This window comes from Myxine glutinosa, chromosome 13 (genome assembly GCF_964187855.1).
Source record: "Myxine glutinosa chromosome 13, kmMyxGlut1.1, whole genome shotgun sequence".
In the NCBI taxonomy this organism is placed as follows: Eukaryota; Metazoa; Chordata; class Myxini; order Myxiniformes; family Myxinidae; genus Myxine; species Myxine glutinosa.
In genome coordinates this window covers 11,144,915-11,289,093 of record NC_136273.1, presented here as the reverse complement: position 1 = coordinate 11,289,093, position 144,179 = coordinate 11,144,915, and the positions used below count along the sequence as shown (strand labels likewise).

General features: G+C 46.1%; 1 protein-coding gene across 4 annotated transcripts; it reads left to right on the top strand.

Annotated features, from left to right (window-relative positions):
* The first annotated feature begins 65,020 nt into the window (after positions 1 to 65,020).
* Positions 65,021 to 143,424, top strand: LHX6 (LIM homeobox 6). Of its 4 annotated transcripts, none has more exons than XM_068133777.2 (8): positions 65,021 to 65,133; positions 72,626 to 72,772; positions 114,370 to 114,491; positions 116,230 to 116,450; positions 126,694 to 126,791; positions 129,461 to 129,556; positions 132,211 to 132,382; positions 142,881 to 143,424. In XM_068133777.2, the coding sequence occupies exons 1-8, from the start codon at positions 65,065 to 65,067 to the stop codon at positions 142,955 to 142,957; spliced, it is 1,002 nt and encodes a 333-aa protein (XP_067989878.2). In that variant the 5' UTR covers positions 65,021 to 65,064; the 3' UTR covers positions 142,958 to 143,424. The 4 variants fall into 4 exon arrangements, with proteins under 4 accessions (XP_067989878.2, XP_078623204.1, XP_078623203.1 ...); XM_078767078.1 differs by having other exon boundaries at positions 116,230 to 116,499; XM_078767077.1 differs by lacking the exon at positions 142,881 to 143,424 and adding an exon at positions 135,498 to 135,743.
* Positions 143,425 to 144,179: the final 755 nt, after the last annotated feature.

Below are 144,179 nucleotides of genomic sequence, written 5' to 3'. Positions count from 1 at the left end.
TTTCCAGAGGTAAAAATACCGTATTTAAAAATAATAAAATACCTGCCGTATTTAAATACCGTATAAAACGGTAAAATACCGTATATACCGTATATACGGTAAAAATACCGTATAAAAATACCTGCCGTATTTTAAAAAAAATTAAATACGGCAGATTTGGAAGTAAATGGGGGAGTGCGGCGAACTACTTTCTCACTGCGGATGGCGGATGCGAGTGAGATGACAGTACCATCGAGGAGCTTTGGGATGCTGAAGACTTTGGAAGTGAGCCGGGGGTAGGTGGTTTTGAGAATAGGAGTGGAACTTCCCCCGTTTCCGGAGCGATCGAGCCAGGAAACAGGCCCGATGGATTTCCAGGCCAGGATAATGAATTTTATGGGTGAATTGAATGTACGGAGGAATGAACAAAGGATCAGAAATTAAGGGAATGAGTGAACGAAGGAAGTGAGAATTTAATGCCTTCTGGAGCACACCAGTGGATCCTAGATTGATTGCCCAATTAAAACAATTGGAGGCTAAAATGGATGCCCGAAAAAAAGAAATAAATGCTGGAAAGAAACGAAAACCTAAAGTGAACAAACGAATGAAATAAAGGAAGAACAAAATAATGAAATTGGGGCACAGGAGAAGCCATGGGTGGCAGAATTTGAATCAAAACGGGGGGAGTTGACAGTGGAGAAGGAGGAGTGTGAGACCCAAGCTGATGCGCTTTGGGCATAGGAGAGAAAAAATTTAAATACGGCAGATTTGGAAGTAAATGGGGGAGTGTGCGAATGTAAAAAGGGGAAACTCAAATTTAAATGGGGGAATGTTTAACTGGAAAAGACCTGGAAGGTTATCGGGTCCGTGTGGATGCCACAATGCACCAGTAGGGGGAGGAATTTGGATTTGTGCAGTGCCAGGGCGGTGGTTCAGAGCAACAGGGGGTAACAATATTGGAGGTCCGTGTAACGGAACCGGACCGGGTATTTATGGATGAAGGCCTGTTGGGGGCCAGGATTTTTTGATTGGGGATGGGGATGTTGATGAAATTGTTGATGAAATTTCAAGATTGGGGATGGGGATGTTGATGAATTTGGACAGGAGCGGATGGACACCTGTGACAGTACCATTGAGGAGGAGGTTGCTCAGGTCCACCAGGGTCTGGAAGATGGGGTGAGTCGGTCCGTAGAAGAGGTTGAAGTGACCGAGGGGACCCTCACCACAAACAACAATTGGGTACAAGAGGCTCCGAAATTGCATACCCAGCTGAGGGGGGTGGGGGGTGTTTTGGATCAGAGCTGGATTTGGACGTGGAAGAGTCCGGAAATAGAGCCTCGGAGAAACTGGTCCCCATAGAGAATTTGTAGCAGCTGCAGGGAGGGGCAGAACAACCTGAGGAAGGGGTTGTCACCTGCAGCTGCGGTTATTAGACACACGAGGCCAAATTTTTTAAAAGGAAATCTAAAATTAAAATGCAATGGGAATTCAATTTAGCACAACTATGGAGGGAGTTGGTCCCCGGGCTGCGGAATTCGAACCAGGAGAAGTCATTGGGGTTGGCCTCCGGGAAAATTTGCCCCTTTCAAAATTGGGTTGTGCCAGCCAGCTAGGGGGCTGTGCTGGCTGGATTTGGACATGGGATCCGGCCATGGGTGACATGGTATGACCTGGGTGCCAAGAAGGGTCTGGTGGAGTGTGGCGTCCCTTGTCCATCAGGGCGCTGCCCGAGCGTGTGTCTCAGGCCAGCACGGTCCCCAGACCCTGGTGGGGGTTAAGACGTCCGGGGTTCCGAGGTGGTTTCTCACAGGCACCTGGTGTGGTGTATAATGAGGACCACTAGGGGGAGGTGTTGTGGGCCGTGCTTTGGTGGCGGCACCACGGACGGCCAACACCGGCCTGATGTGGTGACTGCCTGGGCATGCTGCCTGACAGCCACTCCCTGAGACTCTGGGACAGCCAGCATGTGGTGAACTGCCGTGCTGTGCTGGTATATGGACGCGGATCAAACCGCATGGACAGGAATGGATATAGCCCACAGGACAACCATTGGAGCATCTGTGGAACGTGATGGTGTGAGAATGATCTTCCACAGATGCTCTGTTCTGATTTGTGGACTCTCGGCTTGGGAAGAGTACCATGGGATTGATGAATGGGAATTTGGAACGAGCCAGGCATATGAGCCATGCTCGGCTGGCAGGTGTATGGAGAAACACCCTTCTTTGGTGAAATTAGTGAATTGTGAAAAATATTTGGCATGGGTAATCTGAGGGTATAAATGTAAATTTAAGGGTGAATTTTGTGAAGAGGAATGGTGGACACTGCACAGTGGCACCATTATTGATCGAGGTGTGTTAGACCAGAGTGTTGAAGGCTGGGCTAAAATTGATAGGGTAGTAGGACACAGCCTTCAACTGGCTGCGGGGGCGACGGCGCCACTATTTGGGACGCGGAGTTGTGGAGATGTTGTTGGGTAGTCTGGACGTCAACGTGCTGCTATGGGTGTCCGAGGTGTGTGGACCATTTCTTCTGGATGAGTCTCCTGGGGGAGCATAGCTGTCAACTGGACCTTGGGTGTGGTCAAGTGTGGGTGGGCACTGGGGGCTGCAGTTGTGTTGGACTGGGGGATGTGAGAGGTGCAGGGGACGTGATGTGGATGCCACGCACTGCGACCGTTCCCCCAGGTCCGAGGTTTTGGGAATGGTGGAGTTGGCAGCAGGTGCTCACCGCATTGGCCAGCTGGAGCTAGTGGCGCAGTGTTCCTCGCAGGGGGCCGAAGGATTTATGGTGGGTCGCACCCTTATGGACACTCATTAGCCATGTTGTCGTTTCGACTGCTCAACTTGTCCAGATGGCCCTTGCACGGTAGAGGGGCGGAGCTGTCGCAGCCAAATGTAGTAGTGTAGTACAGGTCACCGGAGGAGGCGGATCCACATGCTTGCCAGTACAGTGGGATAAAAAGGAAATTTGGAAAAAATTGGATTGTTTCCATAGGATAAATTTTGGAAATTAGGTGTGGTGGATGGCACTCTTGGACCCGACCAACCTGCAAATACCTGCACGTCAAGGTGAGGTAAGTACTTTGAGGTGTACTGTCCCAGGCTTCAGGACTTGCTTATGGAAATTGGGACATGTGTAATTTGGACTAGGGGGCGGGTGAGAGTGATGGCATGACCGGTGAGGGGATTTGTATGTGTGCCACAAAGTGTCTTGTGGGTGGCGTTTGTTTATGTGTAGAGGTTTTGTGTTTCTGTGTGGTCATTAGGATGGAGATGAGAATTGAGTGATTATTGAAAAGTGGTTAAAATGTGAATTGGGATTTCACATGTAAGCAGGCCATGGCAGTACCTTTTTATGACATATTTTATTGGAAATATGTGGTTGAGAATTGAATGGCAGCGAGGGAGGAAATGTTTTCGTGGATTTTGTAGGTGGGGAAGGTGTGTGTGTCCGCAGGTATGGATCAAGCTCTGGAGGAGCGGTGACTGCGGCCCCCCTCTGCGGTAATTGCCACTGGCAGCCAGTGGTGTCTGGAAATTGTGAGCCCGTCAGTGGTGGGGTCTGTTTGGGCGCCCTGCGGTATGAAGAGACCCTCGGCGACCCTTGAGGCCGTGTGAAAGCCTGAGGCGACAGAGCCTGGTGTGGAGACCGCCAGTGGGATCCGTGCAAGTAAGTGCTCTTCAGCATCCTCCTCCGCATCCTCCTCCTCCTTCTCCTCCTCCTCCCCTTTCTCCCCCACGTGTATTAACTCTACCACATTTTGAACCGAGTGCCTTGTTTGGCTCGTTTGGCTATCCGTGCTACCCTAAGGTGATCAGCAAGGGTAGTCACGTGACAATACTATTTTTTTTCCTATACTTTGTTTTTTTTCTCACAATTATTTGCTATTTCTTTACTATTTTCCTGGATTGTTTTCTTACACCGAATTCATAGATATTTGTTCACTATTTTTTCAAACCTGTTTTTTTCTTACAATTGGTTGCTTTTTTTTTTACTATTTTCCTGGACTGTTTTCTTACACTGTTAAAATTTCTTACACCGTAAAATGGAAAGATTATATTTGTTACATTTTACACTTTCTTACATTTTTGGTTTTCTTACACTGATTATTCATTGATATTTGTTCATTATTTTTTTCTATAATTTGTTTTTTTCACAATTGGGTGCATTTTTTTACTATTTCCTGGACTGTTTTCTTACACCGATTTCATTGATATTTGTTTACTATTTTTTCTATACAGTGTTTTTTTTCTTACAATTGGGTGCTTTTTTACTATTTTCCTGGACTGTTTTCTTACCCCGATTTCATTAATATTTTTTCACTCTTTTTCTATATTATGTTTTTTCCTCACAATCGGATGCTTTTTTTTACTTTTTTTTGTTGTTGCATACAAAATCGAGGCTCGTGTAAGAGCTACCATTAATCACAAAAATCAAACGGACACATAAAACATGTAATAAAGGGAGCGGGAGACAAGATGGGGAAAGAGGGGGAAGCACACAAGTACAACATTTGAGAGCAGGGACATCAGGAGATCTGTGGGAGGGCAGGGGCTTGGGGGGAGGAGGCGTGGGAAGAGGGATGGGGGTGGGAGAGGTATAAAACACATGTACACTGCTAGAACTTCCAGGAAAGAAGTCGGTATTTCAAAAAATTGGATCTGGGGTGAATTAACGGGGGTCGAAAAGATCAAGGTTTTGGAATGGGTAGCGCATATTGAGTGTACATTGAAAACTGCTCAACGGAGGATATTGAAACTTTACCACATGTTACATGACCATTTGATATAGCGCATATTGAGTGTACATTGAAAACTGCTCAACGGAGGATATTGAAACTTTACCACATGCTACATGACCATTTGATACAGTGCATATTGAGTGTACATTGAAAACTGCTCAACGGAGGATATTGAAACTTTACCACATGCTACGTGACCATTTGATATAACGAATTGAGTGTACATTGAAAACTGCTCAACAGAAAAAATAGAAACTTTACCACATGCTACATGACCATTTGATATAACGCATTGAGTGTACATTGAAAACTGCTCAACGGAGGATATTGAAACTTTACCACATGTTACATGACCATTTGATATAGTGCATATTGAGTGTACATTGAAAACTGCTCAACGGAAAAAATAGAAACTTTACCACATGCTACATGACCATTTGATAAAACGAATTGAGTGTACATTTAAAACTGCTCAACAGAGGATATTGAAAATTCACCACATGCTACATGACCATTTGATATAACGAATTGAGTGTACATTGAAAACTGCTCAACAGAGGATATTGAAACTTTACCACATGTTACATGACCATTTGATATAGCGCATATTGAGTGTACAATGTACATTGAAAACTGCTCAACGGAGGAAATTGAAACTTTACCACATGTTACATGACCATTTGATATAGCGCATATTGAGTGTACATTGAAAACTGCTCAACGGAGGATATTGAAACTTTACCACATGCCACATGACCATTTGATACAGTGCATATTGAGTGTACATTGAAAACTGCTCAACAGAAAAAATAGAAACTTTACCACATGCTACATGACCATTTGATATAACGCATTGAGTGTCCATTGAAAACTGCTCAACGGAGGATATTGAAACTTTACCACATGTTACATGACCATTTGATATAGCGCATATTGGTTGTACATTTAAAACTGCTCAACGGAGGAAATTGAAACTTTACCACATGTTACATGACCATTTGATAAAGTACATATTGAGTGTACATTGAAAACTGGTCAACAGAGGAAATTGAAACTTTACCACATGTTACATGACCATTTGATATAGCGCATATTGAGTGTACATTGAAAATTGGTCAACGGAGGAAATTGATACTTTACCACATGTTACATGACCATTTGATATAGTGCATATTGAGTGTACATTGAAAACTGCTCAACGGAAAAAATAGAAACTTTACCACATGCTACATAACCATTTGATATAACGAATTGAGTGTACATTGAAAACTGCTCAACAGAGGATATTGAAACTTTACCACATGCTACGTGACCATTTGATACAACGAATTGAGTGTACATTGAAAACTGCTCAACAGAGGATATTGAAACTTTACCACATGTTACATGACCATTTGATATAGCGCATATTGGGTGTACATTTAAAACTGCTCAATGGAGGAAATTGAAACTTTACCACATGTTACATGACCATTTGATAAAGTACATATTGATTGTACATTGAAAACTGCTCAACGGAGGAAATTGAAACTTTACCACATGCTTCATGACTATTTGATAAAACACATATTGAGTGTACATTGAAAACTGCTCAACGGAGGAAATTGAAACTTTACCACATGTTACATGACCATTTGATATCGCGCATATTGAATGTACATTGAAAATTGGTCAACGGAGGAAATTGAAACTTTACCACATGTTACATGACCATTTGATATAGTGCATATTGAGTGTACATTGAAAACTGCTCGGCGGAGGAAATTGAAACTTTACCACATGTTACATGACCATTTGATATAGTGCATATTGAGTGTACATTGAAAACTGCTCAACGGAGGAAATGGAAACTTTACCACATGTTACATGACCATTTGATATCGCACATATTGAGTGTACATTGAAAACTGCTCAACGGAGGATATTGAAACTTTACCACATGTTACATGACCATTTGATATAGCGCATATTGGGTGTACATTGAAAACTGCTCAATGGAGGAAATTGAAACTTTACCACATGCTTCATGACCATTTGATAAAGTACATATTGAGTGTACATTGAAAACTGCTCAACGGAGGAAATTGAAACTTTACCACATGCTTCATGACTATTTGATAAAACACATATTGAGTGTACATTGAAAACTGCTCAACGGAGGAAATTGAAACTTTACCACATGTTACATGACCATTTGATATCGCGCATATTGAGTGTACAATGTACATTGAAAACTGCTCAACGGAGGAAATTGAAACTTTACCACATGTTACATGACCATTTGATATCGCGCATATTGAGTATACAATGTACATTGAAAACTGCTCAACGGAGGAAATTGAAACTTTACCACATGTTACATGACCCTTTGATATCGCGCATATTGAGCATACATCGAATACCATGCGAAATTATAATCATTGTAATCACTTCAGCCTTGCTCAGCAGGTGATAAATAGTGAAGAGGAAGAAAAGTACATTTCCCCGTTTCAACGATCTCCCGGCTTATACTTTATACTTTAGTAATATATTCTGACGTCTTTTCGAGAACTATAATTTTAGAGCCATTCGAGAGCTAAAATAATAATAATTACAATTAGATAATTATGCTACTACAAGTATAATTGGTACACATTAATTACCTTAGAAGTGTAGATACATTGATTACATGTTTTGTAGGAATACGCCGGGTAAGTATTCTATGAACACCATGTAGTTTTGTTGAGCAACACAATCTTTATAAAGGTTTCCAGGTCGGTATTTTTACAGAGTTGGTCGGGTTCCAGAAACGAAGCTATTTCTTTGACCTCATGGTAAAGGCTGCAGAACCAGAGCTTTGAAGAGATGAAAACCAAACGGTTTCCAGGTAACAGCCAAAAAATCCTTTATGTACAAAAAATATATATATATATTATTAACGAGAACAGCTCTCGGTATAGAGAGCACAGGGCTACCTCTGCCACGCTATGTTTACATTATATATCCACTGATAGGCCGGATCTGGATTCGGACGTGAACCAAAATCTTATCGACTTGGTCTTGTCACCTAACCAACTCATCCACCTTGTTTTGTCAGAATCCGTCCACACCTTTTTGAAAAATCACGATATATAACGTTTTGCGCCCTATCGCTCAATGCTGAAGAATCACATTTTAAAAAAATAAAAATTCTCGTATCCGGATTCATATTCGGATCTCAACCAAAATCTAATCGAGTTGTCCTTGTCACACACCCAAACTCTCCACCAAATTTCGTCCGAATTCGTCCACAACTGTTTGAGATATACAATTCACAAACAGACAGGAGTGAAAACATAATCTCCATCTACCTTCGGTGGCGGAGGTAAGAAATGGATGGTCTAAAACGGTTGTGGCCTGGACAGACAGACAGACAAACAAACACGTGGTCAGTCATTGATCAGTACTTGTGAAATCAGTCGCTGCGACATTAACCTTTGAACCTCAAAATATACATACACATACATACATACATACATACATACATACATACATACATACATACATACATACATACATACATACTGTTACGGATCCGGATTTAGGTGAATTACTATTCAGGTCATTGCTGATTAATGTTTATTCTACTAAAGGTTGTTGTGGTTAAATGGTTGGAGAGGCTCCGGATAACAGGAGACCGGAAGCGGGATATAGTAAACCGGAAGAAGAAGGAGAGACACGAGGTCCTGGAAGGCGGCCATCTTCGGTTCATCGCCCAGCTCCGACGCGAGCGGTGTCGATATTGAGCAGCGTGGGGAACGCTGCGTTTGAAAGCCCGTCTGGCGAGAGGAGTTACCTGCGCGGGGTAATTACCGGTTACGCGTCAAGTTGCCGTGGGTTCGTGCACGGAACCAAGCGTCCGGCACAGTTCGCCTCAACGTCTACAAGGACGCGTACGGGTCGCACCTTGGGCCTCGCGCGCTTTGCGAGCCGCGCTTTGCTTTGCCCGCTTTGCTTTGCAAGGAGGTGTGCGCTGCAGCAGCTGTTCCCGGTACGCGACATGCACGTTTGGAGCATGTCAGCCAGGGGTCCGTTCAACCGCGCGTGTGCGGAGAAGTCGACCTTCACCTTGGTCTGGAGGGACCCAGAGACATTGTGAGGGACAGTGACCAGTGAGGGGTCGTGAGTGGGGAAAGGGGGGAAATATATGAGATGGCCATCTTAGTAATATTGCTGATGGATTGTTGATTGTTGTCGATGGATTGAGAATATATTATTAATTGATCCGGATCCTTGGTGTGGGGTTGCTTATTGACCTGAATTGTTTGTGTCTTTCCTATTGATTGCATTACGAACGCGTATAAATCAGATATCTTTCTGGCGGGGTCCTCCCACGGTCCAGGGGTCACCAAGACCAGGTAGTTACCGGGAGGACCACGTAACAGAATTGGGGGCTCGTCCGGGATCTAAAATTGTATAAAATAATAAAATAATATTTTTATTAATTAAAATTTATTAATTAAGTATTAATTGGTAAATTTTTGGGAAATTGTGGTAAAGCCTTGGGTGAAGGTTAACAGGTGTTAACGATAGGCACCATGGCGTTTGTGGCACAGAACTTTGCGGTAACCCCGAGTGAGGCACAGTTCCGAGCGTTACTAAAGTCGGACCTCTTGAAATTGGCCAAACATTTTAACTTGGAGGTCCGAACTAATTTGAGGAAGGCAGAGTTGCAGACCACGGTGATACAGTCTATGGTGGGATTAGGAACATGGGACGAGTTAGCCTGGGAGTTGCTACCCGAAGAACCAGAAGACGTTGAGCTCCGGAAACTGGAGTTGCAATTACGGAGCCAGGAACGGATCAAAGAAGAAGAAAGGAAAGCAGAAAAGGAAAGATCAGAAGAGGAAAGGAAAGCAGAAGAGAGGAGAGAAGAGAAACAAGCAGAGGAAAGGAGAGTGGAACGAGAACTCCAGGAAAGGTTAGAAAGGATGAAAACAGAGGAAAGGAAAGCAGAAAAGGAAAGAGCAGAAGAAGAAAGGAGAGTGGAACGAGAACTCCAGGAAAGGTTAGAAGGGAGAAAAGCAGAGGAGAGGAGAGCTGCAAGGGAACTTGAAGCAGAGGAGAGAAAAGCCGAAAGGGAATTAAAGGAACGTGACATGGCGCTTCAGCAAGAAATTAAATTCAAGGAGCTGGAGTTAATGAGAGAACGGGGAGAGGTACCACCCTTGCTGACTGGGCCGACACCTAGCCAGAACACCTGGAATGTGGGCAGACATGTGAGGCTGGTTCCACCCTTCAGTGAAAAGGAGGTCACTCAATTTTTTCCACACTTTGAGAAAGTGGCTCGACAGTTAAACTGGCCGGAGGAGGCCTGGACCATACTAGTGCAAAGTGTGCTGGTGGGTAAAGCTCAAGAGATTTATTCGGCGCTACCAATGGACCAATGTGCAGATTATGAGGTATTGAAGAAGCACATCCTCAAAGCCTATGAGTTGGTTCCTGAAGCTTACCGGCAAAAATTCAGGAATGCCAGGAAGAGGGAGAGTGAGACCCATGTGGAGTTTGCCAGAGTGAAAGAAAACATGTTTGATCGGTGGTGTGAGTCAAAAGGAGTCGGGAACGACTTCGAAGCATTGCGTGACTTGATCCTGGTGGAGGAATTTCAACAGTGTGTCCACGAGGACATCAAAGTGTACCTGCAGGAAAAGAAAGTACCGAAGTTGTGGGACGCAGCCACCATGGCAGATGATTATGCCTTAACACACCAGATAGGGGTCCACGAACCTAACTCCTCGCCTAGATTTCCGCAGGGGAGTGGTGGAACAGCAGGTGTGGAGAACGACAATACATGGCGGCGGCCTCGAGATGATTATGGGGACAACGCTGATACCCAAACTGTTCGAAATCAGAGGGCGACGGGCCCAGGACAAACTTTTTTTCGGGGGGCCCGAGGCAGACCACGAGTTTTTCCTCCGGACCTACTTGCGCTTTTTGCAAGAAACCTGGACACTTGATGTCCAGTTGTTACCTCATGAAAAGGGAAAACCCAGAGCGGAGTCCAACTATTACAACTCCGAATGCGATGACAAGCGTAAGAAATTGCCCACAGAAGAGTTACCAACCATTTATTTATGAGGGGTTGGTCTCACTCGAGGGAGACTTGACTAACCCAAGACCTGTTAGGGTATTGAGGGACACAGGAGCCCATCAATCCTTCATGCTGGAAGGCATTTTGCCATTGTCAAAGAGTACCGCAACTGGTGATAGGGTTCGGTTACAAGGGATCAGTGGCTGTGTTAGTGCCCCACTTCATGTTATCCATTTGGAATCCGATTTGGTGTCAGGACCGGTCACCGTCGGTTTACAAGCCACGCTTCCTGTAGAGGGAGTATCTGTGATTATCGGGAATGATTTGGCCGGGGGGCAAATTTATGGTAACCCGAGGGTGGGTAAAGAGCCCCGCAGGGGAAATAACACCACCCCAGCTTGGGATGGCGACAAAAGTGCCAAGTTATTTGTAGGGGGACTGAACTTCAACACAGAGGAAGAAGTTCTGACCTCTGTCTTCAACAGATATGGGCCACTGGTGGAAGTGCGGGGGGTAAAAGACAGGGAAACGCAACGGTCAAGAGGGTTCGGCTTTGTCACATTTGCAAGCACAAAAGACGCCAGGGAGGCAGAGAAGAATTGGAATGGTAAGGATTTGGAGGGTCGGACCATAACAGTAGGGAAGGCATTTCGTAGGCGTCGAGAGGTCTACAGAAGAGGACCACTTGGCGGTAGTTTTGGTGTTGGCAGCAGCCGATATTACTATGGAGGCTCCCAGAGTTACGGCATCTCCCGAAAGAATGATTGGCAGAGGACTGGCCGAGAAGGAGACCGCCAGTCAGAGGACTGCTGGGACAAGGGTCCCACCGTAACTGTTAGGAGTCCGGAGAAGTTGAAGCACTCTATATACGGCGGAGCCGCCGAGCCTGGGCTCCTACACGGGCTAACCGTGAACGCCACATTCTTAAAAGGCGTCCCGGTAGGGAACGTTCCTGCACGGACTAACCGTGAACTCCACGTTCTTAAAGGCGTCCATGTAATGAACTTTCCTCCCCGGACTAACCGTGAACCCCACATTCCTTAAGGCGTCCATGTAGTGAGTACTCAGCTGGGCCTCCATCCAAGAGCAACTAGAAGTTGTTGACGCTTGGTCTAGAGGGAAGTACCTTGGAATCTCTGGGGGGTTTTGGTGAAAGTTTGTTGCTTTATTTTTGAGATGCGATAATTGTGCCCGGAGGGAACTGATGATTTGGGTGTATCGGGTTTGTTTATCAAAGTTGGCCGGCCCAGAAAGTTTTCGCGGGGTTCAAACTTTCTTTCTTGAAGGGGGGGAGTGTTACGGATCCCGGATTTAGGTGAATTACTATTCAGGTCATTGCTTATTAATGTTTATTCTACTAAAGGTTGTTGTGGTTAAATGGTTAGAGAGGCTCCGGATAACAGGAGACCGGAAGCGGGATATATTAAACCGGAAGAAGAAGGAGAGACACGAGGTCCTGGAAGGCGGCCATCTTCGGTTCATCGCCCAGGTCCGACGCGAGCGGTGTCGATATTGAGCAGCGTGGGGAACGCTGCGTTTGAAAGCCCGTCTGGCGAGAGGAGTTACCTGCGTGGGGTAATTACCGGTTACGCGTCAAGTTGCCGTGGGTTCGTGCACGGAACCAAGCGTCTGGCACAGTTTGCCTCAACGTCTACAAGGACGCGTACGGGTCGCACCTTGGGCCTCGCGCGCTTTGCGAGCCGCGCTTTGCTTTGCCCGCTTTGCTTTGCAAGGAGGTGTGCGCTGCAGCAGCTGTTCCCGGTACGCGACGTGCACGTTTCGAGCACGTCAGCCAGGGGTCCGTTCAACCGCCCGTGTGCGGAGAAGTCGACCTTCACCTTGGTCTGGAGGGACCCAGAGACATTGTGAGGGACAGTGACCAGTGAGGGGTCGTGAGTGGGGAAAGGGGGGAAATATATGAGATGGCCATCTTAGTAATATTGCTGATGGATTGTTGATTGTTGTCGATGAATTGAGAATATATTATTAATTGATCCGGATCCTTGGTGTGGGGTTGCTTATTGACCTGAATTGTTTGTGTCTTTCCTATTGATTGCATTACGAACGCGTATAAATCAGATATCTTTCTGGTGGGGTCCTCCCACGGTCCGGGGGTCACCAAGACCAGGTAGTTACCGGGAGGACCACATAACAATACATACATACATACATACATACATGCATACACACATACATACATACATACATGCATACACACATACATACATACATACATACACACATACATACATACATACATACATACATACATACATACACACATAAACACATACATACATACACACATACATACATACATACATACATACACATATAAACACATACATACATACATACATACATACATGTATGTAGGCATGTATACATACATACATGCCTACACACATACACACATACATACATACAAACACACATAAACACATACATACAGACATACATACATACATACATACATACATACACACATACATACATACACACATACATACATACATACATACATGCATACACACATACACACATACACACATACATACACACATACATACACCTGCTATTTCTATTTGGCATGTCCTGGGTTATTAATTAGTATATTTAGACTCATAAAACATTTTTAACACCCACGAATCAGCAACATCTTTGATTATGTTTTTTCTTTGTTTTCGGTCAATCATTAGTAATGAATATAATTTACACTTTAAATTAATTAATATCAATTCTCAGTTGAATCACCATTTCGTTCCTTTTTTTCTGTTTTGCAGAACAAACCGTGTGTTTCATCCTGATTGAGCCAGAACTTGCTGCCACCACTTTCCAGATGGAACCTCTGAAGGCCCAACCTTGTTTCCTTCGAATGAACAGAAATAGTTTACCTTTGTGAGCCCAAAGAAAACACCAAAACGGAAGAAGAGGGGAACGACCTTAACATCAGAACAAACTGAATTTTAACGGTGCTTGCTGATCTGCACCCGAGCATGAGAACATGCCACTCATTAGCTCTGCCACCCAAGGTGGGCCAAGGTTATGTTTTCATTCCTGTGTGTCTGTTTGTCTGTCTGTGAGCAGGATATCTCAAGAGGTTATGGACGGGTTAGGACAAAACTTAGTGGAAAGCTTGGTTGTGAGACAAGAACGAATTTATTTGATTTTGATGAAGATCCGGATCCACATCTGGCCTATCAGTGGATACAAAACGTATTCTGATACCAGGTTTTTATTTTTTTTAAACATTCTTCACTATTAAGAAATGGGGCGAAAAACGATGTACATGGTGTTCCAAAAAGACCAGACAACTTTGGTTGTTCATATATGTAGAACCACAAATTTATCCAACGATACCGTTTAGTTTATATGATACAGAAACTCTTATGGTTTTGTGCACACCATCAATACACTTCAATGTGAGCTCCGTTTGTCGAGTGCAGGACGTCAAGGTGGTACACGAGTTCTTGCCAGATTTGGCTCAGCATGTCTGCCTCCCCCGGTGTGCATGCAGCTGTGATCCGAGAACGAAGATCCTGCAGGTTTGCCACCTTGGTGTTGTAGACAACATCTTTGACAAACCCCCACAGAAAAAAATCAACGGGGGTTATGTCTTGTGATCGTGGGGGTCAGTCGGTTGGTCCGTCTCGGCCAATCCAGCGACCTGGAAATTTTTCATTCAGAATGACTCAAACGACTAAGGCCCAATTAGGGGGAGCGCCATCCTATTGACTAATGATATCTGGTTGCAGGTTTTCAATCTGTGGGAAGGCGAATCCTTCCAACATGTTGAGGTCATTGTATCCTCCGCAAAGAAAAACGGACCCACCAAGCAGTCATGGAGAAGGCCACACCACACATTGACTTTTGAACTGTCGCGTACGTGTTCAATGATCACGTGGGGGGGTTTCAGAGCTGCAGATTCTCACATTGTGCCAGTTGTCCTTCCCTGATACATGAAAGCAAGCTTCCTCTGTGAACATGACCTTATCAGGTAATCTTCGTCAATCTCTTCATTGTTCTTCGTCATTGAGCATTTCCAAGGCAAATGCCATGCGTTTAGGTCCGTCATTTGGTTTGAGTTGCTGCAGAATCTTCATCTTATAGGTATAAAGCTTCAGTCCTTTGTGCATAATCCTGTGTACAGTGCTGGTTGGTAGTCCCAGTTCTCTGGATGCAAATCCTGTACAGTGCTGGTTTGTAGTCCCAGTTCTCTGGATGCAAATCCTGCGTACAGTGCTGGTTTGTAGTCCCAGTTCTCTGGATGAAAATCCTGTGTACAGTGATGGTTGGTAGTCCCAGTTCTCTGGATGCAAATCCTGTGTACAGTGCTGGTTGGTAGTCCCAGTTCTCTGGATGCAAATCCTGTGTGCAGTGCTGGTTGGTAGTCCCAGTTCTCTGGATGCAAATCCTGTGTACAGTGGTGGTTGGTAGTCCCAGTTCTCTGGAAGCAAATCCTGTGTACAGTGCTGGTTGGTAGTCCCAGTTCTCTGGAAGCAAATGCTGTGTACAGTGCTGGTTGGTAGTCCCAGTTCTCTGCAAGCAAATTCTGTGTACAGTGATGGTTGGTAGTCCCAGTTCTCTGGATGCAAATCCATTGTACAGTGATGGTTGGTAGTCCTAGTTCTCTGGATGCAAATCCTGTGTACAGTGCTGGTTTGTAGTCCTAGTTCTCTGGGTGCAAATTCTGTGTACAGTGATGGTTGGTAGTCCCGGTTCTCTGGATGCAAATCCTGTGTGCAGTGCTGGTTGGTAGTCCCAGTTCTCTGGATGCAAATCCTGTGTGCAGTGCTGGTTGGTAGTCCCAGTTCTCTGGATGCAAATCCTGTGTACAGTGCTGGTTGGTAGTCCCGGTTCTCTGGATGCAAATCCTGTGTACAGTGCTGGTTGGTAGTCCCAGTTCTCTGGATGCAAATCCTGTGTACAGTGATGGTTGGTAGTCCCGGTTCTCTGGATGCAAATCCTGTGTACAGTGCTGGTTTGTAGTCCTAGTTCTCTGGATGCAAATCCTGTGTACAGTGCTGGTTTGTAGTCCTAGTTCTCTGGATGCAAATTCTGTGTACAGTGGTGGTTGGTAGTCCCGGTTCTCTGGATGCAAATCCTGTGTGCAGTGCTTGTTGGTAGTCCCGGTTCTCTGGATGCAAATCCTGTGTACAGTGCTGGTTGGTAGTCCCAGTTCTCTGGAAGCGCGTCTGATTGATTTTCTGGGACTTTGTTGAAATGATCCATGTACTGTTCAATGTCTGCTGCACTTGTGATTGGTTGACCGGAACTTTTCTGTTTCTGACAACTTCCAGTCTTCTTAAATCTCTTGTACCACTAAATCCACGATGGTGGATTTCTTCTACACCTTGTATGGAAATTACGCTGAACTTGTGTGTCGGATCTCGTCTCGATGAACCATTCGATGCACGCACTGAGCTTTCTCCTGTGGAGTCGCCATTTTATTTTACATTAAACCACCAGACCTGAAAATAAAGAAAACTTTGTGAGCTTCCTTACCATATAAAACGAAGGGTATCATTGTATCATTTGTGGTACTAAATATATCTTAACAACCTAGGTTAACCAGGTATTTTTGGAACACCCTGCATATATTTCAAACAGTTGTGGATTATGACAAAACGTGGGGGACGAGTTGGTTAAGCGACAAGACCAAGCCAATTCGATTATCCGTTCATGGTTCGAATCCAGATCCGGTCTATCAGTGGGTTACAAAACCTAAAGTGCTCAACCTGATGGAGGTGTGTGCTCCAACGAATGGCGTTCTCGTTTAGTAATCGATATTGAAGAAAAAAAAATTGATGCAGGTGAACATGTTGAAAGAACAACAAAAGAAGTCACACAACAACATAACTTCTTTGCCCACGTCTAGTATTTTAAAATATAGCATGCAATGGAAAGAAAACTTCCCATTTTGATCAGTTATTCATTTTCTTCTTTCGCAGGCAGGTCAAGGTTGCTGGGTAGCATCATTGGCTGAGGGCACGCAGCTGTGCCGTTGATGCAGTGCCCTCTGTAGGTTCGGGCAGGAATTAGGAATTTGTTGATTGTGCTCGCCAACCCTTTGCGAAGGACACAGTGGAATATTTAATGTCCACCAACTAATATCGACAAAACAGGACTCCAGTTTAACGTGCATCCGAGGATCGTTGATAAATCACCCTGATCAATTATTCATGACCCTGAAGCAAACCCTACCAAACCCCCACACCCACACCTCCACACCCCCACACCTCCACACCTCCACACCCCCACACCCCCACACCCACACCTCCACACCCACACCTCCACACCCCCAAACCCACACCCCCACACCCACACGTCCACACCTCCACACCCCCACACCCCCACACCCACACCTCCACACCCCCACACCCAAAGGCAAACCAGCAGAAGAAGGGACTCCAAGCTCACAGTTTACAACTAGGTAGAGATTCGAACCCAGGCATCTCAGAGGAGAGCACGGTTACCTCTCGGATAATGAGCCAGCCCCAAGATGTCACATTATTGGCTGTGAAATCAACAGGGAATGCAGAGAGCCCCAACCAGCATTGCATGAAAAGCACAATGAATACATATAGATGTTATCCACAGAATTGATAATATTAAAAGGCAGTGTCCGTCCGTCAGTCTGTCTGTCTCCTCCATAACTCCAAAACTATGAAACCTAGTGGCCCAAAACTTTGCATGCATACACCTGGACCTCCAACAGATTGCAATGATGAAAACTGGGTGTTTGAGTGTGTTACAACACCCTTTTTGAAGATGATTACCACCACTTGGTCAACGCTATTCAGGCTGCTTTTGCAAGCCATGGCGTTACAGTAGACAGAGCTCCTTTTTGTTTTTACGTACCCATTTTATATTGACTAACATTTTTGTGTGATATACTTTCATTGTATTAATAGATAGTTATATTAATATATCTACAAAAATATTCTTATTTAAAAAACAACAAATCAAACGTCCACCATGTCGAACTGTTTCATTGCAAATGTAAAGTGGAAATTTTATCTGCTCCCAGTGGTTTCCACATTTCGCTGATTTGCTGCTTGATTTTCAAATTTATATAAGACTGTTTAAAGGTAAATCTTTGTGGTTGCTGCTTTTTCCCCTCACCTGCTCTCTCCCCCTTCCTCTCCCTTTCCCTTCCCCCTACCCTTCCCCTTTCCCTTTCCCTTTCCCTTCCCCTTCCCTTTCCCCTCTACCTTTCCCTTTCCCTTCCCTCCCGTTCTCTCTCCCCCTTTCTTCCCCCTTTCCCTTCCCCCTTACTCTCCCCCTTTCCCTTCCCCCTTCCCTCTCCCCTCTCCCTCTCCTCTCCCCTCTCCCTCTCCTCTCCCCCTTCCCTCTCCTCCCCCACCTTACCTCCCTCCTCCTCCTTCCCTCCCCCTTTCCCTTCCCCTCGCCAACTCTCTCTCCTCTCCCCCTTCCCTCCCCTCCTCTCCCCCTTCCCTCCCCTCCTCTCTTCCCTTTCCTCCCCCTTTCCCTTCCCCCTTTCCCTTCCCCCTTTCCCTTTTCCCCTTTCCCTTCCCCCTTCCCTCCCCCTTCCCTCCCCCCCTGTCTCCCCCTTCCCTCCCCCCCTGTCTCCCCCTTCCCTCCCCCCCTGTCTCCCCCTTCCCTCCCCCCCTGTCTCCCCCTTCCCCCCTTTCCTCCCCCTTTCCCTTCCCCCTTCCCTTGCCCCTCTCCTCTCCCCCTTCCCTCTCCCTCTCCTCCCCCACCTTACCTCCCTCCTCCTCCTTCCCTCCCCCTTTCCCTTCCCCTCTCCTCCTCTCTCTCTCTGTCTCCTCTTCCCCTTCCCTCCCCTCCTCTCTGCCCCTTCCCCCCCTTCCTCCCCCTTTCCCTTTCCCCTTACCCTCCCCCTTTCCCTTCCCTTAATTTGTATGCATTAGATCACATGAGCTTAGGGGCTTTTTTTGCTTTTTATAGGGTAACAGTGAGTTCATTTCACAGTAAAAATGGAAGTTAAAATCTCCTCTGTCTCTTGATTCCCATGTGGAAAGATTCCATTTTGTGCTTTATATTTCCAGTCATTTTTAGGCCCTTCAGCACTAGGCGAGTTTTCCAAGAAATATAAGTGGCAAATGGAGCTGGAGGTCTCGGGTTCTCATTACACCGGGCAAAGGCAATAGCGAGGAACGTAGACCATCGAGAGGGGGAAACGACCCCAATGTGGTGTGCACGGAGACGCGGAATTCGAATGCTAATCCCGCAGTGGCGACGGAGACGAGCCAAGGCCTGTGATCTCAGAACAAGGAGCTTTGTGGCCTTCGGATCGACAAAAGGGCACATGGAACCACTTCTTGGAGACAACAGCCGCGTCTTTGAGCTTCCAACCGCTTAGCACTAACACGAGCTTCATTATTTATGGGAGCAACATTCGATACCATGAGATGTCGATGTAGAATGCGTGTGTGGGGCACTGCGTTGCCCCGGTCTTCCAGTAATATTGTCATCCCGCGAGGAATAAAAGCAGCCCGAGTTTTGTTAAAGGTTTCGGTGTTTATTCTCATGCCAATTACGTAACACCACCTGACCGCCACCACTATAGCATAGCAACCTCGGTTGTTTCCTCAAACCCTGGGTGGTACCTCAAACCCTCAAACCCTGGGTGCTACCTCAAACCCTCAAACCCTCAAACCCTGGGTGGTACCTCAAACCCTGGGTGGTACCTCAAACCCTCAAACCCTGGGTGGTACCTCAAACCCTGGGTGGTACCTCAAACCCTCAAACCCTGGGTGGTACCTCAAACCCTCAAACCCTGGGTGGTACCTCAAACCCTCAAACCCTGGGTGGTACCTCAAACCCTCAAACCCTCAAACCCTGGGTGGTACCTCAAACCCTGGGTGGTACCTCAAACCTTCAAACCCTGGGTGGTACCTCAAACCCTCAAACCCTGGGTGGTACCTCAAACCCTCAAATCCTGGGTGGTACCTCAAACCCTCAAACCCTCAAACCCTGGGTGGTACCTCAAACCCTCAATCCCTGGATGGTACCTGAAACAGTCAAACCCTGGGTGGTACCTCAAACCCTCAATCCCTGGATGGTACCTGAAACAGTCAAACCCTGGGTGGTACCTCAAACCCTCAATCCCTGGATGGTACCTGAAACAGTCAAACCCTGGGTGGTACCTCAAACCCTCAATCCCTGGATGGTACCTGAAACAGTCAAACCCTGGGTGGTACCTCAAACCCTCAATCCCTGGATGGTACCTGAAACAGTCAAACCCTGGGTGGTACCTCAAACCCTCAATCCCTGGATGGTACCTGAAACAGTCAAACCCTGGGTGGTACCTCAAACCCTCAATCCCTGGATGGTACCTGAAACAGTCAAACCCTGGGTGGTACCTCGAACCCTCAAACCCTAGGTGGTACCTCAAAACCCTCAAACCCTGGGTGATACCTCAAACAGTCAAACCGTGGGTGGTACCTCAAACCCTCAAACCCTGGGTGGTACCTCAAACAGTCAAACCCTGGGTGGTACCTCAAACCCTCAAACCCTAGGTGGTACCTCAAAACCCTCAAACCCTGGGTGGTACCTCAAACAGTCAAACCGTGGGTGGTACCTCAAACCCTCAAACCCTAGGTGGTACCTCAAACCCTCAAACCTTGGGTGGTAACACTTGCTATGATGTGGTGGACTCTTATTTGTCCCCTACCGGTGTACACCGTAGGGGACTATAGGTTTGCACTCCGTCCCTCCGTCCGTCACGCAAAGAATAGTTTTCTGGACTTTTTTTCTAAACGCTTAAAGCTAATGATTTCAAACCTGGCACATGGTTTCCTCATGATAAGTTACAGATCAAGTTCGAACTTCACGACGTTTCGATCATTTTTGACAAAGTTATGGCACTTTGAACTTTGGGAATTTCCCCAACAGTTTTCCGGACTATAGTTTGGAGTGCGGTAAGTCATAATACTGTCTTCTATGACGGTGCTACCCAATGCCGGTAGGGGACATGTATTGCAGCGCAATACTCAGAATGCTTGTTCTTCCAGGCACACTTCTCTATCCAGGTACAAACTCCCCAAGCTCCAGGTTTGACATAATACTGTCGTTTGTGAGCACCCTTTGCACACTCCACCTGTTCTCCAGCTGTACCGTAAGCCTGGGCAACGCTGTCTCACAACTCCTCAACATAGCCTTCCACTTGTCTGCCTGTACCCATGTACATGTACTCCATATCAAGGCAAAGGGTAGTCTGGGGTGTTCACCAAACTTTAAACGCAAAGGTGAATATCCAGTTGTACCATGTCTGGTGCAATGAAAACATGACCCATTGGACCAAGATGTTTATCCCATCTTGTTACCCTCGCCAGATGACCGGGTATTGCATTTGAGTCTGTCTGCTACTTGGCCAAAAAAATGTTTATTACCTTCGCAAAAGCGGAAGGTTATGTTTTGATCGCTGTGTATTTATTTGTATGTCTGTGTGTGTGTGTGTATGTTATTCGCATAACTCAAAAAGTATTCAACCGAATTGCATGAAATTTGGTGGGATGATTGGTTATTATACGGGACACATTTGATTAGATTTTGGGAGCAATCGGGTCAAAGGTCAAGGTCAAGGTCACGAAAAGGTCAAAATCGTATTTTTACCAAGTACAGAACAGTAGCTGCGGCGAAGGTATGCGCTCTACCAAGTGCCCGTTCTAGTTGACAAGTATGTTGATCACTCCGGTTGGTGTGTGTTTGTTTGTATGTGTGTTTGTCTGTCCGCTCACTTATACTTGCCTACAGGTCACAATTTTAAACCGATCTTCACGAAACTTTACCAAATGGTAGAGTTCGTTGTCCGACAAAATCCTATGTATTTCTGGGGTCAAAAGGTCAAAAGGTCAACATAGGCTAAATGTCAACCACTTTTTTTCAAATTTCTAAAATCCTCAATTTTCATCCTATTGACTTGAAATTTGAAGAGGACTTGCATATCTGGTCACTGAATTCAACCACCAAGTATATTTGAGGTCAATATAGGCCAAAAGGTCAACATAGGCCAAATTTCTAAAATCCTCAATTTTCATCTGATTGACTTGAAATTTGAATAGGATATACATGTCGGCTTACTGAATTCAACTACCAACTCTTTTTGAGGTCAACATAGGCCAAAAGGTCAACATAGGCCAAATTTCTAAAATCCTCAATTTTCATCCTATTGACTTGAAATTTGAAGAGGACTTGCATATCTGGTCACTGAATTCAACCACCAAGTCTTTTGAGGTCAACATAGGCCAAAAGGTCAACATAGGCCAAATTTCTAAAATCCTCAATTTTCATCTGATTGACTTGAAATTTGAATAGGATATACATGTCGGCTTACTGAATTCAACCACCAACTCTTTTTGAGGTCAACATAGGCCAAAAGGTCAACATAGGCCAAATTTCTAAAATCCTCAATTTTCATCCTATTGACTTGAAATTTGAAGAGGACTTGCATATCTGGTCATTGAATTCAACCACCAAGTATATTTGAGGTCAATATAGGCCAAAAGGTCAACATAGGCCAAATTTCTAAAATCCTCAATTTTCATCCTATTGACTTGAAATTTGAAGAGGACTTGCATATCTGGTCATTGAATTCAACCACCAAGTCTTTTGAGGTCAATATAGGCCAAAAGGTCAACATAGGCCAAATTTCTAAAATCCTCAATTTTCATCTGATTGACTTGAAATTTGAATAGGATATACATGTCGGCTTACTGAATTCAACCAGTAACTCTATTTGAGGTCACCATAGGCCAAAAGGTCAGCATAGGCCAAATTTCTAAAATCCTCAATTTTCATCCCATTGACTTGAAATTTGAAGAGGACTTGCATATCTGGTCACTGAATTCAACCACCAAGTATATTTGAGGTCAATATCGGCCAAAAGGTCAACACAGGCCAAATTTCTAAAATCCTCAATTTTCATCCCATTGACTTGAAATTTGAAGAGGACTTGCATATCTGGTCACTGAATTCAACCACCAAGTATATTTGAGGTCAATATCGGCCAAAAGGTCAACACAGGCCAAATTTCTAAAATCCTCAATTTTCATCTGATTGAATTGAAATTTGAAGAGGACTTGCATATCTGGTCACTGAATTCAACCACAAATTATATTTTCGGTAAACATAGGCCAAAAGGTCAACATAGGCCGAATTTCTAAAATCACCAATTTTCATTTGATTGACTTGAAATTTTAAGAGGATTTACATATATGGTCACTGAATTCAACCACCAACTATTTTTGAGGTCAACATAGGCCAAAAGGTCAACATAGGCCAAGTTTTTAAAATCCTCAATTTTCATCCGATTGACTTGAAAATTGAAAAGCATTTGCACAATGAGTCATTAAATAGGGAAACTAACTATTTTTGAGGTCAAAAGGTCAAAGGTCAATTCAAGGTCAACCTTCCAAAATTATTTTTCATCTGAAAAATCGTCACTTTTCTTCCTATTGATCCGAGCTTTGATCAAGATTGTCAATTTTAATCTTAATGAAATGGACAATTTGCTGTATCAATGGAATTTTTTTTTTGGGGGTGGGGGGTGGATTTTGCAAGTATCGTGCTCAACATGACGTCTTCTTGTTACTTGCCGGAAAAAATTTTCCGGCAAGTATGTTGATCTGTTCGTTTGTCTGTTTGTCTGTTTGTCTGTCTGTCTGTCTGTCTGTCTGTCTGTCTGTTTGCAGCACTGCGTCTACACCGTTGCACGTAGAATCGCAAAACTTTGCACACATATTGGTCTTGCCCTGGAATAGACTGTGCCCAATTGATGACGTCATCGGTGACGTGGTTCGGCCGCCATCTTGGAAAAACCGAAAAACTTTGCACCTCTATATCTCCGAAAGTACTGAACAGAAAAAATTGAGACATGGCTCATTGTAAAGAACTCTCCATGGGGAATAAAATACGTAAATGATGACGTCATCAGTCACGTGGTTCTGGCGCCATCTTGGAAAAACCGAAAAACGTTGCGCCACTATATCTCCAAAAGTGCTGAACAGAAAAAATTGAGACTTGGCTCATTGTAAAGAACTCTCCATGGGGAATAAAATATGTTAATGATGACGTCATATGTCACGTGGTCGGCCGCCATCTTGGAAAAACGGCAAAAAATTTCACCACTATATCTCCAAAAGTGCTGAAAAGAAAAAATTGAGACATGGCTCATTGTAAAGAACTCTCCATGGGGAATAAAATATGTTAATGATGACGTCATCAGTCACGTGGTCGGCCGCCATCTTGGAAAAACCGAAAAACTCTGCACCTCCACATCTCCAAAAGTCCTGAACAGAAAAAATTGAGGTATGGCTCATTGTAAAGAACTCTCCATGGGGAATAAAATATGTTAATGATGACGTCATCGGTCACGTGGTTCGGCCGCCATATTTGTCCTAAATGGCCGATAAAAAAGTACATTCCGGCAAGTCCTCGGTCTCTGACCGATTTTTCATTTATTTGTTTGTTTGTTTGTTTGTCCGCACAGAATAAATATGATTTTCTCTGCAACCGTTGGTCCGATTGACAGGAAATTTTCACCATAGGTGCAACTCCACCTGCAGAATTGTTTTATAATTATGACGTCATAGGTCACGTGGTTCGGCCGCCATCTTGGAAAACTAAAAACTTTGCACCTCTATAACTCCGAAAGCGCTCCATAAAAAAAATTGAGGCATGGCTCATTGTAAAGAACTCTCCATGGGGAATAACATATTTTAATGATGATGTCATAGGTGCCTCCATTATGACGTCATAATTCGACAAGTACAAAACTTCATCGAATCAAGATGAAATTTCTTGAGCATAATCTAGGAATAAATTAGTTTAGGAAAAAAATGATGACGTCATCGGTCACGTGGTTCGGCCGCCATATTTGTTTAAATACAAAAGCCTTGAAAACCACTGAAAATACATCCTGGCGAGGGTTTGCAATCTTTGATTGCTCTTTCTTGTTTGTTACTTGCAAAATTGAAGATTTTTCAAGTATATTGGTCGGTTGCGTTTGTTATGCTGTCTGTTTGTTTATCACCGGCCTATATGTCACCTATGAGTCACCTAAACCGATAATCATGAAACTTCACCAAGTTGTAGAGGTCGTCACAATCGAGAAGCTTATTGATTTTGAGGTCAAAGGGCATCTGGAGGTCAAATTTCTAAAATCGCCATTTTTAATGCGATTGACTTGAAAATTGAACAGCATTTGTATATTGTCACCAAATTGAAATACCAACTATTTTTGAGGTCAAACGGTCAAAGGTCAACTCAAGGTCAAACTTCCAAAATCATCAATTTTCATCTCAATTTTCATCCGATTGACTTGAAAATTTAACAGTATTTGCATAGTGCGTCACTGAATTGGGAAACCAACTTTTTGAGGTCAAAAGGTCAAAGGTCAACTCAAGGTCAAACTTCTAAAATCATCAATTTTCATCTAAAAATAGTCACTTTTCATCCTATTGACCTGAGCTTTGATCAAGATCGTAAATTTTGATCTTGATGAAATGGACAATTTGCTGAATTAATGGCAACCTTTTCGATTAATTATCTAATTAAGTAATTTTCAAAAAGTTGCAGTTTGGGATGAAGCAGGATGAAGCAGATGAAGCAGGTGGTTTGGGCATGCCATTAGCCAATTAATTAATAAATTAATTATTTACGATTCTTATTTATTTATTTTAATTGCACAATTAATCAATCAGTTAGTGTGCACCGCTTCCTCTCAATACCGTCTACATGTGCTGCTCTGAGACATCGCGAGGAGCCGAACGGTGCATGGCAATGTCGTTTGCTGGAGGATATGTTATTTATTTATTTGGCATGGATGCGGTGTACTTTGAATGTAGCTCTACTTGTTTTATAATTAATTGCGAGGTTAAGACTTTGCAAAAAGGGCCATGCCCACTGTTCATGTTGAGACTTGTGATAATCATGAAAGGAAAAAGAAAGAGACATCTCAGAGCCATTTATCTGTCCAAGCTTTTTTTGCTTTCAGAGGATATCTTTTCAATATCATTTATGAAGAATCAGAATCATGAAGAATTGTAAAGGCTTGAACTGGCTGTTTGACAATGCATTGCACTTTCGAAAAAACAAAGATGTGTAAATCAAAGAAAGATTTGTTCATACGAACTTGTCTTTTACAAGAAGTTTTTTTCGAAACAATGTCTGAAAAGGAAATTGAACTTTCAGAATTGTTGTCTGGGGGCGACATCTCCTCCACAAGGGCACTTGAAGTAATTGAGGAGGTGCCGCCGGACTCGTACCCTTCGCTTTCAGAATTTTTAACCCATTTGCTCAGCACTCAATACATATTTATTTCAAAAGTGTCAACAGTTAGACTAACAGTAATATTTTCCACATCTGCAGGAGGGTCATTATTTAGAACAGCCTGAGTTTCTTCCATCAAGAGTGGGCTAGCAATTGCATCTGAGCTGAAGAGTTGAGGGGGGACAACATGAATGTTGCGATGTAATATTTTAGGGGAATAAATGAACTTGGAGATGTCATTAGTTGGCAAAGAAGGGCATGGGGCCTGCATCACGGGGTGAGTGATGGGACCGCAACCACAACCGCAACCACTTGTTTTTAAGAATGGAGGCTCTGTTGTAGCAGGAGCCTCAGCCCCTGGCTCAGCAGGGTTAGCGGAGGATGAAAGGGGGTATTCTCAGGCATTTATTGGTATAGAAACGTACCTTCCATTAGAAACCTCAGATTGAACATTGATAACACATGCCACCACAAGATGATGCTGTTGTAAAGAATCCTAGTTAACAGTTGCTTCTTGGATATTTTTAGGGCAAATTTTTTCAGATGGTCAAATTCACCACATTCAAACAACACTAGGGTCTCCGTTGTAGCATACCCCATGTGAGTATGCCCCTCTGTTTTAAAGGGAAGTAGCACATTAAGACGTGACGCCAGACGGATCTTATAAACGGATCGAAAAAGTGACAAAATGTGCTAAATTTATCATTGTTTTTCTACAAAAGATTATCATGTGATATAAGTGAACCATGCTTTTTAAGCTCAGCCATGATTTGTTCATTAAAAAAAAAGTGGCTGGATTTGAAGAACATTTTTTATTTTTAGAAAAGGTTATCTAAGAGGGAAACCGGAACATAAATATCAGGATAAACTAAAAGACCGTGCTCTATGACCAAGAGCAACCATCGATACTTCAGAAACAAAAACAAATGACTTTCTTAAAAAGACTTTTTCATTTAAAAAAAATGTAATTATGGATGCAAAGATATCCTCTCTACTCCGCAACACTCTTCTACAGATTCCCATATCTGTCCCCAATATCCTCCTCTCTTATATTCTTTTAATTCATTTGATTTTCCATTATTTATCCCCCCGATCCACCTCCTCACGACAACCTCACATACCCGGTGTCTCCTTGTACCATAGTTGTAAGAATTGCCTTTGTTCTTCCAGTTTTCCCTAAATTTCATGGGTTGAGAGCACCCTCTGCTGAACGCTAGAACAGCAATGTGTTGTATGAGCTCCAAGTACCCTAATTCATTCAAATCTGCCGGTGGGATAGTTGAGAAGTAGGGCACTCGATTCTGAGCTACCTACTCTGGGTTCAATTCCCAACTCATCAGATTGGAGCTTTGTAAGGAGGGCATTGCATCACCCTAGTGGACGCTCAACATTGGACCAGTCTGCTCCCAATAGCTAATGGATATTGAAGATTCTACTGTGTCCTTTGACGAAAAGTAAGTGAGTTACCGGTAGCACCCTGGAACAGATTCCAGAATTCTGCACTGACTACATCACCTACGCTCGAGCAATTCAACCGGCTGAGGTTCTCAGCAGACCTGGCGGGTGACCAGCGACGAAAGGTGGCATAGCCGCCAAAGGTGGCTGCCCGGAGGGCGTAGCAATGGAGGGTTGTTCAAGCTTGAAGTGAACTTAATATTTCAGGAAGTCAAGGCGTACATAGGAGTTGGTGAAACTTCACCTATTTCCCAGCGAATATGCCCATGTTACACTGGGGCACTTGTCCCATCGATGTGGTTGGGCCTTGTTGCCATCTGTAAAGAAGTCTTTGTGACAATTAAGTGTGGCAGTCATGTTAAAACATTGCTTTAGTATCTTCATCATAAATAAATTGAATGTCCCCTTATTCTCTGAATAGTCCAAAGAGATAAAAACCATAATCTGACAAGTCTGGACTGCACGGGCCTCTGGGTGATCATTTAGAAGTTATGAATCCATCGCCCTAGCACAAGTAATGGTCACATTTGCTGTGTAAGTGCAAGTTTACTTTTTACTTTTTGTATCCCACTGTTTACTTTTTGTATCCCACTGTTTACTTTTTGTATCCCACTGTTTACTTTTTGTATCCCACTGTTTACTTTTTGTATCCCACTGTTTACTTTTTGTATCCCACTGTTTACTTTTTATATCCCACTGTTTACTTTTTGTATCCCACTGTTTACTTTTTGTATCGCACTGTTTACTTTTTGTATCCCACTGTTTACTTTTTGTATCCTACTGTTTACTTTTTGTATCCTACTGTTTAATTTTTATTGACCTACTGGTAGGCCAAATCTAGATCCTGAACTGAACCAAAATCGAATTGGCTTATTTTTGTCACCAAACCATCTCATCCATCTACTTTGTTATAATCCATCCATAACTTTTTGAGATATCTTGCTATATATTCGTTTTAGCCCGATCTCTCAATGGTGAAGAATCACTTTACAAATTCTCTCATCCTGATCGAATCTTCACCAAAATCCACTAATTCCGTCCTTTTCACATATGGGACCTCTCCACCAAGTTTCGTCCGAATCCGTCCACAACTTTTTGAGATATCGTGCTATATATCGGTGTTTGCCCTATCTCTCAATGATGAAGAATCACTTCAGAAATTCTCAGATCCAGATCCATGATGTTGACCTCAAATATAATTGGTGGTTGAATTCAGTTCGCTGATGTGAAAATCATATTCAAATTTCAAGTCAATCGGATGAAAACTGAGGATTTTAGAACTTTGAAATGGTTGTTGACCTTTCGCAAACATGACCTTTTGGCCTATGCTGATCTAAAAAAATAGTTGGTGGTTGAATTCAGTTCGCTGATGTGCATATCGCATTGCAATTTCAAGTGAATCGGATGAAAATTGAGGATTTTAAAAATTTGAAATTGGTGTTGACCTTTGGCCTATGTTTACCTTTTGGCCTATGCTGATCTCAAAAATAGTTGGTGGTTGAATTCAGTTCGCTGATTTGAAAATCCTATTCAAATTTCAAGTAAATCGGATGAAAATTGAGGATTTTCGAATTTAGAAAAAAGTGGTTGACCTTTGGCCTATGTTGATCTCAAAAATAGTGGGTGGTTGAATTCAGTTCGCTGATATGAAAATCCCAGTCAAATTCCAAGTCAATTGGATGAAAATTGAGGATTTTAGAAATTTGAAATTGTTGTTGACCTTTTGCCTATGTTGACCTTTTGGCCTATGCTAATCTCAAAAATAGTTGGTGGTTGAATTCAATTAGCTGATATGAAAATCCTATTCAAATTTCAAGTAAATCGGATGAAAATTGAGGATTTTAGAATTTAGAAAAAAGTGGTTGACCTTTGGCCTATGTTGATCTCAAAAATAGTGGGTGGTTGAATTCAGTTCACTGATTTGAAAATCCTATTCAAATTTCAAGTAAATCGGATGAAAATTGAGGATTTTAGAATTTAGAAAAAAGTGGTTGACCTTTGGCCTATGTTGATCTCAAAAATAGTGGGTGGTTGAATTCAGTTCGCTGATTTGAAAATCCTATTCAAATTTCAAGTAAATCGGATGAAAATTGAGGATTTTAGAATTTAGAAAAAAGTGGTTGACCTTTGGCCTATGTTGATCTCAAAAATAGTGGGTGGTTGAATTCAGTTCACTGATATGAAAATCCCAGTCAAATTCCAAGTCAATTGGATGAAAATTGAGGATTTTAGAAATTTGAAATTGTTGTTGACCTTTTGCCTATGTTGACCTTTTGGCCTATGCTAATCTCAAAAATAGTTGGTGGTTGAATTCAATTAGCTGATATGAAAATCCTATTCAAATTTCAAGTCAATCGGATGAAAATTGAGGATTTTAGAAATTCGAAAAAAGTGCTTGACCTTTGGCCTATGTTGATCTCAAAAATAGTGGGTGGTTGAATTCAGTTCACTGATTTGAAAATCCTATTCAAATTTCAAGTAAATCGGATGAAAATTGAGGATTTTAGAATTTAGAAAAAAGTGGTTGACCTTTGGCCTATGTTGATCTCAAAAATAGTGGGTGGTTGAATTCAGTTCGCTGATTTGAAAATCCTATTCAAATTTCAAGTAAATCGGATGAAAATTGAGGATTTTAGAATTTAGAAAAAAGTGGTTGACCTTTGGCCTATGTTGATCTCAAAAATAGTGGGTGGTTGAATTCAGTTCGCTGATATGAAAATCCCAGTCAAATTCCAAGTCAATTGGATGAAAATTGAGGATTTTAGAAATTTGAAATTGTTGTTGACCTTTTGCCTATGTTGACCTTTTGGCCTATGCTAATCTCAAAAATAGTTGGTGGTTGAATTCAATTAGCTGATATGAAAATCCTATTCAAATTTCAAGTCAATCGGATGAAAATTGAGGATTTTAGAAATTCGAAAAAAGTGCTTGACCTTTGGCCTATGTTGACATTGTGACCTATGTTAACCTCAAAAATAGTTGATGATTGAATTCAGTGAACTGATATGTAAATCCCATTCAATTTTCAAGTCAATCGGACGAAAATTGAGGATTATAGAAATTCGAAAAAAAGTGGTTGACCTTTGGCCTATGTTGACCTTTTGACCTAGGCTGATCCCAAAAATAGTTGGTGGTTGAATTCAGTTAGCGGATGTGTAAATCCTATTCAAATTTAAAGTCAATCGGATGAAAATTGAGGATTTTAGAAATTTGAAAAAAAGTGGTTGACCTTTGGCCTAGGTTGACCTTTTGACCTCAAAAATAATTATGATTCTCTCAGACCACCAACTCTATTGTTTGGCTAAGTTTCATGAAGATCAGTTTAAAATTGTGACCTGTAGGCAAGTATAAGTGAGTGGACAGACAAACACACACACACAAACACAAACTGGAGTGATCAACATACTTGTCCAAAAAAAATCTTTTTTGCCAAGTAACAAACAAAGACAGACAGGGGTGAAAACCCGATAGTTATCGTTACCCGATACCTTAAGAACGGCTAGGGTGATCTTAGTCAAACTTGGTGTAGGTATGTATAATGAGGTAAAGATTAACTGATTCGATTTTGGGGGCACGAGGTCAAAGATCAGAGGGCATTTCAGGTAAAAATGTGATAATTTAGAAAAACTGAATGGATTTAAATCAAACTTGGTACATGTATGTACCATGATGTAAACATGAACTGTGATTTTGAGGTCAAGAGGTCAAAGGTCATTGGTCATGTAAGTAAAAAAATATTTCATAACCGCAATAACTTAATAATGGTTGAAGGGATCCAAGTCAAACGTGGTACATGTATGTACCATGATGTAAGCATGAACTGCGATTTTAAGGTCAGAGGTCATAGGTCATGTTAAGTAAAGATTATTTCACAACCGCAATGACTTAATAACGGTTGAAGGGATTTAAATCAAACTTGATACATGTATGTATCATGATGTAAACATGAACTGCGATTTAGAGGTGAAGAGGTCAAAGGTCATAGGTCATGTTAAGTAAAAATTATTTCATAACCGCAATAACTTAATAAGGGTTGAAGGGATTTAAATCAAACTTGGTACATGTATGTATCATGATGTAAACATGAACTGCGATTTTGAGGTCAAGAGGTCAAAGGTCATGTTAAGTACAAATTATTTCATAACCGCAATAACTTAATAAGGGTTGAAGGGATTTAAATCAAACTTGGTACATGTTTGTATCATGATGTAAACATGAACTGCGATTTTGAGGTCAAGAGGTCAAAGGTCATAGGTCATGTTACGTAAAAAAATTCTTTCATAACCACAATAACTTAATAACTGTTGAAGGGATTTAAAGCAAACTTGGTACATGTGTGTATCATGATGTAAACATGAACTGCGATTTTGAGGTCAAGAGGTCAAATGTCATAGGTCATGTTAAGTAAAAAAAAAAAATCATAACCGCAATAACTTAATAACGGTTGAAGGGATTTAAATCAAACTTGATACATGTATGTATCATGATGTAAACATGAACTGCGATTTTGAGGTGAAGAGGTCAAAGGTCATAGGTCATGTTAAGTAAAAATTATTTCATAACCGCAATAACTTAATAAGGGTTGAAGGGATTTAAATCAAACTTGGTACATGTATGTATCATGATGTAAACATGAACTGCGATTTTGAGGTCAAGAGGTCAAAGGTCATAGGTCATGTTAAGTAAAAATTATTTCATAACCGCAATAACTTAATAAGGGTTGAAGGGATTTAAATCAAACTTGGTACATGTTTGTATCATGATGTAAACATGAACTGCGATTTTGAGGTCAAGAGGTCAAAGGTCATAGGTCATGTTACGTTAAAAAATTCTTTCATAACCGTAATAACTTAATAACTGTTGAAGGGATTTAAAGCAAACTTGGTACATGTGTGTATCATGATGTAAACATGAACTGCGATTTTGAGGTCAAGAGGTCAAATGTCATAGTTCATGTTAAGTAAAAAAAAAAAATCATAACTGCAATAACTTAATAATGGTTGAAGGGATTTAAATCAAACTTCACCATTCCGTTTTCTTCATCATTCTTCATTTGATCAGATTCACCATTTGATTTGATTCATTTGATCTTCAAGAATTCAGTTCATCATTCATGGATTCTTCAGTTTTTGAAATCCACCATTCAGTTTAGTGATCCGTTTCCATATGATTACAAGCACATGTCCTTCCACAGTGTCGCACATCGTCACCTACCTGGAACACATACTGCAGAATGTTTGTGAACAATAAGTAGAAAAGACTTTTGCAAACAGGGGGACACAACAAGGTCTTCGTGAGAGGAGGTAACAGGATGTTGGCGAACAACCTTAACAAGACACATGGACCAGTTTGTGTCATCCCTTTCATAAGCATTTTACCTGTGAATGGAAATCGCAGTTTATATTATAGTTACCTCCACCATCTAAGGTGGACGATGGTTTTGTTTTCACTCGTTTGTTTGTCTGTGAACAGGACATCTCAAAAAGTGGTGCACGGATTCGGCTGAAACTTGGTTGGGCAGGTTTGGTGTGTGACGAGGATGAAATGATTCGATTTTGGTGAAGGTCTGGATCCGGATACGGATCAGAGAATTTTATGAGCGTCTCTTCGGTCAAATCGATATGTAGCATGATATATCAAAAGGTTATGGACGGATTTGGACGAAACCTGGTGGAGGAGTTGCTTCGGTGGCAAGAACAAGCCGATTCAGGTCCGAATCCAGAACCGACCTATCAGTGGACACAAAACCTAACCTGTTCAGCCTGGTGGAGGTATGTGCTCTACCGAGTGTCGTTTTATAGTTTTCCCTGTTTTTTGAAATATTACATTCTGCACTGAGGACTTCCAATTCATAAGCATGCAAGGATTTGCTCTTTCATTTGCCATGAAAACTCTATAAACCCTCTAAGAAAGAGGTGCATCTATGTCGATACTGCAATTTTCTTGATACCTGTCATACCTGTCGCATTTGGGTGCAGAACACTTTGTATTGGGAGCATGCAGCTTTGTCTATATTTGTGTCACTGTGTCCTACAAGTAGTACACTTGTTTAATGGTCCCAGTTACTTGGGACAGGGAAAACATTTGGCCCAAGTATTTCACAAAGCACCTGACCAGGGCTGAAATGTAACGTCCAACCGAGCGCTCACCTGTGAAACACCTGGATGACAGTTTATAGCTAGGTTAGGATTTGAACCCAGGCTACAGGTAGCTTGGAGGCTAGTGTGTCTACCTGTAAAGCTTTAATGCCCTGATAAATTGCTACATGATCAACATGAACGAACCACGTCTTCACTTTCATCCCATGCAACCACGATCCACGTGTTCCAGGTTTATATTCCATTATACCGATTATCCATGGTTTTGGAGAGTTTATAAGGTGCATAGCCTACTGGGAGCATTAGGGCCCTCTCTGTCCTTCAATAATTCCCTGTAACAATCGCTTACCTGAATATCGAGTCTGATTGATCTCTTTCCTCCACAACCAACCCTCCAACCTGCTTTTCCCCTCCCCGTTTTCCTCGCCAGTCCTAATCACGAGCCAGGGGTTAAATCAGCCCCGTGCTGAGGACCCTACAAAAGATTTCAAATGAGGGAGCCGCAACCCCACTGAAAGAGCTCTCTCGAATCAGGGTCAAATCAGAGCGGGCCAAGATGTTCAGGGAACGGCGCGTTCTTCCCAAAGGCTGTGATTACCTGTGGGACGTGTTCACGTGTAGGGTGGTTTTGGGGAAGGTAAAAAGGGGGGCGAGTTATAATCAGGACACAAGGCGCTGAGAGTTTTCAGGACACACTGGATAACAGCAAAAGGCAGTAGGAATGTCGAGGGAGATGGAATGCGATAAATACTTGGGGAGTATTTAGTTTGTCCTTTTTTCTCGCCTGCGACACAAACTTCCCCAGTCTGTTCAGGCCCATTATGCCCTCTAGGGCTTCAGGACAGCTGTTCACCACGACCTCAGGTCACTCCACTCACCCCCATCCATACTCATGAAGATCTTCTTCTTCTTATCTGCTCCTTATTCCCAAAGGTTAGGGGTCGGCCATTCCCCCCTGTATTCCGCATCTTTTTCCGCGAATTCTTCCGCAAATCTCTTTGCACGACCTCGGTCCACATTAATCTCTGTCGTCCTCTTGAGCTTTCCCTCTTTTAATGCATCATTCCATGCTTTCACCCATCATTCCAAAAAACCCAATCCTTTCTATCCCAAAATGACCCCATTCCCAAGCGCTCCCTTTTTCCAGGTTATTGGAGTTTCCTCTCCCCCTCACCTCTTTCCGCTTGTTAGTTGTCGGTTGGCTCGTTCCTTTTCTGTTTCATCCCACCTTTCTCCTTCTTCTTCTTTCTGTGTTTCATTCACCCCCATGGTCCGAAATAAATTTATTATAACCAATAATTAATCAATTCCGTCCGATGATAATGACAAAAAAATAATGATAATGGCGTAATAATACTATGAACATTTTAGAAAAATTATAATATGAATAACAAAAGTGTTAACAACAAAAATAATAATAATAATAATAATAATAAGGATAATAACATGGTGGAGTATAAAGCATCATCACCGAAGCGAGTGTGAAAATATATAATTAAGGCAAAAAGGGCTTTGAATACAAATGTAACTCAACTATACACAGGGTGGCCACAAAATGGGTCCCTTAGACTCTTTTTAGAACTCCTTGGCCCTTTAAGACCCTTTAAACACTTTAGACCCCTTCGACCCATTGGACCTTTAGACCCCTGACACTCTTTATACCCTTTCGACCCCTTATACCCATTAAGAGCCTTTAAATACTTTGGACCCCCTGTAGTGATACAAAGAAACTACTTGAATGTGAGGGTTACGCGCCTTGATACAGAGCTGGATGTGGGTCTGTTGGCGGATGCATTTGAGAATCCAGGACATGGAAGTAATCCACTCAGAGAATCTGTGTGCCTTTGTCCGAAACTATCTTATTTGCCTTTGCACGTATCGCTTCAACCTCCTTTAGGCCCCTCAAGACCCCTTATGACACTTTAGACCATAAACCTGTTTTTTTATGACTTTTTTCATGATATATACAGACTTGGCATTTAATATGGAATATTTTTTTTGTGGGGGTGAACTTACTTTTCAAGATGTCTTAGAACCAAAAGTTCATTGGAATTATGTTGAAATTATTCTAGATTTTGTTAATGTGACCTTTAAAAGAAACAAAAACCACATTTGACATTTCGAAACAAATAAATTGATCCTTGAAAGTGATGTAAACTGATATCGAACTCAATTCATGGACAGTAGTGTTAAACTTCTGCACGTTTTCCAGAAGTATGTCTTTATTTTGCACATTAGCCAAAAAATTTTTTAACAAAAACAAAAGTTAAATTACGACTGGGATTACGGACAGTAAAATTACAGTTCAGTGCTTCGTGTAACCCCCACGAGCATTCAGGAGAGCACGTACACGTTGAGGCATGCTGTTCACGAGATTTTCCAAGGTTTGGACAGGAATAGCTTGCCATGCAGTGACAATAGCCTGCTGCAATTCACGCACAGAGGTCGGCTGCTGGTCCAAGTGGTCGATTTGACGGGTTAATTCTGCCCACAAGTTCTCTATCGGATTCATATCTGGGGACATGGCAGGCCACTCCATATGCTCTACACCATGGTCAGCAAGAAAGTGTTGGATCATGCGAGCACGATGAGGCCGTGCATTGTCATCTTGGAAGACAAAGTTTCCTCGAAAGGCTGCACGAACAAATGGAAGCAATGTTTCTTCCAGAATGGCCCTGTACTTGAACTGGTTCAGGTTTCCATTCAGAACAACCAGGTCAGTTTTTCCCCCTGCATTAAAAGCTGCCCAAACGCTCACCCCACCACCTCCAGCTTGGACACGTGGCACTATACAATCTTTGTTGTAGGCTTCATGCACTTGTCTGCGCACTCGGACGCGGCCATCTTGACGCTAGACCAGAAATCTAGACACGTCACTGAAGATCACGTGATTCCAGTGTCCTGGCTGCCATTGACGGTGCTCTCTGGCCCACTGCAATCAGCGCTGGCGGTGTTGTCTGGTCAGGCGTGGCTTTCTCAGGGGACGCCTGGCACTATAGCCTGCTTGAACCAGTCGTTGGTTGACTAGCCTTCTGGATACAGGCACATTTGTCAGTTGCTGCCACTCAGCCCTAAGCCGATTAGCTGACTTGGTACGGCCATTGCGGACTAACCGGTGCAGCTGGCGATCATCCCTCCTTGTGGTTCTGCGGGGACGACCTGGCCTCGGTATTGGAGTAGGGACACCCCTCTGAGCATTTCGTTTCAGGATCTTTGACACCTGACCTTGAGTGATGCCATACTGCCGAACAATAGCACGCTGTTTCATGCCGTAATTTCGTAAAGCCACCACTCCATGACAAACAGCATTGTCGAGTTGACAGACCATCTCCAGAGGAAGTGGCAATAACTTTTGGAGATGTGCAGCAGTTGTTTTGCACTAATACAGAATGCAACAACCCTTGTATACCCGACTGTGAAGCCAATCATCAAATGCACCTGTCCGTACATTTTGCCACGCCATCTGTGATATAATCCTGTTGTTGACTTCTTGCTGCGACAGACAATCAGTGACATGGTTCTTTAAACAAATAAATCACCAAAGTGTAAAAGAAACTCACCAGATTGATATACTGAGTTAAGAAATTAAACCCAAGTCAAGAAAATAAAGATATTCCATATTAAATGCCAAGTCTGTATATACATATGTCGGAATGGGACTTAGAACTTGGGACTCAGAGGACTCAGAGAAGGAGCAACGGATATATTTATTAGAACTCATTTACACAAGCTTGCGGAAAACACAATGTCGCTTGAAGCTCACAAAATGACCAACACTACAACAAGGTGCTCTGAAGTAATTCGATTTAAACTTGCTATATATAAAGAATATTAGGGTGTGGCTTTAGCTCACAAGATACAGAGAAAGAATGGGCTCATTGGTCCCCCCACCATTAGTCCCATCCTGTTGTTCAGTTAGTTAAAGGAAGTTCATCCAAGGCCGCTCATGGGTTAGCTCAGATAAGGAGATGGTCAGCAATATGTGGCAACATGTTTACAACTTTCTGTATAGAGACTTGGGTTGGGGAAGTACAAAGGGAGTGGACACTCATAAATGTGTCAACCTACAGGATATTGGCAAAGTCTTGTGGGAGGCTGAGAGATAGCAGCTGCAACCAAGGCCACAAAAGGGGAACAAGGGATTATGCCAATACAGGGCAAGAGCTCACAAGCACAGAACTCCTTATTAGGGTATTACACATCCTCAATGCACAAGAAAGGACTAAGTATTTTAAAAGAATACAGCAATCAGTCAAAACAAAACATATAATTGGTTATGCTTGGTAATGCTTGGTAATTGATAGAGCAGCAAGAATTAACAAATGGGGGAGGGGAATAACAGCTCCCCACATACCGCCCTTTTGGATCTAAGATACAACGTTATCTACGAGCCAATCAAAGGCCTTTATTTCAAACAAAGCAGAAACAAAACAAATCAGGAAAGTCATTCAACATATCACGCGAAGGCAGCCCAGTGAGCATGTAGTGCCCAAAGCACTCCACATCGCACCCAGCAGGATGATTCGCGTCTGTATGTGAGTATGCAATGTAAGTCCGTAAAGACAGGGTGAACAAATGGCGTGTACAAATCCTCCGAGAGTATTGAAATAGGCAGTGTAAAAGGTTCACTAAACATACCACGCGAATGCAGCCCAGTGAGCATGTCCCGCACCCAAAGTACCACACATCGCACTCAGCAGGATGATCCGCGGGTATGTGGGTGTATGTGGGTGTGCGATGTGAGTCAGGTGTATGTGGGTGTATGATGTGAGACCGTAGAGGCATGAAGATCGAATAGCGTGTCAGATCCACAACGAAGACCTCTGGTTCAGCCGGGGTCCACACCCAGGAGGATCTCCGACCCACCCTTCGACCACAGAGGTGCGGCCAGGACTCCCCCCCGACTGGAGCTCGCCCAAGCTTTCCCAGGTGCAAATCTTGTAGATCTTCAGCGCTCAATCGATATTCATGTTCATGAGGTCTCTTATATGCTGGTGATCTGGGGAAGACACAACGTCATCAGTATCAGGTGGCTTAAACCTATGGCCAAAAAACAAAGCATAACGGTCCAAAGGAGGGAGAGAAACTTCCTTTGGGTCAAAGTCGAAGTCGTCCGAGGCGATGCTGCTTCCACCGCCGTTATCCATGGACGAATCTTCGAGACAATCAGATTCGGAACTCAGAGTATCTCCAATGTTGAGTTCCTCACCATCCAGGCTCGGGTTTGCAGTTGGGTCCAAATCCAGAATTGGGTCAGTGACGTTTGACTCACTGTGAGCTTGTGAGACATAAAGGTGAGCTCGTGAAACATAAAGAGGCAAAGCCTGCATTGAGACATAAACATCAGTCGGGGACCCTTGCAAGTGGCCCACATCATCATCGGAATCATCATCAGTAACATTATTCTCAGGTGGCTTCGGCCTGCGGCGTAGGCGGCCAGCAACAGTCATAGCCTTACACATCGAGAAAAAACGAGAGGTCTCCCTTAGGTACTCGTTGGCGTCTGCATGCGACATGTTGGGGTCCAGAGTAATCGGCGTCCTGGCAGCCTGAAATGCTCTGAGGTCCGCAACTGTGTAATCAAAATCATTATCGGTAACATCAACAACGGAAGAACAATCTTCAGAAGCGGAGATCTCATTGTCGCGGCCCAGTGACTCGTTCGGGTCGTCGTTCCAGGATCCGCGATCTGCAGTCACGTCGATGGCCGGAGTGTCATCTGGACCCACGGTCAGCTTGTCGGTCATCACCATGGCGTTTTCTGGTGTCGTCTTCAGTGTCCATCCTGTGGTAAACTTTCTCACACACGCAAGGACTAAATCCTTGATTAGTACACAACAAACCACGATTCCAAGGACTATTGCCAAGGCGGTCAATATCCACTTTACTATCATACCTGTCCATCCTTTAAACCAGTCAGTAAGCCACTGGTGGGAGGCTTCCCGATCCATTCGATCCTTTGTCAATATATGAGCACTTTCTCTTAACCTTATAATAGCAGCACTGACCCCTTGTGAAGGATCAGGAATAAAAGTACAACATTTACCCTTAATTATCCCACATACCCCTCCTCGTTCTGCCAGTAGCATATCTAACGCAACCCTATTTTGCATAACCATTGTACACAGGTGGACAACCGTGTCCAACATTTCGTCATGTGCTGTAGCGGTGTCGTTGGCCACCCTTTCTAAGATTAACGCAATTTTGTCAATGCGGTAACTGTTCATGACCGTCCCAGCCCATGGGAAGAAGAAACTAACGGCTTTCTCCCAATCAGCGCCGTGTAAGGTGGTGGTGTCGTCGTCGTGCCAATAGGTGCTTCGTTGTGTCCTTATGAGTGCAGTGGTATTATGCAAGTGTTGTCGCATTTCCATCTCTGGGAAAACTGATCCTAAATAGCAAATTCCTCCCCAATTATCAGGTAAATACGGGTAAGCTTTATTCCCGCATACAAACATGGTCCCGTGCGGAGCCACTAAATGGGTGGTCATGCAAGTGAGAAGGCCTGGGATAGTGTTTGTCCCGTTCTCCCCTCTCCATGCCAACTGGAGGTGTGTGAGGTTATGTAATGGCGAACTTGTAACATTCACTGACAACCTGTGTTTCCCTTTCCTAGGGTCCACGGGGAGGGTATCTCTACACACGGATTTGCCTACCATTACTTGGCCCTTTCCTTCTAAGCAGAGGGCCCCCCTTGCCGGCTTGACCCAAACCGGCACCGGACGTTCCTCAAAGTGTCGGGACTGGATGGGGGGGAGTACTGAAAAACTCGTTTACACGCGGTTCCGTCAGAACCTTGGCTTGTCAGGGTTGTACTAATGCATTTGGTGTCTAGTGGCTTCGAGCACAAATCATTGAGTGATAGGGGTAACACTACCATTGGTATTCCTGCTGTGCTGGTGCGGGGAAGGTGCATACACATCCAACACCGTGTCCTATTCTGTACTGTGGCCATATGCCGTGCGACCTTCCAGTATGTGTTCTCCTCTGGCTCCCTTCTTACTTCCTGGGCAGGAGGGGGTTTAATGACATAGGCGGCGCAACTAGGCCGGAATTGGTGTTGGGTATCTCCCGTCTTTCTGTTCCTTCTAATCAGCGTGCGCGGGGGCCATATTCCACATTCAAGTATTATCGTGGTGTGTGGGCCGACGAGGGCATGCGACAGTAGGAGAGTAGTATTGTCGATGCCCGTGCCCCATTGATATCCTGCGGCGGCGTGACTATTCACGGTCCCAGTAAACTTTCCATTTTCCACTTTTCTAATTTTAGTTAGGACTATGCGTGGGGTTGTCATGCGTGCCTGTGGTGTCCCATTGTGTACCACCATGGCTTCCATCCATCTTACAGATAACCATTTGAAATTTTTCTCCAACTCACAGCAATGTACTGCTATCCCCTGTCCCCGGGGAGCCGTTATGTATTTGACGGGGTAAAGTTTAAATAACGTGTAGTTGTCGTGTCCTGGGTATTTGGGGAGATCCTCTCTCAGTGGGTTAAACTGCAGAAGCCTATCTTTGGCAGGGTTTGTTAGGCCGCTGCCCAGAATTCCCATCATCATGACCATCATTGCCGCCCTTAGGAGACTGTAGTGCCCTAAAAGGTGCATTGTCTTCAGCAGTGTGGGGTGCGGTGTCTTGTGTGACCTGTGGTGCGGGAATGGACAACTTACAATGGGTGGCGTGAATCCACGAAGGTTTACCCTCGCAGAAGACTGCCGTCGGTGTGACCAGTAGCACCTGGAATGGTCCCTTCCACCGTGGCTCCAAAGCAGCTTTGCGGGTGAAGTGCTTTACGAGCACCCAGTCGCCGGCGTGGAAGTCGTGGATGGCGTGGCCTATTGGTTCAGGCAGCGCCTCGCGTACTCGAGCATGGATGCTGCGCGCCACATTGGACAAGCCTATGCAAAATCTCAAAAGCATGTCATCCATCACCGGCAAAGCAAGGGTGGACATGTCCGTTGGTGCTGAGACGGGCAAGCTCATAGGTCGTCCCATTCATATTTCGTGGGGGGAAAGGCCCGTAGTGCGACCCGGGGTGGAACGGATGCTCATCAATGCAAGCGGGAGAGCCTCCGGCCACTTCAAGCCTGTGTCTGCGCAAAGTTTCGCTAGTTTATTTTTTAAAGTCTTATTCGTTCATTCCACAAGTCCCGATGACTGTGGGTGGTAAACGCAATGGAAGGACTGTTTCACGCCCAACGCCTTCAGGATGCCCGTGACCACCTGCGCCGTGAAATGGCCCCCTTGATCTGACGAAATTATCTGGGGGATGCCAAATCTGCACATAAAATCCCGCACGAGGCGCTTCACTACTGTCGGGGCATCGGACTTGACGCATGGGTAGGCTTCGACCCATTTGGTGAACGTATCTATGATCACCAACATGTAGCAAAATGACATGCTTGGTTCCAATTCCGTGAAATCGAACTCGATATTTGCGAATGGCCCACTCGGCGGGGGCCGTCCCCCGTCATGTGCATGTCTCGGCGGCACCCCTCTATTGTGTTGCTGGCAGACCACACACGATCGGCACACTTCGGATACAATCCTTGACAGTCCTGGTGCCGCCCAAGTGTAGTTTATCTGTCCCATCACCCCCCTCTGGCACACATGACCATTTTGATGTGCCATGCGTGCCAGCCAAGGCAGTAAGGCCTGGGGTGCTATAGGTTTTTCGTCAAGGGTCCACATTTCCCCTGGCCCGGGGCGTATCGCCCCTCGTTTGAGCCAGTCCTCGTGTTCGGCCGTCGGCGCAGCGCTTTGCAAATTTATGATATCGTCCTTAGTTGGTGTGGCGGGTGGTCCCATAGTCGGTATGTCAGCAATCTGTGCAGATGTCGCCTTTGCTCGTGTCACTATCGGCATGTTGCGTTCTATCTGTTGGTTGGCGGCCTTTCCTGCCGCCTCATCCGCCCTTGCATTGCCCCGGGCAACGTCAGTGTCCGCCCTTTGGTGGCCACGACATTTAATTACCGCGATAGCGCGGGGAAGTAAAATGCTTCGGAGGAGCCCTTCTACCAACGCGCCATTCTTTATCACTGAACCGGCAGATGTGAGGAAACCTCTCATCTTCCAGATGGCCCCTTTGTCGTGGACTACGCCGTGAGCATAGGCCGAATCTGTGTAAATGTTGACAGCAAGGCCTTCCGCCAAGCTGCACGCTCTGGTCAAGGCGCACAGCTCCGCCTGCTGTGCGGAAAATGTAGGTGGAAGACGCCCGCTTTCTACCGTCTCGCTATCTGAGCACACAGCGTACCCGGACAACAGGGACCCGTCCCATGCGCGCCTAGCTGATCCATCGACATAATATCTACAATCGGGGTAGTCTAGGGGATTGTCTTTTAAATCCGATCGCACTGTGGAGACTAGCTGCACAACGTCGGCGCACACATGGGGTTCGCCCTCCTCAGGGGTGGGCATCAGTGAGGCTGGGTTGAGTGTCGTGCAACGTTCGATCGTGATGTTGGCTGCAGTGATCAGTGCGGATTCGTATTGCATTAATCTAGTGTTAGACAAATGCTGTGTGCTTCGCTGTAACAACAGCGAAGTGACGCAATGCGGTACCCTTAGCGTTACTGGGTGTCCCATAACAATGTCCGCTGTTCTTTCTACTGCATACCTGGCCGCTGCCACGGCTTGCAGGCACACCGGAAACCCTCATTCGACCGGGTCTAACTTTTTACTAAAGTAGGCCACCGGCCGCTCCTTATCCCCATGGGTCTGTGTCAAGACTGACTGGGCGAAACCTCCCACGGCGTGAGTGTAAAGGGTAAATGGTTTCGCATAATCCGGGAGTCCTAATGATGGTGCCGTGACCAACGCCTTTTTCAGCCCTACGAAACATCGCTTCAATTCATCCGTCCATACCAATTCTTCCGGGGCGTTTGATTTGGTCGCCTCGTACAGTGGTTTAGCCAGCAGCGCAAAATCAAGTATCCAAGTGCGGCAGTATCCCGTCATACCTAGGAAGCGCAGCATTTGCCGTGGCGTGCGTGGGCGAGGCATCTCCATGATAGCGGTCACCCATCCAGCATCCAATTCCCGTTTACCATGCGAAATGGCATGTCCCAAGTAAATTACAACCTTCCGCACAAATTGAAGTTTTGGTCTGCCTACTTTGTGGCCTTTGGCCGCCAAGGCCTTTAATAGGGCCATGGAATCCTTTTCGCACGCCTCCTTAGAAGGGGAGCAAATCAACAAATCGTCAATGTACTGCAACAACACTGACCCTCCCTTCAATTCCACATCCGCCAGGTCGCGGTGCAGCGCCCGGGAAAACAGAGTGGGGCTATCTGAAAACCCCTGAGGTAGTACTGTCCAAGTATACTGGCGCCCCCTATGGGTGAAAGCGAACAAGTATTGTGACTCAGCCGTGATAGGCACAGAGAAAAACGCAGAACAAAAGTCAATAACTGTGAAGTATGTTGCGTCCGGCGGAATTGACATAATAAGGGTCTCTCCATTCGGCACTAGTGGGTGTATGCCTTGTATCACCTTGTTCACCTCCCTTAAATCCTGTACAAACCTCCATTTATCTTTCCTCGGCTTTTTTACTGGCAAAATTGGTGTATTACATGGGCTGTTAGTTTCCACAATAATTTTCTGCTCCACTAGGGATCGAATTACCGGTGCTATACCTTCGTCGGCCTCGGGTCGTAGCTTATACTGTTTCACGTTTGGCAAGCGCATCCCCGGCTGCACTGATATCACTAAAGGTTCGGCGTCTCGCATCCGTCCAACCTCATCGTCGCTCTGAGGCCATAAATCGTCTGGCACCTCCGCCAGGAGGTAGTCTGACTCACCCGGGTCCGTTAGAACCGCTCGCATGGCATAGTTGCCCTTTGGTGGCAACTCTGCCTCTTCGAACACTCCATCCCTCAGTTGTGTCTTAATGTCAATCGAGTACCCTTCACCGTTATTGAGCTCCCTCACAGTCCAGTGGCCCCTCTTAAACCAATAACCTTGTAAGGGAACTTCCTGTAATCGCCCCACCATCCAACCTACACTTTCCGACGGCCATCCCTTGGCAGTAGTGAGGGTAACATGGGCAGCCGCTCCTGCGGGCTATTGGGTCAACGCACGCTGACTCGCGGATAGGATTACCTCGATGCCTATCCCCTCGCGGCCGATCCATATTCGTGATAAATGTAGAGGCGTGCGCTTGCCCAGCTTTTCCTTAACCTTCTCTCGATAATCCTCGTCCTCGCCCTTTGCATCGTAATACGCCGTGCAGTGGGGTGGATTATCCTTTAGGTGTTTTATCGAAATTTGGTGCAGTTGTAGCCAATCTCGCAGAACTGGACTGTCCAAACACACATTATCTATGATATGCATCCAAGTAGCCAGAGCCCCTTCGTCCAAGCGCCACCAATACGCGGTGGGGCCGGGACGAGACAATGCCATCATCAACGAGTCGTGTTTAGATTCCGCGACATCTACGAAAACTCCCTGTTCTGTACATGAAATTTGACAGCCCAATCGGCACAATAAGTCCCGTCCCAGCAAATTTGTTGGGGCGGTAGTGGTCATCAAGAAAGCATGTTTAGCCTCCAGCGGGCCGCATGTTACTCGCACTTCCTCCGAAATAGGAAGCGCTTGGGGTAAACCTGAAACGCCCATTATTTGAACGTTCCTCGCCGTGGGGCGCAAAGATGGCAATTGCCCCGCGTTAATTGTACTGCGGGTCGCGCCCATATCGACCAGAAACTCTAATTGTCGTCCATCCACGTCCAGCGTCAAGGTCGGTTCCTCTGCCGGTGTCATGGTCAAAAAAGGACACTCCTTAGGCGACCCGCTGGCGTCCCGTCAATAGGCCCCTCTATTGTCCTGGGGCGGAAACCCCTTACGAGCACTTGGGCAATCACGTCTCCAGTGTCCCATTTGCTTGCAATAGAAGCACGGTTCCTGCGGAACCGGCGGTGCGGAGGGCATAGGTCGTCCCTCTACGGCACCCCTTCCGCCCAGCCGTCGGTCTGGCGGCCCCCACTGTGACTGGTTTACTTGTTGCCATTGCGGCGGACCCCGAGGCGGGGCCCAGGTCCCCTTCGCTCCATTCTGCATCCCACTATTGGGGGGTGGTCCAGGGTTTTGGAGAAGGGGTCTTGGTGGGTGCCAAATTCGGGGAGGGGGCCCTGGTACGGTCCAAATTTGAGGGGTTTGAGGAGGAGGGGGAAGAGGGGGTGGTATTGTCCATTGTTGTCTTATCTCGTCCATGTTAATTCGTCCATGGTCTTGGTCGGTACAACCGTCGCAGTCGTCCCGGCATTCATGGTGGGCCCACTCTCCGTTGGGGAATTGGCCCTTATAGAAAGGCCACTCCCTCCAGGGGTCCTCATAACCCCGGACGGGCCCCCACTTCTGGCACTGATCGCGTATGTGGCTCTGACTCTGATCCCCCTTTTTATTTTGATTAAGTTGAGCCCGTTTCTCCTGGACATACATTTGCAATATTTCCTCCTTAATATCCTTCTTCTCCTCTAAGGAGGAGCCCGGGCATTGTTCCAGCTTGTCACATAAATCGTTGGTTGTCATTCCCTTCCAGCCAAAAAGGACGGACTGTACCTGTTTCTTTAATGCCGGCCGAAGCCCCTCGATTAGATATTGGTTTACCAATGGTTGGGGTAGCCCTATCAGCTGCATCGGACCCAATCCTCCCCAGCGTGCGATGGCCTTTTCCAACCTTTCCCGGTAATCTCCAATTGATTCTCCTGTCTTCTGTTTTATGGCCCCGATTTTTCCCCAGTCCGGACCTCCTGCTGGCAACAGCGCCAGCTCGATGGATTCTAGCAGCCGGACCTTCAGTTCCTCCCATTGTACTTGTGTTATCTGGCCCGCTCCTGCTGCCCTTGGATCCTCAATCAGCCACTGTGCTCTTTGTCTAGCCCTTTCCCATACCTTGGGTGGGAGCACGGATACTCCCATATGGGTTATGTCTCGATAGTCGCACTCGCCAACTAAAAACCAATTCGACATGGTTGGCACTATCTGTCGTGGGTCCTCGATAAGCAAATGTTGAATCCTTTCCCGCATTACTGTTAAAGCGGATTCTTTCCATGGTACCCTTTCTCGAACCCCCTGACCTTGAGCATTAACTCCAATAACTTGTAAGGGGCGCAATGTTTTCCTTCCTGTTATGTCCTGACATTCCAATGAGGTAGTTTGTGAGGTCTCGTTCCCATTACAGCCTACCAGTGAGGGGTATAACCCATCCTGTCCTATCGGTGGTGGGAACCCTGCAATATCGGTCCCGTTATTTATCCCGTTAGCCCCGAGCTGTGCAAACGGATTTCCCTGGCTCGGATGGTTCTGGGGGGTAACGACCTTCGTGCCGTGGGGTGTCAGCCCCGGGGTTATCTGGGGTGCGATGGTAGCGGGGTTGCAGGGAGGTGGTGGCGGGAGCGCAGAAAGGATAGGTGGCGCCTGAAACCCCGGGACAGGGCTTAGGTCTGGGGCTGGGGAGGGTAGATTGGTTACTACCTCCCCTACCGCGGGGTCTGGATTTTCAACGAGCGGCATCAGTCGCGCATTGGCCTGCCTCTCTATTTCTTTAACCGCTTCATCCTGCATTTTATTCGCCTGTTTCCTCAGGCCCTTGAGTTTTGATACCTCACCGGCCAGGCTGGCCTGTTTCGACCTTGCCTGTCGCTTCATCGCTTCTTCCTTCCACCAACCAAAGACTTTCCAATAGTCAGGCGGGAAGTGTTTCATGTCCTGTTCTAACTTTTCTAATGCCCCATACAACGCGTCCAATTTTTCCAGCGCAAAAGACCCTCCTTCGGGCCACGGTTCACCTAGATCCTTAGTCAGCGCAACCCATGACTTCCCTGGTCTCGCAGCGTCATAGCCATACCTCCTAAACATGAAAAATGCTGGGGTATTTCTGAGAGGTTCACCTGCCTTTACAGTCTTATTACCCATCCTAGGAAAATTTAGTTTACCGACGTAGCCTTGTACCCGTGAGGTTCGCCCGCCTCGCGAGGTACGGCCGTCTACCTAACTCCCGAGAGGCTCGTCCGCCTACACAGCTGTCTAACCTAACCCCTGAGAGGCTCGCCCGCCTTCACAGCTGTCTAACCTAACCTTACTGTACTCTCCTAGCGTCCTATGCCCTTATAATACTTCTAGCCTTGCTTATGATTCCAATGTCTCCCGGGTAGGCCTCGGATTGGGACGCCGCCCTTATCCTTACCCTCACAACCCAGAGATCTATTACCCCTTACCCTCGGGCGCCCAACGTGGGGCACTTCCCCTTATGTAACGTTACCCTAACGAGTCCATAAACAGTCAGTTGCTCCGGGACCCAAGCGGTCCGTATTTAAATTTAGGTTCGTGGATCAGGTTCGAGCAGGGAACGGAACAAACGGCATCCGAGCAAGAGAGTGGGTTACAATTTGGACTGACCCCCAGGCTATAAAGAAAAAACAAAAGAAAACCACAGCTCACCTGACCCGGATCAATTGCCAGCTGGTCTCACCACTCACTTGCCTGGGACCGCGTCCCGGACTGCACAGACTGATCCCACCGCTGCCACCATATGTCGGAATGGGACTTAGAACTTGGGACTCAGAGGACTCAGAGAAGGAGCAACGGATATATTTATTAGAACTCGTTTACACAAGCTTGCGGAAAACACAATGTCGCTTGAAGCTCACAAAATGACCAACACTACAACAAGGTGCTCTGAAGTAATTCGATTTAAACTTGCTATATATAAAGAATATTAGGGTGTGGCTTTAGCTCACAAGATACAGAGAAAGAATGGGCTCATTGGTCCCCCCACCATTAGTCCCATCCTGTTGTTCAGTTAGTTAAAGGAAGTTCATCCAAGGCCACTCATGGGTTAGCTCAGATAAGGAGATGGTCAGCAATATGTGGCAACATGTTTACAACTTTCTGTATAGAGACTTGGGTTGGGGAAGTACAAAGGGAGTGGACACTCATAAATGTGTCAACCTACAGGATATTGGCAAAGTCAGAGATCTTGGCGAGACATCGTGCGAGATCACGGCAAGGTCACGTCTTTTCGAAGCTGCTCCATGCGCTCACGCTTTCGAAGCTAAGTGATATTTCTCAATTGTGTTTTTGTCGAGACTGTATCTATCTTTCGGTGTATGTACCTATAGCGTATCTTTTGGAAAATTTTCGATGCTAATTTTTCGTACATGTATACACAATCGTCGGTTAATGGTATCGAGTATTCTGCGGCCTAGTACTCGTAGGCTTAGACTACCGTACCGTCTCCGACCTTGTGGTTTGTTTTTCTCTCAGCGATTCGTCGAATGCGCTGAAATTATTTTCGTTCTCTGTTTCATACCAGTCGTTCACCCCGTACCTCCTTGTTTAATATCTGTACTCACAAAACAAAACAAAAAAACCCCAAAAAAATATTTCCTTCCCAGGTCTTATTCGTTTATTTGTTGTTCTTTTTGTTCGTTTGTTCTTCGTTCGCGATCACGCGGTTAGAAATGTATAATCTCTCCCCTGAACAACTATTTTCTCTCATATATTATAACACCCTTTTCTTCTTTTCCTACAAAAGGATGCTTTCGTCTTGCTCACCAAATCTATTCATTCCAAAAAATATATATAATACCATCTCTTACAGTTCCTCCTTTCTACATTCCATAAACCATCCAGAACTCCATCCCTCCTCCAGTGTCCTCAAACGTATTTTTGACTCGAAGGTCTCAAACTCATTTTGCAAAAAATGTTCGTTTCCCATGAATCGTACACTTTTCAAAATCCAATCCCACCCCTCCCCTCCAAATCCTCCCCATCACCCATCCCTTTCAAATCTCCCCCCTTGCCCCTTCCCTCCCCTCCCTCCTAAACTCCTCCCACACCCCTCCCCTCCAAGACTCTCCCTCGCTCCTCCCCTCCTAGACTCCCCTCTCACCCCTCCTCCTCAAAGCATCCTCCCTGCTTCTTCCTCCTTCCAACTTTCACCTTCATCTCCCCAAACCTTCTGCCTTGCTCTTCCCCTCCTCAAATAACACCTCACTGTGCCTCACCCAATCTCCATCAAACCTTTTGTCCGCCCCATTCTTCCCTTTCTCAAAGCTATTCTGAAATCTCTGACACACCTTCAACAGCTCTCCCTACCTCTTCCTCCTCTTCCACATCTTACCCTACCCCTCCCCCCCCCCCCTGTTCTGGACCCGATGCTCCCCCTTCCTCTTCATTAACGGTATGGACCTCAAACATCCGGGGCCTTCGCTCAAACTTGACTGACCTCTCCATACAGGTTGCTTCTGACAAACCAGATGTGATCTGCTTAACAGAAACTTTCCTCCTTCATGATGTCTCTGATGCCTTGGTATCTCTCCCAGGTTACTCCCTCCTCCGGTATGATAGACCTGAGCCTCGTCCTGGAGGTGGGGTTGCTATCTTTATAAAAAACTCTCTTCCTCACTCGCCCTCCACTGCCCTCTCTCCACCTCACCCCCAGGAATACCTTTGGCTACGGCTTCCCCTTCGCTCCCACCTTTTGTTCATATGTGTGTTGTACCGTCCACCAATCAGCGATGACTCCATCTACATCTCACTGTCTGATAATATGGACCAACTTCTATCTACCCATCCCAACTCTCTCTTCCTCATATGTGGTGATTTCAATTGTCACCATGCCAGTTGGCTGGGTGTGGGTACCTCTCTCACCAGCCATGGCTCTTCAGCAAAGGACTTCTGCGACTCACTGGGACTGACACAATCTGTCAATTTCCCGACCCGGATCTCAGTCAACAGAGCATCTTCTCTTCTGGATTTGGTTATGACAAACTTCCCTGAAAATGTCTGCTGCTCTTCTTCTGCTCCAATCGGCTCATCTGATCATGTGCTTGTCAAAGTGGACATCTCTCTGACCATTCTCAGAGAGCCTCCTCAGCGTCGACGAGTCTGGCATTTCACTCAGGCCAACTGGCACGGTCTTCAAGCAGCCATCAATCATCTGGACTGGTCTCCCATCTCTACCGCCTCTGACATCAACTCATCCTGGGAATTCTTTCAAAGTAAATTGCTCTCTCTCATGCACAGATTTATACCATCTCGTCTTCAGTTGTCATACCCTTCCTCCTGTCCATGGTACATGGATTCTTGTGGTGAGGCTGTTGCCCTGAAACAACTTGCTTTCGTCTCCTGGAAAGCAAATCCAACGGAAGGAAATCTCATTTCCTTTCACAAAGCCCGAAACAAGTGTGTGTCCACCCTCAGGAGAGCCAGGAAACAATATCTCACCATTCTCAAGACCGAACTCTCTTATCTGTCTCCCTCTTCCAAATCCTGGTGGCGTCTGGTCAAATCTGTTTCTGGTGTTTGTTCCCCCTCCATCCCCTCCCTCACCTCAAACGGCTTAACGGCTGACTCCGCACGTGAAAAAGCTGAATGCCTCAACTCTGTGTTTGCCTCTAAATCTTCTGTCCCAAACCCATCCCTCTCTGTACCCACCGTACCCAGTCGTACCCAGCTGCTCCTGGACTCTGTGTCCTTTCCTCCTGACAAGGTGGAAAAGTTTCTGTCAACCCTCGACTCTGATTCTGCAACTGGTCCTGATGGCATCAGCCCACGGGTCCTAAAATCATGTTCTTCTGCTCTTTCACTCCCTCTTTCTGTTCTCTTCACCCTCTCTTTTGCTCAAGGTCATCTGCCATCTGCTTGGAAATCAGCCAACATCACCGCTTTGCACAAAAAAGGTGCAAAAACAGATCCCAACAACTACAGACCAATCAGCCTTCTCCAAATTATCAGCAAAGTCATGGAATCCATCATTGCTTCAGATATTAAATCTTTCCTCTTCTCCAATGGCTTGATCTCTGATCATCAATTTGGTTTCAGACCTGGTCACTCTACTCTGGACATGCTGCTTCTGCTTTCTCAACAATGAATGGAGGTCCTCAACACCAAACAGGAAATTAGAGCTGTCTCCCTTGACATTTCACGTGCCTTCGATACGGTCTGGCACCCTGCTCTGCTCTCCAAACTCTCCTCCTTTGGTATCCATGGAAATCTCCACGCATGGCTGGCGGACTTCCTCTCTGGTCGTAGTCAACGTGTGGCCCTGAATGGGTTTCTCTCATCTCCTCTTCCTGTTCAGGCTGGAGTTCCCCAAGGTAGTGTTCTGGGCCCTGTGCTTTTTCTGGTCTTCATCAATGATCTCTCTGACTCTCTTGAAAATCCTCTCTATCTCTTTGCTGACGACTCTACTCTCTGTCGCTCCATTCCTCATCCCTCAGATCGGCAGTCTGCAGCCTCCTCACTCTCTGCAGACCTGGACAAGATCACAGACTGGTCAAACAAGTGGAACATGTCTTTCAATCCTGACAAATCTCACACTCTTACAATGTCTCTCCGAAAGGACCGACTGGACAACCCTCCCATCTACTTTCTCAACAATCCTCTCCAAGAAGTTCTGTCGCTCAAGCTTTTGGGTCTCACTATCTGCCATGATCTTTCTTGGGAAAACCACATTTCCAAGCTGGCCTCCAAAGCCAGTCGCCGACTGGGCATCCTCCGTCGTGCGAAGTCCTTCCTTGGCACACCTGAGCTCCTCACCACATACAAGGCTTTCATCCGCAGCTCAATGGAATACTGTTCCCCCCTCTGGGCTGGTGCTCCTGCCTCACACCTTGCTCGGCTTCACGCTGTTGAGGCCAAAGCTTTCAGAATCATTGGAATCTCCTGCGATGTAGTCAACGCCGAGGGCCTTTCACTCACTCACCGCAGGCAGGTTGGTGGTCTTTCTGTCTTCTACCGACTCCTCTCCGGCCTTGCTCCCCCAGCTCTCTTTGTGCTCTGTCCCCCCAATATTCCTTCAGGTCGCACAAGATCTGCCTGCAACCCTCTTATGGTTAAACTGCCAAAGTCTAGGCTCTCTGCTCACCTTCACTCTTTCATTCCCCTTTTCTCCCGCCTCTGGAACAAACTCCCCCACTCCCTTCAATCCCACTCCTCCCTCCAGGTCTTTCAAACAGCTGTTCACCACCATCTCTTATCGTCCCCCATCGAAAACCTTGATCTTTTCTACCCCCGGTAATTCACCCCAGAGTCCTTGCAGTGTTCATATGTTTTAATCCTCTCCCACCTCCCCCCAAGTCCTCCCGATGTCCCTGCTCTCAAATGTTGTGTTTGTGTCCTTCCCCCTCTTCCCCCTCTCTTTTGTGTCCTTCCCCCTCTCTCCCCATCTTGTCTGCCGCTCCCCTTGTTTTTTGTGTTTTGTGTGTCGGTTTGTCTTTTTGTGTGATTAATGTTAGCTCTTTCACGAGCCTCGATCTTGTATACAAAAAAAAAAAAAAAAAAGTCTTATGGGAGGCTGAGAGATAGCAGCTGCAACCAAGGCCACAAAAGGGGAACAAGGGATTATGCCAATACAGGGCAAGAGCTCACAAGCACAGAACTCCTTATTAGGGTATTACACATTCTCAATGCACAAGAAAGGACTAAGTATTTTAAAAGAATACAGCAATCAGTCAAAACAAAACATATAATTGGTTATGCTTGGTAATTGATAGAGCAGCAAGAATTAACAAAGGGGGAGGGGAATAACAGCTCCCCACACATATATATACATATATATATATATATAGATATATATATATATATATATATATATATATATATATATATATATATATATATATATATATATATATATATATATACATATATATATGTACATATACATACCATATATATATATATATATATATATATATATATATATATATATATTTATATATATATATATATATACATATATATATACATATACACAGTTGTGCCCAAAAATATTGGCACCCTTGCACTTTTTCCAAATAACGCACCATTTCTTCCAGAAAAATGTTGAAATTAAAAAATCCTTTAGTATCCACATTTGTATTTCTTTTGTTTGCAGTGGAACAAAACAAAAAAGCTGAAAAATTACTAAATCTTAGCTTATTCCACACAGAAATCCAAAAATGGCCTGGACAATATTATTGGCACCTTTTAGAAGTTCAGAAATAATTGGATTTCAAGCAGGTGATTCTCCTTTACCTTGGAATTGAACTCACCTATGGTGAGTTTCAGGTGCCTGCAATATAAAAATCACTCATTCAACCAGTTTTAATGGAGAAAAGGAGTCATTGTGCTGTTTTGTGTCACTGTGTGTACCTCAATGAGCATGGAGAAAAGAAAGAAAACCAGAGAATTGTCCGAAGAGGTCAGACACAAGATTGTAGCCAAGCATGGACAATCTCAAGGCTACAAGTCCATCTCCAGAGACCTTGATGTCCCTGTGTCCACCGTACGTAATGTTATCTGGAAGTTTAAGGCCCACGGCACTGCAGCCAACCTCCCTGGACGTGGCGGCAAGAGAAAACTTGATCGAAGATTGCAGCGAATGATTGTTGGAATGGTGGAGAAAGCACCTCGATCAACTGCCACACAGATTCAAGCTGAACTTCAGACACAAGGTACGACAGTTTCAACTCACTCCATCCGTCACCAACTCAATGAAAGGGGGTTCTATGGTAGGAGGCCCAGGAGGACACAACTGCTGAGAGAGAGACATAAGAAAGCCTGACTGGAGTTTGCCAAAACACACCTGAACAAGCTAAAATCCTACTGGGAGAATGTCCTGTGGACAGATGAAACCCAAGTTAGAGGTTTTTGGTAAAGCACATCATCTCTATGTTTGCAGAAAACTAAATTGAAACCTTCAAATAAAAGAACACCTTCCCTGCAGTCAAACATGGAGGAGGTTCGGTGATGTTTTGAGGTCGCTGTGCTGCCTCTGGCACTGGGTGCCTTGAATGTGTGCATGGCATCATGAAATCAGGAGATTACCAAGGCATTTCGGAGCGCAATGTTCAACCCTGTGTCAGAAAGCTGGGTCTCTGTCGATGGTCATGGGTCTTGGAGCAGGCCAATGACCCTAAACACACTTCAAAAAGCACCCAGGATTGGTTCAAGACAAAACTCTGGACTGTTCTGAAGTGGCCAGCAATGAGTCCAGATCTAAATCCAATTTAACACCTGTGGGGAGATCAGAAAACATCAGTCGGGAGAAGGCACCCTTCAAATCTGGGAGAACTGGAGCAGTTTGCACATGAAGAGTGGGTCAAACTGCCAGTAGAGAGGTGGAGGAAGCTCATTCACGGCTATAGGAAGTGCTTGACTGCAGTTATTTTGTGCAAAGTTTGTGCTACCAAATATTAAGTCGAAGGTGTCAATAATTTTGTCAATGCCATTTCTTTTTATTTTCTGATTTAAAAGGATATATTAAGTTCTGAATCAAAAACAAAGGTTCTGTAATATTAACAGTGAAATAAAGAATTGTGGGGACCAAATACTTTTGTCAATTTCAACTTATTTTTAGAGAAAATTGTGAGTTATTTGAAAAAAGTGCACGGGTGCCAATAATTTTTGGCCACGAGTCTATATATATTTTATTTATTTATTTGTTTTTTTATGACTTTAAATACATACACGATTACAAGTACAATATGTACACTGTACTATCCATACACTACATACACGATTACAAGTACAATTTCAACAGGGTGTTGATTGGTTGGTTTCAACAGGGCTGGGTATATATTATATAGATATATATATATAGATTTTATTTTATTTTTTTTCATTATTATATATATATATTTTTATAAACCGGAATCAAATTCCTTCGAGGGGCTAAGTGTGAAAAAACTCTGACTCAATGCGGGGCTCGAACCACGGACCTCCGTTGATTACGTGTCAACAGCCCACTGTGTTATTGAGCCAGCCGCAATCTCCTCAGAACTTTTCCACACTTAACACTTAACACCGACTCCTCCCATGCTCTTCTTCTAGCCAAATCAAGTTCTGTAAAGCAATGATGAGAGTTACACAATGTAATGTCCTTTGGTGTTTCAAACCCTTTCCAGAGCCCCTCCACAGCATCAAAGACATTCACACATAGTACATGGATAAGAATCCCAATGCTAAACACCCCCGCAGCTGCCGGGCCGGTTTCATGCATGGGCACAAACACGTACCATCGAGGCTCCCAAGCGTGCACCACGTCAAGCAGTCAACCGACAAATGAAAAAACATATGTATATATATATATATATATATATAAATGTAATATACAGTCACGTGAAAAAGTAAGTACACCCCATGTAAAGTTTTGACTTTTTCAACATATTTCAACATACAGCTATTTTATCTTCATTTCAACAATATTGATAGATAAAGGTGATATAATATAACAAATATCATGAAACATTTACATTTTGTAGTCCATTGTATAATTTAAATGAACATAAAAGAAAATTTCGCATGTGGAAAAAGTAAGTACACCCCTACATTTATCACTACTTCAAATACCTAAAATTAGAATCAGGTACACCAGCTCAGGTGCAAATGATTAGAACATCGTTAGAGAGGATCTTGGAGGAACCTGTCTTATTTAAACCTCAGAGATTTAGTTTGGTTTGCTCTTTGTTGTTGAAGTGTGCGGGGTCACCATGCCTAGATCGAAAGAGCTCTCTGAGGCCTTCAGAAAGAAGGTAATTGATGCCTACGAGTCTGGAAAGGGATTTAAAAAGATCTCCAAACAATTTGAAATCAATCATTGAACTGTCCAGAAGATCATCTGCAAGTGGATAAGATTCCAAACAACTGCCAACTTGTTCAGGCCAGGCCGCCCCAACAAGTTCAGCCCGAGAGCAGACCGCAAGATGCTGAAAGAAGTCCCTAAGAACCCCAGAATGTCATCACGGGACCTACAGGTAGCTCTTGCCACTGTTGATGTCAAAGTGCACGAGTCCACAATTAGAAAGAGGCTGCACAAATTTGATCTACATGGGAGCTGTGTCAGGAGGAAACCTTTGCTGTCCAGAAAGAACATCAGGGCAAGACTAAAGTTTGCCAATGAACACCTAGGCAAAGACCAGCACTTCTGCAACAATGTGCTCTGGACAGATGAGTCAAAGGTAGAGCTATTTGGCCACAGTACCAGAAGACATGTTTGGCGAAAACCAAAGACAGCATTTGACCACAAGAACCTGATACCAACTGTAAAGCATGGTGGTGGAAATATTATGGTTTGGGGCAGCTTTGCTGCATCAGGGCCTGGGCAGCTCACCATCATATAATCCACTCTGAATTCTTCATTGTACCAGAGGGTGCTTGAGGATAATTTGAGGCCATCTGTCGGAAAGTTGAAGCTCAACCGAAGGTCGACCTTGCAACATGACAATGACCCTAAACATACCAGTAAATCCACCAAGGAATGGCTGAAAAGAAATAAATGGAGGGTTCTGGAATGGCCAAGTCAAAGCCTGGATCTAAATCCCATCGAGATGTTGTGGGGGGATTTGAAACGAGCTGTGCATGCAAGAAACCCCTCAAACATCGCACAGCTGAAAGAATTCTGCATGGAGGAGTGGGCAAAAATTTCTCCCAGTTGATGTCAGAGACTGGTAGACAGTTATAAGAAATGCCTGTTTGAGGTTGTTTCTGCCAAAGGGGGCAATACCACCTATTAGAGCCAAGGGTGTACTTACTTTTTCCACATGCGAAATTTGCATTTATGTTTATTTAAATTATACAATGGACTACAAAATGTAAATGTTTCATGATATTTGTTATATTATATTGAAGGAGCTCGGGCTCCCACGTCGATCGGAAGAATGGACGCGACAAAAAGCTGGAATTCGTCTGAGTTGCTTTATTCAAACAAAACACTCAGGTACTCTGAAAAGCCCGTTTATCGGGAAGCAATATATATACACACATTATCCCGGAGCGTTTGCCCAGGAAAGGCGAGAGGGGGCGTGGCCGAGCGTCCCGACCGAGGCCTGGCAAGTTGAGCGCGGGCCTGCCCGGGCGTCCTGGACGAGCCCGGCATGGTGATCGCTCCGCGTCCTTGATAGGTGCAAGGCGATTGTGAAAACCCAGTGGTAGCCGCTACACACGTCCCCCCAGAATCGACTTGCACCGGCAGGGTCAATTTGAGGGGGGTCCTGATGACCCGGCTGAAGCGACCCCTGGTGGGTCGTGGGGGGGGTCCGGTGTGGTGGTGGGCGGTCGAGTGGGGGGCACCGTGGACAGGGGGGGGGCCTCGCCACGGCGGAAGGGCCACCCGTGGTGGTTGGTCGACGTCCACGTGCGCCGGCTTGAGGCGGTCCACCGCAATCCGGTCCGACCTGCCGCCGATGTCGATGACGAACGACTTGTCGTCCCGTCGCAGGACCCGGAAGGGCCCGTCGTACGGCGGTCGGAGGGGCCCCCGATGTGCGTCGTGACGCAGAAAAACATACTCCGCTGTGCGAAGTGCTGGGGGGATGTAGGACTGGGGGTCACCGTGGTGGGATGTTGGCACGGGGGCAAACCGTCGGGCAGCCTCCTGGAGGTCCGAGCGCTGGTGAGCTGCGGACCAGGGACTGGTAGCGTCGGGCACGAATTCGCCCAGGACGCGTAGCGCCTGGCCGTAGACAAGCTCGGCGGTGGATGACTGGAGGTCCTCCTTGGGGGCCGTGCGGAGGCCCAAAAGGACCCACGGCAGCCGGTCGGCCCAACCACCGTCTTGAAGGCCGGCCATGAGCGCGGCCTTCATGGAGCGGTGGAATCGCTCGCACAACCCGTTTGCTTGGGGGTGGTAGGCCGTAGTACGGTGGAGCTTGACCCCCAGGTTGCGGGCGACCATGCCCCACAGCTCGGAGGTGAACTGTGGTCCGCGGTCTGACGAGATGTCCGCCGGTGCACCGAAGCGGGCGACCCAGGTGGCAATGAAAGCCTGCGCCACGTCGGCGGTGGTGGTGGAGACGAGGGGAACGGCCTCCGGCCACCTGGTGGTCCTGTCCACCATGGTGAGCAGGTGTGTGAACCCCCGTGACGGGGGGAGGGGGCCCACCAGATCCACGTTGACGTGGTCGAAACGTCGTTCGGGCACGGTGAAAGGTGCCAGCGGGGCCTGGGTGTGTCAGTGGACCTTGGCCCATTGGCAGGCTGTGCAGGTGCTGGTCCAATCGCGGACGTCCCGACGAAGGCCGTGCCAGACGAATCGCGCCGACACCAGCTTCTGGGAAGCTTTCCGGCCCGGGTGGGAAAGGCCGTGGAGGGAGGCGAAGATGCGGCGTTGCCAGGTGACGGGCACGATGGGGCGAGGCTGGCCTTGGGAGACGTCGCAGAGCAGGACAGTGTCCGCGAAGGGGATGTCGGCCAGGCGGAGGCCCGTGTCCGCCGCCCGGAGAGCTTGCACCGTGGTGTCGGTGGTTTGGTCCGCCGCCATAAGCGCGAAGTCCACGCCCAGGTGGACCGCGTTCGCGCTGGCCCGGGAAAGACAGTCGGCCACGGCGTTGTTTTTGCCGGCGACGTGCCGGATGTCCGTGGTAAACTCCGACACGGCGGAGAGGTGGCGCTGTTGGCGGGCCGACCACGGCTCCGTGACCTTGGCCATTGCGTAAACCAACGGCTTGTGGTCGACGAACGCCGTGAAAGGTCGGCCCTCCAGGAGGTGGCGGAAATGGCGGACGGCCAGGTGTAGACCGAGGAGCTCACGGTCAAACGTGCTGTATTTGAGCTCGTTCGGCCGGAGCTGCTGGCTGAAAAAAGCGAGTGGCTGCCAAACCCCGTTCACCCATTGCTCATGTACGGGCGCCCACCGCGTAGTCGGAGGCATCCATGGTGAGGGCGATGGGAGCGTTGAGCACCGGGTGAGCAAGCAGTGTTGCGTCGGCGAGGGCCCGCTTTGAGCTTTGGAAGGCCGCATCCATTGCTGCGGACCAGGCGATGTCGTGCTTGGCCGGCTTGCCCCGGAGGGCTTCGTAGAGGGGCCGCATGAGTTGAGCACCGCGGGGCACGAAGCGGTGATAAAAATTCACCATTCCCAGGAATTCCTGCAGGGCCTTTATGGTGCGGGGACGCGGGAACGTGGTGATGGCCTCGACCTTGGTTGGCAGCGGCACGGCCCCGTTCTTGGTGATGTGGTGGCCCAAAAAATCAACGGCCGTCGTGCCGAAGTGGCATTTGGCCGGGTTGACGATGAGGCCGTGCTCGCTGAGGCGCCCGAACAGTGTTCGGAGGTGGAGGAGGTGCTCGGCCCAGGACGTGCTGGCGACGAGGATGTCGTCCAGGTAAACGAAAAGGAACGGCAGGTCACGCAGCATGCCGTCCATCAAGCGCTGGAACGCCTGAGCCGCGTTCTTGAGACCAAATGGCATCCGTAAGAATTCGAATAAGCCGAACGGCGTGATGACTGCCATTTTAGGGACGTCGGCTGCCCTGACAGGTACCTGGTGATATCCCCGTATGAGATCAATTTTCGAAAAAATGACCCGTCCCGCCAGACGGGCGGAGAAGTCTTGGATGTGCGGGATCGGATACCTGTCGAGGGTGGTAGCGTCGTTAAGGCAGCGGTAGTCGCCACATGGGCGCCAGCCGCGCCCTGGCTTTGGGACGATGTGTAGTGGCGAAGCCCACGCGCTATCGGAGCGCCGCATGATGCCGAGGTGTTCTAAAGCGTCGAACATGGCTTTGGCCACGGCGAGCTTGGCTGGGTCGAGGCGGTGGGCTCTGGCGTAGACCGGCAGGCCCGTGGTTGGTATGTGGTGCTCGATCCCATGCCGTACTGCGACGGCCGAAAACGTCGGCCGCATGAGGGCCGGGAACTCCGTGAGCAGGCGAGCAAACTCGTTCGCCGCCGGGAGGGCGCATGCCAGCTAAGTCGGCGCGGAGCTGCTCAATGTGCATACCAGGGAGCTGAAGGTTTCGGCGTTGATTAAACGACGCCGTTGGACGTCCACCAGCAGTCCGTGTGCGCAGAGGAAGTCGGCGCCTAGCAGAGCCATGGGCACGTTTGCGGTTACAAACGTCCAAGTAAAGCGTTGGCCACCGAAGCAGAGGGTGATGTTGCGCGGGCCGAAGGTGCGGCTGGCCGATCCGTTGGCCGCAACCAAGGAGGGGCCGCAAACCGCGGACTGCCTGTCCTGGTCAGAGGCGGGTATGACGCTCAGTTGGGCGCCGGTGTCGCACAGTAAGCGCCGTCCGGATGCTTTATCCGTGATGAACAGTAAGTTGCCCGTGTGGCCGGCGCTCATGGCTGGTAATGAACGCCGGCCCGCCGTTTCCCGGCCTGCCGAAGGTGCACGGGGGTCGGCATGTCCGGGCCTTCTGTCCGAACCTGGCATGATAGTAACACCATGCTTGGTCAGGTGGAGGCCCCGGTCATCGTGCTGGAGGTGGTCGGCTCGGTGTAGCGGCCGCCAATTGCGTCGGCAGTTCGGTCGTCGACCGTGCCGTGTGCTCGGGCGCCATGGGTGTTGCGTCGGACGGCGGTGGGCCCCAGGTCGCTGCTGCGATGCGCTGGCCTGCGGCGGGGATCTTGTCGGCTTCCCTGGCAAGGGCACGGGGATCCGTGATCGTCGTGCTTGCCAGGGCGAGGCGTACCGGGCTAGGCAGCTGACGGAGGAACAGCTCCCGGAACAGGAATGCCAGAGAGTGCTCGCCGAGCAGCGAAAGCATGTAGTCCATTCGCTCGGAAGGGCGCGTGTCGCCGAGCTCGGGCAGGTCGAGCAGGCGCCGTGCACGTTCCGCCGATGGGAGGGCGAAAGCGTCGAGGAGGAGCTTTTTAATCACGCCGTATTTGTCAGCGGCTGGCGGGCTCTCGAGGAGGCTCAGGGCGCGGGCCGCGGTGGCTGAACCGAGCGCTGCTACCACATGGTGGAAGCAGGTGTCGTCGGCCGTGATGCCTCGCAGGGCGAACAGGGAGTCCGCCTGTGCGAACCAAACCGCCGCGTGAGCCTCCCAGAAGGTAGGCAGTTTAAGGGCGACTGCCGTGTCCATGTCGGTAGGTGACCAATGAAGGAGCTCGGGCTCCCACGTCGATCGGAAGAATGGACGCGACAAAAAGCTGGAATTCATCCGAGTTGCTTTATTCAAACAAAACACTCAGGTACTCTGAAAAGCCCGTTTATCGGGCAGCAATATATATACACACATTATCCCGGAGCGTTTGCCCAGGAAAGGCGAGAGGGGGCGTGGCCGAGCGTCCTGGCTGCGGCCTGGCAAGTTGAGGGCGAGCCTGCCCAGGCGTCCTGGACGAGCCCGGCATGGTGATCGCTCCGCGTCCTTGATAGGTGCAAGGCGATTGTGAAAACCCAGCGGTAGCCGCTACAATATCACCTTTATCCATCAATATTGTTGAAATGAAGATCAAATAGCGGTATGTTGAAATATGTTGAAAAAGTCAAAACTTTACATGGGGTGTACTTACTTTTTCACGTGACTGTATACATCTATATAATATATATATATATATATATATATATATATATATATATATATACAGACTTGGCATTTAATATGGAATATTTTTTTTTCCTTGACTTGGGTTTATTTTCTTAACTCAGTATATCAATCTGGTGAGTTTCTTTTACACTTTGGTGATTTATTTGTTAAAAGAACCATGTCACTGATTGTCTGTCACAGCAAGAAGTCAACAACAGGATTATATCACAGGTGGCGGGGCAAAATGTACGGACAGGTGCATTTGATGATTGGCTTCACAGTCGGGTATACAAGGGTTGTTGCGTTCTGTATTAGTGGAAAACAACTGCTGCACGTCTCCAAAAGTTATTGCCGCTTCCTCTGGAGATGGTCCGTCAACTCGACAATGCTGTTTGTCATGGAGTGGTGGCTTTACAAAATTACGGCATGAAACAGCGTGCTATTGCTCGGCAGTATGGCATCACTCAAGGTCAGGTGTCAAAGATCCTGAAACGAAATGCTCAGAGGGGTGTCCCTACTCCAATACCGAGGCCAGGACGTCCCCGCAGAACCACAAGGAGGGATGATCGCCAGCTGCCGGGCATTATGGCATCACATATATATATACACATACATACATTTATATATATACAGACTTGGCATTTAATATGGAAAAAAATTTTTGTGGGGGTGAACTTACTTTTCAAGATGTCTTAGAACCAAAAGTTCATTGGAATTATGTTGAAATTATTCTAGATTTTGTTAATGTGACCTTTAAAAGAAACAAAAACCACATTTGACATTTCGAAGCAAATAAATTGATCCTTGAAAGTGATGGAAACTGATATCGAACTCAATTCACGGACAGTACTGTATTAAACTTCTGTGCGTTTTCCAGAAGTATCTCTTTATTTTGCACATTAGCCCAAAAATTTTTTTAACAAAAACAAAAGTTAAATTACGACTGGGATTACGGACAGTAAAATTACAGTTCAGTACTTCGTGTAACCCCCACAAGCATTCAGGAGAGCACGTGCATGTTGAGGCATGCTGTTCACGAGATTTGCCAAGGTTTGGACAGGAATCGCTTGCCATGCAGTTACAATAGCCTGCTGCAATTCACGCACAGAGGCAGGCTGCTGATCCAAGTTGTCGATTTGACGCATTAATTCTGCCCACAAGTTCTCTGTCGGATTCATATACGGGGACATGGCAGGCCACTCCATATGCTCCACACCACGGTCAGCAAGAAAGTGTTGGATCATGAGAGCACGATGAGGCCGTGCATTGTCATCTTGGAAGACAAAGTTTCCTCGAAAGGCTGCACGAACAAATGGAAGCAATGTTTATTCCAGAATGACCCTGTGCTTGAACTGGTTCAGGTTTCCATTCAGAACAACCAGGTCAGTTTTGCCCCTTGCATGAAAAGCAGCCCAAACGGTCACCCCACCACCTCCAGCTTGGACTCTTGGCACTATACAATCTTCGTTGTCGGCTTCATGCACTTACCTGCGCACTTGGACGCGGCCATATTGACGATAGACCCGAAATCTAGACTTGTCACTGAAGGTCACGTGATTCCAGTGTCCTGGCTGCCATTGACGGTGCTCTCTGGCCCACTGCAATCGGCGCTGGCTGTGTTGTCTGGTCAGACGTGGCTTTCTCAGGGGACGCCTGGCACGATAGCCTGCTTGAACCAGTCGTTGGTTGACTGGCCTTCTGGATGTGCAGCACATTTGTCAGTTGCTGCCACTCAGCCCTAAGCCGATTAGCTGACTTGGTACGGCCATTGCGGACTAACCGGTGCAGCTGGCGATCATCTCTCCTTGTGGTTCTGCGGGGACGTCCTGACCTCGGTATTGGAGTAGGGACACCCTTCTGAGCATTTAGTTTCAGGATCTTTGACACCTGACCTTGAGTGATGCCATGTTGCCGAGCAATAGCACGCTGTTTCATGCCGGAATTTCGTAAAGCCACCACTAAATGACAAACAGCATTGTCGAGTTGACGGACCATCTCCACGGGAAGCGGCAATAACTTTTGTCTACGTGCAGCAGTTGTTTTCCACTAATACAGAACGCAACAACCCTTATATGCCCGATTGTGAAGCAAATCGTCAAATATACCTGTCCGTACATTTTGTCACGCCACCTGTGATATAATCCTGTTATTGACTTCTTGCTGCGAAAGACAATCAGTGACATGGTTCTTTTAACAAATAAATCACCGAAGCGTAAAAGAAACTCACCAGATTGATATACTGAGTTCAGAAAGTAAACCCAAGTCAAGAAAAAAAATATATTCCATATTAAATGCCAAGTCTGTATATATAATTTTCTATACAAATACAGAATTTATCGTGTGTATATCGTTTTCACAATGAAAAGTTTGCTCATCTTCAGCAAGATGCGAGCGGATTCATGGAGGCCGGAGCTGTTTTCCGGGCGGGGTGTCATCCCTGCAGATCTTTGTGTCGATTTAATTCCCGCCGATAATTTGCTCCCTCTGCCTGTGCCGCCGCTAATTGCCGGAGCAATCACTCGTTCTTTCTCTGAGGAATTGGAGCAGGCGAGGTGCATCAATGGCCGAACCGGACCGGTCTTCTTCTCGAGGGCTCTCGATCACGGCTTCTCACCTGTACATTGCCTTTGGGTACCAGCCTCAAACGAAAAATGATGAGATTTTTAATTACTGTTATTACGAAATCATTCCCCTTTCGGTGAGGTGTCACTCCCTGACTGATTGACGTCCCAAATTGAGACTTTTGACTCCGAGAGCGCTTCCTCTAGCCGCGGTGCACAATGACAATGTAATTGAAGATATTCACAAAGCTCCATCCAAGATGGCTGCACAAACGGCAGCAATTACTTGAAGGACCTTCCGGTAAGCGGAGGGAAACAAAATGACTGACAAATTGGGCACCATTTTCGCTCAAGAGCCCGGTGCACAGCGTTTTGGCTCTTTCATTCTCGCACTTTCCATCTCTGGTGCCCACTCTTCCTCTTCTTCTCCCAATCCGTCTTCTTGATATACATGTATATATAATTATATATATACATATATATATATATATATATAATGGAGCTCTGTGAACTCGGAGAGTGTCATTCCTTCGTGTCCGAGACCAGACCATGAAACCAAACTTCGTGGCCTATTCTGAGTGAGCCCACAAACCACAAACACTCTCGCTCTTGACCCTCGGTTAGGTCTCCTCGGTCGCACCTGCAAAGGCGTTTTTGCAAGAGCGAGAGTGAGGTTATCATGGATGAACCCAGACCACTCCGCAAGGCTCGAGTGAGGACAGGTCGTGTGCACAGATCCGGGCCACAGGTACGTGTGCGGCATGTGCGCTTCATTAGAAAATGTTCATTATGTTTATATATTTTCAAGCTCTTAAACAAAGCACCTGCATTTTCTATAGCAGGCACAGCTCTGTGTACATGTTGAACCTATATATCGACGTGTATGTGTGTGTGTATATATAACTCGTCAATTAATAAACCATAATAATCCATAACTCAACAGTTCAACTAATTACGATATATATATATATTGTCCGGTCGAGATCGACCCGATCATGATGAGTATATATGTGTGTGTGTGTGTATATGTATATATATATATATATATATATATATATATATATATATATATATATATTTGTGTGTATGTATATGTATATATATGTGTGTGTCTGCATATGTATGTATATATATGTATATGTGTGTGTGTGTGTGTGTGTGTGTGTGTGTGTGTGTGTGTGTGTGTGTGTGTATCTATATATATATATGTGTGTGTGTATATATATATATATATATATATATATATATATATATATATATATATATATATATATATATATATAAATGTCGATATAAAAAATAAATTATATATATGTATAAATGTCGATATAACAAAGTATATGTATATATATGTATATATTGATATATATATATATGTATAAATGTCGATATAAAAAAGTATATGTATATATATGTATATATTGATATATATATATATATATATGTATAAATGTCGATATAAAAAAGTATATGTATATATTGATATATATATATGTATAAATGTCGATATAAAAAATAAATTATATATATGTATAAATGTCGATATAAAAAAGTATATGTATATATATATTATACATAGAGATAGAAGGTGCGTTCAAAACAAAAACTTCTACAAAGAAAATATGACAGTCCAAGAAAAGTCAACTTTTTGGGTTTTTTCCGATATATAATGAATAAGAAGATATACAAAAGTATTTCATATATATATATATGTGCCGTATATACATGGCATAGGCATGTACCTATTATAGTCATATCTTTTTTGCTAAATATGCATGTGTACATACATCAGTAAGTTAATTATTTTGACATTAAAACCTAATAATAAATAATAAAACCGTTTACCTCCCAACAACAATACAATACAAAGTGAACAATCACATGTTTTCCCTTCCTTGTCGTCGTTAGAGTGACAGTTATAATCGAACATCCTGTCATTGATTGTTTGTTATTTTGCTCAACTTTGTTCAAACTTTGTAATTTGGCAGGAAATACATCAATTAATATTTTTACCATTAAAAATGGATCATTTACATGTGTATATTTACAAAATAAGTCCTTATTTAACAACACAGGCTCCATCCATTTACACACCGAGTCTTTGCTTTGGACTCACTCCGGGTTCCTTTACCGACATGAGTCCAATTCTGCTCCGCTATTTCATCCCTAACTGAAAATTCATGCCCCACAAGTAGGTAATTTCATTTTAAATCATAATATATATGTGTGTGTGTTTGTGTGTGTATATATATATATACGTTGTAAAAAAGATAATATATGTCGGTGAAAATATAAAAGAAAGATAAGGGTGAGAAATACACTATTTAAAAAAAAACACGATCGACGTTTCAGGCATAACCCTTTGTCAAAACGTACATATATATATATACATATACATATACATAGAGATACATATATATATATATACATATACATATACATAGAGATACATATATATATATATATATACGTATACATATACATAGAGATACATATATATATATATATACGTATACATATACATAGAGATACATATATATATATATACATATACATATACATAGAGATACATATATATATATATACGTATACATATACATAGAGATACATATATATATATACAGGGTGATTGAAAAGTAACTCCCTATTTTAAAATATTTAGAAATTATTTATTTATTGTAATATCTTTCTCAAATGTTTAGTGTTTGTTCCATAATGTATGAGAATTTAATCTCTGTTGGTTTTTTTTCAGATTATTTTTTGTTTGAAATTCGGAAGCCCTACAAACATGGCTGGACGTCTTACCCTGCAGGAGCGTGCCCAGCTAGTGGTATGAAGATTGGTCTGATCTCTTTAAAAATATCCTCTGGTCTGATGAAGCGGTATTTCACATCGGTGGGTTTGTGAACCGTCACAACTGCTATTACTGGGCAGGAGAAGATCCTCTTGTTATTTCTGAAAAAACGCAATATCGGCCCAAGGTAACGGTGTGGTGTGGAATGACTTCGGAAAGGATTGTAGGTCCCTTCATTCTTCGCGATACCATGAATGCCAAAAGGTACCTCACCATGCTGCAAGACGAAATCTGGCCAAATATCAGTGCTTCGGAGAATGTTGAAGATTTGATTTTCATGCAAGATGGCGCTCCTCCACATTTTGCTATTGTTGTTCGTGAATGGCTGAATGCCCACTTCCCTGGGAGATGGATGGGTCGTCGTGGTCCGTATGAGTGGCCAGCCAGGAGCCCTGACTTAACACCATGTGACTTTTTTCTTTGGGGTTGGGTAAAAGAGCAAGTCTACTGTACCAAACCAACGACTTTGGAAGAACTTGAAGGGCGAATACGAGAAGTTATGTCTTCCATCCCACAAGAGTTCCTGGTGAAATCAGTTGACGCGGTTCCCGGGCGGCTTGAGAAGCTGGTGGCGCATTCTGGTGCCCATATCGAATTTTAAATAAAACTTCATGTTATACGCTTTCTTCTTATACAAATTTCTTGTAAAAATTATAGTTAGGAAATAAATTATACGTATTTTAAAATAGGGAGTTACTTTTCAATCACCCTGTATATATATATATATATATATATATATATATATATATATACATATACATAGAGATACATATATATATATATATATATATATATATTGTATATACATATACATAGAGATACATATATATATATATATACATATACATATACATAGAGATACATATATATATATATATACATATACATAGAGATACATATATATATATATATATATATATATATATATATATATATATATATATATATATATATATATATATATATACATATACATATACATAGAGATACATATATATATATATATACATATACATATACATAGAGATACATATATATATATATATATATATATATATATATATATATATACATATACATATACATAGAGATACATATATATATATACATATACATATACATAGAGATACATATATATATATATATATATATATATACATATACATATACATAGAGATACATATATATATATATATATATATATACATATACATATACATAGAGATACATATATATATATACATATACATATACATAGAGATACATATATATATATATATATATATATATATATATATATATATATATATATATATATATACATATACATATAGATACATATATATATATATACATATACATATACATAGAGATACATATATATATATATATATATATACATATACATATACATAGAGATACATATATATATATATATATATATATATACATAGAGATACATATATATATATATATATATACATATACATATACATAGAGATACATATATATATATATATATATATATATATATATATATATATATATATATATATATATATATATATATATATATATATATACATATACATATAGATACATATATATATATATATATATATATATATATATATATATATATATATATATATATATATACATATACATATATATATACATATATAAATCGCTGACTCTTATGTCCATCTACATGCAGAGCAAATTAACTGCACTCATCAATTATAAAGCATAATAATAATCTATAACTCACCATTTGATCTTATTATCGTATATTTTCTCATATTCGATTCCTTTAAGATAAAGAACGTGAGTTCATTGGTGTTTCGGTGAGCCTTCATTGTTGGAGAGAATCAACAAATTTGTGTGCAATGTATGAAATGTCGTTTGAAAAATAAGTATGAACCTTGCAACGTTACAGCTTGTAAGTGAGTAGTAGTTAAATAAATAATGTTAATAATAATAATTATCATCATTATTATTATTACTCGCACAAAATGCCGTTAAAATGATAGGCGACCCTTGTATTTTCACAATATTCGCCCTTTGGAAACTCAGGAAACGAAATTACGTAGAATGAATGAATGAATGATCGTTTTAAGGCCATTTTCCCCGCTAGAGCAGGGGTTAGCCTTGTGGGCCCCATGACAATCATGGTTCCCTGTTTGAGGCAATGTTTTTATGGCCGGATGCCCTTCCTGACGCCAACCCTTAGTCGCCTCTTGCGATGCGCAGGGATACGGTGTACCTATTCTAAATCGGGGTACACACCATGATCATTCATCCCAGCAAGCTGGTGCTCAATTTGCCGACCTCGGAAGGATGACAGGCTGAGTCAACCCCCCTTGGCGTTGATTCAGCGATCGATCGGGATTCGAACCCAGGATCCTGGGATCCCAAGCCGGCACCCTAACCGCTAAGCCAACACCAGGCTAAACGAAATTACGTAGACAAACCAGATTTCATTTCCTTGGTGTGAAGCATAAAGTCATCAAAATGCCAATTTAATTCTCACTTAAGTTTCCCCAAAAAGTCATGTAGTCATTTTATTTTATGAAAAACGCAATCCCAGGGGTTTCAGCTACATACGTACATACACACATATGCCATAGCTTCATTATTGTTCGATGATAATTAAATTTAATCTTAAAACATGTCTGGTAAATTCTGCATTTTGTTGTTTATCATAAAGGTCATGTTGTTGTTCATCGCGGATCCAGGAACCCCATTTTACACAAAAGTAAACAAATGTTTTTATTACCTCCGCCACCAAAGGTGGATGGAGGTTATGTTTTCACCACTGTCCCTTTGTCTGTGAACAAAATATCTCAAAAGGTTGTGGACGGATTCGGACGAAATTTGGCAGAGATGTAGCATATGTGACAAGGACGAAATGATTAGATTTTGGTGAAGATCCGGATCCTGATCCGGCTACTAGAATTTTAAAGTGATTCTTCACCATTGGAAAGTGCCTTCAGAAAGTATTCAGACCCCTTCACTTTTTTCACATTTTGTTATGTTGCAGCCTTATGCTGAAATCGTTTAAATTCATTTTTTCCCTCATCAATCTACACTCAATACCCCATAATGACAAAGAGAAAACAGGATTTTAGAAAGTTTTGCAAATTTATTAAAAAGAAAAAACTGAAATATCACATTGACATAAGTATTCAGACCCTTAACTCAGTACTTACTTGAAGCACATTTGGCAGCGATTTCAGCCTCGAGTCTTTTTGGTTATGACGCGACAAGCTTTGCACACCTGGATTTGGGGATTTTCTGCCATTCTTCTCTGCAAATCCTCTCAAGCTCTGTCAGGTTGGATGGAGACCGTCGGTGGGCAGCCATTTTCAGGTCTCTCCAGAGATGTTCGATTGGGTTCAAGGCAGGGCTCTGGCTGGGCCACTCAAGGACCTTCACAGAGTTGTCCCTAAGCCATTCCTGCGTTGTCTTGGTTGTCTGCTTAGGGTCATTGTCCTGTTGGAAGGTGAACCTTCGGTCCAGTCTGAGGTCCTGAGCACTCTGTTTCAGGTTTTCATTAAGGATATCTCTGTACTTTGCTCCGTTCATTGTTCCCTCAACCATGACCAGTCCCCCAGTCCCTGCTGCTGAAAAACACCCCCACAGCATGATGCTGCCACCACCATGCTTCACCGTTGGGATGGTATTGGGCAGGTAATGAGCAGTGCCTGCTTTCCTCCAGACATGACGCTTAGAATTGAGGCCAAACAGTTCAATCTTGGTTTCATCAGATCACAGAATCTTGTTTCTCACAGTCTGAGAATCCTTTAGGCGCTTATTTTTGCAAACTCCAAGCGGGCTTCCATGCGTCTTTCACTGAGGAGAGGCTTCCGTCTGGCCACTCTGCCATAAAGCCCAGATCAGTGGAGTGTTGCAGTGATGGTTGTCCTTCTGGAAGTTTCTCCCATCTCCACACAGGATCTCTGGAGCTCAGCCAGAGTGACCATCGGGTTCTTGGTCACCTCTCTTACCAAGTCCCTTCTCCCCCGATTGCTCAGTTTGGCCGGGCGGCCAGCTCTAGGAAGAGTCCTGGTTGTTCCAAACTTCTTCCATTTAAGAATTATGGAGGCCACTGTGCTCTTGGGAACCTTCAACGCAGCAGAAATTTTTTTGTCGGCTTCCCCAGATCTGTGCCTCGACACAATCCTGTCTCTGAGCTCTGCAGGCAGTTCCTTCGACCTCACGTCTTGGTTTTTGCTCTGATATGCATTGTCAGCTGTGAGACCTTATATAGACAGGTGTGTGCCTTTCCAAATCATGTCCAATCAATTGAATTTACCACAGGTGGACTCCAATCAAGGTGTAGAAACATCTCAAAGATGATCAAGAGAAATGGGAGGCACCTGAGCTAAATTTCAAGTGTCATAGCAAAGGGTATGAATACTTATGTCAATGTGACATTTCAGTTTTTTCTTTTTAATAAATTTGCAAAACTTTCTAAAATCCTGTTTTCTCTTTGTCATTATGGGGTATTGAGTGGAGATTGATGAGGGAAAAATGAATTTAAACGATTTCACCATAAGGCTGCAACATAACAAAATGTGAAAAAAGTGAAGGGGTCTGAATACTTTCTGAATGCACTGTATAGCAGGATATCTCAAAAAGTTGTGGACAGATTTGGACGAAACTTGGTGGACCGGTTGGCTGTCTGACAAGGCCAAAGAGATTCGATTCTAGTAAAGATCTGCATATGGATTCGGATATGAGAGTTATTTAATATTTAATTAATTCTTCACCATTGGGAGATAGGGACAAAAATCGATACATAGCAGGATATCTGAAAAAGTTACGGACGGATTTGGAAGAAACTTGTTGGACAGGTTGTGTGTGTGACAAGGAAGAATCGATTCAATTTTGGTGAACACCCAGATCCGGATCCAGCGAGTCGAATTTTTAAAGTGATTCTTCACCATTGAGTGATATGGCCAACCAGGTGGAGGTATGCTCTCTACTTAGTTCTGTTCTCGTTCATCATTTTATTATCCCCGCCACCAAAGGTGGAAGGAGGTTATGTTTTCATCCGTTTGTTTGGCTGTTTACATGATGTCTCAAAAGGTTATGGACAAATTCGAACGATATTTGGTGGACAGGACTGGTTTGTGACAAGGACAAATTGATTACATTTTGGCGAAGATCCGAATAAGGATAAAAGGATTATTTAATTTTTAAAGTGATTCTTCAACATTGAGAGATGGGGCCAAAAACGAGAAATAGCACGATATTTCAAAATACTGGGAACAGATTAGGCCAAAACTTGGTAGATGAGTTGGAGAAACTCGGTTTCATGGAGAAACCGAGTTACAAAGAAGGGAATAAAACTTTTTTTTATCACTTTTCGTTAAAGCAGGATCGAGCACTGACAGAAAGATCGAAATGTCCCTCAGTGGAGCATCCGCTTCCTTCACCCCCCATTGGCGTGTCCACCAGGACTGGACCAGCCAAGCACGTTTGCGTGAGCTGTGGAGCCTCGATCCGGGACAGATTCGTCCTCAAGGTTCTTACACTCCTAAAGCCTTTCATATACTCTCAATAGAACCTTCCCCTCTGTTAATATGCTCATGTATATATATATATATATATATAATTTTTAATAAACAGGAATAAACAGGTGGGGCTAGTGTGGAAATTTCTGACTCAACCCGGGACTCGAACCAAGGACCTCCATCACTTTCGTGGTGACAGCCCACTGCGCTATTGAGCCAATGGAATCTCCTCAGAAATTTTCCACACTTAACACTGCGAGCTTTATAATGGCCGATGTCTAACGTGCCTGCTAGGCAGATGTCGGACGTGAGCATAAGTATATATGCGTATGCACGTGTATGCAAGTATATGTAGAATTGCATTGGAGATTAACTCATCTACAATTTTTAATAAACAGAAATTAAATTCCTGCATGGGGCTAGACATTTATTTATTTATTTATTTATATATATACATATATGCTCGACATTTTTACCCCTCGCCTTACTGAGGGATTTAATCAAAAGACAACATGTTGCACTTCACAAACATTTTGGGGTATTCACTCTATCATTTGCCAGAGAGAGAGATATTATATGATGTGAGTAAAAGTCACTTCCACTTCGCTTTCTCAGCTCAATGTTGGATGCTTTGGTTTGGACCTCCGCTGAAAATGAGTGGAATGAAACATTTTGCAAATTTTGAATTATTCTCACTCAGATTTCAACATCACTGCAATGCATATTGTTAAGTTGTTTAAACTTTCTTTATATAAGAAGAAGATTATTTGTAATACCCGATACCACGGGGGGAGCTATACAATGCACATTTACATACAGAGGATTGGGGTCTTCCCCCCACCATGAACTTCTTCTTCTTCCCCAGATATGCTATGAATGAATGAATGAATGATCGTTTTGAGGCCATTTTCCCCGCTAGAGCGGGGGTTAGCCCTGTGGGCCCCATGACAATCATGTTTCCCTGTTTGAGGCAATGTTTTTATGGTCGGATTCCCTTCCTGACGCCAACCCTTGGTCGCCTCCTTCGATGCGCAGGGATACGGTGTACCTATTCTAAATCGGGGTATACACCAGGATCATTCATCCCAGCAAGCTGGTACTCAATTTGCGGACAGGCTGAGCAACCCCCCTGGTTTTAGCGAATTCAGCGATTGACCACGATTCTAACTCAGGATCCTCGGATCCCAAGCCTGCACCCTAATCGCTAAGCCCACACCAGGCTCTCCCCCAGATATGCTACACAGACGGAAACCATAATTGCGGTACCCTTGGGCAACATGAAAAATCTGGTTTGATTTGGTTCAGTCCTTTAATTAGTTTTTTCAGCATATATAAACAAATCAACAAACAAATAAATATAGAAATATTTTAATGAGTTTGTTTTATTTCAGAACTTTCTCTTGTATATGCCAAAATGCCAAAATTACCAAAATGCTTGCCAAAATCAAGACTCTCTGCTCACCTTCACTCCTTCATTCCTCTTTTCTCCCGCCTCGGGAACAAACTCCCTCACTCCCTTCAATCCCACTCCTCCCTCCAGGTCTTTAAAACAGCTGTTCACCACCATCTCTTATCTTCCCCCATCCAAAACCTTGATCTTTTCTACCCCCACTAATTCACCCCAGATCCACTTTTTTGAAATACCAACTGCTTTCCTGGAAGTCCTTGGTGTCCTTACGTTTTATACCTATCCTGCCTCCCCCCAAGCCCTCTCCCTCCCACACATCTCCCGATGTCCCTGCTCTCAAATGTTGTGTTTGTGTGCTTCCTCCCCTTCTCTCCCCATCTTGTCGACCGCTCCCCTTTTTATATACTTTGTTTGCTTGTTTGTTTGATTTGTTTGTTTGATAAATGTTAGCTCTTTCACGAGCCTCGACTCTGTATACAAAATATATATATATATATTGTTACAGACGTGGTGGTGGATGTTAGTTTACCGAGCGGTTTGGTATGACCACGTCTGCACAAGTTACCCGATTATACTCGAACGTTGCCGAGTCGCGCTACGCTAGGTCAATGAAGGAAAAGGATACAACGGCTGGGGTTCAAATGACACGACACCAAGGGTTCAGTTCTCAAGACCTCCGGAGGAGGTTATATTAAGGCGGAAGGTTAGATTACAACTACAAGAGGGACATCATAGAAAGACAGGCACTGAGACACACTTATATTAACCCCAACAGACGACAGATAAACGGGACAAGGCTGACTCACACGGGGATTGATGGCAAGGAAAGGCGGGTATCGATGGCTCCAGGTGCACCTGGGCGCAGGGCAGAATCGACCTGGTCCGGTCCAGAGATGCGGGAGGTTTCACAGCGCTCGAGGTGGCGTCTTGTCGTCTCAAGCTGGGGGCGCATCTGACGTCACGTCCGGTAAGTCGCTGCGTATATCCGGCGGGGAGTGACACGCCCTCGGCTCGTTAGCTCCGCCCCAGATGGAATCGGCTCGTTGCTTCTCATTGGGTGCATGCGGGGGGGGTTACCGGCTCCGCCCTTGACGAGGGGCTGACAGGGAGCCCCTTCGTGGTAACCCCGTGGAGCGCATGGTCATGGCGGCTAACCGAGCTGGTGGGAGGACGCACACTCCCCCCCGCGCGCCGTGGTTGTAGTTGTTGTTGTAGCTGCAGTTGTTGTTGTTGTTGTTGTTTGGGGAAGAAGATGGAAGGAGGTATGGGAAGGTCCTAAACTCACTACTGGTGCCATATAATCACATTCTGGTGCAACGAAGAGTCAGAATTAATGGAAAGGAGTCCTTAACTGACATAGACTAAGAATAACTAGCAAGATGTCCGAAAGTTGTCTACGTGAGATGCGGTGGACCTGGGCACGACATTTAATGGGGGAAAAAGGGGAAGGTCGGTTCTACAGAGTGTTGTTTACAGACAATGGGACTAGGGAATGGGGGATTGGGGATAGTTGGGGAGTATTGGGGAAATAGGGGAATATTTACAAGCGGATATGGAGGCCAAATTCCATATTCGCAACAATATATATCTTTGGCAATAAATCTGTTCATTTGAGTGTTAGGGGAGGGGGGGGGGGGATTTGGAGGGGTTGGAGTGCCCTTTATAGGTTAGGGCTGGAATTTGTTCAGAGTGCCGGCGATAGCTCGCCTCCTCTTCGCGAAGGATACAGTGGGATCTTCAACGTCCACCAACTGATGCCAGTGTAGATGGGACAACCAGTTCAGTGTCCATTCGAGGGACGCCAAACACATTGATGAATCATCCTACTTATGAAACACCAGAATGGCAGTTTAGAGCTGGCCCGGGATTTGAACCCAAGCTAATTAGCCGAGAAGGGAATGTGCATACCTCGAGGACCTTGTCCATCCTGCATGCCACCACATAGTAAAATAAGGCAATTATCTAGATGTATGTACATACGTACATCTCCACCAAATTTTAGATATGTACTCAGGGTACCTCGGGTCAGCTCATGGGCACAAAATAATTCCTACTCCTTCTCCCTGCTCCTTCTCCCTGCTCCTTCTCCCTGCTCCTTCTCCCTTCTCCTTCTCCCTGCTCCTTCTCCCTGCTCCTTCTCCCAGCTCCTTCTCCCTGCTCCTTCTCCCTGCTCCTTCTCCCTGCTCCTTCTCCCTACTCCTTCTCCCTACTCCTTCTCCCTTCTCCTTCTCCCTGCTCCTTCTCCCTGCTCCTTCTCCTTCTCCCTGCTCCTTCTCCCTACTCCTTCTCCTTCTCCCTACTCCTTCTCCCTGCTCCTTCTCCCTGCTCCTTCTCCCTACTCCTTCTCCCTGCTCCTTCTCCCTACTCCTTCTCCCTACTCCTTCTCCCTGCTCCTTCTCCCTGCTCCTTCTCCCTACTCCTTCTCCCTGCTCCTTCTCCTTCTCCCTGCTTCTTTTCCCTGCTCCTTCTCCCTGCTCCTTCTCCCTGCTCCTTCTCCCTGCTCCTTCTCCCTTCTCCTTCTCCCTACTCCTTCTCCCTGCTCCTTCTCCCTGCTCCTTCTCCCTGCTCCTTCTCCCTACTCCTTCTCCCTGCTCCTTCTCCCTGCTCATTCTCCCTACTCATTCTCCCTACTCCTTCTCCCTGCTCCTTCTCCCTGCTCCTTCTCCCTACTCCTTCTCCCTGCTCCTTCTCCCTACTCCTTCTCCCTGCTCCTTCTCCCTGCTCCTTCTCCCTACTCCTTCTCCCTGCTCCTTCTCCCTGCTCCTTCTCCCTGCTCCTTCTCCCTACTCCTTCTCCCTGCTCCTTCTCCCTGCTCCTTCTCCCTACTCCTTCTCCCTGCTCCTTCTCCCTGCTCCTTCTCCCTACTCCTTCTCCCTACTCCTTCTCCCTGCTCCTTCTCCCTACTCCTTCTCCCTACTCCTTCTCCCTGCTCCTTCTCCCTGCTCCTTCTCCCTACTCCTTCTCCCTGCTCCTTCTCCCTGCTCCTTCTCCCTGCTCCTTCTCCCTACTCCTTCTCCCTGCTCCTTCTCCCTACTCCTTCTCCCTGCTCCTTCTCCCTGCTCCTTCTCCCTGCTCCTTCTCCCTACTCCTTCTCCCTTCTCCTTCTCCCTGCTCCTTCTCCCTGCTCCTTCTCCCTGCTTCTTCTCCCTGCTCCTTCTCCCTTCTCCTTCTCCCTTCTCCTTCTCCCTGCTCCTTCTCCCTGCTCCTTCTCCCTGCTCCTTCTCCTTCTCCCTGCTCCTTCTCCCTGCTCCTTCTCCCTACTCCTTCTCCCTGCTCCTTCTCCCTGCTCCTTCTCTCTACTCCTTCTCCCTTCTCCTTCTCCCTACTCCTTCTCCCTGCTCCTTCTCCCTGCTCCTTCTCCCTGCTCCTTCTCCCTGCTCCTTCTCCCTACTCCTTCTCCCTGCTCCTTCTCCCTGCTCCTTCTCCCTGCTCCTTCTCCCTACTCCTTCTCCCTACTCCTTCTCCCTTCTCCTTCTCCCTACTCCTTCTCCCTGCTCCTTCTCCCTACTCCTTCTCCCTGCTCCTTCTCCCTACTCCTTCTCCCTGCTCCTTCTCCCTGCTCCTTCTCCCTTCTCCTTCTCCCTGCTCCTTCTCCTTCTCCCTGCTCCTTCTCCCTACTCCTTCTCCCTGCTCCTTCTCCCTGCTCCTTCTCCCTGCTCCTTCTCCCTACTCCTTCTACCTTCTCCTTCTCCCTACTCCTTCTCCCTTCTCCTTCTCCCTACTCCTTCTCCCTGCTCCTTCTCCCTACTCCTTCTCCCTGCTCCTTCTCCCTACTCCTTCTCCCTGCTCCTTCTCCCTGCTCCTTCTCCCTTCTCCTTCTCCCTGCTCCTTCTCCTTCTCCCTGCTCCTTCTCCCTGCTCCTTCTCCCTGCTCCTTCTCCCTGCTCCTTCTCCCTACTCCTTCTCCCTGCTCCTTCTCCCTGCTCCTTCTCCCTACTCCTTCTCCCTTCTCCTTCTCCCTACTCCTTCTCCCTGCTCCTTCTCCCTACTCCTTCTCCCTGCTCCTTCTCCCTACTCCTTCTCCCTTCTCCTTCTCCCTGCTCCTTCTCCCTGCTCCTTCTACCTGCTCCTGGCAGGAATTGGGGAGATAACTCGCGATTTTTGCTTGTGCACGGAGTGTGCTTTAACCACTGACTCCTGCCGGAGGGAGGGTGTATCGACACCTTTTTTCACACCCCGAGGGAACGGATGTTGCTACTACTAAAACGAGATGTGGCTGTCCGTCCGGGACGTGAAGAAGAAGCAGGACCTTGAGCAGGGAGAGAGTAGTGACACCATATTTTGGGAGCGGATAATTACTAGTTGGTTAGAATGAAAAAGAGAGTATTTTTTAACATGAAGGTCATAATCGTAACTCTGAGTTATAATGTTGTTTTTCTTCCTCATGAAGAAAGGATCGAGGTGCACACCCCTGGATTTCTCAGAATCCACCTGTTTCAAACTCTAGATTTCATGTGATAGGCCCTTGTGCCTCTCTGTTACGAATCAATGACACCAACTGGTGTCACCATCCCTCCGAGTGTTAAATCGTGTTGGATAATAACCTCCCTGTGGCTGCTTGGCTGCATCATTTTCTGGGAACGTGGTTGTGCCGCTGATGCAGTGCCCCCTGTTACTGTAGCAAGCTGGTACTCATTTTGCCGACCTCGGAGGATGACAGCCTGAGTCAACCCGCCTGGTGTTAATTAAACAGCGGGCCTGAACCCAAGACCCTAAGATCTTAAGCCAGCCACGTTAACCGTTAAACCGACACCAGGCTTGATAACTAGATGATGGTCGAAAAAGAAAACATGCCCCCCACCCCCCCCCCCCCGCCCCCCTCTGCCCCCTTGCCATTACATTCTCAACTACAACGGCACTCATTAGAGAGCATACCTCCACCTGGTTGGCCATATCACTCAATGGTGAAGAATCACTATAAAAAATTCTACTAGCCGGATCCGGATCCGGATCTTCACCAAAATCGAATCGAATCGTCCTTGTCAGACACCCAACCGGTCCACCAAGTTTCGTCCAAATCCGTCCACAACATTTTGAGATATCCCGATATGTACCGTTTTTGGCCCAATCTCCCAATGGTGAAGAATCACTTTAAAAATTCTACGAGCCGGATCCGAATCCGGATCTTCACCAAAATCTAATCATTTCGTCCTCGTCACATGAGCTACATCTCTGCCAAATTTCGTCCGAATCTGTCCACAAATTTTTGAGATATTTTGTTCACAAACAAACAGGCAGACAAACAAACAGAGAGACAGGGGTGAAAACATAACCTCCATCCACCTTTGGTGACGAAGGAAGCACATAAGTGCAACATTTGAGAGCAGGGACATCGGGAGATCTGTGGGAGGGAGAAGGCTTGGGGAAGGAGGCATGGGAAGGGGGTGGGGGTGGGGTGGGAGAAATATAAAACACAAGGACACTGCTAGGACTTCCAGGAAAAAAATCGGGATGTCAAAAAAGTGGTTCTGGGGTGAATTAGCGGGGGTAGAAAAGATCAAGGTTTTGGATGGGGGAAGATAAGAGATGGTGGTGAACAGCTGTTTTAAAGACCAGGAGGGAGGAGTGGGATTGAAGAGAGTGAGGGAGTTTGTTCCCGAGGTGGGAGAATAGAGGAATGAAGGAGTGAAGGTGAGCAGAGAGTGTTGATTTTGGCAGTTTAACCATAAGAGGGTTGCAGGCAGATCTTGTGGCAAGAATTGTCTGGGTCTCTGTCTCTTGTCTGGGTGGCAAGAATGAAATATCTGCCTCTGATATCAAATTGGTGTTAGAGGAGAAATGTGTTTATTTCTTCGCGAAGGTGGTCGTTGTCCATGTATCAGGTACAGCTTTGGATGCTTTTTGGGGGGTTTGTGGATCTTTGTTTTTCATATGGTGGGAGCCAAGCTTGGGCTGGCCTACTTGATAGTGGTTTGGATAAACTGTTTATAAATTGTTGTTAGAGATCATTTTGGATGACTAAAACGAGTGTTGATGTATTTAGTACACTGAGTTCTGATCGACTTTAGCTATGGTTTGTTGTATGTGTTTCGTCAAAGTCATGTGAGGGTCGAGTGTTAATTCCAAGTATTTGGAGATTTTTGTTTTGTGGAAGTTGGTTATACATTGTGATCGTTGGGTGATAGTTGGATTCACGTTTGTCCAGGGAAAGAAGAGTGTTTTTTGTTGTTGTTTTTGTTGTTGTTTTTGTTGTTGTATAGACCTGGACAGTTCTCTCGAACAAGCCCACGGCATTGTTACGTGGTCCCCTCGGTGAATACCTGGTCTCGGTGACCCCCGGACCGTGAGAGGAACTTCGCCAGAAAGCTGTATTATATATGCGCTTTCGCCACGCAATCCATATGAATTTCACCCAAGAGACAACTGACGTTCAAGGATATATTTCAATGGTAATGATACCATACAATTTCAATGACACAACCACGGAGATTTTCCCCGAGCAATCAACCATACACAACCATCAACAATTCCCAATTCACAAGCACTTCCCTATGAGTAAGATGGCCATCTTATATATGTGTGTCCCGGTGAGTACTCACAACCCCCTTTTGGTCTCGGTCCCGCACAATGTCTCTGGGCCCCTCCTGACCAAGATGATGGTCGGCGTCGCCGCACTCGGGCGGTTGAACGAACCCCGGGTGGACGTGTTTCCACCGGGCAGGTATCGTACCAGGCACCCCGGCTACAGCCCCTCGTGGCCACGCGAAGCGGGTACGGGAAAGCAAGCCGAAAGCCCCACGCCGCTTGCCAGGCGTGTTAGGCCCCAACAGGCGACCCGTACGCGTCTTTTTAGACGGTGTCACGAACGGCGCCAAACGCTGGGTCGGTGCACGGCCACACGACAGTTTGCCGTCCACCGGGCAGGTATCCGTCCCGGTAACTCCTCTCGCCAGACAGGTTCGGGAACGCCGCTTTTCCACACGGCTCAATCAATCCCACTTTTCGTCGGAGCGGGGCGAGGAAGAAGAATCCTCGTCCTTTTCTCCTCGTGTCTTTTTCCTTCCGTTTCCGGTCACTTCCGTTTCCGGCCACTTGTTCAGAAGGGCTCCTGACCCTCCAATCACAACAACCCTTAATATACTACACACGGATAAGCAAAGACCTGAATGGTAATCCACATACCTTCACATAAATATGTAACACTCCCCCCCTTCAAGAAAGAAAGTTTGAACCCAGCGAAAACTTTCTTTGCCGGCCAATTTGGAGAAACAAACCAGATAACTCAACCCCCCCCCACATTATCAGTTCCCCCCGGGCACAGTTATCACTTAAAAATAAAGCAACCAAAATTTCACCACAACCCCTCCAGATTACTCACTCTGGACTAAGCACCAGCAACGACATTGTCCCTGCCAAATCAAACTCCATCTCATGACCCTCTGACTTTGACCGTCAGTTTCTTGTGAATGAAGGTTAAGGGGTTGATCAAAGATCCAAAGTTAAGCCACTCGATAGCACTTTTTCCGGGAGGCCAAGCCGAGTATTCACGACATGGATGCCTTTAGGAACGTGGAGTTCACGGTTAGTCCGTGCAGGAAAGTTCTCTACATGGGCGCCTTGAGGAACGTGGAGTTCACGGTTAGTCCGTGCATGAAAGTTCACTACATGGACGCCTTTAGGAACGGCGTTCACGGTTAATCCGTGTAGGAATCTTGGCTCGGCGGCTCCGCCGCATTCAGTGCTTCAACTTCTCCGAACTTCCCTAATACTTAGGGTGGGACCACTTGTCCCTGTAGTCCCATGAATAGCGGTCTCCTTCTCGGCCATTACTTTGCCAATCCTTCCTTCGGGAGCGGCCGTAACTCAGGGAGCCTCCATAATAATATTGATTGCGGCCACCACCAAAACTACCGCCCAGTTGTCCTCTCCTGTAGACCTCTCGACGCCTACGAAATGCCTTCCCTACTGTTATGGTCCGACCCTCCAAATCCTTGCCATTCCAATTCTTCTCTGCCTCTCTGGCGTCTTTTGTGCTGGCAAACGTGACAAAGCCGAACCCTCTTGACTGTTGCGTTTCCCAGTCTCTTACCAACCGCACTTCCACCAGCGGCCCATATCTGTTGAAGACAGAGGTCAGAACTTCTTCCTCTGTTTTGAAGTTCAGTCCCCCTACAAATAACTTGGCACTTTTGTCGCCATCCCGAGCTGGTGTGGTGTTATTTTCCCTGCTGGGCTCTTTACCAACCCTCAGGTTACCATAAACTTGACCCCCGGCCAAATCATTCCCGATAACCACAGATACCCCCTCTACAGGAAGCGTGGCTTGTAAACCGACGGTGACCGGTCCTGACACCAAATCGGACTCCAAATGGATGACATGAAGGGGAGCACTAACACCGCCCCCGATCCCCTGTAAACGAACACTATCCCCCGTTGCCGTCTCCTCGGACCATGGCAAAATGCCTTCAAGCATTAAAGATTGATGTGCCCCTGTGTCCCTCAATATCCTAACCGGTTTCCGGTTAGTCGAGGCTCCATCCCGTGACACAAACCCCTCTGAAATAAATGGTTGGTAACCCTTTTGATGGCGATTTCTCACAATGGCCATTGCGTTTGGAGTCGTAGTAGTCGGACTCCGCTCTGGGTCTTCGCTTTTCATGCGGTAACAACTGGACATCAAGTGTCCAGGTTTCTTGCAAAAAGCGCAAGTAGGCCCGGAGGAAAAACTCGTGGTCTGCCTCGGGCCCCCCGAACTATAAGTTTGTCTTGGGCCCGCATCCCTCCGATTTCGAACAGGTGGGGTATCATAGTTGTCCCCATAATCATCTCGAGGCCGCCGCCATGTATGGTCGTTCTCCGCACCTGCTGTTCCCCACCTCCCCTGCGGAGATCTAGGCGAGGAGTTAGGTTCGTGGACCCCTATTCGGTGGGTTAAGGCATAATCATCTGCCATGGTGGCTGCGTCCCACAACTTTGGTACTTTCTTTTCCTGCAGGTACACTTTGATGTCCTCGTGGACACACTGCTGGAATTCCTCCACCAGGATCAAGTCCCGCAATGTCTCGAAGTCTTTCCCGACTCCTTTTGACTCACACCACCGATCAAACATGTTTTCTTTCACTCTGGCAAACTCCACATGGGTCTCACTCTCCCTCTTCCTGGCATTCCTGAATTTTTGCCTGTAAGCTTCCGGAACCAACTCATAGGCCTTGAGGATGTGCTTCTTCAGTACCTCATAATCTGCACATTGGTCCATTGGTAGCGCCGAATAAATTTCCTGAGCTTTCCCCACCAGCACACTTTGCACGAGTATGGTCCAGGCCTCCTCCGGCCAGTTTAATTGTCGAGCCACTTTCTCAAAGTGTGGGAAAAATTTCGCGACTTCCTTTTCACTGAACGGTGGAACCAGCCTCACATGTCTGCCCACATCCCAGGTTTTCTGGTTAGGTGTCGACCCCGTCAGCAAGGGTGGTGCCTCTCCCCGTTCTCTCATTAACTCCAGCTCCTTGAATTTGATTTCTTGCTGAAGCTCCATGTCACGTTCCTTTAATTCCCTTTCCGCTTTTCTCTCCTCTGCTTCGAGTTCCCTTGCAGCTCTCCTCTCCTCTGCTTCTGCTTTCCTTTCCTCTGTTTTCATCCTTTCCTGGAGTTCTCGTTCCACTCTCCTTTCCTCTGCTCTTTCCTTTTCTGCTTTCCTTTCTTCTTCTGCTCTTTCCTTTTCTGCTTTCCTTTCTTCTTCTGCTAACCTTTCCTGGAGTTCTCGTTCCACTCTCCTTTCCTCTGCTTGTTTCTCTTCTCTCCTCTCTTCTGCTTTCCTTTCATCTTCTGCTCTTTCCTTTTCTGCTTTCCTTTCTTCTTCTGCTCTTTCTTTTTCTGCTTTCCTTTCTTCTTCTTTAATCCGTTCCTGGCTCCGTAATTGCAACTCCAGTTTCCGGAGCTCAACATCTTCTGGTTCTTCGGGTAGCCACTCCCAGGCTAACTCGTCCCATGTTCCTAATCCCACCATAGATTGTATCACCGTGGCCTGCAACTCTGCCTTCCTCAAATTAGTTCGGACCTCCAAGTTAAAATGTTTGGCCAATTTCAAGAGGTCCGACTTTAGCAACGCTCGGAACTGTGCCTCACTCGGGGTTACCCCAAAGTTCTGTGCCACAAACGCCATGGTGCCTATCGTTAACACCTGTTAACCTTCACCCAAGACTTTACCCCAATTTCTCAAAAAAAAATTACCAATTAATAATTAATTAATTAATTTTAATTAATAAAAAAATTATTATTTTATTATTTTATACAATTTTAAATCCCGGACGTAGACCCAATTGCGAAACCGCAAATCGTAATTTGGACGAGCCCCCAATTCTGTTACGTGGTCCCCTCGGTGAATACCTGGTCTCGGTGACCCCCGGACCGTGAGAGGAACTTCGCCAGAAAGCTGTATTATATATGCGCTTTCGCCACGCAATCCATATGAATTTCACCCAAGAGACAACTGACGTTCAAGGATATATTTCAATGGTAATGATACCATACAATTTCAATGACACAACCACGGAGATTTTCCCCGAGCAATCAACCATACACAACCATCAACAATTCCCAATTCACAAGCACTTCCCTATGAGTAAGATGGCCATCTTATATATGTGTGTCCCGGTGAGTACTCACAACCCCCTTTTGGTCTCGGTCCCGCACAATGTCTCTGGGCCCCTCCTGACCAAGATGATGGTCGGCGTCGCCGCACTCGGGCGGTTGAACGAACCCCGGGTGGACGTGTTTCCACCGGGCAGGTATCGTACCAGGCACCCCGGCTACAGCCCCTCGTGGCCACGCGAAGCGGGTACGGGAAAGCAAGCCGAAAGCCCCACGCCGCTTGCCAGGCGTGTTAGGCCCCAACGGGCGACCCGTACGCGTCTTTTTAGACGGTGTCACGAACGGCGCCAAACGCTGGGTCGGTGCACGGCCACACGACAGTTTGCCGTCCACCGGGCAGGTATCCGTCCCGGTAACTCCTCTCGCCAGACAGGTTCGGGAACGCCGCTTTTCCACACGGCTCAATCAATCCCACTTTTCGTCGGAGCGGGGCGAGGAAGAAGAATCCTCGTCCTTTTCTCCTCGTGTCTTTTTCCTTCCGTTTCCGGTCACTTCCGTTTCCGGCCACTTGTTCAGAAGGGCTCCTGACCCTCCAATCACAACAACCCTTAATATACTACACACGGATAAGCAAAGACCTGAATGGTAATCCACATACCTTCACATAAATATGTAACAGCATGGAGACAGCCGATCGATCTCGCAGGAGCGACCCAGAGATTCCCCACATCCAGGATGGTATATCCCCTCCTTGACAAAGTCAGGGCCATGACAGAGTTAGAGAGAGAGAGAAAGAAAGAGAGAGAGCGAGAGCGAGAGAGAGAGAGAGAGAGACTTTGACTTTTTAGACTTTTTATTACAAAAATATATAAATACAAGCCAGTCGGTGAAGATACTATTCAATACAGGCACAATAATCAAAAATACAGAAAAGAAAAAGAGATAATGACAGGAAATCAAAACAGTACAATGAACTAGAAAAGAAAAACAACAACAGAAAAACCGACCACACACTGATTCAATCCCAACAAACCTACAAATATATCAATAATTCATTCTCCTGCACCATGCAGATCCCATCAAAACACCAGATGTTCATAAACTCATCAATACATTTCTTTCTTCCAGAATCACAAAATTCAAGTTTGAGTCTTGCAGATATCAAGGCATTAAAAAAGAACAAGACATCACATTGCCCAATCAGCTTTCCTTTCAGTTTTTCCTTCCTCGATAAATAAATTGCCATTTTCGCCGTGGCCACTAAAAACAAAAACAACATATGTACATGTTCTTTCATATCATTGAAACCAAAAATAAATGATCGCAGAGAAAAAGTGATCTTCATTTTTCCAGCCATGTAGTTCAGCCATTGAAATAAAGGCACAAGCCTTGCACAATCAACGTACGCATGGAACACATCCTCTGTGTAAACACAGAACGGGCAACACGTAGATATGGGTGCGAAATGACTCACTAATTTATTAGATGGAATGATCCAGTGTATCATTCGCCACTGGAGATCACCTGTCCTTTTGCTTACCAGCTTACTGTATACTGATTCCCATGCAGGCTCAGATGGGAGTCCTTCCGGCATTAGCCCTTTCCACCTGGCCACTCCATTTAACGGTGAGTTCCCAAGCAGAACTGCAGTGCATAACCGATACAGGTCTTTACTACTGCATTTCTGAAAAATGTTTTGTCCCTCACTAATTGGGGGCAAGTCTCCGTGACTAGGCTGTACCAATAAACCAGGAAAATGCCAGTCATTGGATGTCACCAAAACTTCCTGGGTCCATCTTAGTCCAAGTTGGAAGCTTTTCTTTACTATTCCCTTAAGTATTCTTCCGATTATTCTGTTTGACCATATTCCAGTCATATCGGCTATCTCTTGCACCGTCTTCCACCCCCAACCAGAATCATGGCGGAGGTCCAACACTTTGATTATGCCCGCTGTAATAAAGTGTTGATAAAAGTCTCGGCTTCTTGGAATTGCAGGAAACAGTAGGTTGTAAAAAAGGGGTTCTTCCACAAACATGCTTGTAGCATAGGTTTCTTGCTGGCGACTAGTCGAAAGGCTTTGCCAGGCATTCAGAAGGCTCTGATAGAATGATGGTAGATGAGATGTGTCGACATGTTGGAGTTAGACTAAGAAAAGTTCAAGGCCATATCCGAGCCCGCTTGCTTTTCGCAGCACGTGATAGGCCAGAAGTCAGCTTGGCAGTCGTTCCTTGTACAGCAACTGCTGTATGGTACACAGCCGAAAAGCCATGATACGACTTTTTATGTCGATCAGTCCCTGGCCACCTTCAGACAAGGGGCTACATATGACATTTGGTAGTAACCAATGGTGACCACTCCAAAAAAAATCCACGAGTAGCCTCTGCACTGCCTTTAGTAGTGCCTCTGGCGGCTGAAGGCAGATAACCTATGCCACAGGGAAGAAGCCACCAAATTATTCACCACTAGAACCCTGCCTTTGTAGGAAAGGTGGGGCAGAGCTCGTTTCCACAGTCCCAGTCTTTTTTTGACATGCTCAACAATCCCGTCCCAATTTTTGAGGACGTAATGTGGAGATCCCAGGAAAATCCCAAGGTATTTGACTCCGTCTTCCACCCATTTTAACTTTGTTGGTAGATGCACAGGTGGTACCAGCACTCTTCCAGGTGGAATGTTCTTGAGACAGGGAATCCATAAGGCCTTACTCTTGTCCCAGTTACACTTCAAAGAAGAAGCGAGGCAAAAAAGATTTAAACATTCAACAAGTGCTGGGATATCACTCTCCTTCTTAACAACCACACAGACATCATCTGCATAAGCCGATACAACTACTGAAGGACTCCCAGGGGATACAGTCACTCCTGAAATATTTTTCCTAAATAAAATTAGGAGTGATTCCATTACCAAGGAAAAAAACAACCCATAAACTGGGCATCCTTGTCTCACCCCTCTTTGAACCTGTACCGGAGAGCTGAGTTCGTTATTTATTTTAAATAAACTAAATATATTGTTGTACAACAAAGTCACGTAGGCCCTAAAATTGACACCAAAGCCACATGCTTCTAGCACCCGATACAAAAAAACATGATCCACACTGTCAAAAGCCCTTTCCAAATCCAGGAATATTATCCCAAAATCTTTTTCCAAGCAATCACATTCCATTAAATCTCTAATCAAAAAAATATTATCATAAATAGATCTGTTTGGGATGCAGTATCTCTGATCATGGTGGACTAGATCACCGATTACCGTCTTCAACTGACTGGCCAACACTTTTGACAATATTTTGTAGTCCGTACATAATAACGAGACCGGCCGCCAATTCTTTATCTGTCGTAGATCCCCAGTCTTTGGAATCAGCGACACCACTGCTCTTCTGAAGCTTAGTGGGAGTTCTCCAAGCACCAAGGATGATTCCAGGACATTCAATAATTCAGGGCCCAAAAGGTCCCAAAAAGCCAAGAAAAATTCTGCCGGTAGGCCGTCAATCCCAGGAGCTTTCCCCGAGTCCATTTCACTTAGGGCCTGCGTTAGCTCAGGCAAAGTAATTGTTGAATCCAGGCCCAGGCACTGAGGCTCAGTTAGGGATGAAAGGTGAGAAGTTAAAAATTCCATGGTTTGCTCACAAACATTTTGTTTTGCATAGACTTTTGAAAAAAACTCTCTAATGCACAACCTTACATCTCCAGGGTTGGCAACCATGTTTCCCCTAAAGTCTTGTACAGAGAAAAGGGTTTTGGGTGACTTATTTACAAAATCCATTTGGAAGAAAGATTTACTCGGGGTGTCTGATACCTTTAAATTGTTTATTCTTAATCTGCTTAACAGGCCTGCTGCTTTCTCCTGAATCAGCTCTCTCAGTTGAGCCTTCTTTTCAACCAATAACCTGTGGTCTCTTCTGATATTATCTTTAGCCAGTTTACACTCTAACCGTATAATATCAGCTTCTAAACAAGCCATTGTTATATTTTTTACGTCAGTTCCATTTGAAACAAACTGCTGACAAAACACTCTAATCTGAGCTTTTGTGTTATCCCACCATAATGCTAAAGAAGAGAAAGAGGGCTTTCTTGAAAGTTGGATGACCCAAAAGGCACGGAAGGCGTCTTTAAACAAAGCATCTTCGAGAAGACTGGTATTGAATTTCCAGTATGCACTTTTGCGTAAGGGTTGAGGGAAAAAGAGGCCCATGGTAACTAAATGATGATCAGAAAACAAAGATGGAAAATGATTTGGAGAGATAACCGCATTCCTGAACTGTGAGTTTATGTACCAACGGTCAAGTCTAGCGAAAGTCATTCTCCCATTGGCACATCGTCCCCAAGTATACTCAGATTTGTTGGGGTAATGCAGTCTCCATGCATCTAGCACACCCACTGCCGAAAAGTAATTTAACAAATCAGTACTACCTTCGGGATGAGGTTCTGCTGTATTTCGGTCTATACTGGGTTTAAAGGTGCAATTAAAGTCACCCCCCATGCAAATTTGAGATCTCGCGAGATCTCGGAGACGATGGGAGGGATTTTCGAAGCTCCACACGGTCTCCACGTTTTTCGAAGTTAAGTCTGTTCACAATTGTATTTTGTCGAAACTGTATTTATCTTTCGGTGTGTGAAGTTATTGTGTGCAACTTTGGTTGTTTCTCGGTGTTTATCTTTCATAAATTGATCGTCTGTTTGCCGTGTCGTGTCTTGAGGCCTTGTACAGTGTGCACTGTACAACCTTGAGGCTTTGTTTTTCTCTCAGCGGTCCGTCGTTTGTGATCCAATAACTTTCGTTCTCTGTATTCCCAGGCTTTTCACCCATAGCCTACTTCCTTGTGTAAATCTCAACTAAAAAAAAAAAAAAAAAAAAAAAAAAAAAAAAATTCCCTTCTCTGTTCTCATTCGTTTATTCATTCTTATTCGTTCGTTCGTTCTTCGACCACGCGTTTCTCCCCCATTTCCCCAGATAGTTTTCACTCATTAACCTTCAATGTTTACACTTTCCCCTCAAGTTATGTATTCCGTCATATTTTATAACACCTTTTTCTTCTTCTTCTTTAAAAGGCTGCTTTCGACTTGCTCACCAAATCAATTCATCCCAAAAAAAATATCCATCTCCTATAGTGCCTTTTTTCTACATTCCCTAAACTCTCCTGCACTCCATCCTCCATCCAGCGTCCTTAAACGTATTTTTAACTCGAAGGTCACAAGAAACTCATTTTGCAATAAATGTTCGTTTCCCATAAATCGTACACTTTCAAAAATCCAATCTCACCCCTCCCCTCCAAATCTTCCCCATAACCCCTCCCCTCCAAATCTTCCCCATCACCCCTCCCCTCCAAATCTTCCCCATCACCCATCCCTTTCAAATCTCCCCCCTTGCCCCCTCCCTCCTAAACTACCCCCTCACCCCTCCCTGCCAAGACGCCCCCTCGCCCCTCCCCTCCTAGACTCCTGCCTCACCCCTCCCCTCCAAATCTCCCCCATATCCCATCCCTTTCAAATCCCTCCCCTTGTCCCTTCCCTCCCAAACTCCCCCCTCACCCCTCCCCTTCAAATCTCCCCACCCTCATTGCTTCTCAATTTCCCCCCTCTCACTCCCCCTCCTCAAAGCGTCCTCCCCGCTTCTTCCCCCTTCAAACTCTCACCTCCATCTCCCCCAACCTTCTGCCTCGCTCTTCCCCCTCCTCAAATAACACCTCATTGTGGCTCACCCAATCACCATCAAACCTTTTGTCCGCCCCATCCTTCCCTTTCTCCGAGCTATTCTGAAATCTCTGACACACCTTCAACAGCTCTCCCTATCTCTTCCACCTCTTCCACATCTTACCCTACCCCTCCTCCCCCCTGTTCTGTATCTGATGCTCCCCCTTCCTCTTCATTAACGGTATGGACCTCAAACATCCGGGGCCTTCGTTCAAACTTAACTGATCTCTCCATACAGGTTGCTTCTGTCAAACCAGACGTGATCTGCTTAACAGAAACTTTCCTCCTTTATGATGTCTCTGATTCCATAGTATCTCTCCCGGGCTACTCTCTCCTCCGGTATGATAGACCTGAGCCTCGTCCTGGAGGCAGGGTTGCTATCTTTATCAAAAACTCTCTTCCTCACTCGCCCTGCACTGCACTCTCTCCACCTCACCCCCAGGAATACCTCTGGCTACGGCTTCCCCTTCGCTCCCACCTCTTGTTCATATGTGTGTTGTACCGTCCACCAAACAGTGATGACTCCATCTACATCTCGCTGTCTGATGATATGGACCAACTTCTATCTACTCATCCCAACTCTCTCTTCCTCATATGTGGTGATTTCAATTGTCACCATGCCAGTTGGCTGGGTGTGGGTACCTCTCTCACCAGCCATGGCTCTTCAGCAAAGGACTTCTGCGACTCACTGGGACTGACACAATCTGTCAATTTCCCGACCCGGATCTCAGTCAACGGAACATCTTCTCTTCTGGACTTGGTTATGACTAACTTCCCTGAAAATGTCTGCTGCTCTTCTTCTGCTCCGATCGGATCATCTGATCATGTCCTTGTTAAAGTGGACATCTCTCTGACCATCCTCAGGGAGCCTGCTCAGCGTCGACGAGTCTGGCATTTCACTCAGGCCAACTGGCACGGTCTTCAAGCAGCCATCAATCATCTGGACTGGTCTCCCATCTCTACCACCTCTGACATCAACTCATCCTGGGAATTCTTCCAAAGTAAATTGCTCTCTCTCATGCACAGATGTATCCCATCTCGTCTTCAGTTGTCATACCCTTCCTCCCGTCCATGGTACACGGAATCTTGTGGTGAGGCTGTTGCCCAGAAACAACTTGCCTTCGTCTCCTGGAAAGCAAATCCAACGGAAGGAAATCTCATTTCCTTTCACAAAGCCCGAAACAAGTGTGTGTCCACCCTCAGGAGAGCCAGGAAACAATATCTCTCCATTCTCAAGACCGAACTCTCTTATCTGTCTCCCTCTTCCAAATCCTGGTGGCGTCTGGTCAAATCCGTTTCTGGTGTTTGTTCCCCCTCCATCCCCTCCCTTACCTCAAACGGCTACACAGCTGCCTCCGCACGTGAAAAAGCTGAATGCCTCAACTCTGTGTTTGCCTCTAAATCTTGTGTCCCAAACCCATCCCTCTCTGTACCCACCATACCCAGTCGTACCCTGCTGCTCCTGGACTCCGTGTCCTTTCCTCCTGACAAGGTGGAAAAGTTTCTGTCAACCCTCGACTCTGATTCTGCAACTGGACCCGACGGCATCAGCCCACGGGTCCTAAAATCCTGCTCTGCTGCTCTATCTCACCCTCTCTCTGTTCTCTTCACCCTCTCTTTTGCTCAAGGTCAACTGCCATCTGCTTGGAAATCAGCCAACATCACCGCTTTGCACAAAAAAGGTGCAAAAACAGATCCTAGCAACTACAGACCAATCAGCCTTCTCCCAATTATCAGCAAAGTCATGGAATCCATCATTGCTTCGGATATGAAATCTTTCCTCTTCTCCAATGGCTTCATCTCTGATCATCAATTTGGTTTCAGACCAGGTCACTCTACTCTGGACATGCTGCTTCTGCTGTCTCAACAATGGATGGAGGTCCTCAATGCCAAACAGGAAATTAGAGCTGTCTCCCTCGACATATCACGTGCCTTCGACACGGTCTGGCACCCCGCTCTGCTCACCAAACTCTCCTCCTTTGGTATCCATGGAAATCTCCACGCATGGCTGGCGGACTTCCTCTCTAGTCGTTGTCAACGTGTGGCCCTGAATGGGTTTCTCTCATCTCCTCTTCCTGTTCAGGCTGGACTTCCCCAAGGCAGTGTTCTGGGCCCCGTGCTTTTTCTGGTCTTCATCAATGATCTCTCTGACTCTCTCGAAAATCCTCTCTATCTCTTTGCTGATGACTCCACTCTCTGCCGCTCCATTCCTCTTCCCTCAGATTGGCAGTCTGCTGCCTCCTCACTCTCTGAAGACCTGGACAAAATCACAGACTGGTCAAACAAGTGGAACATGTCTTTCAATCCTGACAAATCTCACACTCTTACTATGTCTCTCCGAAAAGATCGACTGGACAACCCTCCCATCTACTTTCTCAACAATCCTCTCCAAGAAGTTCTGTCGCTCAAGATTTTGGGTCTCACTATCTGCCATGATCTTTCTTGGGAAAACCACATTTCCAAGCTGGCCTCCAAAGCCAGTCGCCGACTGGGCATCCTCCGTCGTGCGAAGTCCTTCCTCGGCACACCTGAGCTCCTCACCACATACAAGGCTTTCATCCGCAGCTCAATGGTATACTGTTCTCCCCTATGGGCCGGTGCTCCTGCCTCACACCTAGCTCGGCTTCACGCTGTTGAAACCAAAGCTTTCAGAATTATTGGAATCTCCCGCGATGAAGCTATCTCTGAGGGCCTTTCACTCACTCACCGCAGGCAGGTAGTTGGTCTTTCTGTCTTCTACCGACTCCTCTCCGGCCTTGCACCCCCAGCTCTCTCTGTGCTCTGTCCCCCAAATATTCCTACAGGTCGCACAAGATCTGCCAGCAACCCTCTGATGGTTAAACTGCCGAAATCTCGGCTCTCTGCTCACCTTCACTCTTTCATTCCTCTTTTCTCCCGCCTCTGGAACAAACTCCCTCACTCCCTTCAATCCCACTCCTCCCTCCAGGTCTTTAAAACAGCTGTTCACCACCATCTCTTATCTTCCCCCATCCAAAACCTTGATCTTTTCTACCCCCGCTAATTCACCCCAGATCCACCTTGTTTGAAATTCCAACTTCTTTCCTGGAAGTCCTGGCAGTGTCCATATGTTTTATACCTCTCCCACCGCCCCCTTCCCATGCCCCCCCCCCCCCAAAGCCCTCGCCCTCTCTCAGATCTCTCGATGTCTCCATGTCTCTCGGTCCCTGCTCTCAAATGTTGTGTTTGTGTCCTTCCCCCTCTCTCCCCATCTTGTCTACCGCTCCCGATGTTATATGTTTTATGTGTCGGTTTGTCTTTCTGTGTGATTAATGTTCGCTCTTTCACGAGCCTCGATCTTGTATACAAAAAAAAAAAAAAAAAAAATACAATTATTGAGATCTATCGACTGCATGTGTCGAATTAAAGATGAAAAGAAAGCTCTTCGGTCCACACTCTCACTTGGTGCATAAACGTTGAATAGTGTAAACCGAAAATTATTAATGACCAGTTCCAATGAAACAAGTCAAGTGAATCCACTTGGATTCCGCCCAGGTTGGCACATGGAAATTATGATGTAGCATAATTATCATCTCGGGTCAAGATTTGAAATTATGCCATGGTTTTTGTAAAATTGCTACTAGTATTCACATTATGTACTTTCACCAAAACATACATCATCATAGAAACATACATAGAATTTGGGTCCTCTGGGTCATTTGGGTCCTCTGGGTCATTTGGGTCCTCTGGGTCATTTGGGTCCTCTGGGTCATTTGGGTCCTCTGGGTCATTTGGGTCCTCTGGGTCATTTGGGTCCTCTGGGTCATTTGGGTCCTCTGGGTCATTTGGGTCCTCTGGGTCATTTGGGTCATTTGGGTCCTCTGGGTCATTTGGGTCCTCTGGGTCATTTGGGTCATTTGGGTCCTCTGGGTCCTCTGGGTCCTCTGGGTCATTTGGGTCCTCTGGGTCATTTGGATCCTCTGGGTCCTCTGGGTCCTCTGGGTCCTCTGGGTCCTCTGGGTCCTCTGGGTCCTCTGGGTCATTTGGGTCCTCTGGGTCCTCTGGGTCCTCTGGGTCATTTGGGTCATTTGGGTCCTCTGGGTCATTTGGGTCCTCTGGGTCATTTGGGTCCTCTGGGTCATTTGGGTCCTCTGGGTCATTTGGGTCCTCTGGGTCATTTGGGTCCTCTGGGTCATTTGGGTCCTCTGGGTCATTTGGGTCCTCTGGGTCATTTGGGTCCTCTGGGTCATTTGGGTCCTCTGGGTCATTTGGGTCCTCTGGGTCATTTGGGTCCTCTGGGTCATTTGGGTCCTCTGGGTCATTTGGGTCCTCTGGGTCATTTGGGTCCTCTGGGTCATTTGGGTCCTCTGGGTCATTTGGGTCCTCTGGGTCATTTGGGTCCCCTGGGTCATTTGGGTCCTCTGGGTCATTTGGGTCATTTGGGTCCTCTGGGTCATTTGGGTCCTCTGGGTCATTTGGGTCCTCTGGGTCATTTGGGTCCTCTGGGTCATTTGGGTCCTCTGGGTCATTTGGGTCCTCTGGGTCATTTGGGTCCTCTGGGTCATTTGGGTCCTCTGGGTCATTTGGGTCCTCTGGGTCATTTGGGTCCTCTGGGTCATTTGGGGCCTCTGGGTCCTCTGGGTCATTTGGGTCCTCTGGGTCCTCTGGGTCCTCTGGGTCCTCTGGGTCCTCTGGGTCATTTGGGTCCTCTGGGTCCTCTGGGTCCTCTGGGTCATTTGGGTCCTCTGGGTCATTTGGGTCCTCTGGGTCATTTGGGTCCTCTGGGTCATTTGGGTCCTCTGGGTCATTTGGGTCCTCTGGGTCATTTGGGTCCTCTGGGTCATTTGGGTCCTCTGGGTCATTTGGGTCCTCTGGGTCATTTGGGTCCTCTGGGTCATTTGGGTCCTCTGGGTCATTTGGGTCCTCTGGGTCATTTGGGTCATTTGGGTCCTCTGGGTCATTTGGGTCCTCTGGGTCATTTGGGTCCTCTGGGTCATTTGGGTCCTCTGGGTCATTTGGGTCCTCTGGGTCATTTGGGTCCTCTGGGTCATTTGGGTCATTTGGGTCATTTGGGTCCTCTGGTTCATTTGGGTCCTCTGGGTCATTTGGGTCCTCTGGTTCATTTGGGTCCTCTGGGTCATTTGGGTCCTCTGGGTCATTTGGGTCCTCTGGGTCATTTGGGTCCTCTGGGTCATTTGGGTCCTCTGGGTCATTTGGGTCCTATATTCCTATCCTATAACATATATATCCTATAACCTATCCTATATATATCCTATATCATATAACATATATCCTATATATCCTATAACATAACATATAACAAATATATCCTATATTATGTACTAGCGAGCGGCCGCGTACCAGCCAAAGGGGTAGCCCATGGTTAGCCTAAATATAGATTTGATGACGTCATGTTTACACATCTGAGCGACAGAAACTGGCTACACATCTGAGCGACAGAAATGGAGCTTCACTTTTGGAGAGACAGAAATTCCCAGGCAAACGCTATAACGCACCAGGTTTACAACCTGTGCGTTAATAAACCGGCCTTTAATCACCTCCTGGAAGAGGCATGACTCAGGTACTAGGCCTGGTCTGAGTAAAAAGGCTACACCAGCAGAAGAAGAAGACATGTTACTAAAAAAACATTGTCCTTTAAAGAGGCGACACCAGTCGCACTCCACATTTTGAATTATATGGGTTTCCTGGAGTAAGAGCACATCAATTTTCTTGCGCTCAAATAAACTTTTCACCTGAACCTGGCGGTTTTGGCTTGCACCTCCGCCATTCATATTTAAGGTTCCAAAGGTGATTTTTTTCATGGATTATCAAAAGGCGTGAGCGGTTGTTGGGAAATCTCGCTCCCTGCTTTTGTAACAACCTTTCTAAGCCGATGAAACAGCGACCTTGTTAAATGAAATTCATCCGGCCTCCTAATTATGTCCTTTGCAGCCTGGATGAATGAAATTAAATCAGGAAAATGATCTTTTACAATCACATTTCGGTGTCGGTAGGTGTCATTCAGAAAAGAAATAACGAGTTGAGGGGCTATGGATGACTGATCTGATGAAGATTGAGACAACTCAGTCATCTCAACTTCATCCTCTGATTCTGACAAATCAGAAACAGCTCCGCCCGGGTCACATATATCAGTCTGCCCAGTCCCCATTTTGATGCCAGCCAAGTCCGAAGATTTGCTGGAATGTTCTATGGTAGAGTCATCCTCACTCTGGTACCCGGGACATTCAGCAGGAGCTGAAATCTCGGCTTCACCCTCCTGCAGGGAGATGTTCACTGGCTCAGTTGACGAACCAGTGTCATGATTTAGATCTTGCAGGGGTAAAGAGGAGCTTGGGGCTGAGACATTCCCAATCCGCTCGGTCTCAGCAGGTAGTGAAGGTGGCGGCTCACTAATGGGCTCACCATCATCTTTAGTCTCACCATCTACTTTTTCTCCCAGGTTTTCGGTGCTGCCCGATAATGTCTCAGAATTAATTAATTCATGTTCCTTCTCCCTGGTGTCAACACAGCTTGTGGACACCTGAGAAAGACGTTCCAGGGCGTCTGCACCCACACTCTCTTTATCCAACACTACCTTTTTCAAAGTAATGTTGGAGTTACAAGCACCAGGTGCTCTTCGTTTCTTTGTCACCACAATGGGATTTTCTTCCATCTCCTCACTGCACGTAGCATCTGCCACCACAGGTGGGTTATCTGGGGTTATTTCATTATTTACCGAATCAGCGGTGTTGCCGTTTTCACTAAGACGAACAGGAGTATTATCCCTACTCCTCGAGTGCGAGGGAGCGTCGGTAGGAACCGTTCGGGTATTTCGGTTTACGTTGTTTCGTACGTTAGAGACCGGGGTGTTATCTCTTTTACAATCAGCGTCACTATGACCTGCTTCACCACACCTTACACACGATACCTTCGGACAAAACCTTTTCACATGGCCAAAAGCTCCGCACTGAAAACATGTTAATGAGGCCGATGACGCATACATCTGGTACTCATGGTTGTTCACCTTTACCTTGAACGTGATGTTTAACCCCGTGTCATCGCCTCGATCCGGAAGCACCATATACACCTGCCGTCTGAAGCTCATCACGTGTTTAACACGTTCATCCTGAGACCGGAGCGGAATCATTGTGATTTTCGACACCACTGTTCCGTATCGGGACAAAACGGACATCAGCTGGTTGCAGGTTATAAATGGGGGTACGTTAGATATGACGACCCTCATCGACGGAGTGTCCATAGGCGACGCCAAGACAAAGAGACCTGTCTCTGTGGTTAATCCCGCACTAACAACATCGTGAACGAATTTTTCATCGGACACAAATACAACAACTTTTTGATTCATTCTCGACGCTGCTCGTACATTTTCACAACCGATTATTTTCCCCACCGACAACACAATGTCCTCAGTGTAAGTTCCTTCGGGTGGAACACACACAAATGCATGCTTCCTTGTTAAGTTGTCGAACGCCTCTAACCGAGAGCGTGCATTCGCCATTCCAGCGAATTAACACTCCCCCCCCCCCCCCCCCTTGTCCGAACCGGACAAGTAGGTACCAAACCGAAATAAATCAAACTAGAATAAATAATAAACGTGCATTATAAGCACAAAAAAGGCTTACAAAGCATCATCGAAGCCGGTAGGCCGCACCCAAAATGGGTCCGCTCTCAAACCTCTCTCTCTTGAAGACAAAGGTGTAGAAAGGATGAAAACAAAATGCCAAAGTACACAGGATGGAAAGGAGAGGGAGGGGGGGGGCAGGGGAGGGCAGGAGAGGAGGAAAACTCACAAAGAACTCACTACAACACAGAGCAGTTGCTCACCGCCGCCATGACGCCACGCCCACCACAAACGGCCTGCAGGGGGCGAGAGAGAGAGAGAGAGAGAGAGAGAGAGAGAGAGAGAGAGAGAAAAGAGAGAGAGAGAGAAAGAGTGAGAGAGAGAAAGAGAGAGAGAGAGAAAAGAGAGAGTGAGAAAGAGTGAGAGAGAGAGAGAGAGAGAGAGCGAGAGAGAGAGAGAGAGAGAGAGCGAGAGAGAGCGAGAGAGAGAGAGAGAGAGAGAGAGAAGAGAGAGAGAGAGAGAGAGAGAGAGAAAGAGTGAGAGAGAGAAAGAGAGAGAGAACAAGGAAAGGGCCAGTCCATGGAGACCGATCGACACTCTGACCATGACCACGCTGCCCTGACGAATCCGGGCAGCAGGGAAGAATGGGGAAGATTTGTCCCCCAACTTACGTTGGGGGGTACAACCACCATGAAGAGGCGTCCCCGATAGTTGTAGGTGGGTAGTCATGCTGGTTGGGCGACATGTTATGTTTAAGGTAAGATGTCTATGATTTAATGTCCCATTATATAATGGAATGTGTGATGGGAGTTGTAACTATGTGACAATACACTAAATCCTCCAGCAAGTAAAGTTTGATTAGTGATGTTGCATTGATGGGTTGACTGAATGCCTGGAGGCAACAGAGGTTGTGGATCTACTCATGTGGATCCATGGGCGGAAACAGTGTGGCCTGTGTCGGACATGTGGTTCACACATTAGATAATATACACAACAGTGTTACGTGTTCCTCCCCAAACCCTGGTTACGGTGCACCTCAGAGTCTCGAGAGGGAACGCGATAGAAAGATTTGATATTTTGCATGTTCTAATAAACCATGGTAAAACCACACAAATGCAATTGCAGAACAAAACAAGTAATTGTATCAAGAACTCTCACATACACAATAATAACACTATTAAAGAAAGTACAATGAGAATATCACTTGCATCAAATGAACAATACATGTGATGGTACCATCATTCCCCAATGCTCTCAAAGCAATAAACTCACGATACGACAAACGTGAGTGGAATGTAACATTCCCACAAGTCCGTGCACGGACCCCCACGCTGGTTGAAACCGTGTAGAACGACAAGAACAGGCAGGTATCAGCACGGCAGCAGACGAGAAGGTACGAGGTGAGAGGTCGATATGGGAATTGAGCCGTTAGGTAAACCAACGGCAATCAACACGATGAGGTTGATATGGAAATCCCAACGACAAAACAAGATGCACCAAGCGGATAGTCTCTTTGAGGATAAAATGGCGTATAGGCCTGTAATGGAGGCGCTGGATTTTTCTCCAACAATAACTCACACTTGATAATAAAACATGAGTCGCAGGTTTAATTGCAATTGCAATATATGACGATGTCGCAGGCAATCGCTTTCACGGGAAGCCTCAACTCAAAAAATACCAAAAAAGCCCGCTTGCAGCCTGGATGCGATTCATGGCTGTATCTCTCTCAAGGCCATCTCTTCCTCTTTCTGCCGACTTTTTCTTTCTCCTCTTCTGGCCTCTTTGCTGCGTCTTCCTTTTTCCTTCACAAACGTTTCTTTTTATCTTTTACTAAAGTCATCTCCATTTAACACAAAAATCTTAACAGCAACATTACCTGGAACTAAAAATCCTACAAGTACATAATAACAACAAAGGCGGAAGTGACGGATCCATAACACTCCCCACCTTCAAGGAAGAAAGTTTGAACATGGTGAAAACTTTCTTTCCATACAAAAAGTTTCTTTAACAACGAAAAGTAATACCCACCCCCAACAACTACAAATCAAAACTATGGCTGATCAAATCCCGCAAGCAACAAAAATTCCAAACAACGCACAGGAATCCTCAAGGTTAATTCAATCTGGATAAAGCATCGGTGACTACATTGTCTCTGCCCTTTACATGCCGAATTTCCAAGTTGAACTCTTGCAAAGACAAGCTCCATCTCATCAACCTCTGATTTTTATTTTTCATTTTTTGAATGAAGGTTAAGGGGTTGTGATCAATGAAAACCTTCATAGGAAAGGTAGTAGTTCCCAGATACACCTCATAATGCTGTAGAGCTAGTAGGAGAGCAAGGGTCTCTTTTTCTACAGTGGCATAATTTCCTCATGTTTCTTAAACTTTCTCGAATAGTAACACACCGGGTGATCAATGCCATCATCACCTTCCTGCAGTAGAACTGCCCCAGCCCCCACATCACTTGCATCGATGTCCAACTTGAAAGGTTTTCGAAAATCTGGCGCTGCAAGGACAGGAGAGCTTATTAATATCGCTTTGACTTAAGCAAAGGCAGCCTGGCATTTGTCATCCCAAATAAACTTGGTCTCTTTCTTCAGCAAATTCGTTAAAGGGGCTACCACATCAGAAAAATTCCTGCAGAACCGTCGGTACCAACCAGCCATACCCAAGAATCTCAGAAGCTCCTTTTTCCTTTTTGGAATTTGGAAGCGATCAATGGCTTCTATCTTGGCTGTCACTCGTTGCACCTGACCCTGACCAACTACATGGCCTAGGAACACCACTTGTGCTTTTACAAACTCACTCTTAGCTAAGTTGATGGTCAACCTTGCCTCAGTCAATTTTTTGAATAATGCATTAATTTGTTGAAGATGATCTTCCATTGTCATGGTGTGGATGATGACATCATCCAGATAAGCCTTCACTCCCTCAAGGTCTGCAATAAGCTGATGTATTCATCGATGAAACGTAGCAGGACCGTTGTTCAACCCAAAGGGAAGAACCTTGTTCTGATACAACCCATTTGTTGTGACTAAAGCCGAGATTTCCTTGGCTCCATCAGTAAGAGGAATCTGCCAATACCCCTTCCGCAAGTCAAATTTGCTCACAAATTTAGCTGGACCTATTCTATCAATACAGTCATCAATCCTCAGGATGGGATACGAATCTATCTTTGTCACTGCATTAACCCACTCCATTCTGGGCCCTGTGCTTTTTCTGATCTTCATCAATGATCTCTCCGACTCTCTGGAAAATCCTCTCTATCTCTTTTACTCTACTCTCTGCCGCTCCATTCCTCATCCCTCAGATCGGCAGTCTGCAGCCTCCTCACTCTCTGTAGACCTGGACAAAATCACAGACTGGTCAAACAAGTGGAACATGTCTTTCAATCCTGACAAATCTCACACTCTTACGATGTCTCTCAGAAAAGACCGACTGGAAAACCCTCCCATCTACTTTCTCAACAATCCTCTCCAAGAACTTTGTCACTCAAGCTTTTGGGTCTCACTATCTGCCATGATCTTTCCTGGGAAAACCACATTTCCAAGCTGGCCTCCAAAGCCAGTCAACGACTGGGCATCCTCCGTCGTGCGAAGTCCTTCCTTGGCACACCTGAGCTCCTCACCACATACAAGGCTTTCATCCACAGCTCAATGGAATACTGCTCTCCCCTCTGGGCTGGTGCTCCTGCCTCACACCTAGCCCGGCTTCACGCTGTTGAAACCAAAGCGTTCAGAATCATTGGAATCTCCCACGATGAAGCTCACTCCGAGGGCCTTTCACTCACTCAACGCAGGCAGGTTGGTGGACTTCCTGTCTTCTACTAACTCCTCTCTGGCCTTGCACCCCCAGCTCTCTCTGTGCTCTGTCCCCCAAATATTCCTACAGGTCGCACAAGATCTGCCTGCAACCCTCTTATGGTTAAACTGCCAAAATTAAGACTCTCTGCTCACCTTCACTCTTTCAATCCTCTTTTCTCCCGACTCTGGAACAAACTCCCTCACTCTCTTCAATCCCACTCCTCCCTCCGGGTCTTTAAAACAGCTGTTCACCATAATCTCTTATCTTCCCCCATCCAAAACCTTCATCTTTTCTACCACCGTTAATTTCACCCCAGATCCACTTTTTTTAAATTCCAACTTCTTTCCTTGAAGTCCTAGCATTGTCCATGTGTTTTATACCTCTCCCCCCCCCCCCCCCCTCCCTTCCCATGCCTCCTGCCCCCAAGCCCTCTCCCTCCCACAGATCTCCCGATATCCCTGTTCTCTACTGTTGTTCTTGTGTGCTTCCCTCTCTCTCCCCATCTTGTCTCCCGCTCCCTTTATTATATGTTTACCCTGCGCTCCCAAAGCGAAAAGCGGGGTAAAGCATTCAGTTACGTACGTACGTGTGCCTTGTACCATGTGCCGTATGTGTCTGCATTTTAAAAATTCATTTTCTTGGCAACTGTTGGTCCGATTGACACGAAAATTTGCCATAGAATCGCCTCCGCCTGTAGAATTATTTTATTCATAATTATGACGTCATAGATCACGTGGTACGGACGCCATCTTGCAAAAACGTTACACCTCTATATCTCCCAAACCGCTCAATGGAAAAAATTGAAACATGGCTCATTGTCAAGTACTCACCATGGGGAATAAGATATGTTGATGGTGATGTCATTGGTGCCTTAATTATGACGTCATAATTGGACAAGTACAACGCTTCATCTGATCAGTATGAATAAAACAAAAATTCCTCTGCACATGTTAGACCGATGGACACGAAATTTTCAGAATATGTGTGGCTCCTGTATAATTTTTTAATGATAATTATAACGTCATAGGTCACGTGGTACAGACGCCATCTTGGAAAAAATCGAAAAAAGTCGCACCTCTATATCTCCGAAACCACTCCATGGAAAAAATTGAACCATGGCTCATTGTCAAGTATTCCCCTTGCGGAATAAGATATGTTAATGATGATGTCATCTGTGCACTCATTATGACGTCATAATTCTACAAGTACAACACTTGTCCGATTATTGTGAATTTTTTTCTCAGCAACTGTTGGTCTGATGGGCACGAAATTTTCACCATAGGTCATCTCCTCATGTAGAATATTTTAATGATAATCATGACGTCATAGGTCATGTGGTACAGGCGCCATCTTATAAAACCGAAAAATGTTGCACCTCTATATCTCCAAAACGGCTGCATGGAAAAAATTGAAACATGGCTCATTCTAAAGGACTCCATATGGGGAATAGGTGTTGTTAACGACGACGTCATTGGTGCCATAATTATGACGTCATAATTCGACAGGGACAACGCTTAGTCTGATCAGTTTGAAATGTATCGAGCATGATCTATGCAACAATTATATTAGAGAATATAAATTTATGATGTCATCGCTCACGTGGTCTGGCAGCCATATTGGATCAAAGAAAAAAATGTTCAAAAACAGAAGAATTGCCTTGCAACAAGTTGACTGCGCAGGGTAAGTATTCTAAGAATACCATCTAGTTTTTTATTTGTCCGTTTGTTTTTTTGTGATTAATTTTAGCTCTTACACGAGCCTCGATCTTGTATACAAAAAATAATAATAATGTTTTTAATCCGTACAACAGCGAAACCTGCCATCGGGTTTTGGAACCAACACACATGGTGAGCTCCATTCACTGCTGCTTGGTTCGATGATGTCATTCTCCAACATATACTGAACTTCCTTCCGAAGATACTCCATCTTCACAGGGTTCATCCGATAGGGGTGTTGCTTCACAGGAGTGGCTTCCCCCACCTCAATATCATGATATACCAAGTCAGTACGACCAGGTACATCTGTGAACAAATGTGCAAACTCAAAAATCAGGCTGGATAGTTGTCCTTGTTGTTCCCTCGTCAAATGACCTAATTTCTCATCTAAATGACTCAACACTTCCGAGTTCGTCAATCTGGGACAAGCCTGGTCATCAAAGTTATCAAACTTCACACCAGCCTCAACCTCTGGATTCTCTTGCACCCCGACTACAGGCACGACAGGTGAGACAGGAACCATTTTTTCCACAGGGTTCCTCTAATATATTATTTCTTCAGTCGGTTGACATGACACAGCTGCCGCTTTTTCCGTCGGTCGGGAGTTGTCACCACGTAATCTGTTTCATTAACCCTCCTTTCGATTGCATAGGGACCAAAATTTCAAGCCTGTAGTGGCTGACCTGGAACAGGAAGCAACACTAACACTCGGCCCTCAGGACTGAAATTCCTTATCTGAGATTTCTTGTCATGTCTCACTTTCATTTTATCCTGTGTCACTTTCAAGTTTCCTCTCGCAACTTCACAAGCCTTTGCCAATCTGTGCCTAACCGTCGACACATACTCCACCACTGTTGACTGTGACTCCTCCTGTAGCCACTATTCTTTCACCAATTTCAATGGTCCTCGAACTGCGTGTCCAAACACAAGTTCAAAAGGACTGAACCCCAATGACTCCTGAACAGATTCCCTCGTAGCAAACAACAATAAGGGTATTCCTTCATCCCAATCCTTGTCACATTCAAAACAGTACGTTCTGATCATATTCTTCAATGTCTGGTGAAACCTTTCCAAGGCCCCTTGGCTCTCGGGATGGTTTAAATATCGTGCACGATACGAGGGTTGTGCTTGTGATAAGATAGAGAGAGATTGAAGTTAAGGAAACGTGTGTAAAACCTCATGTAAACTTCCACTGGGAGTGCCGGGCGACATCTCTGCTGAACATTGTGCACAAAAACCCCGAAAATCGACGCAGAAAGCCTTGGAATTCAAACATCGTGATTCCCCTCAGCCGCGTGCGCGAGCTTATATCGCTATAATTCGGAACACCTCCACAGGAATTAAGACCGTTTGGTACATTGCGGGATTCTAACCTCCCGCCTCAACGTGCTCGATGTTAGTTGGGCCGTTGTTGCTACCGTTGTATATATGGGCCGTTGTGTATATATATATATATATATTGTTGCGGATGTGAGAACTGTATATTTTTTTTCATTGTGTGAATTGTTATTATTGTTTATTCTGCGCCCCCCTGCCTCCGGAGCTGTGTAAAGGTGAAAGGGCATCCCATAATTAGTCCACAAGCATACACGTCAGCCAAATAATAGAATACCCCTGTTTGATAGTTATCTCTTATTCTGTGTTTTAGGGTAAGGCTGTGTCTCCCATTAATTGAAGTACTCCATTGCACCAGTGAAAGAGAATAGATCCCCTTTCATTCCCATCCCCAAAATCTCCATTTCCTTTCACATCCCCTTTCGTCATTGCCAAGCCTCGATTGCCAATTACATCCCCTCCAAAACCACCATTGAACATGTGCTCGGGTCAGGGAAGAGGGGCGTGCCCGCCCGTCGTCATCAAGGGCGGAGCCAGAGGGTCGCGTGACCAACCAGGGCCGAGGTGAGCACACCGATGGGCGTGTCCTAAAGGCCGGCGGCTTGATCACTGGAGGCGCTATAAAGGCGCGCGCGCAAGAAGCGGTGGTGCAGGGTCAGTTGGTTGCGTTGGTTGCGTTGGGGAGTCGGTGGTAAAGAGTCGGTGGTCAGTGGTTGCGTTGGTTGCGGTGAGGAGTTGGTGGTGAGGAGTGAGTGGACCAAGAAAGAGTTGAGGGTTTGGACCAGACGAGTCAGACAAGTCCTGGGAAAGCAGCGGAGGCCACAGCAGCAACAACACCCAACAGCCACTTGGGGCCTGGACGGCGGTTTTGAGCAAGGCCGTGAAGGAACGGCGGCTGCTAAACGCGCCGATCGTGCTGCAGGACCCCCTTGGACCTTCCTCTCCCTCCAGCCATCCACCTCCTGCCTTTCCACCCTTCTTGTGTACGTGAGTTTGTTTTGTTTGTTCTGTCCCTGGGTTAATTAAGTCTGTATAAGCTAGTATTTGCACTGTGTCACCTGCGTCTTATGTGTTGTAAATAAACGTGACTGCTTTCTTTTTGCTTGTGTGTACAATAAATCCAATTACTCTTCTGTCCGTCTTCTCATTTTATTCCTTTTCCTCTTTGCATTTCGTCGTTTTAGAGTTTTCCAGATTGGGCAGCTGCGGTGCGATACGGCCAAAGTTCGGGGTGAATCGGGTGAGTCGGGGAACAACTGTTCGGTCGCGGAGCCTTCGCTCGGCAAAGTAACATCTAAACCGCGATCAGTAACAATTGGTTGTCAGGAGTTGGGATTCGAACCTGGGACTAAATTTATTTAGCCCAAATTTTGGACACCAATTGTGTTATTACAGTAACAATTGGTGTCGGGAAGTGGGATTGGACCCGAAGCGCGCTTAACGCGCTCAAAATTACGAGCTGCTGAGAAATTGTGTTTTAAAGAAATAAAACCCGAATTTTGAAATCGCGCCATGGCTGGTCAAGGCGACGGGATGCCGGTGGGAGAGATAGACGGGGTAGAATCGACCCAGGACCCCAGGGAAGAAGTGGGGAAAATTGTGGAGGAGAGTAAAGAAGGTGTGGTTGAGGGGGTATCAGGTGCACAAAATGGCGCTCTCGCGCACGAGGTATCAGGCGCGCAAAAAGGCGCCTTGTACGAGCGCGCGGCAGCCGAGCCCGCGGTGCCAACGGCCTGGGATCCATTTCTTGCAAATTTGTTGAAATTTTTGACCCAGTGGGATGAAGAAAACAAAATGTATGCCCAGGGGCTCATATCCAACAGGGAAATTAACAACATGGGTGTTCAAATGACTAAGGAACTAAAAGAAAGAACTGAAGAAATAACGAACGGAATGAGGGCCGATAGGGAGGAAAGGGAGCAGAGGGACAGAGACCGCAAGTTGGGCGAAAGGGTCCCAGGGGTGCACGACGAGGTAACGCGGGTCGAAAAGCGCTGGTTGAGCGAAGCGGAGGAAAGCGCGGGTACAATGACGGGGGTAGAAATCGCGACCCGGGGTTTGGAAAAGCCGGCGACCGATGAGGTAGAGGGAATTTTATTAAAGCCAACGGTCGTCGAGGTGAACAAAGAAAGTATGGGTATAGTTGAAATTGGAGAGACCGGGGACTTAAAGTTAAAAGAGCAACAATCGGAGGAAGGAATGGAAATTGCTCAAAGTCTAAATGCACATCCTGATGCTGTACTCGCTAATCCAAATGGAAGTTTGCAGGTTTTGGTGCAGGGAGGAAGAAGAACCCCGAAGGTGAGACGTGCTGTTGTGTATTGTGCTGGGAGATTTTGTAAGAGGATGTTTAGCGACAAAAGAATTGTCACGCGCTTGGGATCGAGGAAGCATCCGGGCGTTGGTGAAGGGTCCCGTGTGAGTGGAAATGGCACGCGTGTGGAAAAAAAGTGTGCGTCAAGCGGTGAGCGTGTTACGAAGCGCGAGTGTGATACCGAGTGTGAGCGAGAATGCACGTCGGGGTGTACGGAGTGTGACACGAATAGTGAGTTGGTGATGGCGCAGGTGCGAGAGGGCACATCGGAACGCGAGTGTGAAACCGAGTGCGAGCGAGAATGCACGTCGGGGTGTACGAAGTGTGACACGGAGAGTAAGGTGGTGGTGGAACGTGTGCGAGGAAGCACACCTGAGTTGGTGGTAGCGCGGGTGTGGGAGAGCCCATCTGAGCGCGTTAGTGGGTGCATGCAAGAGTGCACGCCCATGGTGAGTGTTACGGAGGACGTAACGGAGGAGAGGTGTGGACCGAGGTGTGCGCAAGAGTGTGCGCGAGAGGTGTGGTGTGTAACAGGGAGAGCGTTGGTGGAATGTACGGACGGCGTTGGAACGCCGGGTTTTGTGAGGGTGAAAGGGGTAGCGTATGCGTGTGAGCATGCAAGTGAAGCATCGACGGTAACCGGGTTAGTGGTTAGGGCGACGGATAGCCGATGCGAGCACTCGGGGCGCGGTGTGCTTTGTTGGGTGCGAGGCCCGGCGCGGATCGATGCTGCGTCGCTTCTCTTCGAAGCGTCGTTGCCGATTCGGGCTTGGCCCCGCCCCGCACGGTCGAGTCCGGGCCTTGGCGGGCGAGGTGACCGGTCCGGTTCAAGGGCGAGTGGGAGGAAGCGGTACGGTGCCCCCTCGTGGGGACGGGGTTCCGACCAGGGGAGATTGAGCCATCGGGCCCGGGACCGCAAGGTGCCGCACCGAGATGGTGCGTGGAACCTCGGTCCAACCAAACCACCTCCCTTGAACCGAAAGCCGGACGGATTCAACCTGCAGGCGACCAAACCACCCGAATTCATTGCTCGGCTTTACGAACCGAGTTTAATGATGTCACGACGCACCGAGGCTAGGATATAGTGGACTGTGATGATGGTGATAGTGATAGTGATCGTGATTTGATACGAAATTTATAATAGTGGGTAGAATTGGCAGTAAATGGCAAATTTTTGAATTGGTTGGAATTTGGACGAGCGAAATTGATAGTAGGACCTCCCCGATGTGGTGGGATGGCAAATCCACCATCCCTCACAGGGGGGGCAAAGGAGCACTAGCTTATGGGGTTGATGGCAGTGAAAACTAGCCCGGGTGGGTTAGGATATGGTGTGTAGGGATCTAGCGAAGATGACATTAGGTGACGTTAAGATTAGTTAGTGACAATGATACCTGTAGTGGGGACGCAGGTAGATTAGAGTGGATGATAATGACGTGGTATGTGCTTAGTTTAAAGGGAAGACGGGGAGCACTAAATTAGCAGGGTAACAGGTAGATGAGATGATGCCGTGTGTGTGAGGATTGAACAGGTGTGATTGCACAGGTGTGCAACTGGACAGGTGGATGGAGCAGTGTATGAGTGAGTGAAGGTGATTGTGTATTGTGCTGACCAAATGGTCTAGGAAGAGGAGGAGGGTGCAGGTGGCACCAGGTATGATTGCACAGGTGTGCAACGACAGGTGAATGGAGGACAGGTGTATGGAATAAATGGTATGGAGTATTGGAATGGATGGTCGTGGAGTGAGTATGGTGGAAATTGTGGAGTGGAGTGGATGGTGCGAAGGTGTGAATGGGGGAAGAGTGGACCCCCATCACGGATACCCGGGGCGGGTAGTGTAAGTGTTAGGTAGAGGGTATAGGTAAATTGTGGTTGGATATTGGCATCTGTGGTGCGTGGTGAAAGAATGGTGATTGGATGGGTGCATTAGTGTTGTGGAAATGGCTGGGCGTGTAGCCTGTTAGTGTGTGTAGTTGGTTTGGGCACTCCACCACTGTGAGGATGTCGGCCAGGTGAGGCCGCAGGTGGGCTCTGGGAGCCGGTAGTTGTTGTGGATGGGGCCCGAGGATCCGGAGGACGGACCCGGGTAGCCCAGTGCCAGAGGGCACCGAGTGGGGTGACAGAGCCAGGAGGGGCTTTCCCCAGTAGATAGGTTAGGTTAAGGAGCAGGTAAGCTCAGGTGGCAACTACAGTGGTGGAGGTGTGCAGGTGGGTAGACCTGCTGGGAGAGGTACACGTCACAGCCCAGAAATTGTGCGAGGGCACCGGGAGATGAATCGGGGGAGTGAGACCCCAAATTGAGAAGCACCACACTTGGTCAATGGGAATTGGTTTTTAGAACCCATAGAGTAAGTTGGCCAATGGATTGGCAGGGAAAGACCCCGGGTAGTGTAAAGTGTGTTAATGTCATTTAGAGGATAGTTAGGATTGAAGTCTCCTCGCACCATCTGCATCCACTCACCTGAGGTGACAGGAACTCCACACCATGCCATGTTTTGATTATTTTTTACTGTGCAAATGTTTGGATTGTGAGACGCATCATGACGTGGGTGTGACATTGTGCTTGATGTTCCATCTCTTCCTCCTTAAGAGGATTGATGATGAAGTTGGTGATGGCAAATTTTGAAGTAGAGGGATTGTGGTGACGAATTTGGTATAGAGGAAATAGGGGGAGACGTGACAGTAGCGACGGATTGGTAATGTGTAGATTTTTGTAAATATGGGGTAAGGGCAAGGGTAGTGTAGGTGACAGGGGGGTGACGTACGGTAGGGACGAGCTTTCTCACTTCGCCCTCCGTACGCATTTCGCCTTGCATTGCCTTATTGATGTGTACCCTTGTGACCTTACCCCTCGCTCAATTGTCTCTTTTGTCTCCCACATGACCTGTGCGCCATTGGGCGCCGAGGGGAGCGTGCGTGGGTCGGCCATTGTGCGCCCGAAATTCCCAGAACCAGCTGTCTGCATCGATGCACCACATTATGGACCACATGTCTGTGGCCGAGCACCACTTATGGACCCCATGGGTTGGGGCATGGCCCCTCTGCTGGAACCGGCCATGAGGGCCCGAAATCTTGCTGGCGGACCTTGGCCACAGGGCACCGATGCCCCACAGGTGAACCACACGTAGTCGGCCCTGTGGGCCATAAATAAAGACAATAAAAAGGACACATTGGGCACACTTTATTGCAAATAGGCCGCCAGTAAGAAAATGAAAGAATGACAACATCTGGAAGACCAAATAATAATAACCAGCAGAGGGAGCCGAAGAGCAAGAGATCACCTGCAGGGTTAGGGGTTGTTGATTTTATTTTTATTGAACATGCATTGAACACTGATGAACTATGGTGACTGCACCGATTGGTGCTTGGGTGTGTATTGGTGCGTTTTTGGGTGCTTTAATGGTGCGTCGATGCAGAGCAGACTGTCTCCCCCCCAGAAAGAGCAATCACAGGTCCTGGGTTAGTTTTGTAAATAAAAATAGTGTCACTGTAAATAATGCTCCCCACCGTCAGTGTATAGTTTGAAGACCATTCCGCAATTCGGTTAACTGTGGGCGTAAGTCTGTTAGGCAGGGTGCAATGGAGCAGCGGGACACATTTATTTATGTTTTAAAACTGTCGCACTCAGGGTCAGGTTAAAAGTAGAGGGAACTACACCTACGTGTCACACTAAATAAAAGTTGTAGGCCCGGGCCGTGCCTAAGAGGAGGAGGGTGCAGTGTTGCGGATGTGAGAACTGTATATTTTTTTTGATTGTGTGAATTGTTATTATTGTTTATTCTGCACCCCCCTGCCTCCGGAGCTGTGTAAAGGTGAAAGGGCATCCCATAATTAGTCCACAAGCATACACGTCAGCCAAATAATAGAATACCCCTGTTTGATAGTTATCTCTTATTCTGTGTTTTAGGGTAAGGCTGTGTCTCCCATTAATTGAAGTACTCCATTGCACCAGTGAAAGAGAATAGATCCCCTTTCATTCCCATCCCCAAAATCTCCATTTCCTTTCACATCCCCTTTCGTCATTGCCAAGCCTCGATTGCCAATTACATCCCCTCCAAAACCACCATTGAACATGTGCTCGGGTCGGGGAAGAGGGGCGTGCCCGCCCGTCGTCATCAAGGGCGGAGCCAGAGGGTCGCGTGACCAACCAGGGCCGAGGTGAGCACACCGATGGGCGTGTCCTAAAGGCCGGCGGCTTGATCGCTGGAGGCGCTATAAAGGCGCGCGCGCAAGAAGCGGTGGTGGAGGGTCAGTTGGTTGCGTTGGTTGCGTTGGGGAGTCGGTGGTAAAGAGTCGGTGGTCAGTGGTTGCGTTGGTTGCGGTGAGGAGTCGATGGTGAGGAGTGAGTGGACCAAGAAAGAGTTGAGGGTTTGGACCAGACGAGTCAGACAAGTCCTGGGAAAGCAGCGGAGGCCACAGCAGCAACAACAGCCACTTGGGGCCTGGACGGCGATTTTGAGCAAGGCCGTGAAGGAACGGCGGCTGCTAAACGCGCCGATCGTGCTGCAGGACCCCCTTGGACCTTCCTCTCCCTCCAGCCATCCACCTCCTGCCTTTCCACCCTTCTTGTGTACGTGAGTTTGTTTTGTTTGTTCTGTCCCTGGGTTAATTAAGTCTGTATAAGCTAGTATTTGCACTGTGTCACCTGCGTCTTATGTGTTGTAAATAAACGTGACTGCTTTCTTTTTGCTTGTGTGTACAATAAATCCAATTACTCTTCTGTCCGTCTTCTCGTTTTATTCCTTTTCCTCTTTGCATTTCGTCGTTTTAGAGTTTTCCAGATTGGGCAGCTGCGGTGCGATACGGCCAAAGTTCGGGGTGAATCGGGTGAGTCGGGGAACAACTGTTCGGTCGCGGAGCCTTCGCTCGGCAAAGTAACATCTAAACCGCGATCAGTAACTATATATATATATATATATATATATATATATATATATATATATGTATGTATAAGTTGGGCCGTTGTATATATATATATATACTGTACATATTGTTACGTTTATGGGGGTAGGTGAAAGGAATCCCATAGTAAAAGTAAGACTATAATTATAGCATGGGCCGTCGACGTGTGGGAGAAATCTCGATGTACTGTACTTACATAGGGAGACTGTAGCTTAAGATTGTTTCGGTGTCTTCACACGAGGGGTGAAGCAGTGAGTGATAATTAGTTGGGGATTAATGTTAGTTTTCCCCAGCAAAAGATGTTCCCTCTGTGATTTTCCCTTTATGTTTTGCTGACAAGGCCGGCCATGAAAACCCCCATTAAACAACATTTACAACCAGCGCCGGCCCTATGAACACTCACGACAACTAAACTCCGCTCACATGAACACTATAGGCAAAAAGCCCCACCCAGTACAGGCGGAGGATCAGTGGGCAGAGAAGAAGGCCGGCAGGCCACGCCCAGAGGGACGCGATTAGTTCTCGCTCAGAAGGAAGAGGTGTGCACTTCTTCTGCTGGGTACGACAAGAAGCTGCCCATTTTGGTGCTGAGTTAAGTGTGCACGTTTTTGGAGGGCTAGTGGAGCTTTTGTTGCGTCGGCAGCATTTATAAAGAGGTTTCGGCTGTGGTGCTCTTCGGGGGAGCTGGAAGCTGCATTGTGCTCACCCAGGCAGTAGAACCTGAAAGAAGGCAGTCTTCACTGCTCGCCTCACGGCTCTGGGCGCCTTCGACATGATGGGCTTTTCGTCGGCGGTCGCCATTTTGTGTGCTTCCTGAGCCTCGTCACCACCACTCTCCTCAAAAAGGGCCACTTGAGGCTAAAGCTGAGTGCCAGATGGCCAAAAAGGGAATTTTATTTTCTTTCATCTGTCCCCTTGTCTGTTTTTGAGTCTGTGTGTGGAGGTACCTCAGATAGGCGTTTTATTTACCTCAACATTAATTTTGACATTTCTGTCCTGCATTTATTTTCATTAAATGATTTGTTGAATTTACTGTTGTGTTTACTTGTTTGTGGTTTCGGAATAAACCCGTGTGTTCCGTTCAAGTAAACGCTTCGCCTCCCTTCATTCCGCGTGCGACAAAGATACCGCCGTTTTTCGGGCAGCCACCTCGGGAGTAAAACTGTATTGGTTATCCGTCACCCTGCGGTCTTAATCGCTGGTGACAGGACATTTGTTGTCAAGGAGTGGGATTCGATCCCTGTGAGGACATTTGGTGTCAGAATGTAGGATAAGAACCCTGTGGACACTCGGTGTCCAGGATGTGAGTGCACAATTGCACTCAGCTTTTTGAAATCCAAATTATAACGATGGTCTCTCTCAGCAGGGGGGAGGTGATCGTAGTATTGAGGTTCAAATTTTATAGTGATTGGTTTCGGGAGGATGCGGAACGGGCGTCGGGAAAGTTAAGATAATTTTTTTTTCTGAGGTAAATCTAGGCATGCAGGAAAAAATTCACTGAACAAACAAAATGGCAGAGCGGCTAGAAGGGACCGAAGTAGTAGGAAGCGAGCCACAGGTAGATATTTTTGAGGGTAGGGTATTAACTTCCCCCGTCCCTAGAGTCAGAACACCCTTCCCTACAATAGCGGAACCTGAGACGCAGGGAACAGGTGTGATGACCCTCCAGGCCACGCTGAAGCAATATTGATGGAACAAATGAATGCTCAGAATGAGTGTGACGAACGATTAGAGGGAAAAATTGAGGGAATGAATGAATAACTGAACAAAGGAATGAAATGAGGGAAATGAATGAATGATTGAAGGCAAAATTGAGGGAAAAATAAATTACATCACCGATCAAATGAACGAAATTAAGGAGGGAATAACACAGGAACTGGGGGAACGAAATGATAGCATAGAGGAAAGAATAGAACGCCAAATGAAGGACAGGATGGGAGAATTTGAGACGAAATTTGAGAGGCTTTGTAACCTCAGAAAGATGTTAAGCCAGGTAACCAGTGTACAAGCTGGCCGGTGGTGCTTGGAAAGATCCCATTGTCTTTTTCGAAGAGAAGGTGAGCCATTTCAGGCACTCTGAACAAATTTGAAATCCCTGCACAAATCACCTGCATGTGAAGCTTGGCCATCCGGTTAATTTAAAACTTGGGCCGAAAATGTTTCCTGCCTGACACCACAATAAATTTGAAGTGATTAGGGGCATTAACAAAAGAATTGATTATGTTTTCTATACTTACAGATTGAGAATTTTTTTAATTTTTTTATTTGCGTTTATTTGACAATTGTGAATATTTCATTTGGAAAACGTTTTGAACCCCTCTACGTAGATATGTGATGTCCAATGCTGAATGTATCAGGACATGCTTCTCCACTGCTGCAGGTTGGGACAGAGACGTGGCATGCACGCTGTCTGGCATGCGCCGCGTGCGGGGTACCGCTCGAGAACCATGGCACGTGTTACGTACGGGACAACACCGCATATTGCAAACTGGATTACTACAGGTACCTCAATCGCACTATATTACCCACTCATTAGAGCATACACCCTTGGAGGCTAATAATAAATAAATTAAAACTCAGGAATTACATTGTTTACATGAGCTGTGGAATTAGACACTTTCGCTATAATATTTATTTTATTACTTTTTTTAATTAACTTTAATTTCTTACTTTAATTAAACCTAAAAAAAACAATCATCTAGAAGAGATTTGACAAATAGTGACTCAATGGGCAATAATAATTTGGCAATGTGCTATTCTTAAAAAAATGCAGACAATGCGCAAACATACAAGTGTAAAATGCTTTGTCTCCATTTTGAACAATAAGACCCTTATTGTCAAATTTGTATGTTTTGTGTGTCGGGTTTTTTTTGTGATTTATGTTAGCTCTTACACGAGCCTCGATCTTGTACACAAAAACCAAAAATGCAGATAATGCGCAAACATACAACAAGTGTAAAATGTTTTGTTACCATTTTGAACAATAAGACCCTTATTGTCAAATTTGTGTTTTGTGTGTCGGGTTTTTTGTTTTTTTTGGGGGGGGGGGGGGTTAATGTTAGCTCTTACACGAGCCTCGATCTTGAACACAAAAAAAAAAAGTGCAGATAATGCGCAAACATGCAACAAGTGTAAAATGTTTTGTCACATTTTGAACAATAAGACCCTTATTGTCAAATTTGTATGTTTTGTGTGTCGGGTTTTTGGGGTTTTTTTGTGATTAATGTTAACTCTTACACGAACCTCGATGTTGTACACAAAAAAAATCCAGATAATGCGCAAACATACAAGTGTAAAATGTTTTGTTACCATTTTGAACAATAAGACCCTTATTGTCAAATTTGTATGTTTTGTGTGTCGGGTTTTTGGGGGTTTTTTTGTGATTAATGTTAACTCTTACACGAACCTCGATGTTGTACACAAAAAAAATCCAGATAATGCGCAAACATACAAGTGTAAAATGTTTTGTTACCATTTTGAACAATAAGACCCTTATTGTCAAATTTGTGTTTTGTGTGTCGGGTTTTTTGTTTTTTGGGGGGGGGGGGATTAATGTTAGCTCTTACACGAGCCTCGATCTTGTACACAAAAAAAAAAGTGCAGATAATGCGCAAACATACAACAAGTGTAAAATGTTTTGTCACATTTTGAACAATAAGACCCTTATTGTCAAATTTATATGTTTTGTGTGTCGGGTTTTTGGGGGTTTTTTTGTGATTAATGTTAACTCTTACACGAACCTCGATGTTGTACACAAAAAAAATCCAGATAATGCGCAAACATACAAGTGTAAAATGTTTTGTTACCATTTTGAACAATAAGACCCTTATTGTCAAATTTGTGTTTTGTGTGTCGGGTTTTTTGTTTTTTGGGGGGGGGGCATTAATGTTAACTCTTACACGAGCCTCGATCTTGTACACAAAAAAAAAATGCAGATAATGCGCAAACACACAAGTGTAAAATGTTTTGTCACCATTTTGAACAATAAGACCCTTTATTGTCAAATTTGTATGTTTTATGTGTCGGGTTTTTTTTTTTTTTATTAATGTTAACTCTTACACGAGCCTCGATCTTGTACACACAAAAAAAAATTGGGGAAAAAAAAACATTCCAATTTTCATTTTCCCTTTTACAAATTTTTTTTGGGGAAAAAAAGAAGCAAAGTGGAAACGCTTGTAGGCGCGCGTGGACGCGATACGACGTTGCACACCCGACTCGGTGCGCGTATTCACACTCGCAGGAGGTTCGGTGCGCAGTGCGCCAAGTGCGAGCGGAACATCCAGGCGAGCGACTGGGTACGGCGGGCACGAGGGAAGCTGTACCACCTGGCGTGCTTCGCGTGCGCCGCGTGCCAGCGCCAGCTGTCCACGGGCGAGGAGTTCGGGTTGTTGCGGGAACGTCTGCTCTGCCGCACGCACTACCACAGCACCCTGGAGCGCCTGGGCAGGGGAGCCGAGAACGGTGCGTGCTCCGCGCGGGTGCGCTGCATGCCGAGAACGTTAACACTACGGTAACTTACCGGCGCAGTACATGTCACTTCCAACAGCTTGCACTTTACAACGATTTATCGTAAATGCATGTCCAACTATATTATGGCTATATCTACTTCTTGCGGATTCTGCGGTGAGACATTGTAAGGTTATCAGAATTGTACTTTATACCTTGATTATATAAAGGGTGTTCCTAATTCATCTTTCCTATTTTGAATGTAAATTTTAAAATACCTAATACACATGTACAAGCATGCCCAAGTTAAGATAACCCAACTCAAAGAATTCTCATTTTCACTGTTTTCTTTCAGGTGTCTCTCCAGTGTCTAGATAGGATAACCCCGATAAATATTGCGACTTGCGATAAATGTTCGAAAGATGTGTTACTGTGGACATATTGTGGCGAACGTGGACTGAGTCACTAATGGTGCACTTGTGGACGTCTACTGACATGTCAAGAAAAGCTCTGACTTGGGCTACAAGATGGTGTAAACTGCTTGCTTGTATGTTTAATAGTTCGTCTTTAAATTTACATTCGAAATAGGACAGGTAATTTAGAAACACCTTGTATTGTCGTGCACACATATATTTACCTCTGCCACCGAAGGTGCATGGAGGTTGTGTTTTCACCCATGTCTGTTTGTTTGTCTGTTTGTGAACAGGATAGCTCAAAAAGTTGTGGATGGATTCGGACGATATTTGGTGGAGAGGTCGGGTGTGTGACGAGGACGAAATGATTCGATTTTGGTGAAGATCCAGATCCGGATCCAGATCAGAGAATTTTAAGTGATTCTTCCCCATTGAGATATTGGGCCAAAACCGATATCTCAAAAGGTTATGGACGGATTCAGACAAAACTTGGTGAATGAGTTGGCTACGCGACAAAAACAAGTGATTCGATTTTGCTTCAGGTCCAAATCCAGATCTGGCCTATCAGTGGGATACAAAACGTAAACTGTTGAGTCTGACGGAGATATGCTCTCCACTAAGTGCTGCCCACCATGCCATGGTCAAATCACTCATGATGCTACTTGTAATTGACATCTTCAATGTGTGCTCCACCTCTGTTCAAACAGGCTTTGATCCTGACTGAAATTCTCCACAACTTGTCTGCAAGTGGCTGGAGTGGTAGCCTGACGGTAATCCTCCACCTCCTGCTTCAGGACAGCCAGGGTTTGAGGTTTATTGGCATAAACCTGACCTATGGCAGCACCCCCAAAAAAAAATCCAATGGATTGAAATCCGAGCTGTGGGGCGCCCACTCATGCGCTGTGCCCAGGCTGATGACACGATTTTCAAACAGCTGGTGGAGCAAGTCGATGGTTTCACCTGCAGTGTGCGGTGCGGCACCGTCCTGCATGAACCATACAAGTCTGAGTTGTTTTAGAGACAGTAGTTGAGCGAGATCAGCGTGGAATTGGCATAAGACCTCGCTGTACAGCTCATTGGCATCCTCAAACCAATACGGTCCCAGCATACCCCATCTGACATTCAATCCACAGAAGCAAGTGGACTTGGGCCCCTTGAGAGACATCTCAGACACCTCCTTAGGAGGCTCATCACCCCAAGAAGATGTTGGTGTGATTGTTGATAGCCCCATCCAAACGGAAACGTGCTTCCATCACTGAACCACAAGGAGTTGATCCAATTTGGGTAATTTTCCATTGGGTCACTGAACCAATCACACATTGTTACTCATCTTGCCATGTCATTCAGAGTTAGTTTAGTCCTTACAGATATGATGTAGGGATAGAGCTTGAGTTCAGAAGTGAGGATGTGCCACACAGATGAGGTTGAGATCGTCAGTTCTCAGGAACGCTGACCGTGGGATTTCTTATGACTCCCGATAGCAGAATCCCTCACAAGATCAATGTTCCCTTGGTCCTTGGTACGTGGTGGGTGGCCACTGTTGCCTTTATTTTGATTTTTTTACGCTTCCATGTGCTTGGAAGTGCTCCACAAATTGGAAGGTCCATTACATGTGTTAACATATGACAGTATCGTCGGCGCACCTGCACGTAGGATGTTGTACCTACCTATCACTCAATATGCAACCCTGTGCAACTCTATGCACCTGCCCTATCACTCAATCAGTTTTTAAAAAATATTTAATTTTCTGATCCGGATCCGGATTAGAATCTACACCAAGCTTGAATAAATTATTCCTCGTCACACACCCAACCTGTCCATTATGTTTTATCTGAATCCATCCAAAACTTTTTCAGATATCGTGCTATATATCAGTTTTAGCCCGATGCCCCTATCACTTAATGGTGAAGAATCACTTTAAAAATTATCGGATCTGGATTCGGATTCGGATCTTCACCAAAATTGAATCGATTTGTCCTTGTCAAACAACCAACCTGTCCACCAAATTTCGTCTGAATCTGTCGATAACTTTTTGAGACATCCTGTTCGCAAACAAACAATAAATATGTCATGCATAGCACGAGCACGATACTTGCGAAATCCCTAAAATAAAATAAGTTGTTGGCTGATGATGACCTCAAAAATAATTGGTGTTTGAATTCAGTGATCTGGTATGCAAATCCTCTTAAAATTTCAAGTTAATCGGATAAAAATTGCGGATTTTAGAAATTTGGCCTATGTTGACCTTTTGGCCTATGTCGACCTAAAAATAGTTGAGGGTTGAATTTAGTGACCAGATTTGCAAATCCTCTTAAAATTTCAAGTCAACTGGATGAAAATTGAGAGAATTTAGAGATTTGAAAGAAAGTGGTTGACCTTTGGCCTCTGTTGACCTTTTGGCCGAAGCTGATCTCAAAAATAGTTGGTGGTTAAATTCAGCTAGCCGATATGTAAATCATATTCAAATTTCAAGTCAATCAGATTAAAATTGAGGATTTTAGAAATTTTAAAGAAAGTGGTTGACTTTTGGCCAATTTTGATCTTTTGACCTCAAAAATATACTATAATAAAAAAAACCAGGCTAATTCCTCACTTCTGCAGTTACACCACTTATCATTGCTTCATGAACCATACACCGCTTATCATTTCTTCATGAACCATACACCGCTTATCATTGCTTCATGAACCATGCACCGCTTATCATTGCTTCATGAACCATACACCGCTTAGCATTGATTCATGAACCATGCACCGCTTATCATTGCTTCATGAACCATACACCACTTTTCATTGATTCATGAACCATGCACCGCTTATCATTGATTCATGAACCATACACCGCTTATCATTGCTTCATGAACCATACACCGCTTATCATTGCTTCATGAACCATACACCGCTTAGCATTGCTTCATGAACCATGCACCGCTTATCATTGATTCATGAATCATACACCGCTTATCATTGCTTCATGAACCATACACCGCTTATCATTGCTTCATGAACCATACACCATACACCGCTTATCATTGCTTCATGAACATACACCATACACCGCTTATCATTGATTCATGAACCATACACCGCTTATCATTGATTCATGAACCATACACCGCTTAGCTTATCATTGATTCATGAACCATACACCGCTTATCATTGCTTCATGAACATACACCATACACCGCTTATCATTGATTCATGAACCATACACCGCTTATCATTGATTCATGAACAATACACCACTTATCATTGATTCATGAACCATACACCGCTTATCATTGATTCATGAACCATACACCACTTTTCATTGATTCATGAACAATAACCGCTTGTCATTGATTCATGAACCATACACTGCTTATCATTGATTCATGAACCATACACCGCTTATCATTGATTCATGAACCATACACTGCTTATCATTGATTCATGAACCATACACCGCTTATCATTGATTCATGAACCATACACCGCTTATCATTGATTCATGAACCATACACCGCTTAGCATTGCTTCATGAACCATACACCGCTTATCATTGCTTCATGAACCATACACCGCTTAGCATTGCTTCATGAACCATACACCGCTTATCATTGATTCATGAACCATACACCGCTTATCATTGATTCATGAACCATACACCGCTTATCATTGCTTCATGAACCATACACCGCTTAGCATTGCTTCATGAACCATACACCGCTTAGCATTGCTTCATGAACCATACACCGCTTATCATTGATTCATGAACCATACACCGCTTATCATTGATTCATGAACCATACAACGCTTATCTTGCTTCATGAACCATACACCGCTTATCATTGATTCATGAACCATACACCGCTTATCATTGCTTCATGAACCATACACCGCTTATCATTGATTCATGAACCATACACTGATTATCATTGATTCATGAACCATACACCGCTTATCTACCGCTACCATTCATGAACCATACACCGCTACACACACAAGACACCAAAGATGTAATGATCCGGGATTCAACAGGCGTAAACAGCTGCCCGGTGAACGCTTTGACAACTTTGTAACTGACCTGCGGCTGCTGGTGACAGACTGTGGATATGGCGTCAACACGGACCGCATGCTGCGGGATGCCATTGTCCTGCGATCCGCTAATCCAGCGGTGACTGAACGTTGCCTTCAGGAAGGAGACGAGCTCACACTGAACAAGGCCACCAGCATCGGTCAGAACTACGAGACCTCACAGGAGAGCTTGCGAGTTATTGCTGCGGACGAAGACAGTAAGGTGTATGCCATTAACAAACAGCAGCCACCCCGTCACAAGACACCCACCAGAAAACAGTGGACAGACAACCAAAACTGCTGGTACTGCGGATACTCATCATCACACTACAAGTGTCCCGCCAGGGAGGCCCCCTGCAAATTCTGTAAGAAGGTAGGCCATTTCACCCGTGTGTGTAGACAGAAGACAGAAGTTGAAAGAGCAGTCAAGATCTGCTGCGCATGCTGTTGATTGTGACTACGAGTCTGATGACACGACCCTGACGCACAGTGTCAACAACATTCATGGAACAAATGCAGCAACAGAATGGTGGACTGATGTCAAGATTGGAACAAAGGTCGTGAAGACACAGATTGACACAGGTGCAACAGTATCCATAATGCCGCTTGAGCTGTTTCACAGTCTAAAGACCCACCTGTCATTGTCTGCCACCGATAGCAAGTTAAAGAGTTATTCGGAGCATGACCTTGCTGTTGAGGGATGCATCACATTGCCTGTGACGCACAAACAAAACACTGTTGACGTCAAGTTTTATGTCGTCAGAGTAAAGCAACGACCACTTCTCGCCGGCCAAGCCAGCACAGCACTCGGGTTGATTGAGAGAATTCACAAGGTCAGTGACCTTAGTGATTATCCTGATCTTCTCCACACAACAGGTGTACTGCCAGGCAAGTATTCTCTGAAAATCGACCCCACTGTGCCCCCTGCTGTCCATGGACCACGTCGGCAACCAAAAGCTCTGTACGACAAGGTTAAAGCCAAGCTAATAGAAATGCAAAAAGATGGGCACATTGCTCGTGTCACTGAACCGACAGACTGGGTGAGCTCCATGGTCACCGTAGTTAAGAAAGACAAAATCAGAATCTGCATTGACCCAAAAGACCTAAACAAGGCAATTAGGAGAGAACACTATTACATTCCAACAGTTGAAGAAGTGGTTGCATCAATGATACCAGGTTCAAAGTATTTCTCTGTACTTGACGCCAAATCCGGATTCTTACAGATCCCGCTCACATATGAGTCCAGTCTTCTCACCACCTTCAACACCCCAATTGGCCGTTTCCGTTGGCTGAGGCTCCCTTTCGGGGTCCGATCCGCTCCTGAAATCTACCAGCGTATCATGGACAACATGCTGGAGGGCATCGAAGGCGCTCGTGCCATAATGGACGACATTTTGGTGGCGGGTAGGACCCCAGAGGAACATGACTCCATCATGCGACAAGTTGTCAACAGAGCTACAGCTTTCAACCTCAAACTCAACTTTGACAAATGTCATGTGAAACAATCATCCGTGAAATATGCAGGGCATATTTTGACAGGGAGTGGTCTGAAACCTGATGATGACAAAGTGAGGGCCGTGAAAGCAATGCCAGAGCCCAAGAACAAAGAAGATGTCCGAAGAATACTTGGCTTCATCCAGTATTTGGCAAAATTTCTACCAGAATTAAGTACAGTGGATGCACCACTTCGTGCCCTATTGCCCAAAGATGTCCTCTTCCATTGGGACAAACCTCAAGCCGAGAGCTTTGAAAAGATGAAACAGTTGTGCTGCAATGCACCGGTGCTGGCCTATTACGACGCCAAGAAAGGCTGTACCATTCAATGTGATGCCAGCAGTTACGCTCTCGGAGGAGTGCTTCTGCAAGATGACCACCCTGTAGCATATACATCCCGTGCGCTCACACCGACTGAGCAGAGATACTCGCAATTGGAGAAGGAAATGTTGGCCATTGTACATGCCTGCAAGAAGTTCCATTACTACATATTTGGGACATCAAACATCACCGTCGAGTCCGACCACAAGCCGTTGCAGTCAATTCACACCAAGCCCCTACTAGCAGCACCTTTGAGGCTACAATCAATGCTCCTGAAGTTGCAGCCGTATGACTTGACAATCACGTACAAACCAGGGAAGGACATTCCACTGGGCGACACCCTGAGCCGTGCTAACCTCCCAGATACTACACCAGAGATGGACATTGAGCTAATCAATATGGTAGACTTCATATCAGTGGTGCCGTCTCGCTACGCGCAGTTCCAGCAGAGAACTGCTGAAGAGTTGAATGAACTGCACACCATGGTTCTGAAAGGATGGCCAGACACCAAAGCTGAAACACCTCACAGCATCCGTGCATACTGGCAGTACCGTGACGAGCTGTCGGTGATGGATGGAATTGTTTACAAAGGCATGAGAATCGTTGTACCCACAACAATGCGGCCAGACATGATGCGACAAATACATGGCTCACACATGGGAATCAGCAAAATGCAAACAGAGAGCCCGAGAAGCTCTGTTCTGGCCAGGCATGACTGCACAAATTGAAGACGTCGTCAGTGATTGCCCACAGTGCAGTTTGTACCAAAGTCAGCAGCACGCAGAAACTCTGATGCCCCTGAAAACACCTCTGTTACCTTGGATTGAGGTGGCTGCTGATATCTTCGAATATGAAGGGAATCAATACTTACTCACAACCGACTGTTTCTCCAAATTCATCGAGGTGGATGCTCTGACAAACCTCAGCACAGCAGTCACTGTCAACGCCCTCAAATCACAAATGTGTCGACACGGCATCGCAGAGACACTCAGAACAGATAACGGACCTCAGTTCAGCTCGCAAGAATTTTCCCAGTTTTGTGCTGACTATCACATCAATCACCAGACGTCTTCGCCCCGATACCCTCAGTCAAATGGTGCAGCTGAGAGAGCCATACAGACGGTAAAGCGACTCTGGTCTAAGTGCAGTGATAAACATCTGGCCCTCCTTGACTACAGGACCACGCCGCTGGAAAGTTGCAACATGTCACCTGCCACGCTTTGCATGTCTCGCAGACCCCGCAACCTGCTGCCAACCTCTCGTGAGTTGTTGCGTCCAATTACTCTGAACTGTGATGAGGTCAGGAAGAAGCTCGATCAGAGCAAGGAGAAGCAATGGGTCCACCACGACAAACATGTCCAAAGAGACCTGCCCGCCCTCCTCCCAGGAGACCCAGTAAGGATGACTCCACTCCCAGATACAAACAACTGGCTGCCTGCAACAGTTGTAGCCCATCACAGTGTGCCCAGATCATATATCGTTGAAAGTAATGGCAGGAAGTATCGCCGAAACAGGAAACACCTCCGCCTCTCAACATACGGTGCTCATCAGCCAAGCTCCACAGCACTGACGTATGCAACCCGGCAACCGACCAGACCGACCCCACACTGTGCTACTGCTCCAGCTGGTCTGCCAGCTCCCAGCTCAGCTCAGACCACACAGCACTGCCCGTGCAGCAGCAGCCTGCACTGTACAGCCCGTACAGGGCAACCCTCGCCAGTCACACACACGCCATCCTCTCTGCCGCCTGAACAGGGTCAGAATCCTCTCACCACGAAGTCAGGCCGCGTCATCAACAGACCCAAACATCTAGAGGATTATGTGACAAACTGAGGGCAGACTAACCCTTCTTCTAGCACCTTGTAACTCAGGGTAGTCTACCCCTGTTTTACTGTTGTGACAGTATGTTCTAAATGTTTACACTTATTTTGTTCATGTTCGTTCATGCATCAGCTACATCTTTTATTACTTGCTGTGCCATGCTTCACTTAATTTTCCGTTTGTTGTTTGTCAAAGGGAGATGCGACATAACGCATTATATCATAACGTTATGTTCACGTCATGGTTTACGGCATGGTTGTAACATAACGCATTACATCATGACGTTATGTTCACGTCATGGTTTACGGCATGTTCACGACACCATGACGAATAAACGGCAGTCCGTTGGCCCGCCATCTTGTTGACTTGTTTGTGTCTGAATAACCAAACGTTACACCATACACCGCTTATCATTGATTCATGAACCATACACCGCTTATCATTGCTTCATGAACCATACACCACTTTGCATTGATTTATTAACCATACACCGCTTATCATTGATTCATGAACCATACACTGCTTATCATTGATTTATGAACCATGCACCACTTTGCATTGATTTATGAACCATACACCACTTATCATTGATTCATGAACCATACACTGCTTATCATTGATTTATGAACCATGCACCACTTTTCATTGAATCATGAACAATACACCGCTTATCATTGCTTCATGAACCATACACCGCTTATCATTGATTCATGAACCATACACCGCTTATCATTGCTTCATGAACCATACACCGCTTATCATTGATTCATGAACCATACACCGCTTATCATTGATTCATGAACAATACACCACTTATCATTGATTCATGAACCATACACCACTTTTCATTGATTCATGAACAATAACCGCTTGTCATTGATTCATGAACCATACACTGCTTATCATTGATTCATGAACCATACACCGCTTATCATTGATTCATGAACCATACACTGCTTATCATTGATTCATGAACCATACACCGCTTATCATTGATTCATGAACAATACACTGCTTATCATTGATTTATGAACCATACACTGCTTATCATTGATTTATGAACCATACACTGCTTATCATTGCTTCATGAACCATACACTGCTTATCATTGATTTATGAACCATACACCGCTCATCATTGCTTCATGAACCATACACCGCTTATCATTGCTTCATGAACCATATACCACTTATCATTGATTCATGAACCATACACTGCTTATCATTGATTTATGAACCATACACTGCTTCAATCTATTAACTTTCCATTCATAACATTGGGATTAAAGTGTTGTGGTCATATTTACTATATTATTATTATTATTATTATTATTATTATTATTATTATTATTATTACGAAAATGATACAACTGAAACGATACACTACTGTATTAAGAAACTTGTGCTTAATTTGTCCGAAACGGCCCAAAGGTGAGGCATGAAGCCTAAGGCCTACACGTACCGTATTGTTGAGAGCCGTAACGCCGATGCTTTTGATATTTGATGGTCATTTTAACAATCGGTTTGTTTGTGTTTCACACTGAATGAAAAATGTAAAGGTAGAGCACGGCAATTGTGATATATGACAGGTTCGACGATATGTTCGGCCTGAACGAAATTGGAATCAAAATGGCGGAGTTTGGAGAGTCAGCCGCCGTACCACCGTAATGACATCAGACGTGACATCATCAATGACATCACCCTGTCATGTGTCCAGATCCTCAGCTCTGATTGCTATACGTTTGCGGGGACATACATATGGACGGACAAACACTGTTCTTGACGGCTTTGCCCCTATGGGCTACGCTATAAAAACATTTTTGGCAAGTAATAAACAGACAGGGGTGAAAACAACCTCCATCCACCTTCGTTGGCGGAGGTAACAAAAAACACCTTGTTTTATCACAACTTGAATAGTTTCCTCCAATTTTCATCATGTTGAATTTTATGGCTAAACTGTAGATGGGAACACGTTTTCTTAACCTACACTGTATCCCTAAACGTTGAAGGCCAAGGTCATGTGGCGGTCCGAACAAAATGGCGACCATTGGACCGCCCGTGCTGGGGTAGGCTTACCCTCGGCGATCGCTTTGTGATCGTAGATATCTAGTTTCTCGTGTCCTCGTCTCTCCCCTTGAGATGCGATCTTTCCTGTAGGTGGAATAACGGGAGACAGCAATCTGGGAGACCTCCACGAGGGGAGCAGCAAACCCGCGAAACGAGCGAGGACGAGCTTTACAGCCGAGCAATTACAGGTGAGATAATAAAACTTTTCATTCACCAGTGAAGTAACAACTCTGCTTTTCCCAAGGATTGGGTAACATCATAAACCCCTGTCCCATGCATAGGGTAAGGTCAAGGCCACTGAGTCAGCTTAAAATACACCTTTACATATTCCAGGTCAAGTCTAACATTCCTGCAAGTTTCTTCACCAGAAGTAGAAGTTCAGTCAAACTTAGTTTGTGCACAGAAAAGTTCATTGTTTTTTTCTTCTTGCTTTTAATTCATATTATTAAAATAAGTTACAATGTTTCGGAAAGTGGATTTCAACTGTGTCCGTTGTGTTGTTCCCATCTGAGCATCGACTTCCTGAGATAGCTTGTTTTGTCGGATATCAGGTTCAAATTCCACACGCTGTAATTTGTCAATCATTTTCTAATGTTCATAAGAGTATCTCTCATGTCCTTGATAGTCTTGTAAAAGTACATTGTTATCTCCTAATGTCCTTGCTAGGGTTAGTAACAACTTGTTATGTAAAAGTCCAATGATACCTCGATGACAGGTAATGCATGGAATTGGATTAAGTTCCCATCGATCGTTATTTTTCATTGTCATGAAGCAACAAAGTAGAAAAAAATCATTAACATAGTTGAAAAAAAATCAGAAGTCAAGAAATTGGTTTAAAAAAACAACAAATGAGTCATTCCTTCCTCCATGGCCTCGCCATAAACAGAGACTACACTACACCTCCGTCACCCAGAAGCTCCTCAACGAAGACTCATTCCCCATCCCTCCAGGGACTCAGTGTCAACCGGGACCCCGTCTCTGAGGCCTCACCATCACCCGAGTCTCTTCCCCCCACTCCCCACCTTCTCGGAACCTCCTAGGAGCTCAATGTCAACCAATACCTTCTGGGGGAAAATCACGTTTCCAAGATTGTCTCCAAAGCCATTATCAGGCTAGGCAGTAGGCATTCTCCTTGTTTCCACAACTCAATCCAGGTTGAAAATCAAGCCATCCCTACCCAGGTTCTCCCACAACCCACGTATGATAGTCCATCCGAGCTGAGTGAAAAGCTCCCATTTCCATCCAGTTCTTTCTCAAGAAGCCTGGAGCAAACAACAGCAGATTGGATGCCCTTTTTTCTTTGGCCTACGACAATCGTGATTATTCTTTCACACATTTTTAAAAGCATGAAGATGGCAGAAAAGAAAAGAGGTTGCAGAGGAGTAAGAATATGAAAGGTAAGTGTATCGCTAAGAGATGATACACATTCAAGGTTTGCTATCCACATGTGCACCTATTCTCCTGGGCCTTGCGATGCATTTCAGATGACGGGATCTTCAAGCCCACCTATGGCCACTTGGTAACTCCTTTGCCTGAGGGACGCTACTAGGCCTTTGCGTGAGGTACGCTACTAGGCCCGAAGTAAATTCTATGTCTATGAGCGATTTCATAGCTTGACTCGTCTCCTAGCAAAGCACTCACATCCCTTCTTCGTAATCTATTGCAACATTGCTCTTCTCTTCTACCTCCTCAGTCCTTAATAGACCGTGGGCCGAACAAGCTAAATATGTCCATTTTTTTTTTTCACTTTTGTGACCCACCTCTGGTATCCAGCTGAAATTTTGCATATATTTAGTTTAAAAATCACTTATAAATAATTCATAACTCGTCAGTGCAAAAAGTTGCACATTAATTAGTTATGCTAATTAGCAAAAACTATAGCGCCATCTTGTGTCCATTATTATATAGCTGTGTATCACTGAATGGGAATTCTAAATATAAAGTACTAGCAGAAGTACCCGGCGTTGCCGGGCGGGGGAGGGGGAGGGGAGGGGGGAGAGGGGAGGGGGAGGAGAAGAGGGGAGGGGGAGGGGAAATGGGGGGGATGGGGGGAATGGGCGAAGGGGGGGGGGGACCTACTTTTTCGAATTTGACCTAATTAATAAATTAAAAAAACACCTTTTTGATCATAACTTACATAATTTTCTTCCGATTTTCATGATGTTCAGTTTTATGGATGAATTGTAGATGGGGACACATTTTCATGATTTAAACTCTATCCCTAAATGTTAAAGGTCAAGGTCATATGGCGGTCAAAAAAATGTGGCCATCATTGGATCGAGATCGCCGGGGTAGGCTGACCCTTGGCGATCGCTTTGGGATCGCAGACATCTCGGTTTTTTGTTCCATTTCTGCTTCTTCCCGTTTCCCCTTTCACTTCTGAAAGGAAATGCAGTATCAGGAGCAGCACAGTTTTAAATCAAGGTTGAGTGGTGCATGGAAATCAGGTAGAATTCTTCCCTAGTACCCACCTGATGAACCTCCGCTGGCCTATAATATATTTTATTTCGTAATACAATCGAGAACTGCTTTTTTGGAGGCTGGCAGTCTTCTCTCCCTCCATCCTTTATTTCTGGATATTGTGAACACCAAATCCTTGAACATCACTGCTATTACCTATCCAAAGCCTGAAAAGATACTCCTGATCTCATTTTGCAGAGGCTTGCAGACTCTGGTATTTTGTAACTCTCTCCTCAGGGTATATTTCATCCATGAGTCTTTCAGCTCTTCATCATACCTCAATACTACCAGAATGCATTTAATCATCCAGTAATCCCCTCCTTGTTCATGTTAGACTTTGCAGGAAATGTGAGTGTGGCCAAAACGATGTATAAATGCCTTGTTGCCAATGGTGCAGGTTATGCAGGCACAGTTTGCCCAGGACAACAACCCGGATGCGCAGACCCTCCAGAAACTTGCCGACATCACTGGTCTCAGTCGACGAGTTATCCAGGTTGTATCCAATTCCATGGTTTGAGTTTATGTGAATGTGTTTATAGATTCCACGTCCTGCTCTATCACTACTAAAGTGATGTGTGCAAACGGCTGAATCTCGTTAAGCCAAATGGATTCTTTCCAAAGACTATTCAGGATAAGGAAAGTTCCTTTTAATGGCACATATAAGACATTGATCATCTCGAGATCCCATGGATCGAATATGCTACAATTTTCTTCCATGGAATGAACATTTGACTGGGATTCAACTATTAATGTGATTGGCCGATGATGGCCATATTTTTTTCCGGAGCGCCATATTGTTCTTCAACGTTGAGGGATAGAGTGTAAATTAAGAAAACGCATCACATCTCCAATCTATACCTAAAAGTCATCATGAGAATTGGAGGAAAATTAATTATTCAAGTTATGATAAAGAGGTGGTTTTTTTGTTTCTTCGGTCACAGTCTGAAAAAAGTAGATCAAGGACACTAATTAAATATCAGGTAAACAGCTTCAGTGCAAGTCCACTTTATGATGGAAGGACATCTTGGAAGGCCAAGCGATCTACGAGATTCCGCATTGTCAAAGAAAAACGACAAAAACGAATTTTTTCCAGACCGCCATTTGACCTTGAGCTTTAACTTGCAGGGGTATGACGTAAATGCACCTTGCGTAAATGCACCTTGCGTAAATGCACCTTTCATAAATGCACCTTGCTCTGGGATATCTAAAGAAGGCAATTTTCTTCAAATTGGAAAAATAATTTGTCGAGGTGTGGTAGAAAATGTTAAAATATCTAGACTTAGGTAATGACCTCAAAAATTAGGTCAAGGTCAAAAAATTGTCATCCTCATATACTTTTTATTCGCATTATTGATGCAAACTTTCATTGCAAAAGTCCCAGCTGGCTCCAACATACAGCTCGGACATTGGCAGAAAAAAAAGAAAGAAAATAAATAAATTAATAGGGCTTTAGCACTCCTAGGGGTCGAAGAAACTCTGAGATACCATTAAAAATTGGGCGCACTAATTGCAGAAACAAATCCTACAACAGGTATAAGCCTTGCCATATCCTACAGGACGACAGTCCAAAAGAAAAGGCTCAACTAGTCCTGCTGGTTAGGTTAGTGTCCATCTGCGTTGGCAGACAGGTAGAACAATGGAAGGAATCTTCTTCTTCTCGTGGTGCTGCACTTTTCCCAACCTCTGAAAAACACCGGCTCTGACACGGGAGTTAAGAATCTTCAGATGGTCTCGTCTGCAAGGATCTAGTGAGAGAGGACAATCTATGATATGCTCCATTGTTTGAGGAGAACAGTTGAACAGTTCTAAGTACAACTAGCAAACATAGAGATAACATAGAGAAACATAGAGAGGATACCGATATTGAATTGAACTCAACTAGCAACGGTACCTGCTCTATGGGCGGGGCTTCAATGGGGAGGCCCAAATAAAAAGGCAAAACATCAGAAATTGAAGGCTTTTTATTTTATTTTAAATGATTAATATAAACATCCGTTGAATCATATCACACGCAAATCATCAAAATCTAAACAGTACATGGCGCCCATTTTGAAAAAAGATTGAATTCTGCAAAACGGAAGCAGCCGCTACACGTCTTTCTCAGTCGCACGTTTATGTGTGAAGAGTGCGCGCCGAATCTGTAACACGGAAGCGGCCGCTACACCTGTTTCTCAGTCACACGATTATGTGTGAAGAGTGCGCGCCGAATCTGTAACACGGAAGCGGCCGCTACACCTGTTTCTCAGTCGCTTTGCACACGCTGCCGTGTTACTTCGGAGCCGCACGTTTATATAGGACGAGTTCGTCAGGAGTCGATCTACTCTCTCTTGGTACGTAGAATAAACAGTATTTGTAGAATTTCAACAAAAGCCACATCACTGTTCATATCGGTAAATATTATTCACGTGTTTGGAAAAACTGGAAAATTGGAAAACTTGGAAAAACAATTTAGCCTATTTTACTCCAAGGGGTCCCAGGAATACCCACCCAAAAATCGTTGCGATCGTTTAAGCCGTTTTTGCGGTACCTTCAAACGGACACACAGACAGATGGACGGACGGACATTTGGTGAATTAGAGTAAGATTACTAGCAATGGTACCCACCCTACGGGCGGGGCTTCAATTGGTAGGCCCAAATGAAAAGGCAAAATATCAGAAATTGAAGGCTTTTTTTTTAACGATTTATATAAACATCTGTTAAATCATATCACACGCAAATCATCAAAATCTAAACGGTATTTGTAGAATTTCAATAAAAGCCACGTCTCTGGTCATATCGGTAAATATTATTCCATAGTGCTTGGAAAAACTGGGAAATTGGGAAAATTGGAAAAAAAAAATTGGAAAAACAATACAGCCTATTTTACTCCAGGGGCTCCCAGGATTACCCACCCAAAATTTCGTTGCGATCGGTTCAGCCGTTTTTGCGGTACCTGGGAACAGACGGATAGACAGACAGACAGACATTTGGTGAATTAAGTAAGATTATCATAATAGGGAGAATGCAAAAATCACAAACCACACTTGGTCCATATCGCTATACTACGTAAGCCACAACATGCAAGATCAATCATTTATCAAGTCATATTAAACCAGAAGAAACTACACAATTTTAAAGTTCATAATGCTGTTTACAAACTCCCGTAGGTGTGGTTCCAGAACTGCCGTGCACGTCACAAGAAGCACGTGGCTCCTGCGCCAGCTCTGGCTGCTCTCTCCACTGGGCGTCTCTCGATCGGGAGCGACGAAACGGCGGCCTTTGGGACTTGCCTGTGCCCTGAGAGTGCCATAGTCGCAGGGGTGCATGCTTACCTGCACAGTAAGCCTCCACCCCTACCTATCTATACACCGCACTGTCATTGCACAGAATGCGACACAACCTTGAATATCACGTAATTGAAACAGCATGTAATTGGTGCAACAGTGAGGTCGATTGTGAAATTATCATGTGACTTACACTTGCCAACTTTTGTACAGTGAGGATTATAAAAGCTCTTTATAACCACTTACTCTCTGACTCGCTCACTCTCTCACTCCCTCATATAAAAGTTTAGTACTTTATAAGTCTAGTGTGCTAGAAAGTTTAAATTTTGCATCCTGATGTAACTCAAGACCAAAGAAAAAAAAAAACCAAGGAAAAATAAAAATATGCGCAAACATAAGTCGGTCAATGCAGCCTTGCTCCTCTCTCAGTAATGGTTGCAGACCCTCCATCTCCAACAAGAGGTAAGGACCGTCTCCTTGAACATATTTCAGGCATTTGCATAGTCTGGCATTGATTTGCTTGACACGCTCCCTGCCAGTCGTAGAAGGCTGCCTCCATTGCTGGATTTCAGACTCCCTCCACTCACGCAGTCAACATGGTGCCATCAATGGAACCTTCTCTCAGTAGAGGCTGGAGTTCTCCAACGCAGTGTTTTGGGCCCAGTCTTGTTCTTCCATTATCTGGAAAACAACCTCTTCCTTTTTGCAGATGACTCCACATTGTGTCGTACAGTAGCCATCCCTCGCAGACAGTCGTTTTATCGTTTTATCTCTTTATATCTCTATCTATATCTCTATCTCTATCTCTATCTCTATCTCTCTCTCTCTCTCTCTCTCTCTCTCTCTCTCTCTCTCTCTCTCTCTCTCTCTCTCTCTCTCTCTCTCACATTACACTTTGGACTCATACATGGAATATGTCCTTCAATCCTAGAAACTCTCACTGTATCACCCTATAGTTTTGGAAGAATCATCAAACGAACACTCCTATCTATTTCCTTGGTGATACACTGGAAGATGATTGTAGTTGTCACCATCAGCCATGACCTTTCCTGGGCTAACCACCGAGCAAAGCTGCCCTCAAAAGTCAACCACAGACTGGACATCCTCGGTCGATCCAAGTCTTTCCCTGGATTACTCATACTTTACGAGGCCTTTGTCCATATCTCAATGGAGTACTGCTGTCCACAGGCTGGTGCCAAAGCATCACATCTGTTTCTCCTGGATTTCGTGGAATCTAAAGCTCTCAAAAGTATTGGAATCTCCTGTGATGAGACCGAAGCACAATGTCTGTTGCTCTCTCATCGCAGGCAGGTCAGTCAGTGGTCCCTCTTTTTTGTTGTATATCGTCACTTTCCAACATTGCTCCCTCTGTTCTCTCAGTCCTCTGATACTTTCCTGCAACTCCAGGATGCACACATTCTTCCAATAACCCCTCCTGATTAAACTTCCAAAATCCAGGCTGACTACAAACTTACAGTGCCTATAGAATGTCTGCATCCCCTTTCAAAATTTCATCTTTTGTTGCCTTATAGCCTGGAATTCAATTCCAGAAAACCAGACTTTTCCCACCTTTATTTAAACATCGTAACCCACAACTTACAAGTGAAAAACAAATTCTACAAATTTCAGAAAAATAATTTAAAATACAAAACTAGATTTTCTTGGTTGTATAAGTATCCACCCCCCTGAGTTAATACTTGGTGGAAGCACCTTTGGCAGCAATTACAGGTGTGAGTCTGTTGGGATAGGTCTCTACCAACTTTGCACACCTTGATTGGGCAATATTTGCCCATTCTTCTGCACAAAACTGTTAAAGCTCAGTCAAGTTGTGTGGGGAGCGTTGATGGACACCAATCTTCAAGTCATGTCACAGATATTCGATTGGATTTAGGTCGGGGATCTGACTGGGCCACTCAAGGACATTTATCTTTTTTTCCCCCTTAGCTACTCCAGTGTAGCTTTGCCTGTGTGCTTCGGGTTGTTGTCATGCTGAAAGGTGAACTTCCGACCCAATTTCAGCTTCCTTGCAGAGGGCAGCAGGTTTTCCTCTATGATTTTTCTGTGTTTTGCTCCATCCATTTTCCCATCTATCCTGACAAGTGCCCCAGTCTCTGCTGATGAGAACCATCCCCATAACATGATGCTGCCACCACCGTGCTTCACAGTAGGGATGGTGTTCTTTGGGTGATGTGTTGTGTTGGGTTTGCGCCAAATGTAACGTTTTGAATTTAGGCCAAAAAGTTCCATCTTAGTTTCGTCAGACCACAAAACCTTTTGCCACATGGCTTCAGAATCTCCGGAGTGTTTTTTGCATACCTCAAATGGGACTCAAGGTGGGCTTTTTTGAGTAATGGCTTCCTTCTTGCCACCTTACCGTACAGGCCAGATTTGTTGAGTGCTTGGGATATTGTTGTCACATGCACACAGTGACCGGTCTTTGCTATTAAAGCCTGTAGCTCTTTCAAAGTTGCCATTGGCCTCTTGGTGGTCTCTCTGATCAGTCTCCTCCTTGCTTGGTAATCCAGTTAGGAGGGACGGCCTGATCTAGGCATGGTCTTGTTGGTACCATACGCCTTCCACTTCTTAATGATTGTCTTGATGTGCTCCAAGGGATCTTCAAGGCCTTTGAAATATTTTTATACCTATCCCCTGATCTGTGCCTTTCCACAACTTTATCCCAGAGGACTGCTCCTCGGTGCTCATGGTTGAGTCTTTGCTGTGAAATGTACTACCCAGCAGAAGAAACCTACAGGACCAGCTGATTTTATTCTGAAATAATGAGAATCACAAAAATTTAACACAGGTGGAGGCAAATTCACTTAGTGTGTGACTATGAAGGTGATTGGTTACACCTGAGCTAATTTACAATTGCTATTATAAGGGGTTGGACACTTATCCAACCAATATATTCTAGTTTTGTATTTTTTATTAATTTTCTGAAATTTGTAGAACTTATTTTTCACTTGGATGTTGTGGGTTATGATGTTTAAATAAAAGTGGAAAAAGTCTGATTTAATGCATTTTTATTCCAGGATACAAGGTAACAAAAGATGAAAATTTTGAAAGGGGGTGTAGACTTTCTATTGGCACTGTAACTCTTGTAATCCTCATTCTCACATCTCTGGAACCATGTTCCCTGAGAGGCTGTTCTGTCTCACTCTTCCCATCAGGCCTTGAAACCAGCAGTGCACCGCCACCTCGTCATACAGAATTTTGTCCCATTGTGGCGGACACGAAAGCACTGACGTGGTGACATCACCCCGCACACCGAGTGGGGGTGGGCCACGCCCGGGAGAGAGGCGTGGCCTCACGATATACACGGGGCGCGCAGCCCTGAGAGTTCAGTGTTACAGTGAGCTCTTGAATAAAGACTCTTACAAATTACCGCGTTGTCCGCTTCCTCCTTGTTTACAAACAGCGCGCGTAACACCACGCTTTACTGGTGACCCTCGACGTTGGATCTGCCGTAGCGATCCTTCCAAACACGACGCCATTGCCATGGCCAACAACGCGATGTCAATTAAACTTCCCGAATTTTGGGAGGCCCAGGCCGAAGTTTGGTTCGTCCAAGCCGAAGCCCAGTTTCAGCTTCGGCGCCTCACCCACGACGACACGCGCTACTGCCACGTCGTCGCCTCCCTCGGGCCCGGCACGGCCGCTCGAGTTGTGTCCATCCTTCGCCACCCACCGGACGGCCACAAGTACGAGGCACTCAAGCGGCTGCTCCTAGCCACGTTCGGCCTCACGGAGGACGCACGGGCCAACCGCCTCCTGGATCTCCCCGAGCTCGGCGACACGCGCCCGTCGGTCCAAATGGACCATATGCTGTCACTGTTGGGCGCCTAAGCCCCTGGTTCTCTATTCCGGGCGCTTTTCCGTCGCCAACTTCCAGCACAGGTACGCCTCGCGTTGGCCGGGACCGTGCTAACGGAACCCCGAGCATTGGCCGCCGCGGCGGACAGGTACTTCGCGGCTTCGGACATGCGGGCGAGAGTCGGTGCGGCCGTCACGGACCTCGAGGCTGATGCTGCTGATGATGCTGCTGATGATGCTGATCCACAGCATCAGCTTACACAGCATACGCAGCATGCTGATACGCACCTCGTGGCCGCCGCCATGCCCCGCCCACCGCCGCGGTGAAAACCGCCACCGCGGGGAACACCGCCAACTCCGCCGGCCTGGCGGAGCCAGCCGCACTCCTCCAGCTCCACCACCTGGTGCTGGTTCCACGCCAAGTTCGGCCACGAGGCTCGACAGTGTCATCCGCCATGCTCCTTCAACAGGTCGGGAAACGCCCGGGCCGGCGCTCGATAGTGGCAATGAGCGCCGGCCGTTCGAACAGCCTGCTGTTCATCACGGACACCTTATCCGGGCGGCGTTACCTGTGCGACACAGGAGCGCAGGTGAGTGTCGTTCCTGCCGGTACGTCGGACAAGCACGCCGCGGGCGGGGGCCCCGCGCTGCTTGCCGCAAACGGGACGCCCATCCGTACGTACGGAAAACGCTGCCTCTCTCTGCGGTTCGGAGGGCAGGTTTTCCGATGGTCGTTCGTCACCGCCGACGTGCCCATGGCATTGCTTGGCGCGGACTTCCTGTGCGCAAATGGGCTCCTGGTCGACGTAAAGCACCGACATCTTGTCCAGGCCGAGACGTTCAGCTCGCTCGCTTGTGCGCTGCCCAGCTTGTCGAGCAGCCCACTGAGCGGCTCACCGAGCGGCTTGCCAAGCGGCTTGCTGAACGGTTCGGTTCCGGCCACGTTGATCTGTACGCTTCTGGCAGCGGACGAATTCACCCGCCTCCTCGCCGGCTTCCCGGCCCTCACGCGGCCCACCTTCTCGGCGGGGGCCGTCAAGCACGGGGTGGCCCATCACATCCCCACCGTCGGGCCACCGGTCTATGCCCGGGCACGCCGCCTCGAGCCGACGAAGCTGGCGGTAGCAAAAGCGGAGTTCGCTACCCTGGAGCGACTCGGCATCATTCGGCGCTCGGAGAGTGCTGGGGCGTCGCCGCTGCACATTGTGCCGAAGCCCGGCGGGGGATGGCGACCGTGCGGGGACTATCGCCGTCTCAATGACGCCACCACCCCCGACCGCTACCCCGTCCCCCACATTCAGGACTTTTCCGCCCGTTTGGCGGGCATGTCCTTCTTCTCGAAGGTGGACCTCATACGCGGTTACCATCAAGTCCCCGTCAGGCCGGAGGATGTCCCGAAGACGGCGGTCATCACGCCGTTCGGACTCTTCGAATTCCGGCGGATGCCCTTCGGTCTGAAGAATGCGGCTCAGGCGTTCCAGCGGCTGATGGACAGCGTCCTGCGCGACATGGATTTTGTATACGTCGACCTGGACGATATCCTCGTCGCCAGCGCGTCCCGCGAAGAGCACCTACACCACCTCCACACGCTCTTCGAACGCCTGGGCCAGCCAGCATGGCCTGATTGTGAACCCCGCAAAGTGCCGGTTCGGCGTCGCCGAACTCGATTTTCTGGGGCACCGCGTCACCAGGCACGGAGCCGTCCCCCTGCCGGCCAAAGTGGAGGCGGTGAAGGGGTTTCCGCGCCCCCGCACGATCAGGGGGCTGCAGGAGTTCCTGGGCATGGTGAACTTTTACCATCGGTTCCTGCCCCGTATCGCCCAGCTCCTGCGCCCCCTGCACGAAGCTCTCCGAGGTAAGCCGGGCAAAGGTGACGTTACCTGGACCGAGCAGATGGACGCGGCGTTCACGGGCGCGAAGCTCGCCTTGGCTAACGCCACCATGCTCACGCACCCGGCGCCCGATGCGCCGATCGCCCTCACCAGCGACGCCTCGGACTACGTGGTGGGCGCGGTGCACGAGCAATGGGTGCGTGGAGCTTGGCAACCGCTGGCGTTCTTTAGCCGGCAGCTTCGCCCGCCCGAACGCCGTTACAGTACCTTCGACCGCGAGTTGCTCAGGCTTCACTTGGCGGTCAGGCACTTCCGCCATCTGCTCGAGCGCCGTGCGTTCACGGCCTCGTCGACCACAAGCCGCTGGTCTTCGCGATGGGCAAGGTCACCGAGCCGTGGTCGGCCCGGCAGCAGCGTCACCTCTCGGCCGTGTCCGAGTACACGACGGACATCCGGCACGTCGCGGGGAAGGACAACCCGGTGGCGGATTGCCTTTCCCGGGCCGTCGCCCACACAGTCCACCTCGGCATCGACTATGCCCGGATGGCAGCGGACCAGGCCGCTGACCCCGATGTCCAGGCCTTGCGGACCGCCGTCACGGGCCTCCACGTCACCGAGGTGCCGTTCGACGGCGCGGGCGTGGCCCTCTTGTGCGACGTCTCCCTCGGGCGGCCTCGCCCCATCGTGCCCGCGGGCTGGCAGCGCCAGGTGTTTGACACCATCCACGGCCTGTCCCACCCGGGCGCGAGGGCCTCCCAAAGGTTGATCGCTGACAAATTCGTCTGGCATGGCATCCGGAAGGCCGTCCGCGGCTGTGCCAGGACGTGCCTCGCATGCCAGCGCGCCAAGGTGCACCGGCACACCCAGGCCCCGTTGGCCCCGTTTACGGTGCCGGAACGCCGGTTTGACCACGTCCACGTGGACCTGGTGGGACCTCTGCCCCCCTCGCGGGGTTTCACCCATGTCCTCACCATGGTGGACCGCACCACCCGGTGGCCGGAGGCCGTGCCCTTGGCGTCGACGACGGCGGCGGACGTCGCGCAGGCTTTCATCGCCACCTGGGTCGCCCGGTTCGGTGCCCCCTCAGATATCTCGTCCGACCGCGGCCCCCAGTTCACCTCGGAGCTCTGGGGGGCGGTCACGCAGGGGCTCGGGGTCCGGCTGCACCGAACCACGGCCTACAACCCCCAGGCTAACGGCCTGTGTGAGCGATTTCACCGCTCATTGAAGGCCGCGCTCCGGGCCACCCTCCGCGACGGCGGCTGGGTCGACAGGCTCCCCTGGGTCCTGCTGGGCCTCCGGACGGCGCCCAAGGAGGACCTGCGCGCAGCCGCGGCGGAGTTGGTCTTCGGGCAACCGCTGCGGGTGCCGGGCGAGTCCCTCCCCGACTCCACGGCACCATGGTCCGCGGCACAGCAGCGCTCCGCTCTGCAGGAGACCGCCCAGAGGTTCGCCCCGGTGCCAACGGCACGCCACAGGCACCCACCGACGCACGTCGCCCCGGAGCTTCGCACGGCGGAGTACGTCTTCGTCCGCCACGATGCCCACCGGACACCACTGCGGCCCCCGTACGACGGGCCTTTCCGCGTGCTGGAGACCGGGGTGAAGCACTTCACCCTGGACATCGGCGGTACTCCTGACCGCGTTTCTGTGGACCGCCTCAAGCCGGCCCACCTCGACGTGGACCATCCACCGCCAGTGGCCCGACCCCCGCGTCGGGGCCGCCCCCCTGCGGACGGACCCCCGGCACCGCCCAGCCCCGCCGCCCCCCGGTCCTGCACCCATCCCAGGGGCAGCCGGAGGCATCCCAGATGGCATCCCTGCATCCCAGACGCCGCCAGTCGCCAGGGGGCGCTTCGGCCGGGTCATCCGTTTGCCCCGCAAACTGGCCCTTCAGGTGCGCGGGGATTCTGGGGGGGCGCGTGTCGCGGACACGAAAGCACTGACGTGGTGACATCACCCCGCACACCGAGTGGGGGTGGGCCACGCCCGGGAGAGAGGCGTGGCCTCACGATATACACGGAGCGCGCAGCCCTGAGAGTTCAGTGTTACAGTGAGCTCTTGAATAAAGACTCTTACAAATTACCGCGTTGTCCGCTTCCTCCTTGTTTACAAACACCGCACTTTACCATGATCTTTCTTATCCCCACTAACTTTTCCTAACTCAACTATCTTATTTGCTAATTTTAAAGTGTCCTCCGCTGATGTCTCCTCTTTTCCTGTCCGTTAATTCCCCTGATGTTTGCCCGACTATCAGTTGTACTTTACTCTTTCATGATCCTCGCTCCTTTAAAGAAAAAAACTCCGCAAGCATACACAGCATCTGCGGTCTTAATATATTTACCCTCTTCACCATAAATGTAGCAATACTGAATGATTGTTATTGTTTGAAAACCCTAAATAATTCCTATACACTAAAAACGATATCGATTAGGAACCTAATATTTTGCGTAAATCTTATTATAATAGAGCAAACGTATATGGTTATGTCGCTATGTTTGTCGCTATGTTTATATGCGACGATAACGTCATCTTCTTCTTCTTCTTCAAAAAAAATAAACACCCTCTTTAATTACGTTTAGACTGCTGAAACCCCTCAGACCTTTGACGACCCTTTAATTCCCCCAAGACCCTTAAGACCACCAAGACCCCAGAAGACCCAAATCACCCTTGAAGACCCAAAACATCCCGAAGACCCAAAACACCCAGAAGACCCAAAACACCCCAAAGACCCAAAACACCCCCAAGACCCAAAACACCCCCCAAAACCCAAAACACCCCCAAGACCCAAAGCACCCAGAAAACCAAAACACCCCGAAGACCCAACAGACCCTGAAGACCAAAAAGACTGCGAAGACCCAAAAGACCCCAAAGACAAAAAAAATAAACAAAGACCCAAAAGACCCTCAAGACCCTTAAATACCAAGAAGAACCAAAAGACCCTTAAGACCCAAAAGCCCCTGAAGACCCAAAAGACACCGAAGACCCTTAATACCCAAAAGCCTCTGAAGACACCAAAGACCCAAAATACCCTGAAGACCCAAAACACCTCAAAGACCCAACATACCCTTAAAGGCCCAGAAGATCCAAAAGACCCTGAAGACCCAAATGGCCCTGAAGACCCAAAACACCATAAAGACCCAAAAGACACCGAAATGGTCAAATATGCCTACCCCTCTGAAACGACGTGTGGTGAGGCGCGCGGAGCGTGCCGAGTCACGCTAGTGTAAACTAATGTTACAGAAAGACGTGGCATGTTCAATTGATTACTTTATAAATGAGGTACTGAAAGAGTAGAAAAGTGAAAAATGAAACCACTCACAATTGGCTACATATTTATCTTGATCTGGCTCCAGTACCTGATGCACTCACTGCATGGATTTTATCGGGATAAAGTTTGAGTGTCTTGGCCGTATTCCTTGCTCTGGAATATGAACAGTGAGCTTGTTGTGCTAAACAAATCAGAGATTTCTTTGGGCTTGCTTCCATTCTTTCCTGCACCTCATCCACTTTCTCTAGTGCAACAACACTTAGCTGGCGCATGTGCTTTTTAACTTTCACGCGCCCTGTTTCTCTGAACTGCTTCACCAGTTTCCATATCACTGATTTTGATAACCTTCCGGGTGGGGGTAATCGGTCTTACATATACACATATATGGGAGCGTACGCTGGATCAGCACGACGCTGCGTCCTTGGACGACTCCTCAGCACCATCCCGACACACACCACCGTGTGTGTTACAGAATGAGGTCTTTTTGGAGCAAATCCTGCCACCAACCTCCTTGAGAAAGGACCCAGTACCATGGTACTCAATTTGCCGACCTCAGAAGGATGACAGGCTGAGTCAACCCCCCTGGCGTTAATTCAGCGCTCGGCCGGGATTCAAACCCAGGATCCTAGGATCCCAATCCGGCACCCTAACCGCAAAGCCAACACCCTAACCGCTAAGCCAACACCCTAACCACAAAGCCAGCACCCTAACCACTAAGCCAACAAACCCAGGATCCCAAGCCGGCACCCTAACCGCTAAGCCCACACCCTAACCACTAAGCCAACAAATCCAGGATCCCAAGCCGGCACCCTAACCGCTAAGCCAACACCCTAACCGCTAAGCCAACACTCTAACCAATAAGCCAACAAACCCAGGCTACTAGGATCCCAAGCCGGCACCCTAACCGCTAAGCCAACACCCTAACCGCTAAACCAACACCCTAACCGCTAAGTCAACAGCCTAACCACTAAGCCAACACTCTAACCGCTAAGCCAACACCCTAACCGCTAAGCCAACAAACCCATGACCCTAGGATCCCAAGCCGGCACGCTAAACACTAAACCAACACTCTAACCAATAAGCCAACAAACCCAGGCTACTAGGATCCCAAGCCGGCACCCTAACCGCTAAGCCAACACCCTAACCGCTAAACCAACACCCTAACCGCTAAGTCAACACCCTAACCGCTAAGCCAACAAACCCATGATCCTAGGATCCCAAGCCGGCACGCTAACCACTAAACCAACACCCTAACCGCTAAGCCAACAAACCCAGGATCCTAGGATCCCAAGCCGGCACCCTAACCGCTAAGCCAACACCCTAACCGCTAAGCCAACACTCTAACCGCTAAGCGAACACCCTAACCGCTAAGCTAACAAACCCAGGATCCTGGGATCCCAAGCCGCACCCTAACTGCTAAGCCAACTCCCTAAACGCTAAGCGAACAAACCCAGGATCCTAGGATCCCAAGCCGCACCTTAACCGCTAAGCCAACACGAGGCCTTCTCAGAGAAAGGTAGGACAGCGCAAATATCACCTAAAACAGAAAACCTTTTTTAAAACTTTCTAAAGTGTGTGCAAACACCTATTTATTCTGTGTATCAATCGAACAGGGTGATGCTTATACTGTGTTACAGGTACCTCACCTGGCCCACTTATCCAAGTCCAATCCCAGCTTTACCTCGGGACGCATCCAGGTGTTCAACGGCAGTAGTTACTCAAAAAAAGAACAAGTACTCACAACCTCCATTGCCACGGATGTAGAACGCGTGAGCATCAAGGGTGTCAATCTGAGGAACATTACTGTGTTTTGTCATATCATATTGAAAGTACAGTATACATACTGTAAAAGTACAGTGACGTGTGAAACGACATATGATACAGTATATGGTAAAATGTAAAACTTTGCTTTGAACACTCGCAGTAAATGCCAAAAAGTTTGTCTAACACGGAAGTTTGTACATAACGAGCGATTTCCATTGACACCGATAAATGTCCATGCGAGTGATCAGCCATTGAGTTTCATGTTGAGTGCTTGTTGTAAGTTTCATCGCTGTAAAACGAAGTAAAACATGAACAATATTGTTGGATTAAAGTGAATTTCATTGCAAATTGAGGGATTTTACATTTGCCGATCTTGTGTATTCACTTTCAGTGATAAATTGTGGAGCCCAAAATCTGCCAAGGTTGTCTGTACTTCGATCATCACTACCAGCTCATTGTTATAAAGTATCGCGGACGCCTCTTCGTGGTGGTTGTACCCCCCATCACAAGTCTGGGGCTAAATCTGCTCCATTCTCATGGTGCTCATCGGTCTCCAATGGACCAGCTCTTTCCCTCTCTCTCCCTCTCTAACTCTGTCATATCCCTGACTTTGTGATGGGTACACCATCCTGGATGTGTGGGATCTCTGGGTTGCTCCTGGGAGATCGATGGGCTGTCTCCGTGCTGTGGGCTTGTTCGAGAGAACTGTCGGGCTGTACAACAACAACAACAACAACAACAACTCGTTGTTATAAGGTCCTACCTAATCCTTATTTTGGATCACATGAGAGTAGATGTGCATTAATGGAGGTGGGATGACTTTAGGAGTTCCATCCATTCTTTATCAATCCATAGTAGTCGTACCGATTCCTAAAGGTCTCCTCCCTTTTTATAAACACCCTTTACCATAAGTGTCCACAGCCTGCAATATTCCTGCATTTTCAATATTCAATATTATTTGAATAATTAATTATTTGAATAATAATTTTTAACAAATAATTTTCAATATTATTTGCAATATTCAATATTATTTGAATAATTATTATTATTTGAATAATTATTTTCAATATTCAATATTATTTGAATAATTAATTATTTGAATAATTAATTTTCAATATTCAATATTATTTGAATAATTATTATTATTTGAATAATTATTTTCAATATAAAGT

What these genes read in the sequence shown, in the direction of transcription:
- LHX6 (XM_078767077.1), top strand. Translation starts at nt 65,065, where the DNA reads ATGGATGAACCCAGACCACTCCGCAAGGCTCGAGTGAGGACAGGTCGT. An exon ending in TGCAAACTGGATTACTACAG is followed by an intron (nt 114,492 to 116,229) that starts GTACCTCAATCG and finishes TCACACTCGCAG; the next exon opens with GAGGTTCGGTGCGCAGTGCG. An exon ending in TTACAGCCGAGCAATTACAG is followed by an intron (nt 126,792 to 129,460) that starts GTGAGATAATAA and finishes CCAATGGTGCAG; the next exon opens with GTTATGCAGGCACAGTTTGC.